Source organism: Dasypus novemcinctus, chromosome 17 (genome assembly GCF_030445035.2).
Source record: "Dasypus novemcinctus isolate mDasNov1 chromosome 17, mDasNov1.1.hap2, whole genome shotgun sequence".
NCBI lineage: Eukaryota > Metazoa > Chordata > Mammalia > Cingulata > Dasypodidae > Dasypus > Dasypus novemcinctus.
The window spans coordinates 62,241,768-62,384,778 of record NC_080689.1 but is presented as its reverse complement, the minus strand read 5'-3'; the positions used below and the strand labels follow the sequence as shown (position 1 = coordinate 62,384,778).

At 46.7% G+C, this 143,011-nt stretch overlaps 1 protein-coding gene, 1 long non-coding RNA gene and 2 pseudogenes across 6 annotated transcripts; all 4 read left to right on the top strand.

Moving 5' to 3' along the window:
* The first annotated feature begins 29,206 nt into the window (after positions 1-29,206).
* On the top strand, positions 29,207-69,022 carry LOC131273999 (C-type lectin domain family 4 member F-like). Of its 5 annotated transcripts, XM_071208896.1 has the most exons (6): positions 29,247-29,608; positions 54,549-54,675; positions 55,816-56,227; positions 56,679-56,847; positions 61,302-61,453; positions 63,634-69,022. In XM_071208896.1, exons 3-6 carry the CDS (start codon positions 55,898-55,900, stop codon positions 63,718-63,720), a joined length of 738 nt encoding a protein of 245 aa, XP_071064997.1. In that variant the 5' UTR covers positions 29,247-29,608; positions 54,549-54,675; positions 55,816-55,897; the 3' UTR covers positions 63,721-69,022. The 5 variants fall into 5 exon arrangements, with proteins under 5 accessions (XP_058134815.1, XP_058134813.1, XP_071064997.1 ...); XM_058278830.1 differs by lacking the exon at positions 54,549-54,675 and having other exon boundaries at positions 29,219-29,608; XM_058278832.2 differs by lacking the exons at positions 54,549-54,675; positions 56,679-56,847 and having other exon boundaries at positions 29,207-29,608.
* A 1,182-nt stretch (positions 69,023-70,204) lies between these two features.
* On the top strand, positions 70,205-90,859 carry LOC101417479 (factor in the germline alpha-like; annotated as a pseudogene).
* Positions 90,860-99,832: 8,973 nt separating this feature from the next.
* On the top strand, positions 99,833-116,066 carry LOC131274002 (uncharacterized). Its single transcript, XR_009181199.1, has 2 exons — positions 99,833-100,133; positions 115,177-116,066. It is a non-coding gene; the product is annotated as an uncharacterized lncRNA (long non-coding RNA).
* Positions 116,067-126,190: 10,124 nt separating this feature from the next.
* On the top strand, positions 126,191-140,067 carry LOC131273757 (C-type lectin domain family 4 member F-like; annotated as a pseudogene).
* The last annotated feature ends 2,944 nt before the right edge of the window (positions 140,068-143,011 follow it).

Genomic DNA, 143,011 nt, shown 5'->3' with positions numbered 1-143,011 from the left:
GGAGGGAAGTCATCTGTTTGTTCTGTGGAATGCCTGCTCTGCCCTGCCTCCTCTGTGGGAAGCCTGCACAGCTGTCACCGTTCATGACTCTAGATTGCTGGATGGACAATGGCCACCACCCTCGTGTCCACAGCCTCTTCTCCCAGACCTATGTTTTTCAGTCTTTCTGGGAGTGATGACCCAGCCTGCAGGTTGGGGTCCCACATATTGCGATTTAGGGGAGAGCCCGACACTCACGTGGGGGAAGGAAGGCATAGACTTTATAGCTGGCAAGAAATGGCCTCTTGGGCCTGGTTTTCTAGGCCTGGGAAACACTTTGTAAGGAAAGAAAGTAAACACACTCTAGAGAAATATATAACAGCATTTTGAGGATGAGGAAAATCATTATCTTAGAGGAAAATCTGCACATGCTTATATTCAGCCACTTTGAGTATCTTCTACCAACTAATGCCCCAGCTCTCCAGTGCTCTAAAATTCTTACAACACTTATACCCACCCCTGGACCTGAGTGAATTCCAGGCAGCCAAGGAAAAGTGGCACACCTATCCTTTTTGTAGGTCTTCGTATTGCTCTCACTTACAACAGCCAAGTGGCTCTGTCTCTACTGCCAGCAATTCTTGCTGCAGTTCAAAGCCAAGCAACCCCAGAGAACCTACTCCATGGCAAGTCCCAGGCCCCAGCGAGAATCACAGAAGCCTGAGGAGGCCTGGGATACTCTTGAGGCATGAGGGCCCATGTGATTTAGGACAGAGGAGGGTCCTGCCAGCTGGGTCTCACATAAGGCCATGCCAGCCTCCTTCTGCAGGACAAGGCCCCAAGCAGCAGCGTGTCACAGCAAGGCTCTGTCTCTCAGTCCCCCCGTCTTCCCCAAAGCAACCTGTATCCCACTAACTCGAATCTGCCCCGATAGCCCTGTTTTTGTTGCAATCTTGCCCTTTGTAGATCTGACAAGCATTTCCCAGTCCCAAGAGTGTAGGTTCCGGGGCTGGGATGCCAGGCCCTTTTCAAGGTGGCTCTATTTCTTCTATGGGGGCTATTGGAACTGAGCCCTGCACCTCAGTGTCCCCTTAACCAGCTCTGATGTCCTCTAGGATTTCTCAGTACAGTAGATGAGTTTCTGGGCTTTCTGTGTGGCTGATTAGCCATCATTACCATTGTGCCGTCACTTACAATATGGCGGGAGTTCTGTGAGGCAGGGGAGGTGGATGGTCGTGGACCCAGGCTCCATGGTTGGTCTGTTTGTGCCCAGTCCCAGCTTTGTCTCTTACTGGCTGGGAAAGCCAGCTATTCGATCTGCTTACCTCAATTTTCTCTTCTGGGAAATGGGGATAATCATAGTTCCTCCCTCATGGGGCTGTTGCAAAGATTAAGAAAGTTAATTTATATGATGTCTTTGTAACAGAGCCTGGCACATGCATCTCCTTATTAAGTGTTAGCTGTTTTCATTCCAAGGCTTAATTGACTCTGCTACGGCTCTCTGAGGAAAGTTCTATTAGAACCCCATTTTACAGATGGGAAGCTGAGGCCAAGATTTTGGATGACTTGCTCAAAGGGCATATGAACCCCTGTGCTGCAAACACTCTTTCCCCTCTGACCTCAAAGGGGTCTGACCTCTGCCTGTAGCCCCCAGACTCTCCTCAAGCATCTGCTCTTCTGCTAGGCCATGCAGGCACCAGGCTGTAAGCGGCCCCTGCCCCTCCCCGGGGTAACCAGGTAGCTTTCTGCATCCTGGCAGGGCTGGAGGCCTACTGGCTGCTGCGGCAACAGGAAGGTCTTGACCTGAGGGTCTCTGTGGGGACTGAGCTTTTCTCGGTTTCCTGGGACGATTGCCTATGGGAGCGCCTGCAAGTCTGCTGTTCTTCTTTGGTCTTTGCCGAGTGGCACATTTGACCTCAGGTTGACTCTGCTGGTGCCACCAAGATAATAACCCTGGCTCATCCCATGGGGGCAGGGTGGGAGGGTCCCAGAGGGAAGTGAAATATGGAGCCTGGCAAGCAGGACGGCCTGCAGGGCTGGGTGGACCAGGAATGTGGGGCTGGGGGAAGTGGTCTTGGGGGCAGGCCCCTTACACCTCCTGGGAAAAGAACCACAGGGAGGCACAGACCTGAGTTCTAGACCTAGATCGGTATTCTGGACAATGTGGTGTTTTTTTTACTTTATAAAAATATTGTTGCCCCATCATTTTTTGGTGTGTCACTTTGCTGTACAGGGGCCTGTACCTCTCTGCAGAGGTCTGGGAAGACTTTACATGTTTTAACCGGGAAGTCCTGGGATCGAAGCCCAGTCCTCCATATGGTAAATGGGAGCTCTACTGCTTGAGCCACAGCTGCTCCCCTTGATCCTTTCTTTACATCACTCTTTGCCTTCTCTTACTAGGTCTGCTTTGTGGAAACTCTTTCAAGCCTTCCCTGATAAGAGGAGAGAAACAGACCTGTGTCTGAGCCAAACCTGATCAGTGGGAGGGGGTGGCAGAACCCTGAGGGGATTGGTCCTCTCAGCTGGGCCGCAGGGCAACGGGTGGAGGAAAGACACAGGAGGTGGATGCGCAGGAGAGAGGCAATTCTGCTGAGTCTCCAAGAGGAGGAGGATGTGGCTCGGGCTCTTTCCCCCCGCCCCTCCAGGGTGTCTTTCTCCACTGCAGAGGCAGGAAGGCCCAGCTTCATTTCCCAGAATCCTTTGGATTCTCGACACCAGTCAAGATGATTTAAGTAGAAGCAGTTGTGTGAGACTGAGGAGGTGGTGGAATCCAGGCAGGACTCATCTTCCTGCCTTTTTGTCTATTTTCTGTGGAACAGCAAGGCGGTGGAGATGTGAAGTTTCCTGTATCCACTCACTAGCTTTGTGGGTGTGAGGTGGCAGCTGCAGTGGCAGAAGCTTCCTGAACCCGGAGCCCAGCATTGATGGTATGTCCTTGAGCTCAGAGCTCCAGTGACAGCCTCACAGACAGGTGCTCCAGGGCAGGTCAGTTGGCTGGTGTTGTGGGGCTGATCAGAGAGCCGGGTCTTGCAGGAGCCAGCACCTCCACCCTCCCCATGAGTGAGCACCAAAAGCCCTTGGAAAGCTCTTGGAATCTGCTTGGAATTGCCAGACTAGGTTCTGATCCTGCATCGACCCTCAGCTGGGATGAGTGCCTGAAGCCTTTGCTGTTGCATGGCAGGAGACCCTCTAGGGGGACAGCTCCAAGTTTAGAAATGGCCCCCAATCACCTCATGGTCATCTCAACCCCTTCTCCAAGTGCTGGGGAGGTGGGGACACCTGGGATAGGGGCTCCAGGTAGGAAGAAGGTGGGACCTGTTAAGGAGGCTCTGCCTGAAAGAAAACAAAACCCTGGGATAATCTCCCTCTGCTCGACATGGCCACCCCCTTCCTGGGCTTCGGGATAGAGTCCATTGTCCCTTATGTACAAATAAAATAGTCTATAATTTTCTAAAAATTTATTTTTATGTAACTGTGACAAATTACTCAGTTTACACACGATAGCTGCAATAACAGTACATCTGGTTTAATCAACATTTCCCCCTTTACCCCTTTTTCTTCATTACTCAGTCATTTTTTTAATTGATTTTTTGAAAAAGATTAATTTTTATTTCTCCCCTCAGCCCCCACCTGTCCCCCCCCCCCAGTTGTCTACTCTGTGTGTCCATTTGCTGTGTGTTTTCTGTGTCTGCTTGTATTCCCATTAGGTGGCCTTGGGACCTTCCAGAGTGGGAGAGAGGCGATTACTCTCTTGTGCCACCTCATCTCAGTATTCCGCTTCATGTCATTTTCTCTCCTCTCTGTCTCTTGTTGCATCATCTTGCTGCATCAGCTCTCCATGTTAGCTGGCACTCCTGCGTGGGGCCACAATCCCTCATGGGGTCACATTCCCGTGTGGGCAGGCACTCCACAGGGCCAGTTTTCCTTCACCAGGGGGCCCTGGGCATTGAACCCAGGATCTCCTATATGGTAGATGGGAGCCCAATTGGTTGAGCATTACTCAGTCTTGACGGATTTGGCATGATGTCCACTCTGACTGATTATAGGCCACAGTTATTGGAAGCTGAAGAGAAACAGAAATACAAAACCAAATCACCAAAATCCAATTTCTCCAAATCCAGGTGTCCAGTTCCCCAATTGTTCAAATCTTCTGCTTCTCTCACCTGATGGAAACCTCTACCCAGAGCACGAGTCCTCCTTCCAGGGTAGAGCCTGGGGAGGCATGGGGAGCGCTGGTTATTTGTTCCTGAGTAAGGAGAGCAGCCCTGACCTTCCTTTAGATGTCCTCAGGCCCATCTGGGATGAGAAACATTGGGGATGACGACATTTTTTAGTGCTTACCATGTGCCGAGTCCCAGCGCATCTCACCCCTGGAGAGGCCGGGTGTTACTTCTTGCTGCCTGCCTAACTCTCCCTTTCTTAGCTTTAAATGGAAAAAAAAATGTCTCATGGAAAGTGCCTACTAGGGGCACTCTGTTTAAAATGGCACCTGTTTCGAGGTCTTCTCATTTCCCTGTCAAGTAGCTAGGGAGACAGAGGAAAAGACCAAGCTGGCAGCAGCAGTGGAAACTCACACAGGAGTGACTCCATTGCTGGAGAAGTTGTACCCCTACCTACCATACCCCAGGAGCAGGCCTGAGAAGCATGATATGGAAAAAGTGGACAGCCTGCTTTTTAAAACTGAGCAACTCTGTCCGATCAGAAACAGGCAAAATTTTGGCCTCAGCTTCCTACCCCTCTCCCCTTTGCTCAGAGACCCGGCACCTGCACCATCAGGCAACTAGGCAGCCCTTCCTTCTCTGCAGTGGCTGTACACTGTGTGCTCCCATCCTTATCCCAAGGACTGACTCCAGCAAGCTGGCATTTAAAAGACAGCAAGGAATTTAGGACTCAGGGACCAAAATGGCAGTACTTGAGGATGGTATTAGTTTGGACCCAAAAGAAAGGGCAGGAGGCAGGAGGAAACCCAGTGAAAGCAATGTATTCTGAGGTGCAGAGGTGCTCAGATACGTCAGGCAGTCTGGAAAGAAGAAAATCCTTGCTAGGCCATTAGATCAGTGCGAGATGAGTGCAACTGGCGTAGGAGCTGTGTACCTCAACCAATGATATCATCAGCCTGGAAGATGATACTTATCCCCCAGTATTCCATAGGTATGTCTAATTCACTCATCTACCTAGTCATTCATTCATTCATTCAACAAATACATATTATGCGGGCAGGGTAGTTGTGGCAAAAAAGTGAAAGACTTTGCCTGAACAAGCAGGTTCTTGTTTCCACATGTTTCACTGCAAGCATCATATGTGCGTTTGCTTTCTCATTCATTGTCCCACAAATGCCTGTGGAGTAGGATTTATTTTTCAGAAGAGGAAGTTGAGGCTCAGCAAGAGTATGTGACTTGCCCAAGGTCACATTGCTAGTGTCAGACTCCTGTGTCTGAGTTCTTACCCACCACAGATTTTGAATGATACCTTTTTTTATTCAGAAAGGATATCAGTCCCTTCTTTCCTTGTTCATGTCACTAGAACCTTGCATCATATCAGAGGGTTATTATCGGTTAGAGAGTGGGCTCTCTCAGATGTCAAACTCTTCACGCGTAAGTTAATAGTCCTTTCTGTCCCAGGTGCTAACACAATGTCTGTCATATGAGTCATCAAGGAATATATTTGAGTGAATGAATATATTAGGAATAACTATACTTCTTCTGCCTTTAACACAGGGTTATGAGGAACCAATGAGATTGACACAGATGAAAATTTGTGTCAGCTAAATGCTATGTGGTGTCAGGGTATCAACACCAAATCACTCTCAGGTTTAACATGTTAGCTCACATGAGTTTATGATTGCTTTCCTTCAGAACAGATGGCTAACACACAAGAGGCCAGAAAGTTAGAGCTGAGGTTGCTTCAGGAGGAAGAAGGAATAAAGGGAAGGATGTGGCTCACGCAATTGGGCTCCCGTCTACCATATAGGAGGTCCAGGGATCCATTCCTGGGGTCTCTTGCTGAAGGCAAGCTGGTTTGTGAGGTGAGCTGGCATGAGCGGAGTGCCGGCCCATGTAGGAGAGCAGGCCCACATGGAGAACTGATGCAAGAAAAAGAGACACAGAGGAGAGACAGTAAAAGATGCAGCAGAACAGGGAGCTGAGGTGGTACAAGAGACTGAGCAACCCTCTCCCATTCTGGACGGTCCCAGGATTGGTTCCCAGTGCCGCCTAAAGAGAAGACAAGCAGACACAGAAGAACACACACCCAATGGACACAAAAGCAGACAGGGAATGCAAAAACAATGGGGGAGGGGAGAAATAAATACATAAATCTTAAAAAAGAAAAGAAGAAGGAGTAAAGTCTTGGGTTCTCAAACTGGACTCCTGATATACACCAGCTTGCCCACTCAAGGGTTTAGCAAAAAAAAATAGAATAATGATATTTTTGCTGTTCTCAAGGAAAACTAAGTGGATAGGTGAACTATCTCCATTCTAAGCTTCATTCCTACACAAATGGTTCTGGCTGCCTTCTATCTGCATACCAGAAGATAATATCAAATGTACCTAGGCCAAACAAACTTGTTTTTCTTAAAAAAAAAATCCTTTGTTTTTTTACAAAAGTGGCCGATGTTCACTGTGAAAAATGCAAGCAATGTGAAAGAGGTGACGCACAGATCATATCTCAGTCCCAGACTCACTGCTCGGGAACCACGGTTTACAATTTGGTGTGTCCTCTTCTTTTTCCTTTGCCCTTCCCTTAGAGAGTGGCATGGCTGGGAGCTGGGGAGGAGGAGGGAGCCAAGGGAGTGGCTGGTGTGCTTAGGAAATTGGCTCTGCACAGCAACTGGGCAAATAAATCAATATATTGAGGATAATGGGGGTCAGGATTCGCACTCTTGGAGAAGGAAATTAAAAATAAGGAAAGGGGGAAGACTAGAGAGAAATCTGAAGTGTTGGGTTGGAACTGAAATTATTAATGTGCTCATGGCTTTAAAAATAAACACATGCATAAGATGTGCACACACATAGATGTAGATATAAGTGTATATGTGTAAGCACACAAGCATTCCGTAGGCTGAATCTGCCCAGTGTTTCCTCATGTTGAGACTTAGGTCAGGCCTTCTTGGCAGGGATCCCATAGAAACGGTGCTGGGCTTTTCTCCGCGCATCTCATCAGGAGTTGCATGATGTTACCTGTGCCCCCACTGCTGATGCTAACCTTGATCACCTGGTCAAAGGGGTGCCTGCCAGGTGGTTTCACCCTAAACTGACTAGTTTTCCTTTTGTAATTGAGAACTATTTCGTGAGGAGCAACTCCTTGGTGTCCATGGTTGACTCCCTGATGGTGGCCAAATTGGTGGCATCTATTGTGAGAGAGCACTTTCCCTTCTCCAATTCGTATCAGCATGGGCCCATGAATTTCTGGAATCAGCATAGGCCAGACACAATGAGGATTTCTTCTTCCTCTTCCTTCCTCCCTCCCTGTTGGAACATCATTTCTGCCACTTAAATAGTACAGAAAAAGAATGAAAATGGGACAATTCATAGAAAAGGGTGATGGAGCAAACGTGATTAAATAGTAGAGAGAAGTGGAGGCAGGAGCTCTTTGTTATTATTCTTTCACCTTTTTCTACAACATTTATGTGAAAATGGATTTCTAAAAACTTGCATTGCAGTCAATTTGTGTCTATGCATACGTGTACGTGCATGTGAATTTATGCATATGTACAGGTGTCTTTTTGAATGCACATGTAGAAATAGGGCTGGAATCGTCTATTATGCACTTGCTTCACTCCCGCCCCCGCCCCCGCCCCCGCCCCCCGCCGGGGGATGGCAGGTGCAGTCAAGTTCGGGAACCAGTGCTGTTAGTCAAGGCTCCTGGTAATCACCGCTGGAGCTAGTTGAAAACCGATCCCTGCCTTTAACCCTGCCGGCCCAATTCTCCCTGAGCGCGGCCTCTCCTCTGCCCAGCAGGGCAGGGGCTGTGGGGGGCGGGCCCGGCCTCGCGCTCAGCCATGGACGCTGCGCCTGAGCCATCAGGGCCCAGCCCGGCGCCGCCGCCTTCCTGGACGCCCCGGAGGCCGAGGTGCTGCAGGACGTGCTGCGGGAGCAGTTCGGGCCGCTGCCCAGCTGGCTGCCACCTGCCGGCTCAGGCGTCTGCCCTCGGCGACTACTCGGCCACCCAGGACGTGCAGTTGGCGCTGGAGCAGCGGCGCGGGGCCAAGGCCAAGGAGCGCGGGCGTCCAGGGCCGTCGCTGCTTGGCCGCCTCCGACCCCTTCCCGCGGGCGGGCGGGCCCTGCCCTCTCAGCCTACCCGGGCGGCCTCGCTCGCTGCGGCTTTGGACCTCCTGAGGTCCGCCTGGTGCACCTGGTTGACTGGGGAGTGACAGTGGCTTTGGTGCCCCTACGATAGCCGGCTGCTTTTTGCCCGCCCCGCGTGTGGCCTCCTCACCGCCTGGGCTTTGGCGGGAACCGGGTCCTGGAGGGGGACAGCGGAGGCTCCCGACAGCTGCAAAAATGTCTCCACCGCCAGGTGCTTTTAAAGAGCTCATTAGTGCACGTGCGTTGAACCTCAGTTTCCCGACTGTGTGCTGGTCCAGCGCTCAGTTTCCAAAGGACGCCCCCTTCCACCTTTTCCTCCACATTTCGGTCTCAAAGCAAATCCCTGGTGGTGTCCAGGGGGAGCCAGTTCTTCTAGGGCCCGCATCCTCCAGGGGTAAGGTCATCAGAGTTCCAGGACTTTAGAGCTGGGAAAGAGGGTGGTGAGGTGTCAAACTCCAGAGAAATGAGGTGCTGGTAGCCCTGGGCCTCTGGCCTGTCTGACAAAAAAATGAGGCACCTCACACTACATTTCAAGAGTCATCAACCACAGATTCTTTGGCCTCTATAACATTAGCTGAGCTAGAAAATTTGAAGGGTTGGTGGCACAGTGCTTGAGTAGACAAGTGTGTGTCCATTTTAGTCATCAGTACCATTTACTGATTACTTTCTAAGTGTGCGATGCTTGGTGAGGTGTTTTTACGTGTCCATTACATTATTCACCACAAAAAGCTGCAAGGTTGGTGTTCTCCACTTTGCAGATAAACAGTCTGAGGCTTAGTGATTTCAGTACCCTACAGGGTTTATAAGGTAGTGAATGGGGGAGGGAGTTTTCTGTCTGGGTGTAGCTGACTTGGAGTTTTTAACAAAGACTTCCTAGTGCTTCTCTGCTACAGTGCAGTGGGTGCCCTCTCCAGTGGGTGGGGAACGGTCAAGGGACAATGTAGACGTACCCCCGGGTTCACCCACAGTGCTGAGTTTTGCTGCTCCTTTTGCCCTGAAAGTTTCTGCCAGGGGAACTACTGCTTTTCAGAATATGCCTGCTTAGATTCGCCAGCCAGATAAAAGGGCTGTAGACATGAGCTTCACAGCCCCTTTCCATGGGTTGGGGAGGTATATGTACAAATTACCTTCTCTGGTCACTGTACCTTTTGTTTTCCAGATAAAAAAATCTCATCGTGGTTTTGCCAAACTGAAGGCACTTGTGCGATTCCTTCCACAAAGCAGGAAGCCTAGCAAAGTTGATGTCCTTAAAGGGGCAACTGAATATACACAAATTCTCAGTGATGTGTTGGAGGCAGCCAAAAATGCTGAGGTAAAGGCTTAAGAATTCAGAATGTCACCAGCTATCATCAAATGAGCCTTTTCTGTGTGCCTGGTACTTGATGTATACTTCCAGTTCGTGTCTGACAATTCTGTCGGCTAGTTTCAATCCCTGTTTTACAGAAGGAGCAACTAAAAATAAGACCACAGAGCTAAGAAATGTCAAGGCTGGGATTTGAATCCAGGTTTACATGAGCTTTGGTCACATTCCTAACCATCTATATACTTAGCTCTTGTCACTGTCCAGGGCACCTGGATCCTAACTGCTAAATATTTAACTGAACCTTGGCATGTAGAGAGCCTGCTTTGCAAAATGAAACCCCGGGTATCACCGCCGTTATCAGGGTGGCATAGCTCAGAAGTGTCCAATAGGCATTGGAAGGCTGGGCTGGTTTTATGGGCTTGTTCCACAGAAGGTGTGAAAATGAATCAATAAAGGGAAGAAGAGACCTTAGAAGTGAGCCCCAGGGAACACCTGTTGGCTAGAGGAAGGAGGAGCCATGAGAAAGAAGGTAGAGGAGCCAAGGTGGGGTAAAAGATCAAGGGGAAGAGAGTTTTGGACACCATGGGAAGCTGTGAGAAGCTACAGGGGTGCTGAGGAAGCAACCAGATTCAGCATTTGTTAGTAGAGGGGTGGGCTGGAAGTCAACATGTAGGGAGAGGGTTGAGGGAATATTATTGGTAAGGATTTGGAGTCCAAACAGAGAGAAGTGCCAAAGTTAAATTTCCAGTCAACCTGCAAGTCTGTTAGAAGAGGGATCAAAAGAATGGAAGCAAGAGAAAAGCCCTTAGATCAAGTGAAGGTCATAGGTTTGTATTTAAAGACAGATGAGGAGAGAGAGAAAAGAGAAGAGAAATATTATGTCAAGTTAGGGCAGAAACAGCCAGGTGTACAATGTATTGCTGAATTGGTTCTTTCCTTCTGCTTGTCCCCCAGTACTGGTCAGGTGGTGCTGGGAGGACACGTCCTGTGATGGGGATGGATTGTCTATTGGCCAAAGTGAATGGTTGGGTTGTGGTGTGGTCACAGTGTTTAGACTTGCCTTAGGTTTTCCTTGTGTTTTGTGCAACAGAAATGATTTTTTTTTTTTCTGCTAAAGGGCAGAGCAGTTAACATTTTCCTATGCCGTAATATTTAGTTGCCCAGTACAGATCTTAAGGTTATAGAATAACAAAATTAGTCGACTGGGTAATACTTTTTTCTCCATACCTTCAACATTGCCCTTACTGCTGAAATGAAACTTGGTCAGTTAAACCTCTGGAATATATTGATTTAAATAGCCAAACTCTGCCATATTATACTGTTTGATACCAAATATGGTTTCTAGAAACAAGACCCAGATGATCTGAACTATAGCAAAAATACTTCTGCACCCCATATATCCATGGTTAGAGAATCATCCAGAAGCATCACCCTGCCTGCCAGCTGTACAGTTGGCTTGAAAAATGAGGACAGGCTCTGGGGAGAGGGTGGCAGTGGTGACTCAGCATACACTTGTCACCAGAGCATGCTATCTACAACTGGAGTTATCTCCCCCATCAGGAGACTGGTAAAGTCTTCCTTAAAGTTATCTAGGTGTCAACGTCTATAACTTGAAGTGTGGCTATTTCCATGCTAAAACATTACAACAATTTTGTGAAAATTTACCATGCTGTTCACACCTTGCATTGGTGTGATCCATTTAAAATAGATGAAAGCACACCTATGTATTGTTCTACTTGCTGTAGTTCATGATTTAACTTGGGGTTCACTGTGTTCCTTGGATTTTAAAAAATTCTTATTCTAGTAACATGCATACAACCTAAAATGTCTCCTTTTAAAAATTTTTATTCTTTAATTTTTAAATTTCCTTTTAATTACATTCAAGTATGTAGTTATGTCCACAATGTTGTGCTCTAATCACTACAATCACCACCATCCATTACCAAAACTTCTCATGATCCCAAAGAGAAAATGAGTACATCTTGAGCATTAACTCCTAGTATTACCTACCCCCACCCCATCCCCTGGTGAACGATATTCTAGATTGACTGAGTTTCATTCTAATTATTTCATGTCCATGAGATCATACAATATTCATTCGTGTCTGGCTTATTCACTCAAAAGATCTTCAGGGGCCATCCGTGTGTGACATGTATCAGAAATTCCTTTTTATGGCTGAATAATCCATTGTTTATATACCACTCTTTTCTTCATCTGTGGATGGATACTTGGGGTGCTATCATCTCTGGGCAAGTGTAAATAATGCCACTATGAACACGGGTATGAAAATATCTGAGTCCCTGCTTTCATTTCTTTTGGTTATGTAACTAGAAGTGAGATTGCTGGGTCACTGGTAGCTCTGTAATTTGAGGAACTGCCAGTTGCCTTCCACAGCGGCTGTACCATTTTACATTCCCACCAGCAATGAATTAATTTGTTTCTATTTCCACTCAATAAATATCTTTTAGATTTCCTTTTTTCTAATAGTAGCTATTCTAATGGGTATGAAATGGTATGGTATTATGCTTTTGATTTGCATTTTCCTAATGGCTGATGTTAAATATCATGTGGTTTTTTTTTTAAGTTTTTTTTTAAGATTTATTTATTTCTCTTCCCTTCCCTCCTCCCCCCCCACCCCGGTTGTCTGTTCTCTGTGTTTGTTCTCTGTGTCTGTTTGCTGTGTCTTCATTGTCTGCTTCTGTTGTTGTCAGCAGCACGGGAATCTGTGTTTCTTTGTGTTGTGTCATCTTGTTGTGTCAGCTCTCCGTGTGTGCAGCACCGTTCCTGGGCAGGCTGTACTTTCTTTCATGCTGGGAGGCTCTCCTTACAGGGTGCACTCCTTGTGCGCGTCAGCACTGTGCATGGGTCAGCTGCACACGGGTCAAGGAGGCCTGGGGTTTGAACCGCGGACCTCCCATGTGGTAGGTGGATGTCCTAACCACTGGGCTAATTCCACCGCCCCTCATGTGCTTTTTGATCACTTGTATATTTTCTTGGAGAAATGTCTATTCAAGTATTTTGCCAATTTTTAAAACTGTCTTTTTTGAGTTGTAGGATTTCTTTATATATTCTAGATATTAAATACTTGTTGAATATGTGGATTCTAAATATTTTATTCCCTTGATTAGTTTATATTTTTACTTTTTATGATAAAATCCTTTGTACAAAAACTAATTTTGAAGTCCCATCCATTTGTCTTTTATTACTTGTACTTTGGGTGTAAAGTCTAAGAAACCTTCATCTGACACAAAGTCCTGCAGATGCTTCCTTATGTTTCCTTCTAGGGGTTCTATAGTTCTGGCTCTTATATTAGGTCTATGGTCCATTTTGAGTTTTTTTTTTGTATATGGTATGAGGTATAGGGGTGAACTTTCATTCTCTTACACATGGACATCCTGGTTTCCCAGAATCATTTGTTGAAGAGGCTCTTCTTTCCCCATTGACAGGACTTGGCATCCTTGTCAAATTAGTTGATCATAGATGTGAGGGTTAATTTCTGAACTGGGTTAGATTCCATAGTCTTTGTTCTTGTAAGTACCATGCTGCTTTGGTGACTGTAGCTTTGTAATAAGTTTTAAAATTGGGAACTGAGAATCCTCCAATTTGGTGGTTCTTCAAGATGGTTTTGTCTATTCAGGGGCCTTTACTCTTGTATATAAATTTGGTGATTGGCCTTTCCATGTCTACAAAGAAGTCTGTTGAAATTGACCGGGGTTGCCTTGAATCTGTAAATTTCTTTGTGTAAAATTGACATATTAATGACATCTAGTCTTCGAATGCATGAACACAGAATGCCCTTCCATTGACCATCTTGGATTTTTTAGCAATGTCTTATAGTTTTCTGTGTAAGTCCTTTACATCCTTGGTTAGATGTTTTTTTCCCTTTCCCATAGATATTTGATTCTTGTGGCTGCCGTTGAATGATTGTTCATTACTAGTGTATATAATCACTACTGCCTTTTGCATATTGATCTTGCACCCTACTACTTTGCTGAATTCATTTATTAGTTCCAGTAGCTCTATGGTTCTTCCCTCCCCTGCTCCCTCCATTTTTTTTTTATTTTTATATAGGATAATGCAATCTACAAATCAGGAAAGTTAATTTTTCCTTCTCAACTTAGATGGCTTTTCTTTCTAAGGCCTAATTGCACTAGCTAAAATTTCCAGTACAATGTTGAATTAACAGGGGGGAAAGTGGACATCCTTGTCAGGTTCCTGATCTTAGAGGGGAAAAAGCTTTCAGTCTTCCACCATTAATTATATTAGCTGTGAGTTTCTCATAGATGCCTCCTTTTGTGTCGCAGTTTCCTTCTGTTCCTAATTTTGAGTGTGCTTATGAAGTAGGAGTACTGGATTTTACCAAATGCCTTTTCTGCATCAATTAAGATGATCACTTAGCTTTTCCCCCTTCATTCTGTTAATGTGGTATATTCAATTAATTTTCTTACGTTGACCCACCTTTCATACCTGGTAGGAATCCCACTTGGTCGTGGTGTATAATTGTTTTAATATGCTGTTGGATTCATCTTGGTAGTATTTTGAGGATTTCTGCATGAGTATTAATAAGGGATATTGGTCTATAGTTTTCTCTTGCAGTGTCTTTATCTGGTTTTGGTATGAGGATGATACTGGCTTCCTATGCGTTAGGGAGTGTTCCTTCCTCTTCAGTTTTTTTTGGGGGGTGGGGAAGTGTTTGAGCAGGTTTGGTGTTCATTGTTCTGGAACACTGGTAAAATTCCCCTGAAGCCACCTGCTCTTAGGCTCTTTGGGAGACACTTACTGATCTGATTTCTTTACTAGTTATTGGTTCACTGCTATCTATTTCTTCTTGAGTCAGTGTAGGTAGTTTGTGTTTCTAGGACTTTGTTCATTTCATCTAGGTTTTCCTATTCATTTCCGTGGGCTAGTGGTATTCTTTTTTCATTTCAGATTTTCTTCCTCTCTTTCCCTCTTTCTACCACTTTCTGCCCCCTTACCATCCCCCTTCTAGATAAATGTTTTTTTTGGTTTTTGTTTTTTTTTTTTCAGAGAACCAACTTCTGGATGATTTGTATTTAATTCTCATTTACTCCACTCTCATGTCTATTTCCTTCCTTCTGCTTGTTTTGAGATTAGTTGTTTTTCTAGATCTCGAGTTTTGAGTTAAGGTCCCTGATTTAAGACCTTTCTTCATATTTAAACATTTAGAGCTAAACATTTCCCTCAGCCCTGACTTTGCATCCCTTAAGTTTTTTTCTTTTTAAGATTTATTTTTTATTTATTTCTCTCCCCTTGCCCCCTCCCCCCCGTTGTCTGTTCTCTGTGTCTATCGCCTGTGTGTTCTTCTTTGTCCACTTCTGTTGTTGTCAGCGGCACGGGAATCTGTGTTTCTTTTTGTGTGTCATCTTGTTGTGTTAGCTCTCCATGTGTGTGGCACCGTTCCTGGGCAGGCTCTACTTTCTTCCGCGCTGGGCGGCTCTCCTTTCAGGGCGCACTCCTTGCGCATGGGGCTCCCCTACGTGGGGGACACTCCTGGTGGAATGGCACTCCTTGAGCACGTCAGCACTGTGCATGGGCCAGTTGTACACGGGTCAAGGAGGCCTGGGGTTTGAACTGCAGACCTCCCATGTGGTAGACGAACGCCCTAACCACTGGGCCAAGTTCGCTTCCCTTAAGTTTTTGTATGTTGTGTGTTTTATTTCAGTCACATCAAAATACTTCCTAACTTTCCTTGTGACTTCTTTAACCCATTGGTTGCTTAATTTCCACATTCATGAATTTTCCATTTCTCCCTTGGTATTTTTAGTTTCATTCCATTAGGTTCGGAGAAGATACCTTGTGTGACTTGAATATTTTTGAATGAGACTTCTTTTATGACCTAAGATATGGCATGCCCTGGAGAATAATCCATTTGTATTTGAGAAGAATGTATATTCTGATGTTGGATGAAGTGTTCTGTTTATGTGTGTTAGGTCTAGTTGGTGGAGAGTATAGTTCAATTCTTCTCTTTCCTTATTGGTCTTCCATCTAGATGTTCTAGACATTATTGAAAGTGGTATATTGAAATTTCCTAATGTAGAAATATTTATTTTGTTTATTTCTCCCTTCAAATCTGTCAATATTTGCTGAATATATTGTAGGAGTCTGCTAAGTGCACGTATGTATTTATAACTGTCTAGTTGCGTTGACCCCTTTACCAGTTTCTAATGACCATCTTTGTCCCTCATAACTGCTTTTGACTTAAGGTCTATTTTATGTTATTAGTATAGCTATACCAGCTCTGTTGTTTGTTTTGTTTTGTTTTGTTTTGTTTTAGGTATCAGAGTTTGAACCCAGGACCTAGTATGTGGGAAGCTGGTGTTCAACCACTGAGCTTCATAGGCTGTCCTGAGTTGACTTTTAGTTTTGATTGTGTTTTTGTTTGTTTTAAGAGGTACTGGGTACTGAACCTGGGGCCTCCCATGAGAGAAGCAGGTGGTCAACCACTTGAACCACGTACATTTCCCTCCCTCCCCCTTTTTTATATTACTACTTGCATGGCATATTTTTTTCCTCTGTCATTTTACTTTCAACCTACTTATGCCTTTTGAATTTAAGGTGAGTCTTTTGTAGACAGCATATAATTAGGTGATACTTTATCCACTTTTGCCAATCTCTGCCTTTTGACTGGGGAGTTGAATCTATTACATTTAAAGTAACTGCTGATAATGCAGTACTTTCTTTTGCCATTTTCCTATTTTGAATTTGCAAGTTATATATATATATGTATATATATATATATATATATATTTGACCCTCAATTGTTTTAATTCCTACTCTCATATTTGGCTTTTGGTACTATGCCATTTTGAAAAACATTTCTTTGAAGTTATTTTTCATGTGTTTACTTGGTGATTACCCATGGAGCTGAAATTTAACATCTTAACCCTAACAGTCATTTAATTTGGTACCTGCTTCAATAGCATCCACGTATACAATTCCTATGTCTATCTTCTAGATCTCTGTCCTTTTTTTTTTAAAGATGTATTTATTTATTTATTTCTGTCCCCTTCCCCCCCACCCCACCCCCACCCTGGCTGTCTGTTCTCTGTGTCTATTTGCTGTGTCATCTTCTTTGTCCGCTTCTGTTGTCAGTGGCACGGGAATCTGTGTTTTTGTTAACTCATCTTGTTGTATCAGCTCTCTGTGTGGGTTTTGCCATTCTGAGGCAGGCTGCATTTTCTGTCCTAATGGGCATCTCTTCTTATGGGGCGAACGCCTTGCGCGTCGGGCTCCCCTATGCGGGGGACACCCCTGCATGGCACAGCACTCCCTGCGCGCATTAGCACTGCTCATGGGCTAGCTCCACATGGGTCAAGTAGGCCCGGGGTTTGAACCGTGGTCCTCGCATGTGGTAGGCAGACGCCCTAACTACTGGGCCAAATCTGATTCCCACTCTGTCCTTATTAATTTGCATTTTAGCTGCTGCGGTAAGAATTAGAATTGCGTACCATAAAATACGACAGTACTGGAGTAACTTCCCCTATGGTTACCTCTACCAGGAGTCTCTGTTTCTCGTTGTGTGTGAACCACTGTCTACTGTCCTTCCCTTTTACTCTAAATAGCTCCCTTTAGCATTGCCTGTAGGACAGGTCTAGTGGGGGTGAATTCCCTCAGCCTTTGTTTATCTGGAAATGTCTTATTTTCTCCCTCATTGTTAAAAGGAAGTCTCACTGGATTTAAAATTCTTGGTTGGCATTTGTCGTTTTGCAGCAAGCAAAGTATTTCAACATACTGCCTCCTGGCCTCCACCATTTCTGGTGAGCTGTGCACTTAATCTAATTGGGACTCCATTGCACATAACATTGCTTTCCTCAGGCAGCTTCAGAACATTCTCCTTGTCCTTTGCTTTCCCCAGTTTGATCAGGATGTGACAGGGTGTATTTCTTCAACTTTATCCTGTTTGGTGTTCTCTGGGCTTCTTGGATGTTCATATTAACATCTCTTGCTGAGTTTAGGAAGTTGTTGTTGCTTTGAACATTCCTTGTCCCCTCTTCTTCTGGGAGCCCCAGAATGCAAATATTGGTATGTCTGGTGGTATCCCAGAGGTCTCTTGGACTATTTTTGCTTTCTTGAATTCTTCTCCACCTGGCTCACTTGTCTTGTGTTTAGGTTCATTGATTCATTCTTCAACCAGCTCTGATCTGCTGTTGAAAGCCTCCTGGGAATTTTTCATATGCATTATTGTGGTCTTCAGCAGTTCTGTTTGGTTCCTTTTTAAAACTTCTAGCTCTTTGAGACTCCCATGTTCATTTTATTATTATTTTTTTTTAATCCCCGAAAGCGTTTCATTCCTCCCCCTCCCCCCACCTTCATCTCCTTGAGCAAATTGAAGATCACTTTAAGTCTGTCTAGTACAGCCACAGTCAGGTCATCTTCATTGTCCTCTGGATTTGTATCTCTTTTCTTTGAATGCACCATTGTTTCCAGTTTCTTTGATTTCTCATAGCATACTATACATACTCATATATCAATGGTAGCTCAGACTTATTCCTTGACCTGTTTCTTGAGTTTGTACCCAGCTCATGATAGGACAGGTTCTCTTGTGTGTCAGGAGCTAAGAAAACCAAATAAACCTTAGCAGAAACCCTTTCAGCAGTTTGCAGATTGGATATGCATTGGCTGGACTTTCTGCAGGGGTGAGCCTTCTTATCAGGGAGGTTAGCCTGTGGTGAATGCAAAGTGCAGGGGCCTCCCTGTCTCTTCTGGCCTGTGTCTTGTGCTGGGCTTGTGGTGTTAGGAGTTCCCTGTTTATGGAGTTTGAAAGCGCCCCGTCCTCTACTTCTCAGGCCACAGACAACCTCCCTCTCCCTGGTGTACCCCTGCAGGGGGTAAAGCAGGCCAGCCTTGGCAGCCTTTGACCCAGGGCACTGGCCTCCATGGTTTCTCTCACTGCCTTTGTAGTCTCCAGTTGCTTTTCCCTCGGGGGCACATTCTGGGAAGAGGTAGGAGGTACACTAGAGAGGAATTTCCTAAGTTGATCTTTCCCAGCTGGAGCAAGGCATGGGCCCCACAAAGGGAGCACTGGCTGCCTCCAAACTGCCCTGAGGGGGCTGCCAGGCTGGGTGCTTAGAGTTGCTTCTATGGCTCCCCAAAGCTGTGCTTTCTTGATTTGGCATTTGCCTACCAAATGCGTCCCGTCCACTGTCCTCCAGCAGCTCTGAAGAGGAATGTCATCTTTTAAGTCTCTTCTACTGCTTCTGTCCAGCGTGGGCTAGAACACTGGCAACTCTCAGCACTGGGTGCCTAGCTGTTTGAAGTAGCTAATCCAAAGGAGCATTTGGACCATTCTCTTCCTCCCACCCCCTGGATCTTGGAACTAGCTTTTGTCCCCTTCTGGCATCAGCAAATTATGCCAAGGGCTGGACCCCAGTGCTGCCTGGCACGAGATTCGGGGTAGGGTGGTTATAACAGCTGTGCGGCAAGTGTGATTCACTGGCATTTATTTCCATGTACCAGAATTTTCTCCCCATTGTTCCCTGAATGCTGTACGGTATTCTACTGGACTCCAGAGTTGTGAAATAGTTGATTCAGATAGTTACTGTCTAATAGTTCCTGGAGCTTCCTGCTTTGCCATCTTCCCACAAATTTTGGCTGCCCTTTATTTGACTAAAGGTTCCTGGCTCTGGTTAGAGTTCTGTCCAGCTTATCCAAAGAGGGTGGCTATGTAAGGTTTTCAGAATCCTGGTCAGTTACCCTAACTGGAGACCCGGTGCCAGCTGATATGACACATTGGACTGAATGCTGGTGTGCAGAAGGGCCTAAGGTTTGGGAGGCAGTTTGCAGAGTAGATTATCTGGGAAGTAGAATCCTGGTGCTGGCAAGGATGGGCATTTATTGTGGGAGGCTGGGGGTAAAAACAGGTAGTACAAAATCAACGTCCCTGGAAGGCAAAGTCCTTAAAGTATATAAGAATTTGCTGATCATGGGGATGGAGATTGACTTGTGTGGCCAGAGCAGGTTCACTTGGGGACTGAATTGGCAAGGATGTGTGCTGATAGAGGGACTAGAGCTGTGTGTAGCCACAGCATGTGGTTTTGCTAGAGATGGGGATTAAAAAAGTCCAGGAGAGGCTCATGTAGAACTGGTGGAGTTTCAGGATGGAGGATTTTGCCATGTAGGGGTTGGGTATTGCTGGGTGGTAAAGGTGTTTGCTGCCTCACTTTGTTTATTCTTTGTCACTCATGGCTATGACATGGGTATTTCTTGTCATTCAAGAGTGTGAATTTTGTTCAGAATTATCTGTGATATTGTTGAGGCTGTGTTTCTGGAAAAGGGCCACTTGGGAAGCGGATGTGGCCCAAGCGACTGAGCTCCCGCCTACCACATGGGAGGTCTGTAGTTCACCATAGAAGACAACGAAATGGTGTGATGGATAGGCGGGGCAAGCTGACACAACAAGATGATGCAACAAGAGATACAAGAAGAAAAAATCATAATAAGAGACAAAACAATATCTCAGACCAGAGGTTCCCAGTGCCTCCTAAAGAAAATGAGCAAGATAACAAGATGACCTGACTGGCAGGCACAGCAAGCTGATGCAATGAGATGATGCAACAAGATACACAAGAAGAAAAAACATTAAGAGAGACAAAGCAGGGAACGGAGGTGGCTCAAGCGAGTAGGCACCGCCTTCCCATACCGGAGGTCCAGGGTCCAGTTCCTGTGTGCCTCCTAAAGACACAGCACACAGCATGTGCAAACAGTGTGGGGGTGGGGAGAAAAAGATCTTAAAAAAATAAATAATGCCATTCAGTTCTGGATGAGATGCCATGAGAGCTGGGGGGCACATATGGATGAAGTGGAACTGTCACAGGGACCTGGGTATGGCATAGTCAAACATTCAAGTGTTGGCATGTCACAGGAGCTTCCTTGGAAAGCTGCTGAGAGAAGGCTGCTCTGTGGGTGCTGGAGTCCCACTAACCCCCTCCTCAGGTTGTGATCATCGGTGCATAAAACTGATCACTAGGGAAACTTCCTTTAATATTAAAGCTCTGAAATGAGATGGCCTAGATAGTTGGGATAAACTTATTAGCACCCTGGAAACACCCTGAAACCTCCTTGTCTCTCCTATTCCCCAGGTAGGAGCTACTTGTGACAGGAAAATTTCCCCCACTGAAGCTGCCCTAGGCTTCTGCTTGGGGAGCATCTCATCTGCTCCAGCGTTCCCTCAGGGCAGGGCTTCTTAACAAGGGGCCCGAGAACTTGAAACTCAAATGTTCCTGTGGGGATATGTCAGTGTGGGTGTGATGTATTTATTAAATAATACATAGTATAGTGTGGATTCTCCAGGCTGGGGCCACTGAGCAAGCAATGAAACCAGACACCCAAGGGAGACTCTTAAGGCTGAATCTGACTGAGATAAGGAAATGTCAGAGGCTTCTATCTCTTGAACATAAGAGGGAGATTCGCTTTGTTGGAACTCATTTTTCTATGGGGAAAAATTGAAATCATTGTGGAATCTGTTTATGGTATGAAGTTTAGCATGTTGGACAAGAACTCTCACTGGTGTGTGCTGCCCAAGCTTGTCAGTGAGCTGAGCATAATTCAAAAAAGCCAAAAATTCTCTTTCTGATGTCCTGGGCCTGGTGGTTAAGTTGACTCTAGTTAGTCCTCATCCATCCTAGTGGACTTCTAGAGGAAATGTTTCTAGGAGACACTAGGAGAGGCTTTATAAAAGGCATGTCTCATTTGGTATAGCTGTGGTGTCCAGAACAGATCAGGGACAAAAGGGCTCCAAGGGCCATGTTAATGGCAGATCTTTTAATGGGAGGAAAAGGGGGTTATAAAAAGTAGATTATTTTAGGGGCTCTTTTGGTCCTCTTTGTATCACTTCCTTTCTCTTTGGAAAGATTTTTCCCTTTTTTTATTTAATAAAAGTTTTATTTATTTTATTTTATTTCTCTCCCCCTACCCTGTTGTCTGCTCTCTGTATCCATTCACTATGTGTTCTTCTTTGTCCACGTGTGTTCTTGTCAGTGGCACCGGGAACCTCTGTCTCTCTTTGTTGTGTCATCTTGCTGTGTCAGCTCTCCAGGTGTGCAGGGCCACACCTGGGTAGGCTGTGCTTTCTTTGCACAGGGCAACTCTCTTTATGGGTTGCACTCCTTGTGGGCATCAGCACTGCACATGGGGCAGCTCACCACAAGGTCAGGAGGCCCTGGGTTTGAACCTTGGACCACCTATGTGGTAGGTGGACACTCTATCCTTTGAGCCAAATATTCTTCCCACTTTTCCCTTTTGGAATGTGTCCTTCAGGCAAATCAGGTGTGGAAGACAGGCCTGGGGCACCTGCTTTGTTGGGGAGACTTGGGGGGAGAGGAACAAAGTGGCAGAGTCCCCCAGCATTGTGAGATCTGGACCGGGACCTCAGGAAGAGACTAAGGCTCTATCAGGCTTGGTGGCCAAACCTCTACTTGTTATGAGGGGTTTGGGGAAGTATCATTTGCGTGAATTTCCCCCTGGATGTGTGAAGGCCTGGCTGTGGCCACAATGCCTGGTTCTGGTCTCTGGTTCCTGCTGGACTTTCATGCACCCAAAGCAGGATTGTCAGTTATGAACATGACTTAGATGGGAAGAAAAGTAACTTTACTTTCTGTACCATCCTCAGCTTGTCAATGAGTTCCCTGATAAACCCTCATAATTCAGATGATAGGAACCTCTATCATCTTTAAGGCCCATCATCTTTGAGTAAATAAAGTCAATTAGCATTTGACTGTAATCAGTGAGTTTCTTCATGGTTTCAATATCTGAACTGCCTGATTATGATTTGAGTGACTATCTTTTTAATTGTGGATTCACCTTTCAAGTTGAAATTTCAGAAAATTGAGAAGACTCAGTGATCTTACCACCCTGGTAGAACCAATGACAGAAATACTCTAAATGTTGGTTTTTCCCCTATAGAACAGATTTAAATTTTCTTAGGGTATGTAACATTGTGTCCTGTTTTCTTTTATCTTTGGCATGTCCAGAGGCTACTTATGTAATCTTGCTAACAAATTTTAGTAGTCCACCAAATAGACAGTTCTCTGCTATTTAAATTGTCTTGTTTTCTTCTCAAACATGGCAAATAACTTGTTTTTCAGGATAGATCCTGAGAAGTGGAACTCCTGAGTCGTGGGGTGTAGGTCCGTCCTATGACTTGATGTACGGTACCAACTTCTAATACCAAAAGGCTCCTGACCTCCTCACATCCTAGGCAGCAGCGGAATATATTAAAGTGATGGGACTTTAATGGGTACGAAATGGTAACTTTAAAGTGAAGGATCTATTAGTGAAGCTAAATGTTCTACATTTGTTTAGTTACATTTCTTCTGTCTGCTTTTATCCTTTAGCTGTTTACAATAGCTTTTCTTCTGTTTCACCTTCCCCAAGTATGAAAGTAAAAAGGTCCACACCTACTGTCTAGAGAAAAATAAGTGCAGTCTTGAAAGTTTTGGAGACTCTGAAATTTTTCGTGATAACTCATTTAATAATTACCCTTTAAATCACCTTGCCTGTGACAAACTTACTGAACTCTATTTTCATCTTAACTTTATAACTTGAAGAAATAAGCTTCAGGGCCTTTAGCCCTTGCAGTGTCCCCCAGCTCCCCTCCCACTCTTTGGGGTTCTCTATCTTCTCTAGGACTTACATCTAATATCTTATTCTATTTTCATCATTTAGGAATAAGGGACTGTTACCTGTCTGGGGAAACTAGCCTTTAACAAGAATAAAAACATAAGCTATAGTGTGTGGAGTGGTACACTTTGACCAATGGGAGTGAGAATTTAGGGCTCTCTAAATAAATACGCAGCCAGGGCTATATGGCACAATTGTGCAAGTTAGACACCCAAGGGCCTTGACCATGAAGACAGTCTTCACTTTTCACAATAACTAACAACGATGCAGGACTTAATGTCCGCTGGGTTTTGTTCACCATGCTTTGTACATGCTAATTTGTTCTCACAACAATCCTATGAAGGAGGTACCACTATCCCTGTCTTACACATGAACAAACTGGAACAGAAATGCTGAAAGACTTGCACAAGGTCACATAGAAAGTGGCAATTCCGGGAAACGGACTTTTGCCCAGTGGTTAGGGCGTCCATCTACCACATGGGAGGCCCGCGGTTCAAGCCCCGGGCCTCCTTGACCCGTGTGTAGCTGGCCCATGCGCAGTGCTGATGCGCACAAGGAGTGCCGCGCCACGCAGGGTGTCCCCCGCATAGGGGAGCCCCACGCACAAAGAGTGCACCCATAAGGAGAGCCGCCCAGCGCGAAGGAGGGAGCAGCCTGCCGAGGAATGGCGCCACCCACACTTCCCGTGCTGCTGACGACAACAGAAGCGGACAAAGAAACAAGAAACAAGACATGGCAGAAAGACACAGAAAGCAGACAGCCGGGGGAGGGGAGGGGAATTGGATGAATAAAAATAAATCTTTAAAAAAAAAAAAAAGAAAGAAAGTGGCAATTCCTTTGATAATAGCTACCCCCTGTTTAAAATTCCAAATGCATCATCTGTGGTAATACCTACAGTTGCCTTAAATTTTACATTCCCTCCAGCTTTACTTGTAATGCGGGATTTTTGGTTTTCTATCTATTGGATTTGGGCCTTTGTCTTCACTGTGGTCAGTGAATAGAAACAGAAAAGAATGGCAGAAAGATTGGGGAGAGCCAGCTTTCTTCATTAGAGAAGAAATGGTGCTGCCCATGGAAGAAAGGAAGGCAGGAGGAAGGCTAGGGTTTCCTGATGGTATAAGACTAAGTTGGTTAAAGATTTGGAAACTTTCTCAAGGTGTTGGAAGTGGGAGTTCTTTTGATCATGGGACTGTGTGTCACTGGGTCTCAGGGCAAGGACAAGGAGGCCCCTACTGATGTCATACGCCCTAAGTGGGATCTGTGAAATGAGACCAGTCTGCTGGTTCTAGGCTACTGAGGGGCACTGGGGAACTAAGAGAACCAGAGTCCTGGGAACAAAATGCTCTGGTCTTTTGTTCGGAGGCATTAGCCCTAAGGCTCAACACTGACTCCAAGAGTAACAACTCCGGAATATAGTTAAGTCCTGCTGGGCAAGTCATCACTGGAAAAGGTTCTGAAACCTTTCTGTACCTTCCATGGGACTGGGAGGGAGGAACTAATAATGACTTAGCCTGGATCCCACTCCCAATGCCATGAGAGACTTTTGTATCATCAAGCCTGAATACAGTTCTAGCTGTAGCCCTTAACATTTAGAGCTTCCATGAGGGTGACAATTGGAATCTGTGGGTCCTTACTCCCGCTCCCCTGTCCCTGAGCCTCTTGGTTTTTCTCCGATATGGCTGGAGTTATAGTTGCTCATTGCCTCACTTTAATCAGTAATTGGACCATAAGAACTTGGTGTACCACTTTATTTGCATGACAGTGCTGGGGAGTAGGATAGGAGGAGGACAGGCACTGTTACCCCTTTCTCCTTATGCCATAAAGTCACTGGGACTGAGTCTGGAGCTTCAGGCTCTGGACTTGCTATTCTTTCCACAGGCCTCACCACAGAGATGGTTGAATGTTCATTTACCTGGAGGGTGGCGTCTCTAGGACATCTAGACTTAGAATTAGCCCCTGACTGGTTTGAAAGCACTGTCTTGCCTCTTATTAGAGAAGTTGTAGGCTTACATCCTGCTGAAGAGTTCCCATATACTACCCCCCATTAACACTTCTAGCCTTCTTAACCTTAAATTGAGTTCCCTCAAATGCAGACTCTGAGACAGAGCTTTAAGTAGTAGTTATTACGTGAAGCACCAACAGGGCAGAGGGAGGAAAAGCCCGTCAAGGATGTATACCTGAGCAGGCTACTGCTGTGGGCAACTCTGGGAGGCACTGTGGAACGTGCCCCAGCATTGGCCCCTCAGCAATCAGGGATGAGGAAGCCAGGTGTATACTAAGCCTGACCATCATTGAAGTTGGCCAGATCCCAGGGCATGTGGCTTCCTCCAGCACTTCTGGCCTGCCCTGGGGGAAGGCCAGCCAGAGTAGTGCCTTGTCACCCTCAGATCTAGGCAAGATTAGCTACTACTGTGAAACCAATCACAATCTTAGTAACTTAAAACAATGTGTTTTATCTCAGTTTCTGTAGGTTAGGAGTCCATTTGAGCAGTCTAGCTACATCCTCTGTTCTGAGGTCTGTCACAAGGCAAAATTCAAGGTGTCAGTCATAGCTGGGGTCTCATCTAAAGGCTTGACTGGAGTTGTTACTGGGAAAACTCACTTCCTCTAGGACCCTTTGGCTGAGGGCCTCTGTTTCCAGCTGTCTGTTGGCTGGAAATCACCCTCTGCTCCTTGCCACATCGGCCTTTCCAATATGACCACTGGCCTAACCAAAGCATGCAAACCAACGAGGCTCTAGAGTGTGACAGGATGATGAATTTTATGTAACCTACACAGAATTGACATTCCATTCCCTCTGCTATGTTCTATGGGTTAGCAGCAAATCACAGGTCCTGCTGGCATCTCGGGAGGGATTCTGTAAGGATGTGAAGACCAGGAGGTGGGGGCCACTAAGCCACCTTAGAAAGCACCTAGCATTTGTGCTGCTGGAGTTTCCCATACTTCCACCTACTCTCCACAAGTGACTGATGGCTAGAAGCACTTGTCACAAAGACTTGGTGGTTTAAAATCTTGCAAATCAGTCTACTGTAACACTAAAATCCTGACCTGGCCTTGGTGGCTAGCCAAATGTGAGTTTTGGGGTCTGACATTGAGTCTCCTGTGCCTGCTGTCCCTCGTTGAAGGCCAGGCATCTCACGCTTTCTGCTGTAGGAGCTGTGAATCTTCATGGTCTCACAGGGATAGACTGTGGGGCCAAATAGTTAATGGTTCTCATTGAATTTCAAGGTGAGTTTGGATTTGGGTGGGTGGGTGGAAGGGTATGAGATCTTCAGGAAGAATTTCTGACAGGTTATTCATGCGGAAACTAACATAAAGAAGAAAGAAGTCTCGTTTCTTGTCAGACACTTGAAAAATTCCTAAGGACATGGACTTGTGCCACTTTCTCAGCACCTCTAATCAGGTGGTGCCTGGGAGGAGCTGGACACTTTAAAACTTTGTGCCATTTCATATAACACTTCCCATCTGAAACACTTCTGTGTATATAACTTGCAGGTAGTAACTACACAGTGTGCTGCTGCCACCACCATCCATTGCCAAAACTTCCCTCCCCCTAACCAGCAGCTGTGTGCTAGGGATTAGCAACCCATTCCCCACTCCCGCCTCTGGTAGCCTGTCATTGTTCCATGTGAATGTGTAGTCTAGTTATTTTGGGAGCTACTGTACGGTATGTCCTCTTGTGTCTGGCTTGTTTTACTCAACATGTCTTTGGTGTTCACACATTTTATGTATGTATTAGAGCTTCATTTGGATGCACATTTTTTTTTTAAGATTTTTCCATTTCCATTTTTCCATCTGTTTCCATTTGCTGTGTGATTCTCTGTCTCTATTTCTCTTTGTTCTCTTCTCATCTTTCTCTAGGATTCAGAAAGATTCGATCCTGGGGACCTGTGCTGTGGAGAGAGGTTCCCTGTCAATTGTGCCACCTCAGTACCTGGTCTCTGCTGCAATTTACTTTGACACTCCCTTTGATCTTTCTCTTATTGCATCATCTTGCTGCGAGACCCAGTGGCGTGTGCACTTGGCTGACAGCAGGCACGCTTTCTCTTTTCACCAGGAGGTCCCAGGGGGTGAACCTGGGTCCTCCCGTGTGGTAGGCAGGGGTCTTATCACTTGAGCCACATTGGCCTCACTGGATGCACCTTTTTTTAGACTTGGTTCTGTTAGAGGACAGTCACTCCCACCCCCATCCATCCCCCCTTTTTTTTTTTCTTATTTTCCTTTTCAGAAGAGTACAGTGTGGCCAGTGTGTTATATTAGTTGCTTTTTTTAAAAAAATCACATTTAATAAAATCTTAGGGTAGCAACCTTAAATCTGAAACACAGCAGCATGTGGGAATGGGATAACCTAGAGCAGCTTTGCTCTTGTCTCTGGGAGGTCATGCCATGGAATGCTCTGGAACCAGGGCCCCTGAGTGGAATCCTGGCTGGGCCACCCTATAGTGTGACCTTGGGTGAGTTACCAAACCTCTGTCCACAGATTCTTCACCTGAAAAATGGGAATAATAGTACCACCCTCAGAGCTCTTGTGTGGGTTAAATGAGTAGAAATGCAGGGAAATCCTCAGAATAATGCCAGGAGCCACCAGCGGCTTGTGACTTGAGACCTGCATGCACCAGGGAGGGCATCTGAAGGTGTGTGGCCATGCAGTCTCAGACCTGGTATTTCTAGACTAAATGAAAACTCCTCATTTAGGGGCTCATTTTTTTTTTTGGTCTTCACTTACCTGTGATGCCAGGGCCCTGCCTTCCCCCTGTTGTTGCTCGCTGGCACTAACAGTACCACAGCCCCCCAAAGGGTCTCAGACACGTGACCTCGTAGCTTGCACAGACGGGCTCCTCAGGGGAGCTGTGTTTGCCCTGACTCTTCTAGCAGGTTTTGACAGGAGAATGGACAAGGGCTTGTGGACTCGGTGCTTCTGGAGAAGGAATGGGAATGAGTGGGAAGCCCTGGGTGGGGGGAGAAGGTGCAGGAGTGGACGTGAGGACGCTAGAGCAGGAAGGAGCTTTCCCTGGCACTGGCCAGGGACCACCTGCTGTTGGTTCTAGGGCCCTTGTGGTGGGTTCTCTTGGTCAGTGTGCAAAGGGGTCACGTGGGCTGCTTGTTTCCAAACTTCAGTTCCTGGGCTCACTCCAGAGACTGAGCTCGGGCAGGCCCCATGGTGGGGTCTGAGGGCTGTGATGGTTCTGATCCTTGGGGGGCAACGATCTGGGGGCCGTGATGGGGATTTGCCTTGCAGACACAGCCTTCCAGCCACTTAGAGGGAATGCTGACTGAGGGGAATATGAGGAGCTGGTAGAGAGCCTGGGGGTCTAACCCCCAAGGTACCCACTGATGTCCTGCTCCTCGAGGGCACTCTTGAGAAACACTGCCAGCAAGTATTAGACACCGAAGCTGCCTTTTTAGGTACACTGTCATTTTCCGGTTGAAGATGAGACCCAGAGAGGTCCTGGCTTTATCAAGGGCACACAGCGAATTAATGGCAGGACTCAGACTGCAACCAGGTGTCCTGGCTCCGCATCCAGTTTCCTCCTCACTACACACCTTTTCCTGAGGAGTGGGAGGTCACCGAGGATGAAGGGGTGAGGCGAGTTAGTAACTAGAATTTAGGGAGCTGGACAACACCCATAACCCCAGAGGTCTCAGCAAGACAAAGATTATTGTCCTAGTTGAAAATGGAATCGGAATTAGTATAGGGGTAATCTTGGCTTTGAACTTAAATGGTCCAACAGTTTCTATTAAAATCACTAACAGCGTTACTTCTAAGCCCAGGATGTACCTACTTCCTGGACAAAAACATTCTAAGTGAGGCTTCATTTTTCACCCCAGGGAGGATTCAGATTTCCCGCTGGTAAGTTACTGCTATTCGCTCTCGGCTGCTGTGAGGGGCTCCCTAGTGGGTGAAGGTGGGCGTGAGAGCAGGGGAGCTGCCCGCGGGGGCACGGGACTTCGGCAGCGCGGGGCGGGCACTGCAGCCCCCGCCCTCCCGGCGCCCGCCCCGCGGCCGCTAGAGGGGGCTGTGCGGGCGCCGGGGCGCGGGCTGCTGTCAGCGCGCACGGGGAGGAGCGCGTTTCCTCGCAGCCCGGGGTGGGAGATGGATTTAGTTCTGATGGCAGCGCTGGAAGGGAGGCGCTGGAAGGAAAACTTTGTCAAGGAGCAGCAGCCTCTGTTGTCTGTGATCCCCACTGACCCGAAGAAGCAGCGAATGGCTGGGGGATTTCAGGCAGATGTGGGTAGAGAAACCCTTTCGGCCGCTCTGACCAGCGCGGGACTGCAGGAGGGGTAGGAAATATCGTCCTGCAGGTTAGCTGGGTGGATTTATTCAGCTGACTTAGAGGAGAATCCTACAGGGAAGACCAGAGATGGATGCGATGCCGCGCAGGAGGTAAGAACCTTAGGCTTGCCTTGGTTTCGCTAATTTTCATGGAATTTTCGAGCTTCCCAGCATCCCTCCCCTTCCCAGAGCTGCTGGGTCCAGATAGAGGAGTGCCCTGTCTGTTTTTGTAGGCATCTGTGCTGCAGCCCTTCCTAGTGGCTGGGTATGTATTTCACACCTACCGATTTCTGTTGGTGTAACATTGGAGGCCTTTTCGGAAATCGGGGCTGCCAGGCGCTGGTCTCCGCATGGGGGGCTGTGGGCCGGTTTGTCAGGAGAAGGATGTCTGCCAGGCGGGGCTTTCCTCTGGGTTCCCTGCCTTCCCTCTTGGCCGTCGCCCTGGACGCGCTCCCTTGGGGCCGGGTGGGCATCCGCAGCGTGGTTGTAGCTGCAGATGAGCAGGTGTGAGGTCTGCAGCCGCCAGCATTTTGTTAAAGGGAGCTGGCAGGTGACCTGGCCTGGGTGGGTTTGAATTTTTGTGCAACTCAACCACTTTGGAGGGAAACAAAAAACCCCACGGTCCCTGAGGAGACCTTGACAGTCTGTTGATCTCAGCTTCCATCTCCTTTCCTCACTTTCCCTGCCTGCCTCCCCTCCTCCATCCAGGGAGGCAGCGGGGAGTCCGGGTCCACGTCTACTGGTTTTGATAACCAGACTGCAGAGTACCTGGTGTTGGGGGTGGGGGCAGGAGGGGGATGGGAAGGGCAGGCAGCTTTAGGGTGCTGAGCAGGTGCTCTGGTCTGGCCTACTGTCTTGCCTTTTTTCTTCTTGCTCCTAATCTCTATCCCCTAAAAATGAAAAAAGCTCCAGCCCACATCCTATCCAATTCTTCCAAAAACTCTCGTTTATCTACAACATGACTATTACCCATCTGTTTCTTTACACCCACTCCTCCCTCTTGTTGCAGTTTGTCGTCTAAGATTTAACTGACTCAAATGAGTCTAATAAATAAGAGAAACCAAATTTCAGTTTTATAAATGGACGTTCTGTGTCTTCTGACTACCCCTAAGGAGCGCTCGTCTGGCCTCCCGACAGAAGCAAATGCACTGTGGGTGGACTCAGCTCTTCTCAGGTTGGAGGATATGAAATGTTTAACTTGTGCAGCGTGAGGTGTTCTCATTATGGGATTTTGAAATTGTTTTAAGGGAAAGTATTTGGTCGACATTTGAAGTGATATAAAGAAACTAATTGTGGAATTTCAGACTTGCAAGTATCTCTTCCCACTAGCATATAAATAATGAATAGTAGAGATTTTTTAAAGGGGTGTAAGTTATTCATTAATAGTTTTACTTTATGATGCCTTGCCTTCATTTTTGTAATGTGAGCAGACTCTTCTCAATGCTTGACCAGGATCTTGCCCAGCCCTCCTCACTGCCCCCAGTCTCCATTCCCCCTCCAAATAGGGCACAAGTAAAAGCAAAGTGTCTATTAGGATGTCTACATATTTGGAAAACCTCTGAAGAGAGACCATCTGTGGTCCAAAACCCATAAATCTACATTGGTTCTTAGGTACTAGGTTGCCTAGCTCTCTCAGAAAGGGCTTGTCACATACACAATACACACAAATGACTGAAATGACACACCACATGTAGTTTCTAGGCTTGGAGCAAATTTGCTGTAAGAGGGTGGAGGACTTGGCCCAGTGGTTAGGGCGTCCGTCTACCACATGGGAGGTCCGCTGTTCAAACCCCAGGGCCTCCTTGACCCGTGTGGAGCTGGCCCATGCACAGTGCTGAAGCGGGCAAAGAGTGCCCTGCCACGCAGGGGTGTCCCCCACATAGGGGAGCCCGACGCGCAAGGAGTGCACCCCGGAAGGAGAGCCGCCCAGCGCGAAAGAAAGTACAGCCTGCCCAGGAATGGTGCCCCACAGATGGAGAGCTGACACAACAAAAAGAAACACAGAAGCGAACAAAGAAGACGCAGAAAATAGACACAGAGAACACACAACGGGGGGGGGGAGGGGGAAATAAATAAATAAATATATCTTTAAAAAAAAATTTGTTGTAAGAATTACCATAGTACTGGAACTAGCAAACCTCAACTATTTTTTTTGTAAAGATTTTGTTTATTTCTTTTTCTCCCCTTCTCCCCCCCTCCCCCCAGTTGTCTGCTCTCTGTGTCCATTCCCTGTGTGTTCTTCTGTGACCACTTCTATCGTTACCATCGCCACCGCGAGTCTGTGTTCCTTTTGGTTATGTCATCTTGCTGTGTCAGCTCTCCATGTGTGCAGCACTATTCTTGGGCAGGCTGTGCTTTGTTTTGCACTGGGCGGCTCTCCTTACGGGGTGCACTCCTTGCATGTGGGGCTCCCCTACACGAAGGCCACCCTTGTGTGGCACGGCACTCCTTGTGGGCATCAGCACTGCGTGTGCGCCAGCTCACCACATGGGTCAGGAGTCCTGGGTTTGAACCTTGGATCTCCTGTGTGGTGGTTGGACACCCTATCCGTTGGGCCAAATCCACTTCCCCTTCTCGACTCCTAGACCCAGGTTTTTTGTTTTTGTTTTTTTTTAAGCAGTATATGCTTTTGCTTTCCAGAATTATTTTTGACATATTTATGTTTCATAACCGTATTATCAGCTGCTATTTAGACTGAGTTTTATATGGGCTACAGCACTCAATCCATATCCGATGCTTAATCTTTTTTTTTTTTTTTTTTACTAATTCCTTGATTAATTGCATTTTTTTTTTCAGGAAAAGCAGGACATTTTCTTAGTTCTTGCATGTGTATAAACTTTATATTATTCTCACACAGTAATACCATTATCTTGAGACATATAATTCTTCATCTAAACCTTTGCATCTTCAATTTTTTTTTCCTCTTCTGGCATTTTGTATTACAGAAAAGAAGTTTGTTGGCAATAGCTGTAAAATCAGTATACAAAAGTCCACAAAAGATTTTTCCCTTCTAATGCCTATTTTCTTTTAAAAATTTAAAAATATATAGCAATATACATAGAAAAATGCACAAAACATGTATAGCTCAGAGTATTACAAGGTGAAACACTAGACTACCTTTTTGTCTTTTTTTGTGGTAACTTGTAATATAAATTTTGCCATTTTAAGGCCATTTTTACTGCATTAAGTACATCATACATTTTTAGGTGTATAATTCAGTGGCATTAATTATATTTACAGTATCATACCCCCATATCTACCAACATTTCCAAAACCTTTTCATCAGCCCAAACAAATTCTTTACCCATTAGTAGTAATTCCCATTGCCCCTTCCCCTTAGCTCCTGGTAACCTTTAATTAACTTTGTCTCTATGCATTCGCTTATTCCAGATATTTCATTTAAATGGAATCATGCAATATCTGTCCTTTTGTGCCTGGCCTATTTCAGTGAGCGTAATGATTTCAAGGTTCATTCACGTTGTGGCATGTGGCAGCTCCACTACTTCTTATGGTTGAATAATAGTTTGTAGGGCTGGAGCTCGGGTCTCTGTTCATCTTTGGACACTGGCTCCCCCTGTTGGCTGTGGTGAATAATGCCGCTGTGAACATGGGCGTGCATGTATCTCAGTTCCTGTTTTCAAGTCTCCACCTGCCTGCCTTTTATGGTCATCATTTCCTTGCATTTGTAGTTTTGTACTCTGTAGATCAGACTTGTTTCTTTGAAACTTCATGAAACCGGAATTGTAGTTTGTCTTGCTCAGGGTTATGACTTTAACTGCTCCATGATGACTACTTTTATCAAATTCATCATAAGCATTCGGAGCCCTTTGCTGGTTCCCTAAGCTCAGCTGGTCTGACTGTGGCTGATGCAGCAGCACAGCTGAGGGAAAGAGGTTGTGCAGGACAGTGGCCAGTTTTAGACAAGCTTGAGGCGGGGATGGCTGGTAGAGAGCAGCTCCAGAGCAGACCAGTTCTCCTGCCTGCTTCTAGCCTGACCTCCCTCCCTCCAGAGTGGTCTTCCTGAAACAAAAATCTAATCTGTCCCTCCCCTCCTCTACGGATAAAACTCCAGCTCCTCACCCACCTCTCCTGCGTTACCTCTTCCTTCACGCTCTGTCCTGGGCACAGACTGAGGCTCATTGTCCTTCCTGACCGTGTGCAGCCAGCCTCCAGCCTACCTCAAGTACCTTCTGCTGTCTCATGTGCTTTCTCCCCACTTTTTGTCCTCCAAGTTGCTTCTTTTGGAAAACCAATAAAATAGAGAAACTTCTGGCAAACGTGTTTAAGACAAAAAAGAAAAAATCAATATTGGAAATGGCATGCAGAGTGAAGGGGAGCAGAGACCTGAAACTGTAACACCATGCATTATCATATCCTAGCATGTGTGAAAAGCTTGAAAAATGGCCAGTGTTCACTGAAAATATAAAGTGCCAGTATTTACTCAAGAAATAGAATACGTTCCTGGGTGGGAAAATCCGATGTTGCAATTGTCGATTCTCACAGTTTCTCTCACGTGGATGCTGCCCTCCTGATAACAAGAAGTGAGGCAAGTTTATTCCTACCTCTATATTCCTTTGGCAATTTTCTGTGGAATTTTGGAAGGGGTAGTTAAATGCTTGTGCTCAAATGCGAATCATCTTAAGGAAAAGTCAATAGAATTACATTTGTCACTGAAGTATTTTCCTTGAACAAGTGAGCTTATTAAACATTTTAAAAAACATTAATTTATTTAATGGGTATTTTTTGTCTTTATTTATTTTTTTAATACTACATTAAAAAAATATGAGGTCCCCATATACCCCCACTGCCCTCACCCCACTCCTTCCCCCATAACAACAACCTCCTCCATCATCATGAGACATTCATTGCACTTGGTGATTACATCTCTGAGCACCGCTGCACCTCGTGGTCAATGGTCCACACCATAGCCCATTAAACTTTGAAATGCATGGCGACTTTATGGAGATAGAACTTCATTGAACAGCAGGCATGATTTTCTGTCCATGTTACTTTATCGAGTATGAGTTCTGTCATGTTTGCTTTCTCTACACGGCAAGGAGCTCACATAAGAATCTCTTGACTTTTACTCTTCAAAATCCATGGTGAAAAGACACAGGAAAAGTGATGGTGGGTTCAGTTCTTTCTTCCTTTTCTTGTGTTAGATGGCAGAGCATCTGTACCAATTGTCTCAGTATTCCTTTATTTAGAATTTATTTTCCTTCCCACTTACCACCACCTTTCTCTTAGATCCTTCCAACACCCTCATTTGTGTCCTAAATTATCTCCATCTGTTACCATAGTTATGCAGTGTCCAGCTTAACCTGTTTCATGCTGTCCCTACCGTACTGTGAGATTTCCTTTCTTTTATTGCTTAAAAGATGGCATTTTCTTCTCCTGTCCCCCAATTTTTATTTTTAGGTTAATGCATGTGCACAGTTCATCAATAGGACTGAACAATTCTAATGACAACAACCCCTGCCCCACCTCAATCCCTTATTTTTTTTTCTTACAGATTTATTTTTATTTATTTAATTCCCCTCCCCTCCCCCGGTTGTCTGTTTTCTGTGTCTTTTTGCTGCATCTTGTTTCTTTGTCTGCTTCTGTTGTCATCAGCTGCACGGGAAGTGTGGGCAGCGCCATTCCTGGGCAGGCTGCACTTTCTTTCACGCTGGGCGGCTCTCCTTACAGGGCACACTCCTTGCGCGTGGGGCTCCCCTACAAGGGTGACACCCCTGCGTGGCGCGGCACTCCTTGTGCACATCAGCACTGCACATGGGCCAGCTCCACACGGGTCAAGGAGGCCCGGGGTTTGAACCGCGGACCTCCCATGTGGTAGACGGATGCCCTAACCACTGGGCCAAGTCCGCTTCCCCCAATCCCTTATTTACAGGCATCCTATTTTAGCTATGTTTTTCATTCTGCTATAGTTACCTCCATATCTCAAAATAATATGCAAATACTGCAGTTTCTGAGTTTAACTTTGATCCATTTCCTTGCCTGCTTGTTCCTTCCTGCTAGCTGTACATTTATTTCTTTTCCATCATCAGAGTTGTGGTGTTCACTCTGTTTCATAAGCACGGCTGTGTTTCTGTGTTTTGTCTGTGGGTGATTCTAAAAGCTGAAAACAGTTCATTATCTGACTGGGTTGAAACTGTTCACTGCCTGATAAATAACGTGCTTGCTAGGATTTCATATCCTTCTCCGGGGCTCCAGTCTCTCAGTCCTTCAGTCACTAAGTGGAAAGCTTTACGGGGTCAAGTTCAAATGGGTTTTAGACTCGGGTGCCCTGAGTGACTGACTGAGAAGGGCTGTAGGCTGGGGCACCATCGCCAGCCAAGCTGCTCTGGTTCTCCCCCTGCAGTGTGTGCTGCTTCTCTAGAGAAGATCACTCAGCCAGTGCCTAACTGTAGGCCCCTGGAGTGGGAGGGGGTGTGACAGGGGGCTGGTCTGTTTCCTAGGACACCTGAAGTTCCAGATATCTTCAGGGCTCTGCCAGACAGATCAACTGCCTCCTTGGCTCAGTATCCTTTGTCTGAAATCTAGACTGAGGTTGCTCAAACATTGGTCACCAGCCTACCATCTGCTTTTCACCCTCCAGAAACATCTCCTTTAGTGATGATCCAATTCTTCATTGTTATCGCAGGATTATATATTTCTATATCCTTATGACCAGTTTTGTGGGGTCTAGGGTCAGAAGACGTAAGGGATTGGTGGAATAGGCCTGCCATCTTGAATTGGAAGCCAGGGGCATTAATTTATAATCGAGCCATGCAGAGCGATAAAGCAGACCTTTGGCATGGCCATGATTTAAATTCAAGGCCTAGCAGAAGTTAACTTTTCTCTGTTATGAATGTCTTCTAATCGCAGCAGTACCTGTCAAGTCAGCTCCAGCACGTTCTCTGATCTGGAATAGTCTAGACACTTTGACCCACCTTCTTCAACCTTCCACTCAAAGGTTAATGATATTTGGTTTACATAAAACTCTTAACAAGTTCAATTATTTCTCTTCAGAGACTCCAGCAAAGTAGAAGGGGGCAAAGTAAAAATAAGTTTGGCTAGTCCTCTAACAGGGAATAGGGTAAAAATGAGCAATGAGAAACTAAAAACTTCTCCTGGGAGCCTAGATGGTAGCTGTTGCCCGAGTGCTATGGAAGATATTGGTCAGGGTTTCCAACACTTGATTTAGACCAGGAGACTAAGGAATTGTCTCAGTGAACTCACATATGATGGGGAGCGGCAGCTGCCTGTTTTCACCTGGACTAGAAGGGATGTGTGTTCAGAAAGTAAGTCTGGAGTTTCTATGCATGAGGAACTATGGTTGTCTCTGTTTCCAGCTAAGTTGCCAAATTTTTCAACTTTAGCAATGATCACTAAGACCAAAGATGGACTTTGGGATCCTGATATATATATATATATATATATTTAAAATTGTTTAAGTTATAGACTGTCAAACTCTTGTTTTGAAGCTTGAATTTATATTTGGTTCTGAATTGAAGACATCAAGATTAAGGATGTCAAAGAATTAAAATCCTTTTAAAAAGTATTTATAGATGAAAATGAAATGTCTAGGATTTGTTTCAAAAAAATACTTTTTGGGGGAGTGATGAATTAGAGATGAATTATCATCTAAACTGGCACACTCCAACCAGTCTGAAACTGGATGATTGGTACTTGGGGATTCATTATAGTATTCTCTCTAATTTTTCATAGGTTCAAAAGTTTCCATAATTAAAAATTTTCCATAATGAAAGAAAATCCATGGAGCTGCAAAAAAGTCTGTTTTGCATTGTCTGTGTCTTATTGAAATGGGAGACTTTCATCCTGAACCATGATGTTAAAAATTAACTTAAAGCACAAAATGAAAATACCTAGAGAATATTGCTAAAGGACAAATCTATTTAGTCAATTTATAATGGGACAAAAATCTATGGGCCCTGCAAGTGGGACATGCAGGAAGTAGTAATTAACTTGACAATGTTATGAAACAGATCTTTAGCTCCAGTTTATGCAAAAGAGCTTTTTCTTTAGTGTTGCAAATTGGGTTCATAGTTTATTTGAAAGATTTATTTCTTTCTCCCCGCTCCCTCCATTGTCTGCTCTCCCGGTCCATTCGCTGTGGTTCTTCTGTGTCTGTTTGTATTCTCATTAGGCGGCTCCAGGAACCAATCGTGGAGCCTTCTGGAGTGGGAGAGAGGCGATTATTCTCTTGCACCACCTCAGCTCCCTGGTCTACTAAGTCTCTTAGTGTCTCTCCTCTGTGTCTCTTTTTGTTGCGTCATGTTGCTGCATCAGCTTTCCACATTGGCTGGCACTCCTGCACAGGCCAGCTCTCTGTATGGGCCAACTCAGCACAAGGGCCAGCTTGCCTTCACTAGGAGGCCCTGGGTATCGAACCCTGGACCTCCTATTATGGTAGATGGGAGCCCAATTGCATGAGCCACTTCCGCTTACCACAGAGATTTTATGCACAGGTGGATGTAAGCCCAGAAAAAGCATGTTATCATTTGTTTGTTCCTGGGGCAAAAAAATCCAGACTGCTTTTCTATTTGCTTACTTATGTAAGGCAAGCTTATTGAGATATATATACAGTACAATCCACTTTTTTTAAGATGTATAGTCTTATTGATTTTGACAAACACAGTCATATGACCTCCACCAATGTTAAGACATAGAACAGTTCCCCTGTGCCCCTTTGTTGTGGATCCTCTCGCTCCACCCACAGCCCCGGGCAGCCACCGGTCCCTATAGTTTCCTCTATAGTTTCCAGAAAGGCATATAATGGAATCATACAGTGTTTGCTTTTGTGTCTGTCTGCTTTCACTGAGGACAATGCTTGAGATTCATCCAGATTACTATGGATGTTCTAAAATAACTATTGGATATACTACATATATACAATGGATCCATATGTATGGATTACGGATGGATACACTACAGTTTATTTAACCACTCATCACTGAAGGACATTTGGACTTGTTTCCAGTGGTTGACAATTATCAATAGAGCCACAGTGTAAATTGGCATAAAGACTTGTGTGTGAGATTCCAGTTCCCTTGGATAAATACCTAGGAATGGGATTGCAGCGTGGTGTCTTTTGTGTATGTGTAACTTCACAAGGCACTGCCAAACTCTTTCCAAAATGTACCATTTTGTGTCACCGTCAGCAATGTATGAGAATTCTAGTTGTTTTTGTCTTTTAAAAATTAAATCACATTGGTGTGGAGCAGTATGTCATTTTTAATTTGCATTTCCCTATGCCAAATGATGCTGAGCATCTTTTCATGGGCTTCATTCCACAATCTCTCTTCTTTATTGTCTGTTGGTGTTTTAAGTGGCAGCAGACAGGGGAAGGGTATTTGTTTCCTTAGTCTGAGAATAGGAGCAGGTGCAGCCCTGTAGGCCATCATGGGGGAGTGGAGGAGAGAGGCCAAAGGAAAGGCAATGTTCAGGGGATGAAGGCGGGATCTGGGGGATCTGAGTCCTGCTCAGGCTGCTTCTGGAGTTCTTCTCTGGAGGATTCTGTGGTTTGAATAATGAGGGGGCTATTTCCTAGGGAGAGAGGGAAGAGGGAGAGAGGGAGGGAGGAAGGGAAATGAGCTATAATATTGATTCCTTTTTTTTTTTTTGCTTATTCTGATTTGTGAACTTTATACCTTTAGTAAATTTTGTGTTGTTGTTGTTGTTTTTTTTTTCTGTAAATTTTGGGCCAGGGATTGGACCTCAGACCTCACATGTGGAAAGCTCTTGGTCATCCACTGAGCCACATTGTCTCCCCTGAGTTGTTTTTTTTTTCCATTTGTTATGCTTGTTGTTTATTTTTGTATCTTACAGGAGGCACTGGGAGCCCCAGGACCTCCCATGTGAGAGGCAGGGGCTCAAGTGCCTGAGCCACATCTGCTCCCACTGTAAATTTTTTTTTCTTTTGAGGGATGGTTTTATTTATATATTTTTTAAAAATATTTTTATTGTCTTTTTTTAAATGGAGAAATAGATCACACAAAATGTTACATTAAAAAGCATGAGGTTCCCATATATCCCACTCCCCACCCCCCACTCCTGCTCCCCCCACATCAACATCCCTTTTCATCAGTAAGGCACATTCGTTGCATTTGGTGAATACACCCTGGAGTGCTGCCACAGCTCATGGACCATAGTTTGCATTGTAGTTCACACTCTCCCCCAGTTCATCCAGTGGGTCATGGCAGGATAAACAGTGTCCTGCATCTTTCCCTGCAATATCATTCAGAACAACTTCAAGTCCCAAAAATGCCCCATATCACACCTCTTCCTGCCTCTCCCTGCCCTTAGCAACTCCCGTGGCCACCATCTCCACATCAATGATACAATTTCTTCCATTGCTAGTGTCACAACAGTTCTATAGTAGAATACCTGCAAGTCCACTCTAATCCATTTCTTCCATCTTGTGGACCCTGGGATGGTGATGTCCATTCCACCTCCAAATCGAGAGGAGACTTAGATCCCACATGGCTGATGGATGTGATTCTCCTCCTTGCAGTTGTAGACACTCTCAGTTTCCTGATGTTGTGGTTGACCATTCTCACCTCCCCATCAGCTGACCTAGGTGCATCCAATGAACTGGAGAGTAGCTATTGCAACTCTGCTGAGGCTCAGGGCCCAGTTGGCACATGGACAGTTCAGAGATTCAAGTCTCCTGCATATACATAAACCCCAGCACCAGTCACAGGTTCAGTAAAAGTGACAAATGAGGCATGTGTAGAGAGGACACATCTGAGTCCAACTCCATCACAATCAGGAGCACAAATTGCAGAGTAGGACCCACTGGCAAGGCAGTGAACTCTATAGAGTCATTTGTTATGACATAGAACCTGTGTGTTTCATAGTTCTCAGGAGCACCACTACCTGGGGTTGTATCTTCATTGACTGTCTCTGGGATCCTGCTCAGATGTGCATAAGTGTGACCCCTCTGATGACCTCCTGACTAATTTTGAAGTCTCTTAGCCATATAAACTCATTTCTCTTTACAATTTCCCCCTTTTAGTCAAGGTCTTTCTCTAGTTGGATCACCAGCTGGTGATGGTAGTAATCCCTTGGTGCCAGGGAGGCTCATCCCCAGGAGTCCTGTCCCACACTTGGGGGAAGGTCATGCCTTTACATACTGAGTTTGGCTTAGAGAGTGGACACATTTGAGCAACATGGAAGCTCTCAGGAGGTAACTCTTAGGTACCCTGCAGCTCTAGGCCTAGTTGAAATTTCAAGCACACAGGCTCATAAGCATAGTCATCAGTATCAAGGGCCCATCACTGGACCATTCTTCTTCATTGTCTTTGTCCTTGCACTTGGGGGATTGTTGCTCTTCCACAGGGGAATGTGACCTAGCTCCCCAGGATGGAAACTCAGCAGTCCCTTGTTGTCATGTGTAATTCTATCCACTATGACAAGACCCAGTGAACATCTGAACATATCTAAACCCTATATACATGCCCTGAAGAACTCCCTCCCACCCATGCATCCCCCATCAATGACAACCCACTTCAGTGCTCCTCCTGTGCCACAGTTGAACCCCTCTGTAATCAAAAACTTCCTAAAAATGAAGCCTAATATTGCCAAATTCAATTACCAGGATAATTAAATAGTATTGACAGGTTTAATTTAGAAATAGAATACATAATAATTTAGAAAAACTGAAAGTAAAAAATAAGTTGGGGTATTTAAAAATGAAGAGTATCATGAAATCATTGCTGAGAAAGTAGGTAAAAGGTTTGATGTGTGGTGTTTGGGTGTTCCCTATATTGTATATGTGACTTTACTGTGATCTAAAACTTTTTAGAAGTCAAATTAAAAAAAAAAGGATGTAGACACTGAGGAAGGAATGGATGAGATTGCCTTGCCACTGTACATGCAGGGCAACACCTATTACTGTGCTGAAAGGCAAAATGTCAAAAACAAAGTTTATGTAAATATTTCTTTAACAAAGATAAAGTTGGCCCAGATAGAAACCCTACAGTTAATTCTCCTGGGAAGGGTAAAGAAAGATCCCATAAAATATATCCATAATAAAAATTGAGATATACTAGCAACAATGAGTAAAGTATCACGTATAGCGGGCACTTCTGTATGGTTTAACCAGACATCTTCCTAAACATCCCCTATGTGCAGTTACTGTTCCCAGTGGTGGTGGCAGGGGCAGTGTTGGATGCCAGGAGCAGGCAGGCAGATGCTACTTGTGCAAACACAGCAACATGCTAATCACTGACCCCTGTTAAAAAGAAATATTCAGGTAACATGAAGGAGTGATTACAGGAGGGTGCTTTAGCAGGGTGGGCAGGGAAGGCCTCTCTGGGGAGGTAGCATTGAGTTGACTCAGGTGGGTTGGTGGGATTGGGTCAGAGGATTAGGTAGTGTGGCCAACTGCAGCCATTTTCATGATGTGATTTGAGATGATATCATGGGCTGAGTGGGGATAAGGAGGGTGATGAGATTTGGGGAGGAGGTGAGAAGGTGGAAAATGGTCCTCCTGAAGCGTCTATACCAGGGAAGGGCAGATTGTCTGGCAATGAGAAATCCTCTGAAGTGGATAGAGGTAATTTTGAAGTGAGTCAGGCAGCCCAGTTGTATGCAAGTGCCAACTGCTCAGATGCAGACAGGGAGCAAGGTGATGTTGGGTTAACCAAGCTGAGGACTCTGTGGGGTGGGAAGAGTGGAGGGAGAGAGGAGAGAGGAATTAGAGGTGTTTTACAAGGACTGCTTGATTTAAGTTAGATGAGGAGGGATGCAAAGTGTGGAGATTATGGGGAGAGAAGGGAAAGAGTAGGAAGTTTCTCAGACATCGGAGAATTGCTGCAGTGGAGCAGCCAGAGTACATGGGCTGGAAGGGGTTGGTCAGGGAAAGTAGGATGTCAAAATCCAGACTTTGAAAGTGGTGATCTTGGTGATGCGAGATCTGGGTAATATGACCAGTAATATGCGAGATCTGGGTAATATGAGATCTGGGGAGGCGTGGCTGAGGCTGCTGTCAAAGGAGGGGTGATGGGAGATCAAGTTTGAGGATAGATACTTCCAAGGTGATGAGGGTTTTTGAAGGAGAAGAGGATGGAGGTGGCTGTAAGGCCCAAGGAGGTTATGTACCCTTGTCCAGGACCTGGGGCATGTGGGATGTGGGAGGTGAGCCAGCTGCCACAGGACAGTGCTTGTAGGGGACAGTGTGCCAGGGTGAGCCTGGCCAGAGAGGCTTGAATTTTGGATCATGTAAATGGGCTTTACATAGCCAGATTAGGGGGTGCTGCACAACATTATATGATTGTTCAATGAGATTGGTTTCCAAGCAGAAATGAAGGTAACCAAGGAGGCATTATTGAGTTTGGGGTCATTCAAAACTCTATTAAAAGCAATTAACAGTTTCTGGTATTGTTTCCGAAGTTTCAGTCTCATGAAGAACCTCCTAGCAGTTCTTGTGAACTGTAAGAAGAGGAGAAAAACTCCCTCTCTTGAGGCATCTGTTCTCATGTCACTAATTCCTGTATCCTTCCAGCCCCAGCCATAAATCTCATGGCGATGACAGAAGGTATCTATCCTTTCTCATCATCATCTTGCTGTGGCTCCAAGATGACTCCCTTGTCCAGCTGTGTTCTCATGGTGACCTTGAATGTAATAAAATACTGATAAGAATAATGAGGATAGATGGGGAGATGCTGTATTTTCTAGTGATTGTGGATGTATGCCTTGGAACAGAACACTTCTTGAGGAATGAAACATGATAGAGGATAACATGGATTGAAAAATAATATCCATGGCTCAGAATCTGAATACCCCACACTACCTGGCTTTTTGAGGTTCACTTTCACACTCTCCAAAAGGACTAATCCCTCTTTTCCAAATCTCTTTCCCTCCCCATTTCCTCTCTCCCTGCTGATGTCATTGCCTTTGACATGATTAAGAAATATTAAAGCAATGAGCCAGGTGCTCCCTTATCTTCTTACTGCTAAATCTACCAGCCTCCCTGCATCTGTACCTACTTTCCCACCTCTTGCTTTGTGTCAGATGACCTTCCTTCTATCAGAGGCCATCCTTCCCCCTAGGCTCTGGGCTCCTTCTTTGTCACCTTCTCAAATACTACTCCACAAATTGGTCCTGCTCCTTCCTGCATCAGTTCCATTCTTTCTCTTGTCCTCCCTCTTCCCATCCCCCTCTCTCTCTCACAATTTTCTCATTGGCATTCAGCCATATTCTAATATTGCTTACCTAAATAATTCCAGCTACGGTCCCACTTCTCTATCTTCCCAACACAAGTCCTTGAAAGAGTTGCCCTTGTTCACTGTCTGATTTGCTCTTCCTGCTATCTGCTCTTGGGCTTCTATCCCCTGCTCTTGCTAAGGTCATTGATGACCCCTACATTGTCATGTCTAATGATGACTTCTCTGTTCTTACCTTACTCAAGCCATCAGCAGCATTTGACATAATTGACCACTTCTTGAAACATTTATTTCTCTTACCTTCTGGGGTACCTCATTCTCCTGGTTTTCCCTGGCCTCACTGGCTGTTGACCATCTTTGTGGTTCCCTTCTCTTTCTCTAGACCTGTAAGGTGTGGGAAGCCCAATGGCTCTGCCTAGGGTCACTTACTTTTACTACATGTTTTGTCTGGGAGAGCTCATTTAAGCTCTGGCATTAGACTCCCTTTGTATGCTAGTAGCCCACGATCTATCTCCCCAGAACTCTAGTCCATGGGTTCTCAAGTTTTAATAGGGAAGTTTTAATGTGGGAGGAATAAAGATTTTGCTGGTTTGGGACAGGGCTTGAAATTCTGCATTTCTAAGAAGCTCCCAGTTGCTGCTGCTGATCCTTAGCTCCTACTTTGAGTTTGTGAGGCTGCAGACTTTTATATCCAACTGCCTCCTTTACATATTCGCATGGATGTCTTGTCAGCATCTCAGAACCAGATGAACAAGGCCCAGTTAGAGCTCCTGGCTTCTTTCTTCATAGCTCCTTCTCTCTGCATTTTCCTTACCTCAGCATCCCAGTCACTCAAGCCAAAAATCTTGGTGTTGTCCTTGGTTTCTCTCTTTCCTTCACTCTACCATCCAATCCATCAGTAAGTTTTGTTGTCTCAGTGACCCAAACATACCCCTGGTGTTTCCACTTGCTCCATAATCACAGCAGTGGCAGATGTTGATTACTTCCTGTACGTTCAGCTGTTTGCTAATGATAGATTTTTAAAATTTATATACATTTAAAGTCTAATAATAAAAACCCCATGAACTAGATGCTATTATTAATCCCACTCTTTTGTGTGAGAAACATGGACACATAGCCAATAAATATTTGTGGGTTGTATAAAGAATAAACTTATAACTAGATAACACCTACCTATGGTGTATGACTTAACCCCCATTCATTTTTTGGTTTGTTTTTCGCTTTTGTTAAAAATAAAATAGTCACTAGTGTTATTGATATACTTCGAGATTAGGGAGACAGTATCAAATTTTAAGTTGTCTGTGTCCTTGCTAAATGCAAATTACATTGAAAATGCCCACAGGCAAATATCCAAATGGTGTGCCTGTTAGAATTTATACTCACTGTGGCTTCCTCAAACCTTTTTTTGACAAAATCTGTATGCATTTAAGACATCAAAAGTATTTATGTCTAATTATAGTATTGTAATGCACCCTACTAAGACTCTGTCTACTTGCAAAAAAGCAGTGATTCTTTTACTTCTCATTACATCACTGCATATTCTGTAACTTGTGGGATCTACTGAGAAATGACATTCAAGCTCCAATATTGTTTTCCTCTTCTATCATAATTTTCTTTTGTGTTCAGCCATTCTGAAACTATTGTGCTCTTTGTAAGTCATCATACTTGTAAAGGTGATGAGAAATGCCAGGGGCTCAGGAATAAGCATCCTAAATGGTCAAGCAGGTAGAAACTAGTTCATATGAAGAAAGTTTAAAGAAACTTGGATTTAAGTTGGAGAAGGGCAAGTTAAGGAAATACTTGATGCTGTTTACTTCAAAGGAAATCTTTAGTAAATTTGTTCTTAAAGACATCTTTTATAATGTGAATAATTTACCTAATTCTATATGTAAGTTTCTCTTAAGGGTAAGAGAGAGTTACATTCATTTTTGTCTTAGTAATTTCTATTACAGCCCTATCTAAACAAACAGTCCTCTCATTTAGAACTCTCAGTGCACCAAGGCACAGGGCTCTGACCCTAGGCCAGGCAGGTAACTAATGCCAAATGCAGGGTTTCTGAAAAGTGCCTCTTCACGGCTTTTTTTTAATGTCAACTTCTTGCTTGTTTAATGTCAGAATTCAAGATGTTATTTGCTTTCAAGGTAAAGAGAAGGAAATAATAAGATATGGCAGAGAAGATAGGTAGGGAAGAGACAGGCTCTCTGGGTAACCAGACCTTGGTGCTGACCCTAAGTTCTCATCCCTGGAGCTGGAAAAAGTTAAAATGATTTTAATAGTCTGCGATCAGTTTTACATTAAAACTTTTACTAAGAACTTATGCTTATGTCCTACAAAGGCATGTTGTTTCACTGGGCCCAGGAGAGAGAGCTGGGGAAAGCACCTGAAACACTGTTCCCTAAAGTATATTTGGTAGGACACTGGTCACAAGAAAGGTAATGTGAAATAAAAGCTTCCATAGTCAGAAATCAGGCGACACTGTACCTTCCTCTTGGACTGTCATTGAGCATCTCAGATAAAAAGGCTTGCAGAGGTCCTCTAATGAAGATTTGTGTTTACTCCATTATAATTGCCAAACATATTGAACAGGGTAATTTTTGTCTAACATTCTATGTTGGTTAAAGATTGCATCCAGCTACCTGAAGCAGAAACCCAACCACAGTGACTTAGCCAAATGTGGGTTTATTTCCCTCACCTAGGAAGGCCAGAGGGCAGCAGCCTGGGGCCTGGGCAGCGGCTCGTGATGGAAGCAACCTTCCAAGCTCCTTCTGTCTCCACTCTGCCACACTTAGCAGGTGGTGTCCTTTCTCATGGAAGTTTGCAAACCAGATACTCCTTTTCCAGCCTCTCATCCACCTTGTAGACAGGGAGCAGAAGGAAGAAGTGGTGAAGGAGAAGGGGCAGAATTGTTATCAGGAAAATGGCCTTTCTTAGACATTCCCAGCAGATATCTGCTTACACTTTATTTACCAAGACTGTGTCAAATGTCTGTAACTTCAGGGAAGGCTGGGAAATGTAGTTTTTCAATGGGCACCTTGTACTTCTAATGAACCTGGGGTTCTATTAGGAAAGAAGGGTAGAAAACTATTGTCTGGGCAGCTAGCGGGTGACTGGGAATTCACCCTTGTTAAACATTTGTCTTGTCCTTCACAAGGGTGCTTCCTATAGATTTCCAGGTTTTTAGCATCAGCCTCCAAATTTAATCTCACCAAACATTTTAGCTGAGTACAGCTCAAGCCATTCATTCAAGTGCCTTTACTTGTATGGCTACGCCAAGTGTCTTTTAAATTATTTAATGGCTTGATGTGTGTTTACACTCCTAAGTTCATTTTCTTTAATGTGCTCCACTGGAATTTGAAACTGTCCTTTCTACACCCCTCAAGCCCCCTAAAGACATAACTACCATGTTTAAAGTACTATTCTTGGAATGCTCTTTCTTCTGGTCAACATTTAGAACATTCAAAAGACAGAGGCTTCCACCTTCTCAGAGGTTTCCTGACAATGCTACTCGATCATATTTGTGCTCACACTGGTGCTGGACAGAGCCCCAAATATGATCAATCTGAATTCTTCCTGACAGTTGAAATAGCTTCTTTTTTTTTTTTTTTTTTAAATAAACATTGAGAGCCTGCAGTATGTCAGATGTGGTGTTAGGTCTGGGAATAGATAGAAATAGATAGATGAACAGGACAGATGTGGTCCCTGCCTGCATGGAATGTAGTCGGGAGACACATTGAGCAGACAACTAACAATGTGATGGATGATGCAAGGAGGATGAAGGCCAAACACGCTAGTGTAGAAGTGGGTGAGGAATAGGCAAGTCACAGGCGAGTAAATCCCGTGGTCAACAAACACGTGAAAAGATGTTCGACCTCACTAGTGGTGAGGGATTTGTAAAGAAAATGAACAATCAGACACCATTTCTTACTCAGCAGATTGTCCAAAATGAAAGAGTAACAATACCCTGTGCTGGATGTGGAAAGAGGGCCAGTGACAACGGGAATGTTGTTGCCTTTTTGGAAAGTAATTAAGCAATTGCTCCTAATTAAAAAACACACATGCTTGTTGATCCAGCAGCCTCATTGCTGGGAATAATTCAAGTTTGTTTTGTGTTATTGTTTATGGTAGTCAGTAGTGCTTCTTTAACAGACTTTTCTGAACAGGAGGAAAGAGTAGTCTAAAAGCAAAGAAGACATTCTCACCTCCATGTGGAAAATGAGAATAATTTTGGCAAAAATGGTACCAAATGTATGTTTGTCCTGATGTGGATAGCACATGATGCTGATCTTCCTAAGAAAACAGCTGCATCCATGGAGCACTTCTGATGTTATGAAGGGAACACTTTGGTGGGAAGCTTACAGAGCTCTAGAACGTTGACCTAATTGAATTTTATTTTATTTTTTAAAGATTTATTTTATTTCTTCCTCTCCCCTTCCCCCCACCCCCTTGTTGTCTGCTGTCTTTGTCCATTCACTGTGTGTTCTTCTGCATCTGCTTGAATTATCCTCTGGCACTTGGAAACTGTGTCTCTTTTTGTTGCATCATCTTGTTGCATCAGCTCTCTGTGTGTATGGTGCCACTCCTGGGTAGGCTGCACTTTTTTTGCGTGGGTCAGCTCTCCTTGAGAGGCGCATTCCCTTGCGTGGGGCTCCCCTACGAGGGGACATCCTGTGTGGCACGGCACTCCTTGCACACATCAGCACTTTGTGTGGGCCAGCTAACCACATGGGTCAGGAGGCCCTGGGTTTGAACCTTGGACCTCCCATATGGTAGGCAGATGCTCTATCAGTTGAATCAAATCTGCTTCACAGGGTGTTAGTTCTTGCTACCTGCTTAATGCTCCCTTTCTTAGCTTTAAATGAAAAAAAAAAAGTATCATTTAAAGTCCCTACTAGGGGAACTCTTTTTTAAAATGGCACCTGCTTCGAGGTCTTCTCATTTCCCTCTCAACCAGCTAGGAAGAAATAGAAAAAGGCAAAGCTGGGAAGTGGATATGGCTCAACTAGTTGGGCTCTCGCCTACCATATGGGAGGCCTTGGGTTCATGTCCGTCAGGGCCTCCGTGTGAGGGCGAGCTGGCCTGTGCAACGGAGAGCTGCCTGCCTGGGGCCTGCAGAGAGCTGGGGCAGCAAGAGGAGCAGCAGAGGGAGACAAGCAGATACAGAAAAAACAAAAGACGCGCAGGGAATGGCCACAGAGAGGAGACAGCAAAAGAATGGAAAAAACCGCAAGGGAGGGGGTAATAAATAAATAAAAATCTTAAAAAAAAAAAACAAAACCAAAAACACGGTTTCTTGCACTTAACGTAAGCTGCCCAATTTTCCCTGAGGCCGGCCTCTCTTCTGCCCCAGCAGGGCAGGGGCTGTGGGGGGCGGGCCCGGCCTCGCGCTCAGCCATGGATGCTGCGCCTGAGCCGTCAGGGCCCAGCCCGGCGCCGCCGCCTTCCTGGACGCCCCGGAGGCCGAGGTGCTGCAGGACGTGCTGCGGGAGCAGTTCGGGCCGCTCCCAGGCTGGTTGCCATCTGCCGGCTCAGGCGTCTGCCCTCGGGCGACTACTCGGCGACCCAGGACATGCAGTTGGTGCTGGAGCGGCGGCGCGGGGCCAAGGCCAAGGAGCGCGGGCGTCCAGGGCCGTCGCTGCTCCGCCGCCTCCGACCCCTTCCCGCGGGCGGGCGGGCCCTGCCCTCTCAGCCTACCCGGGGCGGCCTCCCTCGCTGCGGCTTTGGACCTCCTGAAGTCCCCCTCATGCGCCTGGTTGGCGGGGCAGTGATGGTGGCTTTGGTGCCCCTACCATCGCCTGGCTGCTTTTTGCGCGCCGCGCGGGTGGCCTCCTCACCACCTGGGCTTGCGCGGGAATCAGTTCCGGGATGGGGACAGCTGAGGCTCGCGACGGCTGCAAAAATGTCTCCTGCGGACAGGTGCTTTTAAAGAGCTCATTAGTGCAAGTACGCGAAGCCTCAGTTTCCCGGCCGTGTGTGCTGGTCCAGTGCTCAGGTCCCAAAGGACGCCCCCTTCCACCTTTTCTCCGCATCTCAGTCTCAAAGCAAATCCCAGTGGGAGGAGAGCCGCGGGCGGTTCTTTTGAGTAAGGAGCGCAGGCGCCTGCGTGCACCAGGCTCCCCTCCACCACCTGTGGGTGCTCGCGGTCTTGACTGAACGCAGTGCTCCATGGGCTGCTGTTGAGCGGCATCTACTGGTAGCTTTTATTGTCGCGTCTTTCTCCTCGAGTGCCAACTGGGTCTGGTTTACCCTCGCTGGCAGGTCAAATCTGGTCTCATTCCCACCTCTGCAGTCTTTGGGTTTGGTGCTGCAGGGGCGCATCCCGGTGGCGCAGGGAGGGGTGCGTGCCTTTGGGGCCGGGCTTGGAGAAGTTCTGCTGGGAGCTGTTCCTGAAGACCCCAGGCCCTTTAGAAACGTGGCCTGGGAGGAAGCAGGAGCTTGCCTTTGGGAAAAGGTGTGAGGAGAAAGGCTTGTGAAAGAGGAGCAGACTTGAGGGGAAGTGGAGAAAATTGCAGGGCTGGGGCCGCCTGCTTTGACCACACACTAGCCCTTGATGAAAAGAATCCTGTTATCTGATCTGGTACCTCTAAAACGAGATTCAGATCTAATATTTTGTTTTAAGTGGGCCTTATCACTCTGAAGAAATTTTCTTCAGAAACCCAGCCCTGGTTTTAGCCATGGCTTTTAAATTAGTGACATTTATTCTTTATAACAAAATTAAATCACCTGGAAAGTATGGACATGGCTAAAGAGGGACCTGAGACACATAACCCAGATGGAACTACCCAAACATTTCTGTGTATCCTTCTAGTCTTTTTCCCTCTAGTTGTGTGTAAAAGTGTAATACCCCATACCTCTTTCACTTTTTTGCACATAAGATTATCGAGAGCATTTCTTCATTCTTAAGGTTTTCCTTCAAAGAACAGCTTTTGATTGCATAGTCTGTCGTATAGATGGACTGTAACTTATCCAGTACCTTGCTGGGCATATGTGTCACCTGCAGCTCTTTACTGAACATCCACCTGTGCATGTTAGATTGCTGCCTTAGAATAAAATGCTAGAAGTGAAAAATTACTGAGACATGGAACATGTACGCTCATCTGATTTTTTTTTTTTTTTGATACAAGTTTCCCAATTGCTTTCTAGAAAGACATAACAATTGATATTCCCTCTTATAGGAAGAAGACTGTTCCCTTTTCGTTCTCTCCCCAATGTTGGGTATGATTTAAAAAATGTTGCTAGCTTTTTTTAGTTTGTAGTTCTTTCATTTAACTTAAATATTTTCATATATCCATGAACATGCGGTCCTTGTGTTCTGTTAGTTGACTATACCCACTGCCCACTTTACCACTCTGGAATGGAAGGGGGCTCAATATAAATACGGATCTTGGCTGCATGGTTCCCAGGGGGAGCCAGTTCTTCTAGGGCCTGTGTCCTCCAGGGGCAAGGTCATCAGAGTTCCAGGACTTTAGAGCTGGGAAACAGGGGCGCAAGGTGTCACACTCCAGAGAAATGAGGTGCTGGTAGCCCAGGGCCTCTGGCCTGTCTGACAAAAAAATGAGGCACCTCACTCTATGTTTCAAGTGTCATCAACTAGAGATTCTTTGGCCACTGTAACATTAGCTCATCTAGAAAAGTTTGAAGGGTTGGTGGCACAGTGCTTGAGTAGACAAGTGTGTGTCCATTTTAGTCATCAGTACCATTTACTGATGACTTTCTAAGTGTGCCACGCTTGGTGAGGTATTTTTACCTGTCAATACATTATTCACTAGAAAAAGCTACAAGGTTGGTATTCTCTTTGCAGATAAACCTGAGGCTGGGTGATTTAAACACCCTAGAGGCTTTATAAAGTTAGTGAATGGGGGAGGGGGTTTTCCATCTGGGTGTAGTTGACTTGGAGTTTTTAACAAAGACTTCCTAGTACTTCTCTGCTACAGTGCAGTGGGTGCCGTCTCCAGTGGGTGGGGGACGGTCAAGGGACAATGTAGACGTACCCCCTGGTTCACCCACAGTGCTGAGTTTTGCTGCTCCTTTTGCCCTGAAAGTCTCTGCCAGTGGAACTACTGCTCTTCAGAATATGCCTGCTTAGATTCGCCAGCCAGATAAAAGGGCTGTAGACATGAGCTTCACAGCCCCGTTCCATGATTTGGTGTGTCCCCAGCCGCTGCCATTTCTCTGAGGCCCTCCCTGGCAGGCCAGAGGTCGACTTGTTGCTCTTCTGGCCTGAAGAATAAACAGGGTCAGGCCGAGAAACCTGGAACACACACCCAATCTCCAGAGCGTTTCCCTTGGGGATGACACCCTGGTAAGAGGAAGGGTGTGAACTGTAAACTTGATGGACCTGGTTTTAAATCGCAGCTGCCCACCTCAGGGTCCTGGGACTCGCTCACTCTCCACCCTTAGCAGGTTTCCCTGAACACACTTTATTCTGAAGCTAGAGCTGCAGGCCCGGCCCATCTCACAACCCAGGGGGCATTGTGACCTCCAGCAGGGAGGCTCTAGGACTGACACTCTGAGGCAGAGGCTCTTTCTCAGGATCCAGGGACCCCGTGCCGGGGTGTGGGGGTGGTGGCAGCCCCACAGGTGTGAGCTTGCTGTGGGCAGGACCCATGAAGCAGCTTTGCTCCTGTTTGTTTGTTTCCTCCATCCTTCCTTCCGACAGGCTTGCAGAACTCCTCTTCTGTGGGTCCCCCCGCCCCCGCCATCCTCCTCCATTTCTGGGTGCTGTGCTCCCAGCTGGACTACCTGGCTGTGTGATGCCACAATGCCCCAGGTGCCCCTCTCGTCTCAGGTGCTCCTTTTTCTTCTCCAGAATCCCTGTGTGAGAAGCACGGCCGTAGTTCTCACCCACAGGACAGACAGGGAGACTGAGGGGGCAGGAGCACGGAGCACACGCTCATCCTGGACACTGGCTTCTCCCACAGGGACGGGGCCCGCGGCAGTGGTTTCTGTGGCCCCAAGATGAGGAGGCAAGTTGAGGCCACGCTGGTGTTGACGGTGGTGGCCGTGCTCTCCCCCCTCATAGCTCTCCTTGTTGTGGGCGAGCCCCTTGCACATCTGAACCCCAATGGCTCTTCCTCCTCGTCCTGCACAAAGCCCTCTAGGGACCCCGAATGCACCCAGAGGGGCACTCCACCTCCAGCCCCAGGTCTGGGCCAGATGCTCCCTGGGAGCAGACAGAGGCCGCCATCCAAGGGGGGAGGCTCCTCTCCAGAACCAAAGCTCATGAGGGAAGACCCTGAGAGGGGCTTGGAGCCAACTCCCCCCTTCTGGAATCCAACCGCTAGGGGGTGTGTGCACCCTGTCCCCAGGCCCTGGTGAGAGGTGGTGTTGACCCAGGAGTGGGGTCTTTCAGTTCAACAACCTCGGGCAGATTCCTCATTCCAGGAGTTTCAGTCCCACCTGGGAGACACCACCTGGCCGCCACCTGTGGAACCAGACAGTGAGTAGCCACAGTGGAGGGAGGGAGGGCCGGAAGGGAGCCGGTGTTGGGAGGCCCAGAACCCAGGACAAGCCTCTCCCCTGCCATCCCCAGGCCCCTCAGTGGGTCTGACCTCTTGAGAGGAGGGCATAATCTTTTTTCTTTCAATGTAGTTATATTAAGCGTAATGTGTATCACAAAGTGCACATAAAGTGCACAACCTGTTTTGATACGTGTACACCCATGAAACCATCACCACAGTCAAGATGCTGAACATATTCACCACCTGCCCTCCCCCTGCCAAAGTTTTAACCCTTTGTAATCCCTCTACTCCATTTTCCATTTTCCCCAGGTAACTATGGCTCTACTTTCTGTCTCTGTGTATTAGTTTGCATTTTCTCCTTATAGACATATAAGGGATTGACAGAACATACTGTTTATTTCTCCTCTGGCTTCTTCCACTCAGCATAACTATCCTGAGTTTCACCCATGCCGTGGCGTGCACAGAACTTCATTCCTTCTCATTGCTGAGCAGTGTTCCATTTTATGGCTATGCCACGACTTACCCACTTAGCTGTTGATGGAATTTGGATTGTTTCCAGTTTTTGATTTCAAAGAAAGCTGCTGTGGACATTCATCTATAAGTCCTTTCATAGAATAAGCTTTATTTTATCATGGGTAAACATCTAGGAGTAGAATGGCTGGGTCATAGGGTATGTGCACATTTAACTTTTTAAGGAACTGCCAAGTTGCAAAGTGGTTGTAGGATTTATAGTCCCAACCACGGAGATGAGAGTCCCTTCTCCTTCACATCCTTTTCAACACCTGGGATGATGAGTCTTTTTCATTTCAGCCAGGCTAATAAGTGGGTATGTAGTGATATCTCATAGTAGTTTTAGTTTGCATTTCTCTAATTAGTAATGATTTTGAGCATTTTATTTCATGTAGTTAAATACTTCATCGAAAAAAGATTTATCTGTTCAAACTCTTGTCTAATTAAAAAATGGGTGTCTTCTTGTTGAATATTGAGAGTTCTTTATGTATTCTAGACACCAGTCCTTCATCAAATGTGTGATTTGCAAATTTCTTCTCTCAGTCTGCTTGCCTTACCCAAGGTCATGAAGATATTCTCCCATTTTATTCCAGAAATTTTAAAGTTTAGGTCAGTGTTTCATTTTGAGTTAATGTTTGTGTAAAGGTGTGAGGTTTGGAGTGAAGTTAATTTTTTTTTAAAGATCTATTTATTTACTTCCCCTTCCCCCCACCCCCCCTCACCTCCCCAGTTCTCTGTCTCTGTGTCCATTCACTGCGTGTTCTTCTCTGACCGGTTCTGTCCTTATCAGCGGCACTGGGAATCTGTGTTTCTTTTTGTTGCATCATCTTGTTGTGTCAGCTCTCTGTGTGTGGGTGGCACCACTCCAGGATAGGCTGCACTTTCTTTCATACTGCGTGGCTCTCTTTACAGGGTGCACCCCTTATGCCTGGGGCTCCCCTACGGGGCACGGCACTCGTTGAGGGCATCAGCACTGCGCATGGGCCAGCTCCACATGGGTCAAGGAGGCCCAGGGTTTGAACCGCAAACCTCCTGTGTGGTAGGTGGACACCCTATCTGTTGGGCCAAGACCATTTCCCTGAAGTTCATTTTTATTGTTTGGATATTACTATTCAATTGTTCCAGGGCCATCTGCTGAAAGGATTATGCTTTCTCCACTGAATTGCCTTTGCTTTTTTGTTGAAGATCAACCTGAACTTCCTTTCTGTTCTTCTCACACCGCCAAAGGCCAGGTGGTCTCCCACTTCCCCTAGCCAGGGCTTGAGGAATAGGGCAGGGGTCCTGAGGGTGGATGGAACCAGGCGGTGACCATGGATGTGTGAAATTGAGTCCTTGCTCATGAGGAGAGCCAAGGGTGATGGCAAGACCAGGGGCAGGGGCAGGTGGGCTTGCTGGGAAAGACCCTGCAGAGGAAAGGGCTGCAGTTTCCTTGAACGGTCCTGATGGCCAAGATCTCTCACTCAGGGCTCTCATATCTCCAAATTGCTCTGAAGGGACTCTTGTCCTCTGTTTTCTGTAGGGGTGCCCAGCCCTTTCAGAGGCGATTTCAGCTCAGAGGCCCCAGGTGACCTGAAGGTGTGGCATACCTCCATCATAGCACTGTGGATTGAACAGGGGCCTTCTGCCAGGAGCACCTCTTTTGTTCCTATATTTTCCCCCCCTGGAATTCGTAATCAGAAAATTTATGTTTGTGGTCTCCATGGTTTTATGGAATAACAATGATGCATAAAGAGGCTCAATGATTGGTGTACAAATATAGCTCAGGACAAAACATGGGCATTATTCATATCTTCTTTTCTTCAGTGACTCTTTTAATGGTGAAATTTCTGTGGGATTAAACTTCCACAGCTCTAAATTGTATAATGAGTTATTTTCAAGTTCAATTACAATGGCAAAAGAATCCAAGTCTCACCAGCATGACTTTGGGGTATGTGTGGGGTAGCTAGTTTATAGTAAGCAAGAATTTCAATTCTTTGGATCTGTTAGTTCATGTGTGATGGCTAATTAGGTCTTTGGCTATTGTTTGGTCCAAGGTCAGATGGCCACAGGCCATTAAGGGTGCCCTCAGGGCTATGGTGTGGCATCTCCCCACAGAAATCTTCAGAACACGCTGGTAGATCTTTATGCTTCCCCATGAAATGGGCCTCTTTGGCCAACCTCTCCATTTCTTCCCCTGCAGATTCCGACCGTTTTGGCATAGTGGCCAAGATAAGGAAGCTCTCCAGCTGTTTAAAGAACATTCTAGCACCTGGGCTGTGGAGATGCAGATGCTGAAGTACAAGGTGGACAATGTCTGTTCTCAGATCCAGATGCTCAGCGGCCACCTGGAAAACACCAGTGCTGACATCCGGATGGTCAAAGGAGTTCTAGAGGATGCTGGCACCTGCCATATCCAGACCCAGATGTTAAGAAATTCCTTGGAGGGGGCTGTTGCTGAGATCCAGGGCCTAAGGAGAGCTCTGGAAAAGGCAAACACATTGAATTCCCAGACCCAAGATTTCTTACAAAGCAGTTCAGAAAACACCAGCTTTGCACTCCACATGTTAAGCCAAGACCTAGAAGATGCCAACGCTGAAATTCAGCTGTTAAAGGTAGGTTTACACTTGGCAAATATGAGCTTGCAGAATGCCAGTGTTCAGACCCAACTTTTGAAAGGCAGTCTGGGGAGTGTCAAAGTTTTAAGGACCCAGCACCAGGTGTTAAGCAGCAGTTTGGAAGGAACCAATACTGAGACCCAGAGGCTCTGGGGAGCTCTGGGAAATGCAAGTGCTTTCAATTCGCAGACGCAGCCCTGTATAAAAGGCAGTGTAGACAACAGCACTTTTGAGATCCAGTTATTAAGAGGTCAGTTGGACAGGGCTGATGAAGTGATTCCGTTGTTAAAAAGAGATTTGCAAACTGCCATTGCCCAGACCAAATGAGAAAGGGCAGTATGGAGCAGACAAAAGCTGAGCTCCCAGGAGTAAGAACAGAGTTGGAAAATGCTAGGAGAGTTTTAGAGACCCTAAAACAATGAATGAAGGGTGCTGCCTTTAATCCCAGACCCAGATGTTAGAAAAGAGACTGAAGGACGCAGAGGATGAGATCCAGAGGCTAAAAGTTAATGTGAGTAATACCAACTCACTAAGCATGAAAATCCAGGAGCAGGAGAGCAGCCTGGAGACCCTCCGCGCAGCCTGTGCTTCACAGGAGCAGCTACAAAGGACCCAAAGTAAGTGGTAGGGAGGGTCCACCTTGGGGAGGTCAGAGTTGTTGGGATGTTTCTGCCCCTTTAGCCTCAAGCATGTGTCCCTTCTGGGAAATAGCAAGGGTGGTGGAGAGAGGACAAATCCAATAAACGCGGCTCCTCTGTGCCCAGGCAGTAGCACAGAAGATGTGAGAATCTATGTCCTTGCTCTCAGGTGGCTTATAATCTCTCCACCAAATTTCTCCTTTGGCAAAGCAGATCTTTTTGATGAAGGTGTATGGTAATGGCAGAGTATGCTTGTGGGGCCAGACAACTTGTTTGTGACTTCCAGCTATCACAAACAGTGTGAACCTGAACAAGTTGCTTACCTTCTCTGAGCTTCACCTGCACAATGGGGGCAATAGGATTTGCCTCACAGGGAGGATCAAATGAATCAACATAGGTAACACACTTAACCTTGTAGCCAGCATTCGAGCATGTGTCTGGCAAAACTTTCATGAACATCTCCCATGTGTCATGGGGTTAAAGATGAATAAGACATGACGCCTGCTCTTGAGAAGGTTACAAGATGCAAGATGGAGACAAACCTGTAAGCAAAGTCATAATAATTGGTGAAAGAGGTGTTAAGTTAGAAGCAAGTACTGGGAACTGAGGGGGGGGTGACTAAAAGAAAGGTGAGAAGGGACCTTTTGTGGAAGGGGGGGAAGGAAATCTACTTATCTGTCATCTATCTAATCATCTATGTAATCTATCTGTGCAAGTTTCAAAAACCTTTACTGCATGAACTCACTCTGACATTTTATATTCTATTCTTTAAAAAAAAAAGAGCAAAGCTTGTCAAAACTGATAAACCAAATTTATGACCCACTAATGGGTCAGTGATTGCAGTTTGAAAAACATTGGGCTAGAGGGATGGGCAGGGCTGGAGAGACACACGCTAGATGGGAAGGCTTCTGAGTGAGCTTGGCCTTTATCCTCCAGAAAATGAGGAGCCACTGAAGGGTTTTAGGGAGAACCCCGAGGTTCTGACTTGGGTTGACAAATGAAGGGGTCCCCAAATGAGGAATAAAGGAGGAAGAGGAGCGGCAAGATTTGGGCATGCTGGCTGTGGTGCTCTGGGGGACAGCCAAGTGGACGTCACCTGCAGGCTGTCTGGAGTTGAGGAGAGAGGTCAGGGCTGCAGACATAGGCTTGGGTGCCCCAGGCATGTGGATTCTGGTTGCAGCAGTGGGTGTGAGGGTTTGCATGAGACAAAATGCAGAAGAGGGCTGAGGGTGGGGCCAAGAATCAACCTTCAGGAGGCAAGAAGTGAAAGATGTGTGATTGAACCAACTGAGGACAGGGGAATTTGGAATTGTGCATGTGGGAAAGCCAAAAGAGGAGAGAAATTCCAAACGGGAGCGGTCAGTTCTGGCACATGCTAGAGAGGCCATGTAAAAGATTCCAAAAGCGTCCACTGAGGCTGAGCAATTAATAAGTCATAGAATGAAGTTTCATGGAAGCCAGATCACTGTTGGGCGTGAATCAATCAGGTATATGAGTCTGTCAAGGAACGTAGCTGAGAGGGAAGGAGAGACAAGGGAAAGAGTGAAAAACAATGCACATCATCTATTTCTCCATTACAACATGTTTCTATTAATTGTAAAGTGTGGCAAATATTGAAAAATTGCAAGATGAGAAAACAAACACCTGTATTGCCGTGAAAATTTGCGAGACTTCCACGTGTACCCCTGCTAATATTTTGGTGAACTTGAGAGAGTGTTTCTAGAATCGCATAGGCTTCAGCTGAGGTTTACAGAAAGGAAACAGCAAAGAGGTGGAGGTTGAAGATAGGGGAGGATAGGGAGGGGAGAGTCAAATGCAGGATGAATGACTTGCCTTGAAGGAGTTTGGGATGGTACTTGAATCTCTGAGGCTGGGAGGGGAGCAGGTATGGAAGTCGGTGTCTACCCTACTGTGCAGATGTGGGAACATGAGACTGCGAGAGCTAGTGTTAACCACATCTGTTTCTGGGTTGCAAAGGAGGTCACTTACTAAGGAGGAGGATGCCTGTAGGGAGCTGGGGGAGAGAAGGGATGGTTGGGAGAAGCTGCTGGAGAGATGGGGGCTGACAAATGAGGACTTGGCAGGCAGTGCCGAGCCCCTGCTCTTTCCCCTGTTTCCAGTCGAGTCTAAGGAATCACTGGCCATGCGGACCAGTGCCTGGAAGTCTTTCCTCCTTCCTGCCTCTCCACGAGCCCCACTGCTGCCCTCCTGCTTTAGTATGGACTGAGAGGTGCTCCATCCTGGCTGTGCACTGGAGTCACCCAAGCACATGCGTGGGGCTCGTGTACAAAATCTTATGGATTTTGGTCTGGAATGCAGCATCAGCACCACAAAGTTTTAAAACATGGGCAGTCAGGGTGCAGTATCATTATTTTAACTTACTTAAAGGGCCAAATAGTAAAATTGAGACATGTGGGCCACAGTCTCTGTCAGGGCTCCTCAGTGCTGTCATCTTGCTCTGCTGAATCAGCCAAAGAGAACGTGTAAATGAATCCTGGCTGCTCCAATGACACTATTTATAAAAAGAGGCAGCTGTTGGGCCATAATTGAGCCTCCCTGGACTTAGACGACTGGTTCTGAGGCTTCAGAGAGCATAAGAATCACACGCGGCCTTGTTAAAACACAGACTGTTCAGATACAATTTCTGGAAAAGCAGGGCTGCACTGGGCCTGAGAAGGGGCATTTCTGCCAAGTTCCCAGGAGGCGCGATGCTGCTCATTCAGGGAACACACTTTAGGAACGCCTGGTCCATGCTGCCTGTCTCTTCCTGAGATCTTTGCAGTTGGGTTCTGATGGATGTTTCTGGTCCAAGCAGGGTGGTCTTTTTTCCCTGTTGTATCTTCACATTGCACCACATTGAAATATTTACAGTGCAAATCTGCACCATCCATAAAACCCTTCAGAGCCTCCCATTGCTCACAGGGAAAAAACCAAATTCCTTGTCATGGGCATAAGATCTAGTGCTAGAAGCCTCTCCAGGCTCTTCCCCCACCCCTTGCATGCCAGCCACACCCGAGGTTTTGCACAGATCAGCTTGTGCCATGCCATTTCATGCCTGCCTGCCTTTGCACCTGCCATTCCCTGTCTGGAAGGCTTTTCTTGGACCTGATCCCCTGGCAAATGCTTCCTCAGTATTTTTGTGTTTTTTTTTTTTAGTGTTTTTCTGATTAAAAATTTTAAAAAATGTTAGAGCTGTTATAGGTTTACAGAAAAATCCTGCAGAAGGTAGAGAGCTTTGCCCATGATTAATTTTTTTCCCTTAGTGGATACATTTGTTACAATTGATGAACCAATATTATTATAATCATATGATTAACTATAGTCCATAGTTTAGAGTAGGCTTCACTCTTTGTATTGTACAGTTCTATGTTTCCTTAAAAAATTTTTTATTGTGGTAACATATATATAACATAAAAGCTCCCATTTTAACTGTTTCAGTATATACATTCACAACATTATGCTACCATCATCATCTTTTCTGGCTGGAAGCTTTCCTTGCCCCAAACTGAGACTTTACCAAATAAGTATTAATTCCCCATTCCTCACCCCTCAGTTTTTTTTATGACTCATCTCAAGGAATATCTCATCCAGATTCCCTTGCTAAGCACCCCCTCCCAGCCCAGGTGACATAGACAACACCCTCTTTCATGCCTCTATTCTAACCTGCATGTGGCATTTAATTAGTGCATCTTCCATCCTCTTCTTACATCTGTCTCATTTCACAAGACTGTAAATTCCTTGAGGGCATGAATCGTGTCTTATTGGTCTTTTTATAACAGTCCCTGGCTCACAGAAGCTGAGGAATGTCGAACAATGAATGTATGAATGTTGAAGATATGAATGAAGAAATGAGTGTTGTGGCTTCATTTCAATAGCTGCGGTAGAGATGATACTAAAGAGTAGGATGTGTTGACAAGGAGGGAGGAAAGAGCTGAGACTTGGGGCTCCTGGTGACAGGATGAGCTCTTAGTGTGTGACACCTGTGAGGGCAGGTAGAGCAGGTGATGAGGAAGTCCTGGGATAGTCCTGGGTGTGGGCAGCCAGAGTGGATGGAGATCAAGTCAAGGAAGTAAGGGAGACTCTGGATGGATGGACAACTTCCTCTAGAGATGGCGGGAATTGAGATGGTAGGACTGTACAGTGGCAGCACTGAGATGGGAAATAAAGTGACAGAAAGCACATGTCTCAGCAGAGAGTTTTTCTGGGTAGCAGAGCCGAGTTTGCCAGGAGTATTGAGCCAGGCATCTTGAGCTGCTGCTCCCTGGGGAATTGGGTAGTAGGATGGGGGGCGTGGTCTCAGCAGCACTTGCCCTTGGGGAACCAAGCCTCAAGGACGTGGGCCTCAGTGGCCAGCTGCTGGCGGGTTCAGGAAGGCCAGCTCTGGGACATCCACCATCAGCCCCTGGTTCCCTCTCTTCCCACCTCTGCTGCAGCTCAGTATGTCCAGTTTCTCCAGGATTGCTGTAAGTTCTACTGTCGGTGCTTGCATTACTTTTCTGATGTCAAGAAGTGTTCGGAGGGGGCTGAGCAGTTCTGTGCATCCCAAGGAGCTCACCTGGCATTGGTGTCCTCTGAGGAAGAGCAGGTCAGAGCTGGGGGCTTGGGGTGGTTCTGGCAGGGTTGGTGTGTGACAAGGGCCTTTGGTGCTTTGACCTTCCTCCTCTAGGGGAGGGCACAGCCCATAACCTTCATGTCTCCTGTCAGGCAGGGAACAATATTGAATTCCTCTGAGCACCTTGCACTGGAGGTGGAAACCTGGACAACAAACCCCACTGTCCTCAATGAGTGGGGAGATTCCCGGAGGTGGACAGATGCCAGCAGCAGGGCAGGGCAGAGGCGGGTGGTGGGGCGGGCACCCTGAGAGGGTGAGGGAGCATGCTTTTCCCTCAGCTCCTCAGGTCCCTTTGGGCTTCCTCTCCAGTCATCAGGCTTGATTTTTTTTAATCCCCCCTCCCCCTTGAGGCTTGCTTGCCGTCTGCTCTCTGTCCATTTGCTGTGCATTCTTCTGTGTCTCTGTAATCATTCATTTTAAAATTTATCCCACTCCCCCCTTGAGGCTTCTTTGCCGTCTGCTCTCTGTGTCCATTTGCTGTGTGTACTTCTGGGTCTCTGTATTCATTTATTTTAAAGTTTGTCCCCCCCCTCCTTGAGGCTTGCTTGTGGTCTGCTCTCTGTGTCCATTTGCTGCATGCTTTTCTGTGTTTCTACTTGCCTCCCTTTTTGCTGTGTCACCTTGCTGAGTCGGCTCTCCTTAGTGCTTGCAGGCCAGCAGCTCTCTGTGAGGTGTGGGCAAGCCTGCCTTCACAAAGAGGCCCCGGGACACGAACCCAGGGCCTCCCATATGGTAGATGGAAGCTCAACTGATTGAGCCACAGCCACTTCCACAATCTTTGTAGCCTAAGTCACAGGGTGCTGTGAAAAAAGTAACCAGTATTATGTTTATCTGCAATTATTTCAAAGTTTATTTCAGTAGTATAGCTGCAACATGTAGCTTTTCCATTGATATTACTACAAGGTGACATTTTTAAACCTCTATCCACCATAATTTAAAATAACTATTCTGGATTAAGTTGATTCAGATTAGATTATTTTCATTCCTAAATACATTTTACGTATTTCTCAAATGCTGATTCACTCCTTCATTGGACGATTTCTGAAGGTTTACTCAGTGTCTTCTTGATTAGCCAACCACCTGGGTAACAAGATTTGTTGACAAGTCCTGGATTTTCTGCAACAACTTCATAAATTTCTGTTGCTTCTCCTGATAGAGGAGAATAGAGTTCACTATTAGCTTTTGTACTTTATGAAGCACCCTGCTCATCTCATTTGTTCAGTTTTGTCCCAACTTTGAGAAGACTAGAGCAAACAACATATCCCAAAGCTTCCTGTGCAAAATTGCCGAGTCCCGCATTCCAGCACTGTTTTCTGCTCTTATCTGTTCATTCTTGCCTGGGAATTTCTGCACTGAGAGCAGAGCAGGCCGGTATGCAACGTCTGGGTGACACCGGCACCCCCCCACAGACCCTAGTCCACAGGTGCAGATTAAATCTCGATTTTATTGTCAGTCAATCCCATGGCCATGGAGGGTGCATGAGCAGGAGACCCAGGCTTCCTGGGAAGGCCAAGCACTCACATTCGATTTGAGGAGCACCAAGGCCATCGAGGCCCAGGGTGGCCATCTGGTGGGGGTCGGCCTCAGGACATGTCAAAGTTATTAACAAAAGACCTCACTAGCTCTGGTCACTTCAGTTGATATGACCGCCCAGCCCACAGCGCGCTCCTGAGAATGTTCTGTGGGTGTGAAAAAGGCCGTGCTGCTTTGTGAAGCGTCCTGAGAAGCTCTGGCCACATGTTGTCCCAGGACAGCACACCTCGTATCCAGGGCTGCTTCTAGGTAGGGACAGTCACGTGACAGGAAGCTGGGCCTCCCCAAGGGGCTCTGGCAGCTGCTTAGACCCTGGACACACCAGGGAAGGTGCAGGGAGGGGTCCAACTCTGCAGGGAAGTGCGAATTCTGGGGTGGAAGTTGAAAGGCCCTTCCCTCTCCTGTCCCCAACTTGCCGCTTCACAGACACCCTCCCCATCCTTGGATCATCAGTGACTCAGGATGTCCTCAATGGACCCAGGCCTGCAGGGCATCGCAGCTCTGTCCCTGTTCTGGGGCTGTAAGGGGACTGGGGAGCTGTGTCACTTTAGCTCCATGTGCCCCAGCAGAGACAAGGACCAATGCCTGTGTCTAGCTGAATAACGTCCCTCTATTTCCAGGTTTTTGAGCAAGGAGCAGCTGGACAACTGGCAGCACAGGAACGGGCCCACGGAGGACTGTGTCCATACTCAGCAGATGTGCAGTGACATATACTGTGATGCCACCTACCAGTGGGTCTGCAAGAAATCCGTGGGCCACAACGTGGCCTGAGTGTTGAGCAGAGCTGAGGGGTCCCTCCCGGCGGCCAGCTCTAGTCCTCCTCCATGCTGCCTGTGAGCCTCTGGCCTCTGCTTGCTCTCTGGGGCTTCCACTTGGCCTCTTGGGTGTCCTGCCTTGAACTGTTGTTTAACCCTTTGGAGGCGGGATAGAATAGGGACCTAAGGAGGAAGGGGCAGAAAAACCTAATAAGCCTGGCAAGAGAAACTGAGGCATTGGCCTGCTGGCTAGCATGAATGTGCTGAGCACAGGGGCAAATTAGGAAGGGGCAGCTAACAAGCACACACCCAGCGGCTCTGTGATCAGGAGGCAACCTCATTACATGGCGGAAAAGAGGGACAGGGCGAGGGGGGCAGCACCCCCACCCCCACCCACTTTAAGGTTACCTCTTGCCTTGTGGACAGTGACCAGAGGCCGATCACCAGTGATCAGCACACCATGCAGAGCTCATGGACAGCAGCCAGAAGCCAATCACCACCCACCAGCATCCCCTAACCCGCTAAGGGAATCAGATCACCCAGTAGAGTTCCCCTGCTGTGTCTCAAGTATGCCAATCAGGGCACACCTGGAGTCCTGTACCCCCATATATCAGGGGGCCCCAGGGCAGAACTTTGCATTTTCCCCCTTGCCTGCATCCCTGTAGGTGCACTTTCCTTCTCTTGCTTCACCCCAAAAAATTCTTTGTTTGCCTGATTAATTTGTGGCTCATCCTTGAATTCTTTCTCGAGAAGAAGCTGAGAACCTAGATAATGGCTCTGATCATACTTCAAGACGTTGACCCCACGTAAGCAGGGGGACCAATGGTGTGCCCTGGTGTGCTCCTCAGTGTCCACCTCCACAACCAGCACAGGCTGTCACACAGCAGGTCCTCAGTAAACACTTGATGAATGACTGAAGGCCCTTTGCGTGTTTCTCTCTTATAACCACCCCCCACACACACACTCTCCTGCCCTCAGGGTGCATCTGTCCTGCTATAAGCACACTTTCATTTTTTATTTCAAGGCTTTGCAGCTAGTTAGTGCATTGAAAAACAGCAGAGGTTTTTCAGTAGGGACTTTGTAGGGTTTCCAAATCCCCAGGAAGTCCTAGCCATCCCTCTGGTTCCCTGGATTTCCTTTGTGTGCATATGGGGCTGGGGCTGGATTTTACTAGCTCTTTTGCCAACTCCAAAGACCTTTTTTTGTATTCTTTGGACTTGCCTCATCTGTATCAGAGATTTATATTTGGCTTCAGCCTCTTCCGGAGATCCCCATTCCCCCTTCTAGGGACTCTGCTGTGTGCCAGCTGGGCAAGACATACTACATAGTCTGTGCATAAATTCAAACTTATTTTATACCCAAATGTGTCTAGAAAGCCAGTTGAGAAGTATAAACTCCGTAGGCTTTGGATACTCAGGGAGGATGCCAGCCAAATGTGTCAAGCCCAAATGGAATGTGGGGGATATTAGTTAACTCAAGCTGACCTGGAGGAAATAATCTAATACTCAGATAAGACACTTAAAGAAACTATGAAAGAGTCCTGTTGCGTACAAGTACTGTTTGACTCCCCACTCATAGCCTCTGAATAAAAGGGACCCAAAAATTCTATTCAGGGCTCCGTATTTATCAGGACAAGAGTCCACCGAGTCTGGCCAGTCGAAACAAATCATCTTCCTTCTCAGAATTCTCACGTCCTGGCCATGGATACCACCTACACCTGACTTCTCTCTGCTACCACAATACAATGAGGATTTCTAGAACATTCTTTGCTGGGTCTGAGGTCTACCATTCTGTGCATGCACAGGGAACCCTATGCAGATTTCTGGTGCTCTGCCTCTGCAAAGTTCCTCCTCTGTATCCTCTGGCCCCAACTTCCACTGCTCTCAGTCTCCTGAAGCTCCCATCCCACTTGGCCCTTGCCTCAGCTCAGCGAGACTGTCATGCCCCATTTGGAAACCCCCTTCTCACAGGACCTCATCTGGAAAGAAAGTCCAGGAAGAAACCCAGGGCACTGTAGGGCTTCCTGGTCACAGTTTTGCTTTCCCTGCTTGATGTGGGCTATGGGTGGGAGGCTGTTCATCTCTTCCTGGATAACCTAAGCTGTGTGTCCTGACTTGTGGGTGTGCGACAGTGAGAAGCTGCAGCCTTGACCTTGGTAACCGTGGCAACAACTCCAGTCCTGGGAGGTAATTTACCATTGCAAACTCTATACATACCAGTTAGTCCAGGGAGATTCTGATGGTGGTAATGCCGAAGCTTAAGGAGACTTGGAATTGCCCTTGAATGGGAAACATAATATAGCCTCTGCATAAATTCAAAATTATCTAATTCTGTATCCAAGTATGCCTAGCCTCTAGAAATCCAGTTAAGAGATATACACCGTATAGGCTGTGAATGTTGAGAAAGGACGTAAGACTAAATGTGTTTTCAAAGTTGCATCCAGAGGGAATGTAGGAGAGATGCTAATTCAAGCTCACCTGAAATGTGGGAGATATGATAATTCAAAACCTATCTGGTACTCAGGCAAACACTTAACTAACAAGTTCATTTTCTTTCATAAAAGCACCATTTGACTCCCACCCTGTATAAAAGGAACTTGAAAATCTTGTTCAGGGCTTGGGTTTGAAACAGAAATTTCCCCAATCAGGCAGGCCTTCAATAAATCAGTTTTCCTTCTCAAAATCATTCCTGAGTCCTGGCCTTTTTATACCCAAATAATTGAACCTCTCTTGACTTCTACAACAGGGGAAGAAGGGAAGTCAGAGAATGAGGAGGGTGGGGGTGGGGGTGATGTCCCAGGAATACATGGAGGCAGTGCAGGGGGAGTCTGATCAGCTGGATCAAAGTCAAGGTTTTGGGGGGATTTGGGAGGCAGAAAGGAGGAAGAAGAAAGCTTTTGAAGAGTTTTTTGATGTAAAAGAAGAACAGGATATAAGATGAGAGAAGGCCTGAGCGTAAGGAATCTTGCATGTCTGCCACTGGTCTGGATAAAGTTCTTTAAGTGTGGGAGAACTTGGGAATTAAAATGCATTGATTTTTATTGTCCAATTGGTAGTGTTGTAGAAGTTGAGAGGGTCAAGTATTTGCATATAGAAAGACCAGGACTCAGGAATAATTTTTGGGAAGGAAAAATTATTATTTACAACCACCCAGGCTCGGAGTTTCTCATTCCAAAATCCGAGCCAGAACAAGATTTTTGAGTTCCTTTCATACAGGGGAAGGGCCAATGATTCTTTGTTTCAGTGCTCAGTAGGCTTGAATTAGCATATATCTTTCACATCCTAGGTAAGCTTTTAGCATGGACTTTATACATTCCAGATAATCTTAGCATATTTGGTTTACATTTCCCCTGAATATTTAAAGTTTATAGAGTTAGCATTGCTAAACTGTTTCTCTGGGACTGGAGTTGTTGTCATAGTTACCAAGGGCAGGGCTGCAGTTCTTACTGTTCCAAAGGCACCGCTCACAAAACATACCGCTCAGGTGATCTATGAAAATATGAACAGCCTCCGCCCAGAGCCTACATCAGTATTGCGGCCACACAGAGGTCGAGTAGAAAATGAGTTTTTTAGGTCTGATGTCTTCTTTCGGGTACAGAGTTTTACGTTTATGAAGGAGACAGCCCAGAGGTGTGGTTTTGGTGGGAGGTGAACTTGAATTCCCCATTTTAGGTGGCCTGGGTGAGACTAGGGATCTCTAGAATGGGGGAGATTCTGAGAGAGACAGGTGTCCCCAAGAATCAGTCAGATATCTACAAGGAAATGGGAAAATGCTCTTGCAGCCAGACATCCCTGGCGCCAAGGGGTTTCTTCCCACAAGGACGCAGGCATACCACCTGGCGTGGCCCTTGGGGAATGGTGAGGATCCTGACCTCACGCTAGGTTTTCCCAGTGGGTTGTCCTGGACAATGAGAAAGGAGAGAGAGACAGCAGGATCCTCCAGTGGAGAAATCCCTAACTCACCCAGCTGAGATTCAATGTCCGGTGTTGGATGGGCATTCAGCCATGGAGGAGGGGAGACCCCTCACCAGTCAATCAGTTTCAACAGGACCCCAGTCCCGGGCTTTTGGCACCATATGCTGGAGAAAAATGGTGTTCACTGGGACACGTAGACTGACTGAGCATAAACAAAGAATTTATTGAGACGCTCTCACAACAGAGGGGGTCTGAAGAGAGACCTCAGCCCCCTCGTGGAAGGCGCAGATGTGAATTTATACAGCACATCAGTAGGTGGGGAAATGTTGGTTCAGGGGGAGGGGGTTAGGGTCCGAGTACAGCCTTGGGTCAATAAAGGGCTGTAAGAGTGAGTTCTTATGTATGGCTTGGGGTGGTGGGCTAGGAAGTAGGGTTTTCTTGGAGTGCAGGAGAGTTTGATGGCCTGGAAGGGAGGAAGGTCCTGTCTGCTCCATTCTTAGAGTGATATGGCTCATTCTTCGGGGGAGAGACACTGTCTTCCACATGTAGGCAGCTTGCTCAGTCAATTGGAATGGAGCCACAGCCTTATGACCTGGTAATCATTGCAAATGTCTAACACCATGATTGTTCTTTTCTGGAATTTACTCCTCTTACTTTTTTGTTGCTATTGTATTGGTAAAGCTTCCAGAACAATGTTGCCTGGAAGCAGTGATAGCAGACATCCTTGTCTTGTTCCTTACATTAATGTGACTATTTCTAGTTTTGCAGTATTGCTTATTGATTTTGGATAATTACCCTTTATAAAGTAAAGGAAATTCCCTTCAGTTCCAAATCAACAAGAGGTATTTTTAAAATTACGATTGAATGTTGAATTTCACCAAATGGTTTTTCAATGTCTATCAAAATAATAATATTTATCCTTTATTCTGTTAACATAGTGCATCACATTAAAAATCTCATGATGAATTATCTTTGCATTTCTTGAATAGCAACCTATTTGGTTAGGGTATACTATTTTCTTACTATGTTGCTGGATTTGACTTCCTGATAGTTTATTCATTGTTTTCTTATTTTTTTTTTCATTTATTCCTGTGAGATGAACTTATTGATTTCTTGGCCTGTATTTCTTTCCTTTGTTTTAGGGTTTTCTTGTTTTGCATCATTAGAAGCCAGTATTCAATAACATGTCCTACGTTTTTGGAATTTACTGAGATTTTGTTTGTGGTTAGTGCATGTTCATTTTCTAAAATTGCTCCTTAGCCTAAATATTTATTAGATTAGGATTGTAATTTTTTATTATTCAAATAGTCTACAATAAAACTTATGTTTTGTCTACTCAACCTGTGGATTTCTCTGATGTTATTTTTGACTCTCCTAGTATGATGATCATTTTGCCACTTTTTCCTTATATTTTTAATACCTTTTGCTGTATATATTTCAGTGTTACTATTTAATATGTAAAGATTGATAACCACTAAATCTAAAGACTTCTTTATTTTTGTTAGGAGGTACCAGGGATTGAACCCAGGACATCGTATCTGAGAACCACGAGTTCAACCACTAAGCTAAATCTGCACTCAGGAATTTTACTTTTTAAGCAATATTCACTCATCCAAGGAATATTTATTGTACCCCTACTATGTAGCAAACACTCTTCTAGGTTTTAGGGATTCATCAGTGAACCAAACAGATAAAAAGCCCCACCCCAATGAAGCCCGTGTTTCATAAGGAGGCGAGGTAGTGAGCAGCTCAAGTCCCTCCTCAGAGCTGCAGGAAGGAGTCCTGTGGAGCTGGAAATCTGGGGGTGTGACAGTCTGGAGGAGCAGACAGCTGTTCATCATTAATCCAGCCCCCCTTAGACTGGGGCTCTCCAAAGATACCAGGAGAGGTGGTGGACAGAGGCAGGCCGCCCTGAGGGGATGCCCACCCCACCCCCAACCTGCTAACACTCATGGCCACTTTTCAGGCCTGGACTGGCCCCTTTCCTCCTTCTGAAGAATGCTGAAAATTCCCCAAGAGGATGTCAGAAAGGCAGAATTAAGTTCTCTGTAGCCTGGCTGGAGCCTTCTGAGGAGACAATGACTACTCAGTTGACCTGGAGGGAAGTCGTCAGTTTGTCGCTGTGGAATGCCTACTCCGCCTGCCTCCTCTGTGGGAAGCCTGCACAGATGTCACCCTCCATGACTCTGTATTCCTGGATGGACAATGGCCACCACTGTGGTGTACACAGCCCTTTTTCCCAGACCTATGTTTTCCAGTCTTTCTGGGAGTGATGACCCAGCCTGCAGGTTGGGGTCCCACACATTGTGATTTAGGGGAGAGCCCAACCCTCATGTGGGGGAAGGAAGGCATAGACTTATGGTTGCCAAGAAATGGCCTCTCGGGCCTGGCTTTCTAGGGCTGGGAAGTACTTTACAAGGAAAGAAAGTAAACACACTCTAGAGAAAGATATAACAGCATTTTAGGGATGAGGAAAATTACTTGCTTAGAGGAAAATCTGCACATGCTTATATTCAGCCACTATGAGTATCTTCTGTAATGCCCCAGCTCTCCAGTGCTCTAAAATTCTTACAGCACCCTTGGACCTGAGCAAATTCCAGGCAGCCAAGGTAAGTGGCACACCTATCCTTTTTGTAGGTCTTGCACTCACTTAAAACAGTCAAGTCACTCTATCTCTACTGCTAGCAATTCTTGCTGTAGTTCAAAGCCAAGAAACCCCAGAGAACCTACTCCATGGCAAGTCCCAGGCCCTGGTGAGAATCACAGAAGCCTGAGGAGGCCTGGGATACTCTTGAGGTATGAGGGCCCATGTGATTTAGGACAGAGGAGGGTCCTGCCAGCTGGCCTCACATGAGGCCATGGCAGCCTCCTTCTGCAGGACAAGGCCCCAAGCAGCAGCGTGTCCACAGCAAGGCTCTGTCTCTTAACTCCCCCCTGTCCTCCCCAAAGCAACCTGTAACCCACTAACTCAAATCTGCCCCCAAAGCCCTGTTTTTGTTGCAATCCTTCCCTTTTTAGATTTGACAAGCCTTTACCAATCCCAGTTGTGTAGGTTCCGGGGCTGGGAGGCAAGGCCCTTTTCAAGGTGGCTCTGTTTCTTCTATGGGGGCTATTGGAACTGAACCCTGCACCTCAGTGTCCCCTTAACCAGCTCTGATGTCCTCTAGGATTTCTCAGTACAATAGATGAGTTTCTGGGCTTTCTATGTGGCTGATTAACCCTCATTACCATTGTGCCGTCACTTACAATATGGCGGGAGTTCTGTGAGCAGGGGAGGTGGACGGTCGTGGACCCAGGCTCCGTGGTTGGTCTGTTTGTGTCCAGTCCCAGCTTTGTCTCTTACTGGCTGGGAAAGTCAGTCATTTGACCTGCCTACCTCAGTTTTCTCTTCTTCAAAGTGAGGATAATCATAGTTCCTCCCTCATGGGGGCTGTTGCAAAGTTAAGAAAGGTAATTTATATGATGAGTCTGTCACAGAGCCTGGCACATGCATCCCCTGAATAAGCATTAGCTGTTTTCATTCCATGGCTTAATTGACTCTGCTACAACTCTCTGAGGAAAGTTCTATTAGAACCCCATTTTACAGATGGGAAGCTGAGGCCAAAAATCTGAATGTCTTGCTCAAAGTGCATATGAACCCCTGTGCTGCAAACGCTCTTTCCCCTCTGACTGCGAAGGGGTCTGCCCTCTGCCTGTAGCCCCCAGACCCTGCTTAAGTGTCTGCTCTTCTGCTAGGCCATGCAGGCACCAGGCTGTAAGCAGCCCCTGCCCCTCCCCGGGGTAACCAGGTAGCTTTCTGCACCCTGGCAGGGCTGGAGGCCTACTGGCTGCTGCGGCAACAGGAATGTCTTGACCTGAGGGTCTCTGTGGGGACTGAGCTTTTCTTGGTTTCCTGGGACAATGGCCTATGGGAGCGCCTGCAAGTCTGCTGTTCTTCTCTGGTCTTTGGCGAGAGGCACGTTTGACCTCTGGTTGACTCTGCTGGTGCCACCAAGACAATAACCCTGGCTCATCCCATGGGGGTGGGGTGGGAGGGGAAGTGAAATATGGAGCCTGGCAAGCAGGACCACCTGCAGGGCTGGTGGGACCAGGAATGTGTGGCTGGGGGAGCCGTCTTCGGGGGAGGCCCCTCACACCCCCTGGGCAAAGAATTGCAGTGGAGGCACAGACCTGAGTTCTAGACCTAGATGGGTAGTCTGGACAGTGTGTTTTTTTTTTAATTTATAAAAATATTGTTGCATCGTCTTTTGCTGTGTCACTTTGCTGCACAGGGGCCTGTGCCTCTCTGCAGAGGTCTGGGAAGCCTTTATTTTTTTCAATTGGGAGGTCCTGGGATAAAAGCCCAGTCCTCCCCATGGTAAACGGGAGCTCTACTGCTTGAGCCACAGCTGCTCCCCTCGATCCTTTCTTTACATCACTCTTTGCCTTCTCTTACTAAGTCTGCTTTGTGGAAACTCTTTCAAGCCTTCCCTGATACGAGGAGAGAACCAGACCTGTGTCTGAGCCAAACCTGATCAATGGGAGGGGGTGGTCCCCTGAGGGGATTGGTCCTCTCAGCGGGGCCGCAGGACAACGGATGGAGGAAAGATACAGGAGGCAGATCCACTGAGGCATGAGCAGGAGAGAGAGCAATTCCGCTGAGTCTCCAAGAGGAGGAGGATGTGGCTCAGGCCCATTAGCCCCCTCCAGGGTGTTTTTCTCCACTGCAGAGGCAGGAAGACCCAGCTTCATTTCCCAGAATCCTTTGGATTCTGGACACCAGTCAACATGATTTAAGTAGAAGCAGTTGTGTGAGACTGAGGAGGTGGTGGAAGCCAGGCAGAACTCATCTTCCTGCCTTTTTGTCTATTTTCTGTGGACCAGCAAGGTGGTGGAGATGGGAAGTTCCCCGTATCTGCTCATCAGCTTTGTGGGTGTCAGGTGGCAGCTGCAGTGGCAGAATCTTCCTGAACCCGGAGCCGAGCGTTGGTGGTATGTCCTTGAGCTCAGAGCTCCAGTAACTGCCTCACAGACAGGTGCTCCAGGGCAGGTCAGTTGGCTGGTGTTGTGGGGCTGATCAGAGAGCCGGGTCTTGCAGGAGCCGGCGCCTCCACCCTCCCCATAAGTGAGCACCGAAAGCCCTTGGAAAGCTCTTGGAATCTGCTTAGAATAGTTTCTGATCCTGCATCAACTCTCAGCTGGGATGAGTGGCTTAAGGCTTTGCTGTTGCGTGGCAGGAGACCCTCTAGGGGGACAGCTCCAGGTTTAGAAATGGCCCCCAATCACCTCATGGTCATCTCAACTCCTTCTCCAAGTGCTGGGGAGGTGGGGACACCTGGGATAGGGGCTCCAGGTGGGAAATAGGTGAGGCCTGTTAAGGAGGCTCTGCCTGAAAGAAAACAAAACCCTGGGATAATCTCCCTCAGCTCGACATGGCCACCCCCTTCTGGCCTTCGGGATAGAGTCCATTGTCCCTTATGTACAAATAAAATAGCCTATAATTTCTAAAAAATTATTCTTATGTAACTGTGAAAAATTACTCAGTTACCACAAGATAGCTGCAATAACAATACATCTGGTTTAGTCAGTAGTTCCCCAATCACCCCTTTTTGTTCATTACTTAGCCATTTGTTTCACTGATTTTTTTAGAAAGAAATATTTTTATTTCTCTCCTCAGCCCCTCACCTGTCCCCACCATTGTCTGCTCTGTGTATCCATTTGCTGTGTGTTTTCTGTGTCTGCTTATATTCTCATTAGGTGGCTCTGGGACCTTCTGGAGTGGGAGAGAGGCTATTACTCTCTTGTGCCACCTCATGTCACTATTCTGCTTCATCTTATTTTCTCTCCTCTGTGTCTTGTTGCATCATCTTGCTGCATCAGCTCTCCACGATAGCTGGCACCCCTGCATGGGGCTGCATTCCGTGTGGGCCGGCACTCCACAGGGCCAGTTTTCCTTCACCAGGAGGCCCTGGGCATTGAACCCAAGAACTCCTCCTATATGGTAGATGGGAGCCCAATTGGTTGAGGCACATCTGTTTCTCCATTACTCAGTCAAGAGGGATTTGGGATGATGTCCACTGTGACTGATTATAGGCCACAGTTTTTGAAAGTCTAATGGAAACAGACATACAAAACCAAATTACCAAAATGCAATTTCTCCAAATCCAGGTTTTCAGTTCCCCAATTTTTCAAAGCTTCTGCTTCTCTCACGTGATGGAAACCTCTACCTAGAGCATGAGTCCTCCTTCCAGGGCAGAGACTGGGGAGGCAGGAGGAGTGCTGGTTATTTTTTCCTGAGTAAGGAGAGCAGCTCTGACCTTCCTTTAGATGTCCACAGGTCTGCCTGGGAAGAGAAATAATGGCGATGACCACAACATTTTTTAGTGCTTACCATGTGCCAAGTCCCAGCACATCACACCCCCAGAGATCCAGGACCTTACTTCTTGCTACCTGCATAACTCTCCCTTTCTTAGGTTTAAATGGAAAAAAAAATGTATCATGGAAAGTGCCTACCAGGGGCACTCTGTTTAAAATGGCACCTGCTTTGAGGTCTTCTCATTTCCCTCTCAAGTAGCTAGGAAGACAGAGGAAAAGACAAAGCTGGCAGCAGCAGTGGAAACTCACACAGGAGTGACTCCATTGCTGGAGAAGTTATACCCCTACCTACCATACCCCAGGAGCCAGTGCGAGAAGCATGATTAGGAACAAGTGGACACCCTGCTTTTTGAAACAGAGCAACTCTGCCCAATCAGAAATAGGTAAAATTTTGGTCTCAGCTTCCCACCCCTCTTCCCTTTGCTCAGAGACACAGCACCTGCACCATCAGCCAAGTAGGCAGCCCTTCCTCTTCTGTAGTGGCACTGTACTCTGAGATAGCTGTGTTGCCCCTTCCTTATCTCAAGGACTGACTCTAGCAAGCTGGCATTTAACCGGATAGCAAGGAATTTAGGACTCAGGGAACAAAATGTCAATACTTGAGGATGGCATTAGTCTGGACCCAACAGGAAGGGCTGGATGCAGGAGCAAACCCAGTGAAAGCAATGTATTCTGAGGTGCAGAGGTGCTCAGTCACTTCAAGCAGTCTGGAAAGGAGAAAATCCTTGGTAGGCCATTAGATCAGTGCGAGATGAGTGCAACTGGGGTAGGAGCTGTGCACCTCAACCAATGATATCATCAGCCTGGAAGAGGATACTTATCCCCCAGTATTCCATAGCTATGCCTAATTCACTCATCTACCTAATCATTCATTCATTCATTCATTCATTCACTCAACAAATACCTATGATGGGGGCAGGGTAGTTGTGGCAAAAAAGTGAAAGATTTTGCCTGAATAAGCAGGTTCTTGTTTCCACACATTTCATTGCAAGCATCATACATGCATTTGCTTTCTCATTCATTGTCCCACAAATTTCTGTGGAGTAGGTTTTATTTTTCAGAAGAGGAAGCTGAGGCTCAGTGAGAGAATGTGACTTGCCCAAGGTCACATGGCTAGTGAGAGACTCCTGTGTCTGATTTCTTATCCACCACAGATTTTGAATGATGCCTTTTTTTATTCACAAATGATATCAGGCCCTTCTTTCCTTGTTCATATCACTAGAAGCTTGCATCATATCAGAGGGTTATTATCAGTGAGAGAGTGGGGTCTCTCAGATCTCAAACTCTTCAAGAGTAAGTTAGTAGTCCTCTGTGTCCCAGGTGCTAACACAATGTCTGTCATATGAGTCATCAAGGAATATATTTCAGTGAATGAATATATCAGTAGTAAATATACTTCTTATCCCTTTAACACAGGCTTATGAGGATCCAATGAGATTTACACAGATGAAAATTTCTGTCAACTAAATGCTATGTGGTGTCAAATCACTATCAGATTGAACATGTTAGCTCAAATGAGTTTATGATTGCGTTCCTTCAGAACAGATGGCTAACACACAAGAGACCAGAAAGTTAGAGCTGAGGTTGGTGCAGGAGGAAGAAGGAATAAAGGGAATTGATGTGGCTCAAACGATTGGGCTCCCATCTACCATATAGGAGGCCTATGGTTACATTCCTGGGGTCTCTTGCTGAAGGCAAGCTGGTTCGTGTGGTGAGCTGGCACGAGCAGAATGCTGGCCCATGTAGGAGAGCAGGCCCACAAGGAGAGCTAATGCAAGCAAGATGATGCAAGAAAAAGAGACACAGAGGAGAGACAATAAAAGATGCAGCAGAACAGTGAGCTGAGGTGGTACAAGAGATTGAGCAACCCTCTCCCATTCTGGATGGTCCCAGGATTGGTTCCCGGTGCCGCCTAAAGAGAAGACAAGCAGACACAGAAGAACACACACCCAATGCACACAGAAGGCAGACAGTGAATGCAAATACAATGGGGGAGGGGAGAAATAAATACATCTTAAAAAAAGAAAAGAAGAAAGAGTAAAGTCTGGGGTTCTCACACTGGAATCCTGATGTACACCAGCTTGCCCACTCAAGGGTTTGGCAATAAAATAGAATAATGATATTTTTGCTGTGCTCAAGAAAACTGAGTGAATAGGTGAACTATCTCCATTTTAAGCTTCATTCCTACACAAATGGCTCTTCCTGCCTTCTATCTGCCTACCAGAAGATAACATCAAATGTACCTAGGCCAAACAAACTTGTTTTTCTTAAAAAAATCTTTTTTTTTTAAACAAAAGTGGCTGATGTTTACTGTGAAAAATGCAAACAATGGAAAAGATGTGAAGCACAGATCCTACCTCACTCCCAGAGTCACTGCGCAGGAACCATGGTTTACAATTTGGTGTGTCCTCTTATTTTTCCTTTGCCCTTCCCTTAGAGAGTGGCATGGCTGGGAGCTGGGGAGGAGGTGGGGCCAAGCAGATGGCAGGGAGCCAAGGGAGGGGCTGGTGTGCTTAGGAAATTGGCTATGCACAGCGAGTGGGCAAATAAATCAATAGATTGAGGATAATGGGAGTCAGGATTCTCACTGTTGGAGAAGGGAATTAAAAATAAGGAAAGGGGAAAGACTAGAGAGAATTCTGAGGTGTTGGGTTGGAACTGGAAATAATAATGTGCATTCATGGCTTTCAAAATAAACACATGCATAAGATATGCACACACATAGATGTAGATATATGTGTATACGTGTAAGCACACGAGCCTTCTGTAGGCTGAATCTGCCGAATGTTTCCTCATGTTGAGACTTAGTCAGGCCTTCTTGGCAGGGATCCCATAGAAACGGTGCTGGGCTTTTCTCCGTGCATCTCATCAGGAGTTTCAGGATGTTACCTGTGCCCCCACTGCTGATGCTAACCTTGATCACCTGGTCAAAGGGGTGCCTGCCAGGTGGTTTCACCCTAAACTGACTAGTTTTTCTTTTGTCATTGAGAACTATTTCGTGAGGAGCAACTCCTTGGTGTCCAGTGTTGACTCCCTGATGGTGGCCAAATTGGTGGCATCTATTGTGAGAGAGCACTTTCCCTTCTCCAATTCGTATCAGCATGGGCCCATGAATTTCTGGAATCAGCATAGCCCAGACACAATGAGGATTTCTTCTTCCTCTTCCTTCCTCCCTCCCTGTTGGAACATCATTTCTGCCACTTAAATAGTACAGAAAAAGAATGAAAATGGGACAATTCATAGAAAAGGGTGATGGAGCAAATGTGATTAAATAGTAGAGAGAAGTGGAGGCAGGAGCTCTTTGTTATTATTCTTTCACCTTTTTCTACAACATTTATATGAAAATGGATTTTTTAAAAAGTTGCATGTGCAGTCAATTTGTGTCTATGCATATGTGTACATGTATGTGAATTTATGCTTATGTACAGGGGTCTTTTTGAATACACATGTAGAAACAGGACAGGAATCGTCTATTATTGACTTACTTCCCTCCCGCCCTCGCCCCCTGCTGGGGCATGGCAGGTGCAGTCAATTTCGGGAACCAGGGCTGTTAGTCAAGGCTCATTGTAATCACCGGTGGAGCTAGTTAAAAACCGATCCCTGCCTTTAACCCTGGCGGCCCAATTTTCCCCGAGCCCGGCCTCTCCTCTGCCCAGCAGGGCAGGGGCTGCGGGGGTCGGGCCCGGCCTCGCGCTCAGCCATGGACGCTGCGCCTGAGCCGTCAGGGCCCAGCCCGGCGCCGCCGCCTTCCTGGACGCCCCGGAGGCCGAGGTGCTGGAGGACGTGCTGCGGGAGCAGTTCGGGCCGCTGCCCAGCTGGCTGCCATCTGCCGGCTCAGGCGTCTGACCTCGGGCGACTACTCGGCGACCCACGACGTGCAGTTGGTGCTGGAGCGGCGGCGCGTGGCCAACGCAAAGGAGCGTGAGCGGGTGAGCACGCTGCGCGGGCGTCCAGGGCGGTCACTGCTCCGCCGCCTCCGACCCCTTCCCGCGGGCGGGCTGGCCCTGCCCTCTCAGCCTACCCGGGCGGCCTCGCCTGCTGTTGCTTCGGACCTCCCGAGGTCCCCCTCGTGCGCCTGGTTGGGGGGGCGGGGGGGGGGGCGTGACGGTGGCTTTGGTGCCCTACCGTGGACCGGCTGCCTTTTGCCCGCCGCGCGGGTGACCTCCTCACCGCCTGGGCTTGTGTGGAAACCGGGTCCCGGAGGGGGACAGAGTAGGCTCGACCAACAGCTGCAAAAATGTCTCCCCGGACAGGTGCTTTTAAGAGCTCATTAGTACACGTACGTTGAGCCTCAGTTTCTCAACCGTGTGTGCTGGTCCTGTGCTCGGGTCGCAAAGGACGCCGCATTCCACCTTTTCCTCCACATTTCTGTCTCAAAGCAAATCCTGGGTGGTGTCCACGGGGAGCCAGTTCCTCTAGGGCCTGTGTCCTCCAGGGGCAAGGTCATCAGGACTTTAGAGCTGGACAAGAGGGTGGTGAGGTGTCACACTCCAGAGAAATGAGGTGCTGGTAGCCCAGGGCCTCTGGCCTGTCTGACAAAAAAAAATGAGGCACCTCATTCTATGTTTCAAGTGTCATCAACTACAGATTCTTTGACCACTATAACATTAGCTCAGCTAGAAAAGCTTGAAGAGTTGGTGGCACAGTGCCTGAGTAGACAAGAGTGTGTATCCATTTTAGTCATCAGTACCATTTACCAATGACTTTCTAAGTCTGCATGCCTGGTGAGGTATTTTTACGTGTCCATTACATTATTCACCACAAAAAGCTACAAGGTTGGTGTTCTCCACTTTGCAGGTAAACAACCTGAGGCTGAGTGATTTAAATACCCTACAGGCTTTATAAAGGTAGTGTGCGGTCACCCCTCGGGCTGAAGTGTGGTTTGCTGGCCTGGCAGGGGAGCAGCTGCGGCAGGCCTAATTCCGCTGCCCCCATAATAGGGTGGCTGGTCGGACTCACCGCCACCCCTGAAGGGAGCTTGGCATGGGCGCAGAGTGCCCTCGGGTCTCCCCTTCTCGGCAGCCATGCTTCCGTGGCCGCCCCTCCTCCCGGATGGTGCCACACGATGCCTGTGGGACGGCACCCTTCTTCTTCTTTCTCCCTGCGCAGGCGCAGGGCTGAATTTTCCAGTCTGCCCTTTTCCCCTCCCCCGACAGCAGCAACAGCCAGGCGTGGGCGGGAAACTCAAGTCTGCCCTCTACCCCAGCAACAGCAGCCACCAATCACTAAGCCCTGCCACTTCCCCCAGCAACAGCAACAGCCAATCCCTAATCACCACCCCTCCCCCGTCCAGTACCTCCCACTGACCTTTCGCCGGCAACCAATCAGAACAGGGCGTGGCTTCGGCCAATCAGCCTTCCCCAGCCCCTATAAAACTGTTGCCTCTCCCTCAATAAAGGGGACTTGCGTGTTTACCTTGTCTCCGCGGTAGTTCTTCTGCTGTGCGCCCTCCAGTCCTGAGAGCCCCCAACAAGGGCCTGGCCTCCCTTGTCCCCAGTTCGTCGCCGGCTTCGCCGGGCGACCCCTTCGTCGCCGGCTTCGCCGGGCGACCCCTTCGTCGCCGGCTTCGCCGGGCGACCCCTTCGTCGCCGGCTTCGCCGGGCGACCCCTTCGTCGCCGGCTTCGCCGGGCGACCCCTTCGTCGCCGGCTTCGCCGGGCGACCCCTTCGTCGCCGGCTTCGCCGGGCGACCCCTTCGTCGCCGGCTTCGCCGGGCGACCCCTTCGTCGCCGGCTTCGCCGGGCGACCCCTTCGTCGCCGGCTTCGCCGGGCGACCCCTTCGTCGCCGGCTTCGCCGGGCGACCCCGTCAGCCAAACCACGCAACCCCTGTGAGACCGACCCCTCGTCTGCTGCCGGACCGACCCCTCGTCCCAAGTGGGACCGACCCCTCGTCCCAAGTGGGACCGACCCCTCGTCCCAAGTGGGACCGACCCCTCGTCCCAAGTGGGACCGACCCCTCGTCCCAAGTGGGACCGACCCCTCGTCCCAAGTGGGACCGACCCCTCGTCCCAAGTGGGACCGACCCCTCGTCTGCAGCCAGACCCCACCTCTACTGACCAAACAAGCCACCGCAGTAGTGAATGGGGGAGGGGGTTTTCTATCTGGGTGTAGTTGACTTGGAGTTTTTAACAAAGACTTCCTAGTGCTTCTCTACTACAGTGCAGTGGGTGCCCTCCCCAGTGGGTGGGGGACGGTCAAGGGACGATGTAGGCGTACCCCCTGTTCGCCCACAGTGCTGAGTTTTGCTGCTCCTTTTGCCCTGAAATTCTCTGCCAGTGGAACTACTGCTCTTCAGAATATGCCTGCTTAGATTCACCAGCCAGATAAAAGAGCTGTAGACATGAGCTGCACAGCCCTTTCCATGGGTTGGGGAGGTATATGTACAAATTACCTTCTCTGTGTCACTGTACCTTTTTGTTTTCCAGATAAAATTCTCAATCGTGGTTTTGCCAAACTGAAGGCACTTGTGCCATTCCTTCCGCAAAGCAGGAAGCCTAGCAAAGTTGATATCCTTACAGGGGCAACTGAATACATACAAATTCTCAGTGATGTGTTGGAAGGAGCCAAAGATGCTGAGGTAAAGCCTTAAGAATTCAGAATGTTACTAGCTATCTAATAGCCTTTTCTGTGTGCCTGGTACTTGATGTATACTTCCAGTTCGTGTCTGACAATCCTGTCAGCTAGTTCCAATCCCTGTTTTATAGAAGGAGCAACTAAAATTAAGACCACAGAGCTAAGAAATGTCAAGGCTGGGATTTGGATCCAGGTTTACATGAGCTTTGGTCACATTCCGAACCATCTATATACTTAGTTCTTGTCACTGTCCAGGGCACCTGGATCCTAACTGCTAAATATTTAACTGAACCTTGGCATAACTGAACCTGCTTTGAAAAATGAAATCCCGGGTATCACCGCCGTTATCAGGGTGGCATAGCTCAGAAGTGTCCAATAGGCATTGGAAGGCTGAGCTGGTTTTATGGACTTGTTCCAAAGAAGGTGTGAAAATGAATCAATGAAGGGAAGAAGAGAGACCTTAGAAGTGAGCCCCAGGGAACACCTGTTGGCTAGAGGAAGGAGGACCTATGAGAAAGAAGGTAGAGGAGCCAAGGTGGGGTCAAAAGATCAAGGAGGAGAGAGTTTTGGCCACCATGGGAAGCTATGAGAAGCTACAGGGGTACTGAGGAAGCAACCAGATTCAGCATTTGTTAGTAGAGGAGTGGGCTGGGAGTCAACTTGTAGCGAGAGGGGTGAGGGAATATTATTGGTAAAGCTTTGGATTCAGAAGTGGCAAAGTTCAAGTTCCAGTCAACCTGCAAGTCTGATAGAAGAGGGATCAAAAGAATGGAAACAAGAGAAAAGCCGTTAGATCAAGTGAAGTTCATATGTTTGTATTTAAAGACAGATGAGAGAGAAGAGAAAAGAAAAGAGAAATATTATGTCAAGTTAGGGCAGAAATAGCCAGGTGTACAATGTATTGCTGAATTGGTTCTTTCCTTCTGCTTGTCCCCCAGTACTTGTCAGTGGTGCTGGGAGGACATATCCTGCGATGGGGATGAATTGTCCTATTGGCCAAAGCGAATGGTTGGGTTGTGGTGTGGTCATAGTGTTTAGACTTGTGCGGGTGGCTGCCTTAGTTTTTCCTTGTGTTTTGTGCAATAGAAATGATTTTTTTTCCTGCTAAAGGCAGAGCAGGTAAGATTTTCCTATGCTGTAATATTTAGTTGCCCAGTACAGAAGATCTTAAGGTTATAGAATAGCAAAATTAGTCAACTGGGTAACACTTTTTTCTCCATACCCTTATTGCTTAAAAAAAACTTGGTCATTTAAACCTCTGATATATATTGATTTAAATCACCAAAGTCTGTCATATTATACTGTTTTGTACCAAATATGGTTTCTAGAAACAAGACCCAGATGATCTGAACTATAGCAACAATACTTCTGCACCACATATATCCGTGGTTAGAGAATCATCCAGAAGCATCACCCTGCCTGCCAGCTGTATAGTGGGCTTGAAAAACGAGGACAGGCTCTGGGCATAGGGTGGCAGTGGCAACTCGGCATACACTTGTCACCAGAGCATGCTGTCTACAACTGGAGTTATCTCCCCCATCAGGAGACTGGTAAAGTATTCCTTCTTAAAGTCATCTAGGTGTCAACATTTATAACTTGAAGTGTGGCTATTTCCACGCTAAAACATTACAACAATGTTGTGAAAATTTACCCTGCTGTTCACATCATACATTGGTGTAATCCATTTAAAATGGAGGAAAGCACACTTTGTAATTGTTCTATTCGCTGTAGTCCATGATTTCACTTGGGGTTCACTGTGTTCCTTGGATTATAAAAAATTCTTATTCTAGTAACATGCATACAACCTAAAATGTCTCCTTTCAAAAATTTGTTATTCTTTAATTTTTGTCTCCTTTAAACTACATTCAAGTATTTATTTATGTCCACAATGTTGTGCTCTAATCACTACAATCACCACAGTCCATTACCAAAACTTTTCATCATCCCAAAGAGAAAATGAGTACATCTTGAGCATTAACTCCTAGTATTACCTACCCATACCCCATTCCCTGGTAAATGATATTCTAGATTGATTGAGTTTTATTCTAATTATTTCATATCCATGAGATCATACAATATTCTTCTGTGTCTCACTTTTTCACTCAACATGATGCCTTCAGGGGCCATCCGTGTTGTGGCATGTATCAGAATTTCCTTTTTATGGCTGAATAATATTCCATTGTTTATATACCACACTTTTTTTCATCTGTGGATGGATACTTGGGCTGCTTCCATCTTTGGGCAAGTGTAAATAAGGCCACTATGAACACTGGTATGAAAATATGTGAGTATCTGCTTCCATTTCTTTTGGGTATATACCTAGAAGTGAGATTGCTGGATCACATGCTAGCGCTATACTTGAGGAACTGCCATTGTCTTACTCAGTGGCTGCACCGTTTTACATTCCCACCAGCAATGAATGAATTTGTTCATATTTCCACTTATCAATACTTTTAATTTTCCTTTTTTCTAATAGCGATTCTAATAGGTAAGAAGTGGTATACCATTATGATTTTTATTTGCATTTTCCTAATTGCTGATGTTGAATATATCATGTGCTTTTTGATCACTTGTATATTTTCTTGGAGAAATGTCTATTCAAGTATTTTGCCCATTTTAAAAATGGTTGTCTTTTGAGTTGTAGGATTTCTTTATATATTCTAGATATGTCTTTTGAGTTGTAGGATTTCTTTATATATTCTAGATATTAAACACTTATTGGATATGAGGCTTCCAAATATTTTATCCTTTGGTTAGTTTATATTTTTACGTTCATGATAAAGTCCTTTGTACAAAAAGTAATTTTGATGAAGTCCCATTTATCTTTTAGTACTTGTGCTTTGGGTGTAAAGTGTAAGAAACTTTCGTCTAACACAAAGTCCTGAAGATGCTTCCTTATGTTTCCTTCTAGGGGTTCTATAGTTCTGGCTCTTATATAAGGTCTATGGTCCATTTTGAGTGTTTTTGGTATATGGTATGAGGTATAGGGGTGAACTTTCATTCTCTTGCACATGGACATCCTGTTTTCTCAGAATCATTTGTTGAAGAGGCTCTTCTTTCCCCATTGACAGGACTTGGCAACCTTGTCAAATTAGTTGATCAAGGATGTGAGGGTTAATTTCTGAACTGGATTAGATTCTACAGTATTTGTTCTTGTAAGTACCATGCTGCTTTGATGACTGTAGCTTTGTAATAAGTTTTAAAATTGGGAACTGTGAGTCCTCCAACTTGTTGGTGCTTTTCAAGATGGTTTTATCTATTCAGGGGACTTTACCCTTGTCTATAAATTTGGCAATTGGCTTTTTCATGTCTACAAAGAAGTCTGTTGAAAGTGACTGGGGTAGCCTTGAATCTGTAAATTTCTTTGTGTAAAACTGACATATTAATGACATTTAGTCTTTAAATGCATGAACACAGAATGCGCTTCCATTGGCCATCTTGGATTTTTTAGCAATGTCTTATAGTTTTCTGTAGAAGTCCTTTACATCCTTTGTTAGACTTTTTTTTTTCCTTTTCCATAGATATTTGATTCTTGTGGCTGCTATTGAATGATTGTTCATTACTAGTGTATATAATCACTACTGCCTTTTGCATATTGATCTTGCACCCTACTAGTTTGCTGAATTCATTTATTAGTTCCAGTAGCTCTATGGTTCTTTCCTCCTCTGCCCCTGCTCAATATTTTTTATATAGGATAATGCAATCTACAAATCAGGAAAGTTAATTTTCCTTCTCAAGTTAGATGGCTTTTCTTTTTAAGGCCTAATTGCTCTAGCTAAAATTTCCAGTCCAACGGTGAAATAACAGGGGGGAAAGTGGACATCCTTGTCTTTTTCCTGAACTTAGAGGGGGGAAAAACTTTCAGTCTTTCACCATTAATTATATTAGCTCTGAGTTTTTCATAGATGCTTCCTTTCATGTTGAAGTTTCCTTCTGTTCCTAATTTTGAGTGTTCTTATGAAGTAGAAGTGCTAGATTTACCAAATGCCTTTTCTGCATCAATTAAGATGATCATTTAGCTTTTCCACCTATATTCTGTTAATGTGGTATATTACTTTAATTTTCTTATGTTGACCCACCCTTGCATACCTGGTAGGAATCCCACTTGGTCATGGTGTATAATTACTTTAATATGCTGTTGGATTCAGCTTGCTAGTATTTTGAGGATTTCTGCATCAATATTAATAAGGGATATTGGTCTATAGTTTTCTCTTGCAATATCTTTATCTGGCTTTGGTATGAGAATGATACTGGCTTCATATGTGTTAGGGAGTGTTCCTTCCTCTTCAGTTTTTTTTGGGAGGGTGGGTAAGAATTTGAGCAGGTTTGGTGTTCATTGTTCTGGAACACTGGTAAAATTCCCCTGAAGCCACCTGCTCCTAAGCTCTCCTTTGGGAGACTCTTACTGATCTGATTTCTTTAGTAGTTATTGGTTCACTGATACCTATTTCTTCTTGAGTCATTTTAGGTAGTTTGTGTTTCTAGGACTTTGTTCATTTCATCTAGGTTTTCCTATTTATTTCCGTGGGCTAGTGGTATTCTTTTTTCATTTCAGATTTTCTTCTCCTCTTTCCCTCTTTCTACCCCTTTCTGCCTCCTTACCCTTCCCCCCTTCTAGATAAATGTTTTTTGTTTTTTTTTTCAGAGAACCAACTTCTGGTTAATTTCTATTTAATTCTCATTTACTCCTTTCTAATGTCTATTTCCTTCCTTCTGCTTGTTTTGAGATTAGTTGTTTTACTAGATCCTGCAGTTTTAAGGTAAGGTCTCTGATTTAAGACCTTTCTTCATATTTAAGCATTTAGAGCTAAACATTTCCCTCAGCCCTGCCTTTGCTTCCCTTAAGTTTTTTTATGTTGTGTGTTCTCTTTCATTCACATCAAATTACTTCCGAACTTTCCTTGTGACTTCTTCTTTAACCCATTGGTGTTTTAATTTCCACACTTGTGAATTTTGTTTCTCCCAGATATTTCTAGTTTCATTCCATTATGTTCAGAGCAGATACCTTGTATGACTTCAATATTTTTGAATGAGACTTCTTTTATGACCTAAGACATAGCCTTCCCTGGAGAATAATCCATTTGTGTCTGAGAAGAATGTATATTCTGATGTTGGACGAAGTGTTCTGTATATGTGTGTTACGTCTAGTTGGTTTAGAATATTGTTCTTCTATTTCCTCATTGGTCTTCTGTCTAGATGTTCTAGACATTATTGAAAGTGGTATATTGAAATTTCCTAAGGTAGAACTGTTTATTTTGTTTATTTCTCCCTTCAAATCTGTCAATATTTGCTGAATATATTTTAGGAGTCTGCTGCTAAGTGCATGTATGTATTTATAACCGTCTAGTTGCATTGACCCCTTTACCAGTATATAATGACCATGTTTGTCCCCCATAGCTGCTTTGACTTAAGGTCTATTTTATGTTATTAGTACAGCTATCCCAGCTCTGTTTTTTGTTTGTTTGTTTGTTTGTTTGTTTTTAAGTATCAGAAATTAACCCAGGACCTTGTATGTGGGAAACCGGTGTTCAACCGCTGAGCTTCATAGGCTGTCCTGAGTTGACTTTTTGTTTTGCTTGTGTTTTTGTTTGTTTTAAGAGGTACTGAGTACTGAACCTGGGGCCTCCCATGTGGGAAGCAGGTGGTCAATCCCTTGAACCACGTACTTTTCCCTCCCTTTCCCTTTTTTTATATTACTACTTGCATGGCATTTTTTTTTCCTCTGTCACTTTACTTTCAACCTACTTATGCCTTTTGAATTTACGATGATTCTCTTGTAGACAGCATATAGTTAGGTAATACTTTATCCACTTTTACCCATCTCTGCCTTTTGACTGGGGAGTTGAAACTACTTACATTTAAAGTAACTGCTGCGGGAAACGGACTTTGGCCCAGTGGTTAGGGCGTCCATCTACCACATGGTAGGTCCGTGGTTCAAGCCCCGGGCCTCCTTGACCCTTGTGGAGCTGGCCCATGCGCAGTGCTGATGCACGCAAGGAGTGCCGTGCCACGCAGGGGTGTCCCCCACGTAGGGGAGCCCCATGCGCAAGGAGTGCGCCCATAAGGAGAGCCGCCCAGCACGAAGGAGGGAGCAGCCTGCCCAGGAATGGCGCCGCCCACACTTCCCGTGCCGCTGATGACAACAGAAGCGGACAAAGAAACAAGACGCAGCAAAAAGACACAGAAAACAGACAACGGGGGAGAGGAGGGGAATTAAATAAATAAAAATCTTTATTTATTTATTTATTTTTAAGTAACTGCTGCTAATGCAGAACTTTCTTTTGCCATTTTCCTATTTTAATTTTGCAAGTTCTATATATTTTTTTGACCCTCAATTCTTTTAATGCCTATTCTCATATTTGGCTTTTGGTACTACGCCATTTTGAAAAACATTCCTTCGATGATATTTTTCATGTGTTTACTTGGTGATTACCCTGTGGAGCTGAAATTTAACATCTTAACTCTAACAATCACTTAATTTGGTACCTACTTCAATAGCATCCACATATACCATTCCTGTATCTGTTCTCTATCTCTCTGTCCTTATTAATTTGCATTTTAGCTGCTGCGGTAAGAGTTAGGGTTGCCTACCATAAAACACGACAGCACTGGAGTAACTGCCCCTATGGTTACCTCTACCAGGAGTCTCTGTTTCTCTGTGTGTTTGAACCACTGTCTACTGTCCTTCCCTTTTACTCTAAATAGCTCCCTTTAGCATCGCCTGTAGGGCAGGTCTAGTGGGGGTGAATTCCCTCAGCTTTTGTTTATCTGGAAATGTCTTATTTTCTCCCTCATTGTTTAAAGGAAGTCTCACTGGATATAAAATTCTTGGTTCGCATTTGTCGTTTTGCAGCATGCAAAGTATTTCAACATAGTGCCTCCTTGCCTCCACCGTTTCTAGTGAGCTGCGCACTTAATCTAATTGGGACTCCACTGCACATAACATTGCTTTCCTCAGGCAGCTTCAGAACATTCTCCTTGTCCTTTGCTTTCCCCAGTTTGATCAGGATGTGACAGGGTGTATTTCTTCCACTTTATCCTGTTTGTTGTTCTCTGAGCTTGTTGGATGTTCATATTAACATCTCTTGCTAAGTTTAGGAAGTTGTTGTTTCTTTGAACTTTCCTTCTACCCTCTTCTGCTGGGACCCCCAGAATGCAAATATTGGTATGCCTGATGGTATCCCAGAGGTCTCTTGGACTATTTTTGCTTTTTTGAATTCTTCTCCACCTGACTCACTTGTCCTGTGTTTAGGTAGAGTGATTCATTCTTTAGCCAGCTCTGATCTGCTGTTGAAAGCCTCCTGGGAATTTTTCATATTCATTATTGTGGTCTTCAGCAGTTCTGTTTGGTTCCTTTTGAAAACTTTTGGCTCTTTGTGATTCCCAGGTTCATTTTTTTTTTTTTTAATCCCCGAAAGCCTTTCATTCCTTCCACCCCTCCCCTGCCCCAACAAACTTTATCTCCTTGAGGAAACTGAAGATCACTTTAAGTCTGTCTAGTATATCCACAGTCAGGTCACCTTCATTGTCTTCTGGATTTGTATCTCTTTTCTTTGAATGCACCATTGTTTCCAGTTTCTTTGATTTCTCATAGCATACTATACATACTCATATATTAATGTTAGCTCAGACTTATTCCTTGACCTGTTTCTTGACTTTGTATCCAGCTCATGATATGACAGGTTTTCTTGTGTGTCAGGAGATAAGAAAACCAAATAAACCTTAGCAGAAACCCTTTCAGCCGTTTGCAGATTGGATATGCATTGGCTGGACTCTCTGCAGGGGTGAGCCTTCTTATCAGGGAGGTCAGCCCGTGGTGAGTGCAAAGTGCAGGGGCCTCCCTGTCTCTTCTGACCTGTGTCTTATCCTGGGCCTGTGCTTGCTAGTGGTGTTAGGGGTTCCCTGTTTATGGAGTTTGAAAGCCCCCTGTCCTCTACTTCTCAGGCCACAGACATTCTCCCTCTCCCTGGTGATCCGCTGCAGGGGGTAAAGCAGGCCAGCCTTGGCAGCCTTTGCCCCAGCCACTGGCCTCCATGGTTTCTCTCACTGCCTTTGTAGTCTCCAGTTGCTTTTCCCTGGGGGACACATTCTGGGAAGAGGCAATACACCAGAAAGGAATGTCCTAAGTTGGTCTTTCCCAGCTGGAGCAAGGCCAGGACCCCACAAAGGGAGCACTGGCTGCCTCCAAACTGCCCTGAGGGGGCGGCCAGGGTGGGTGCCTAGAGCTGCTTCTATGGCTCCCCAAAGCTGTGCTTTCTTGACTTGGCATTTGCCTACCAAATGCATCCCCTCCACTGTCCTCTGGCAGCTCTGAAGAAGTATGTCATCTTTTAAGTCTCTTCTACTGCTGCTGTCCAGCTTGGGCTAGAACACTGGCAGCTCTCAGAGCTGGGTGCCTAGCGGTTTGAAGTAGCTAATCCAAAGGAGCATTTGGACCATTCTCTTCCTCCCACCCCCTGGATCTTGGAACTAGCTATTTTCCCCTTCTGGCATCAGCAAATTATGCCAAGGGCTGGACCCCTCTGCTGCCTGCCACAAGAATGGGGCTTGGATGGTTGTAATAGCTGTGCAGAAAGTGTGATTCTCTGGCATTTATTTCCATGTATGAGCATTTTCTCCCCATTGTTCCCTGGATGCTGTATGGTATTCTACTGGACTCCAATTTTGAAATAGTTGATTCAGACAGTTACTGTCTAATAGTTCCTGGAGCTTCCTGCTTTGCCATCTTCCCTCATTCTCTGGTGGCCTGTATTTGACTAAAGGTTCCTGGCTCTGGTTAGAGTTCTGTCCAGCTTATCCAAAGGGAGTAGCTATGTAAGGTTTTCAGGATCCTGGTCAGATACCCTAACTGGAAACCCGCTGCCAGCTGATAATACACATTGGACTGAATGCTGGTGTGCAGAAGGGCCTAAGATTTGGGAGGCAGTTTGCAGAGTAGTTTCCTCTTCCTGCCCTTGGAGAGGACCTGGGAAGTAGAATCCTGGTGCTGGCAAAGATGGGCATTTATTTTGGGAGGCTGGGGGTAAAAACAGGTAGTATAAAATCAACATCCCTGGAACGCAAAGTCCTTAAAGTATATAAGAATTTACTGATGGCAGGGATGGAGATTGACTTGTGTGGTCAGAGTAGGTTCACTTGGGGACTGAATTGGCAAGGATGTGTGCTGATAGAGGGAATAGAGCTGTGTGTAGCCACAGCATGTGCTTTTGGTAGAGATGGGGATTAAAAAAGTCCAGGAGAGGCTCATGTAGAACTGGTGGAGTTTCAGGATGGAGGCTTTTGCCATGTAGGGGTTGGGTATTGCTGGGTGGTAAAGGTGTTTGTTGTCTCACTTTGTTTCTTCTTTGTCACACATGGCTATGACATGGGTTTTCTCATCATTCAAGAGTGTGAATTTTCTTCAGGATTATCTGTGATGCTGTGCCGAGGCTGTGTCTCTGGAAAAGGGCCACTCAGGAAGTGGATGTGGGCCAGGTGACTGAGCTCCCACCCACCACATGGGAGGTCTGTAGTTCACTTTAGAAGACCATGAGCTGGTGTGGTGGATAGGCAGGGCATGCTGACACAAGAAGATGATACAACAAGAGATACAAGAAGGAAAAAACATAAGAGACACAACAAAATCTTGGAGCAGAGGTTCCCAGTGCCTCCCAAAGAAAATGAGTGAGACAGAAAAATGATGTTACTGGCGGTGCAACAAGCTGATGGAAAGAGATGATGCAAGAAGAGACACAAGAAGAAGAAACATTGAGACACACAAAGCAGGGAATCGAGGTGGCTTAAGCGATTAGGCACCGCCTACCCATACCGGAGGTCCCGGGTTCAGTTCCTGTGTGCCTCCTAAAGACACAGGACACAGCAAGTGCAAACAATGTGGGGGTGGGGAGAAATAAATCTTAAAAAAATAAATAAGCCATTCAGTTCTGGATGAGATGCCATGAGAGCTGGGGGCACATATGGATGAAGTGGAACTGTCACAGGGACCTGGATAAGGCATAGTCAAACACTCAGGTGTTGGCATGTCACAGGAGCTTCCTTGGAAAGCTGCTGAGAGAAGGCTGCTCTGTGGGTGCTGGAGTCCCACTAACCCCCTCCTCAGGTTGTGATCATCGGTGCATAAAACTGATCACTGGGGAAACTTCCTTTAACATTTTAAGCTCTGAAATGAGATGGTGTAGACAGTTGGGATAAACTTATTAGCACCCTGGAAACACCCTGAAGCCTTCTTGTCTCTCCTATTCCCCAGGTAGGAGCTACTTGTGACAGGAAAATTTCCCCACTGAAGCTGCCCTAGGCTTCTGCTTGGGGAGCCGCTCATCTGCTCCAGCGTTCCCTCAGGGCAGGGCTTCTTAACAAGGGGCCTGAGAACTTGAAACTCAGACATTCCTGTGGGGATATGTCAGTGTGGGTGTGATATATTTATTAAATAGTACACAGTATAGTGTGGACTTCGTAAGGGGTCTGTGGTTTTCACCTGACTAGCAAAGGGGTCCATGGAACAGGAAAAGTTAAGAATCTCTGACCATGGGAGGCTCACAGGGCATATTCTGAGGAGTTTGGCTAGAAGAGTATTCCAAACTGAATTTTGTTTTGATGGAGATGTTCTCTGGCTTGTCAGAGTCCCCACCCACCCCTTATTGTATCTCACTAGCCCATTCTGCTTGTTCAGATGTCTGACTTTGTAGCCCTGGACTAAGGATGTTAGGGCTCACAGGGAAGGCTGTTCCAGTGGTTCACTGGGCTCTGAGACTTGACTGTTTCTCAATCCTTGGGGGTGGTTTAAGGGCTGGTGCTGGGGTGGTATGTGCTCTGGAACTTTTCTGGCAGTTTGAAAAGGTGGGGGATCCAGAGCATGTAGATGGGATGGAAGTAACCTTGGAGTGATGGCCCTTCCAGTGGTGGATTCTCCAGACTGGGACCACTGAGCAAGCGATGAAACCAGACACCAAAGGAAGACTCTTAAGGCTGAATCTGACTGAGATAAGAAAATGTCAGAGGGAACACAGGCTTCTATCTCTTGAACATGAGAGTGAGATTCCCTTTGTTGGAACTCATTTCTCTATGGGGTAGAATTGAATTAATCGTGGAAGTAGGTTTATGGTATGAAGTCTGGCATGTTGGACAAGAACTCTCACTGGTATGTGCTGTCCAAGCTTGTCAGTGAGCTGAGCATAATTCGAGAGAGCTAAAAATTCTATTTCTGACGTCCTGGGCCTGGTGGTTAAGTTGACTGAAGTTAGTCCTCATCCATCCTAGTGGACTTCTAGAGGAAATGTTTCTAGGAGACGCTAGGAGAGGCTTTATAAAAGGCATGTCTCGTTTGGTATAGCTGTGGTGTCCAGAACAGATCAGGGACAAAATGGCTCTAAGGACCATGTTAATGGCAGATCTTTTAATGGGAGGAGAAAAGGGTTATAAATACTAGATTGTTTTAGGAACTCTTCTGGTCTGCTTTGTATCACTTCCTTTCTCTTGGGAAAGATTTATCCTTTTTTTTTTTTTTAAAGATTTGTTTTAAATTTCTCTCCCCCCACCCTGTTGTCTACTCTGTGTTGAGGGGGTTTGGGGGGAGAGGAACCAAGTGGCAGAGTCCCCCAGCATTGTGTGATCTGCACCGGGACCCCAGGAAGAGACTAAGGCTCTATCAGGCTTGGTGGCCAAACCCCTACTTGTTATGAGGGGTTTGGGGAAGGATCGTTTGTGTAGCTTTCCCTCTGGATGTGGGAAGACCTGGCTGTGGCCACAATGCCAGGTTCTGGTCTCTGGTTCCTTCTGGACTTTCATGCACCCAAAGCAGGATTGCCAGTTTGAACATGATTAGATGGGAAGAAATGTAACTTTACTTTCTGTACCATCCTCAGCTTGTCAATGAGTTCCCTAATAAACCCTTGTAATTTAGATGATAGGAACCTCCATCTTGCCCCTTTAAGGCCCATCATCTTTGAGTAAATAAAGAACCATGTTCAGGACTTAAACTCAATGTCTGAATCCTTCTGGGGGTTCTTTGCATCTTAATCATCCTCTGTCTTTCCTCAGTCCAGTTATGAGTATATGTACACAGAGGCTGGAATGAGAGTCAGTGTTATGTTGGGCAGAGGACATGGTGATAATGTTACGTTGTTGATCCACTTAAATATGACAAGCTACACTCAATGTGAACTAGCGGACTAGAAAATTTGAGTTAAAGCATTTGATTGTCATCAGTGAGTTTCTTTTATGGTTTCCAATATCTGAACTGCCTGATTATGATTTGAGTGACTATCTTTTTAATCGTGGATTCACTTTTGAAGTTGAAATTTCAGGAAATTTAGAAGACTCAGTGATCTTACCACCCTGGTGGAACCACTGATGGAAAAACTCTAAATGTTGCTTTTTTCCCTATACAACCGAGTTAAGTTTTCTGAGGGTACATAACACTGTGTCCTGTTTTCTTTTATCATTGGCATGTTCAGAGACTACTTATATAATCTCTCTAACAAATTTTAGTAGTCCACCAAATAGACAGTTCTCTGCCATTTAAATTGGCTTGTTTTCTTCTCAAACATGGCAAATAACTTGACATGGTTAGCCCTTTCTCTGTTTGTACTTTTGTTTTTCAGGATAGATCCTGAGAAGTGGAACTCCTGAGTCACAGGGTGTAGGTCCGTCCTATGACTTGATGTACGATACCACCTTCTAATACCAAAAGGCTCCTGACCTCCTCACATCCTAGCCAGCAGCGGGATATATTAAAGTGATGGGACTTTAATGGGTACAGAATGGTAACTTTAAATTGAAGCATCTATCAGTGAAGCTAAATGTTCTATGTTTTGTTTAGTTACATTTCTTCTGTCTGCTTTTATCCTTTAGCCATTTACAATTGGTTTTCTTCTGTTTCAGTCTTTCCCAAGTATGAAAAGTGAAAAGGCCCAGAGCTGCCTTCTAGAGAAAAATAAGTGCCGTCCTGAGAGTTTTGGAGTCTCTGAAATTTTTTTGTGATAACTCAATTTAACAATTACCCTTTAAATGACCTTGCCTGTCACAAACTCACTCAACTCTATTTTTATCTTAACTTTCTAACTTGAAGAAATAAGCTTCAGGGCCTATAGCCCTTGCAGTGTCCCCCAGCTCCCCTCCCACTCTTTAGGGTTCGATATCTTCTCTAGGACTTACACCTAATATCTTATTCTATTTTCATCACTTAGGAATAAGTGACTGTTACCCTTCTGGGGAAACTAGCCTTTAACAAGAATAAAAATGTAAGCTAGAGTGTGTGGAGTTGTACACTTTGACCAATGGGAGTGAGAATTTCGGGCTCTCTAAATATGCAGCCAGGGCTATATGGCACAATTGTGCAAGTTAGACACCCAAGGGCATTGACCATGAAGACAGTCTTCACTTTTTACAATAACTAACAACAATGCAGGACTTAATGTATGCTGGGTCTTGTTCACCATGCTTTGTACATGCTAATTTGTTCTCACAACAATCCTATGAAGGAGGTACCATTACCCCTGTCTTACACATGAAGAAACTGGAACAGAAATGCTGAAAGACTTGTACAAGGTCACATATAAAGTGGCAATTCCTTTGATAACAGCTACCTGATGGTGAAAATTCCAAATGCATTGTCTGTGGCAATAGCTACCGTTGCCTTAAATTTAACATTCACTCCAGCCTTACCACAAAAGAGGGGGTTTTTTGTTTTCTATCTATTGGATTTGAGACCTTTGTCTTCATTAGGCGCAGTGAATAGAAACAGAAAAGAATGGAAGAAGGATTGGGGAGAGGCCAACTTTCTTCATTAGAGAAGAAATGATGCTGCCCACGGAAGAAAGGAAGGGAGGAGGAAGGCTAGGGGTTCCTGATGGTATAAGACTAAGTTGGATAAACACTTGCAAAACTTCTCAAGGTGTTGGAAGTGGAAGTTCTTTTGAACATGGGGCTGTGTGTCACTGGGTCTCAGGGCAAGGACAAGGAGGCCCCTACTGACATCATACGCCCTAAGTGGGATCTGTGGAATGAGACCAGTCTGCTGGTTCTAGGCGACTGAGGGACACTGGGGTAGCCAAGGGAACCAGAGTCTGGGAACAAAATACTCTGGTCTTTTGTTCGGAGGCATTAGCCCTAAGGCTCAACACTGACTCCAAGAGTAACAACTCTGGAATATAGTAAGTCCTGCTGGGCAAGTCATCACTGGAAAAGTCTCCTTTCTGAAACCTTTCTGTATCTTCCAAGGGACTGGGAAGGAGGAACTAGTAATGACTTAAGAGCCTGGGTCCCACTCCCAATGCCATGAGAGCCTTTTGTATCATCGAGGCTGAACACAGTTCTAGCTATAGCCCTTGACATTTAGAGCTTCCATGAAGGTGGGAATTGGAATCTGGGGGTCCTCACTCCCGCTCCCCTGTCCCTGAGCCTGTTGGTTATTCTCTGGTATGGCTGGAGTTATAGTTGCTCATTGTCTCACTTTAACCAGTAATTAGACCATAAGAACTTGGGGTACCACTTTATTTGCATGACAACCCCGGGGAGTAGGATAGGAGGAGAGCATGCACTGCTGCCCCTTTCTCCTTATGCCATAAAGTCACTGGGACTGAGTCTGGAGCTCCAGGCTCTGGACTTTCTGTTCTTTCCACAGGCCTCACCACAGAGTTGGTTGAATGTTCATTTATCTGGAGGGTGGTGTCTCTAGGACATCTAGACTTAGAATTAGCCCCTGACTGGTTTGAAAGCACTGTCTTGCCTCTTATTAGAGAAGTTGTAGGCTTACATTCTGCTGAAGAGTTCCCATATACTACCCTCCATTAACACTTCTAGCCTTCTTAACCTTAAATTGGCTTCCCTCAAATGCAGACTCTGAGACTCTGAGTTTTAAGTAGTTGTTATTACGTGAAGCGCCAACAGGTCAGAGGGAGGAAAAGCCCGTCAAAGATGTATACCTGAGCAGGCTACTGCTGTGGGCACCTCTGGGAGGCACTGTGGAACGTGCCCCAGGGTTGTCCCCTCAGCACTCAGGGATGAGGAAGCCAGGTTTGTACTAAGCCTGACCGTCATTGAACTTGGCCAGATCCCAGGGGATGTGGCTTCCTCCAGCACTTCCGGCCTGCCTTGGGGGAAGGCCAGCCAGAGTAGTGCCTTGTCACCCTCAGAATCTAGGTAAGATTGTCTACTACTCTGAAACCAATCACAGTCTTAGCAACTTAAAACACTGTGTTTTATCTCAGTTTCTATGAGTTAGGAGTCTGAGCAGTCTAGCTGCATCCTCTGTTTCGAGGTCTCTCACAAGGCAAAATTCAAGGTGTCAATCATAGCTGGGGTCTCACCTAAAGGGGTGACTGGAGTTGTAACTGGGAAAACTCACTTTCTCTGGGACTCTTTGAGGGCCTCTGTTTGCAGCTGGCTGATGGCTGGAAATTGCCCTCTGTTCCTTGCCACATTGGCCTTTCCAATATAACCACTGGCCTAACCGAAGCATGCAAGTCAAGGAGGCCCTGGAGTCTGATAGGATGATGAATACTATGTAACCTACACAGAAGTGACATCCCATCCCCTGTGCTCTGTTCTATGGGTTAGAAGCAAGTCACAGGAGAAGCTGACTTGGCCCAGTGGATAGGGCATCTGCCTACCACACGGGAGGTCTGCAATTCAAACCCCGGGCCTCCTTGACCTGTGTAGAGCTGGCCCATGCACATTTCTGATGCGTGCAAGGAGTGACGTCCATGCAGGGGTGTCCCTCATGTAGGGGAGCCCCACATGTGAGAAGTGAGCCCCATAAGGAGAGCTGCCCAGCGTGAAAAAAGTTTAGCCTGCCCAAGAATGGCACCACACACATGGAGAGTTGACTCAGCAAGATGACGCAACAAAAAAAACAGATTCCCATGCCACTGACAACAACAGAAGTGGACAAGAACACACAGCAAATGGACACAGAGAACAGGCAACTGGGAGGGGGAGAGAAATAACATAAATCTCTCTCTAAAAAAAAGCAAGTCATGGGTCCTGCTGGCATCTCGGGAGGGACTCTGTAAGGATGTGAAGACCAGGAGGTGGGGACCACTGAGCCACATTAGAAACCACCTAGCATGGGTGCTGCTGGGGTTTCCCATACTTCCAGCTACTCTCTACAAGTGACTGCTAGCTAGAAACACTTGTCAAAAAGACTTGGAGGTTTAAAAACTTGCAAATCAGTCAAATCTAACACTAAAATCCTGACCTGGCTCCTGGTAGCTGGCCAAGTGTGACTTTTGGGGGTCTGATACTACTTTCCTGTGCTTTTCTGTGCCTAGATGAAGGTCAGGCATCTCACACTTTCTGCTGTAGGAGCTGTGAATCTTCATGGTCTTACAGGGATAGACTGTGGAGCCAAACAGTGATGGTTCTCGTTGAATTTCAAGGTGAGTTTAGAATTGGCTGGGGGAGGGTATGAGACCTTCAGGAGGAATTTCTGATAGACTATTGAAATGAAAACTAACATAAAGCAGAAGTCTTGTTTCTTGTCTCACAGATGAAAAATTCCTAAGGACATGGAGTTGTATCACTTTCTCAGTACCTGTAATCAGGTGGTGTCTGGGAGGAGCTGGACACTTTAAAACTTGGTGCCATTTCGTATAACACTTCTCCTCTTAACCACTTCTATGTGTATAACTCGCAGGTAGTAACTACACAATGTGCTGCTGCCACCACCATCCATTGCCAAAACTTCCCTCCCCCTAACCAGCAGCTGTGTGCTAGGGATTAGCCACCCACTCCCCACTCCCGCCTCTGGTAGCCTGTCATTGTTCCATGTGAATGTGTAGTCTAGTTATTTTGGGAGTGACTGTACAGTATGTCCTCTAGTGTCTGGCTTGTTTTACTCAACATGTCTTTGGTGTTCACACATTTTATGGTAGGTATCAGAGCTTCATTTGGATGCACTTTTTAAGACTTTTCCCCACCCCTCCCTGGTGTTCCTGCTGTCTGTTTCCACTTGCTGTGTGATTTTCTGTATCTATTTCTCTTTGTTCTCTTCTCATCTTTCTCTAGGATTCAGAAGGATTCAATCCTGGGGACCTGTGCTGTGGAGAGAGGTTCCCTGTCAATTGTGCCACCTCAGTACCTGGTCTCTGCTGTACTTTACTTTGAGTCTCCCCTTCGCCCCTCTCTTGTTGGGTCACCTTGTTGTGAGACCCAGTGGCGCGGGCACTCGCTGCACCTCAGGCACGCTTTCTCTCTTCACCGGGAGGTCCCGGGGACTGAACCTGGGTCCTCCCGTAGGTAGGCAAGTGGAGTGTTATCACTTGAGCCACATCGGCTTCCCTGGATGCACTTTTTTTAGACCCAGTTCTGTTAGAGGACAGTCACTCCCTCCTCCTCACACTTTTTTTACCTTATTTTCCTTTTCAGAAAAGTATGGTGTGTTCAGTGTGTTATACTACTTGCTTTTTTAAAAAAAAAACTCATTTAATAAAATTTTAGGGTAGCAGCCTTAAATCTGAAACACAACTGCATGTAGAAATGGGATAACCTAGAGCAGCGGTGCTCTAGTCTCTGAGAGGCCATGCCATGGAATGCTCTGGAACCAGGGCCCCTGAGTGGAATCCTGGCTGGGCCACCCACTAGTGTGACCTTGGGTGAGTTACCAAACCTCTGTCCACAGATTCTTCACCTGAAAAATGGGAATAACAGTAGCCCCTCAGAGCTCTTGTGTGGGTTAAATGAGTAGAAATGCAGGGAAAGCCTCAGAATAACACCAGGAGCCACCAGCGGCTTGTGACTTGAGACCTGCATGCAGCAGGGAGGGCATCTGAAGGCGTGTGGCCATCCAGTCTCAGACCTGGTATTTCTGGACTAAATGAAAACTACTCATTTTAGGGTGGCATTTTGCTATTAGGCTTCACTTACCTGTGATGCCAGGGCCCTGCCTTCCCCCTGCTGTTGCTCGCTGGCACTAACAGTGCCACAGCCCCCTGAAGGTTCTCAGACATGTCACCTCCTAGCTTTGCACAGACAGGCTCCTCCAGGGGGGTCTGAGTTTGTCCTGACTCTTCTAGCAGGATTTGACAGCAGAATGGGCAAGGGCTAGTGGACTCGGTGCTTCTGGAGAAGGAATGGGAATGAGTGGGAAGCCCTGGGTGGGGGAAAAAGGTGCAGGAGTGGAAGTGAGGACGCTAGAGCAGGAAGGAGCTTTCCCTGGCACTGGCCAGGGACCACCTGCTGGTGGTTCTAGGGCCCTTGTGGTGGGTTCTCTTGGTCAGTGTGCAAAGGGGTCACATGGGCTGCTTGTTTCCAAACTTCAGTTCCTGGGTTCACTCCAGAGACTGAGCTCGGGCAGGCCCCATGGTGGGGTCTGAGGGCTGTGGTGGTTCAGATCCTTGGGGGATCGACGATCTGGAGGCCGTGACAGGGGCTTGCCCTGCAGACACAGCCTTCCAGCCTCTTAGAGGGAATGTTGACTGAGGGGAATTTTGGGAGCTGGTAGAGAGCCTGGGGGTCTAACATCCAAGGCACCCAATGATGTCCTGCTCCTCGAGGGCACTCTTGAGAAATGCTGCCAGCAAGTATTAGACCCCGAAGCTGCCTTTTTAGGTACACTATCATTTTCCGGTTGAAGATGAGACCCAGAGAGGTCCTGGCTTTACCAAGGTCACACAGCGAATTAATGGCAGGACTCAGACTGCAACCAGGTGTCCTGGCTCCGCATCCAGTTTCCTCCTCACTACACACCTTTTCCTGAGGAGTGGGAGGTTGCCAAGGATGAAGCGGTGAGGCGAGTTAGTAACTAGAATTTAGGGAGCTGGACAAGTCCCATACCCCAGAGGGCGCAGCAAGACAAAGAGTTTTGTCCTAGTTGAAAATGGAATCAGAATTAGTATAGGGGTAATCTTGGCTTTGAACTTAAATTGTCCAATAGTTCCTATAAAAATCAATAACAGCGTTACTTCTAAGCCCAGGATGTACCTACTTCCTGGACAAAAACCTTCTAAGTGAGGCTTCATTTCTCACCCCAGGGAGGATTCAGATTTCCCGCTGGTAAGTTACTGCTATTAGCTCTGGGCTGCTGTGAGGGGCTCCCTAGTGGGTGAAGGTGGGCGTGAGAGCAGGGGAGCTGCCCGCGGGGGCCCGGGACTGCGGCAGCGCGGGGCGGGCACTGCAGCCCCCGCCCTCCCGGCGCCCGCCCCGCGGCCGCTAGAGGGGGCTGTGCGGGCGCCGGGGCGCGGGCTGTCGTCAGCGCGCACGGGGAGGAGCGCGTTTCCTCGCAGCCCGGGGTGGGAGGTGGATTTAGTTCTGATGGCAGCGCTGTAAGGGAGGCGCGGGAAGGAAAACTTTGTCAAGGAGCAGCAGCCTCTGTTGTCTGTGATCCCCACTGACCCGAAGAATCAGCGAATGGCTGGGGGATTTCAGGCAGATGTGGGTAGAGAAACCCTTTCGGCCGCTCTGACCAGCGCGGGACTGCAGGAGGGGTAGGAAATATTGTCCTGCAGGTTAGCTGGGTGCATTTATTCAGCTGACTTAGAGGAGAATCCTACAGGGAAGACCAGAGATGGATGCGATGCCGCGCAGGAGGTAAGACACTTAGGCTTCCCTTGGTTTTGTTACTTTTCATGGAATTCCCGAGCCTTCAGGCATTCCTCCCCTTCCCAGAGCTGCTGGGTCTAGACAGAGGAGTGCCCTGTCTGATTTTGTTCGCATCCGCCCTGCATTTCTTCCCAGCGAAAGGGTATGTGTTTCACACCTACTGATTTCTGCTCATGTAACATTGGAGGTTTTCAGAAATCGGGGCAGCCAGGCGCTGGTCTGCGCATGGGGGGCTGTGGGCCGGTTTGTCTGGAGAACGACATCTGCCTGGTGGGGCTTTCCTCTGGGTTCCCTGCCTTCCTGCTTGGCCTCCGCCCTGGGCGCGCTCCCTTGGGGCCCAGGGGGCACCGCCAGAGCAGTTGCAGCTGCAGGTGAGCAGGTGCGAGGTCTGCAGCCACCAGCATTTTGATAAAGGGAGCTGGCAGGTGACCAATCCCGGGTGGATTTGGATTTTTGTGCAACTCAACCGCTTTGGAGGGAAACAAAAAACCCCAAGGTACCTGAGGAGGTCTTGACAGTCTGTTGATCTTACCTTCCGTCTCCTTTCCTCGCTTTCCCTGCCTCCCTCCCCTCCTCCATCCAGGGAGGCAGCGGGGAGTCCGGGTCCAGGTCTGCTGGTTTTCATATCCAGACCTCAGTACCTGGTGTTGGGGGTGGGGCAGGAGGGGGATGGGAAGGGCAGGCAGCTTTAGGGTGCTGAGCAGGCGCTCTGCTCTGGCCTACTGTCTTGCCTTATTTCTTCTCGATCCTAATCTCCATCCCCTAAAAAAGAAAAAACTCCAGCCCTCATCCTATCCAATTCTTCCCAAAACTCTCAATTATCTACAACATATGACTATTGGTCATGTGTTTCTTTACACCCACTCCTCCCTCCTCTTCCAGTTTGTCGTCTAAGATTTAAATGACTCAAATGAGCCTAATAAATAATAGAAACCAAATTTCAGTTTCATAAATGCACGTTCTGTGTCTCCTGATTAACCCCTAAGGAGCACTGGTCTGGCCTCCGAACAGAAGCAAATGCACTGGGGGTGGACTCAGCTCTTCTCAGGTTGGAGGATATGAAATGTTTAACTTGTGCAGCGTGAGGTGTTCTCATTATGGGATTTTGAAATTGTTTTAAGGGAAAGTACTTGGTCAAGATTTGAAGTGATATGGCTAAAGAAAGTAATTGTAGAATTTCAGACTTGAAAGTATCTCCTCCCACTACCACGTAAATAATGTATAGTAGAGATTTTAAAAAGGGGTTTAAGTTATTTGTTAATAGTTTTACTTCATGATGCCCTGCATTCCTTTTTGTAATGTGAGCAGACTCTTCTCAATGCCAGACCAGGATCTTGCCCAGCCCGCCTCACTGCCCCCAGTCTCCATTCCCCCTCCAAATAGGGCACAAGTGAAAGCAAACTGTCTATTAGTATGTCCATATATTTGGGAATCCTCTAAAGCGAGATCCTTTTTGGCCCAAAATCCATAACTCTATGTTGGTTCTTAGATACTAGGTTGCCTAGATCTCCTAGAAAAGGGCTTATCACATACACAGTACACATAAGTGACTGAAATGACACACCACATGTAGTTTCTATGCTTGGAGGAAATTTGCTCTAAGAATTAGCATAGTGCTGGACCTACCAAACCTCAACTATTCCTTTTTTTTTTTTAAGATTTTATTTTTCATTTTTTTTCCCCCTTCTCCCCTCCCCTGCCCCCAGTTTTCTGCTCTTTCTGTCCATTCCCTGTGTGTTCTTCTGTGACTGCTTTTATCCTTAGCAGTAGCACTGGGAATCTGTGTTTCTTTTTCTTGCATCATCTTGTTGTGTCAGCTCTCCTTGTGTGTGGCACCATTCTTGCGCAGGCTGCACTTTCTTTTGCACTGGGAGGCTCTCCTTACAAGGCCCACTCCTTGCACGTGGGGCTCCCTTACATGGAGGACACCCCTGCGTGGCAGGGCACTCCTTGCACGCATCAGCACTGCACATGGCCAGCTCCACACAGGTCAAGGAGGCCCAGGGTTTCAACCGTGACCTCCCATGTGGTAGGCGGATGCCCTAATGCCTGGACCAAGTCCACTTACCCTCAACTGTTCCTAAGAGCTCACAGATGATCAAATGTTTGGCAGAGGGTTTAGTGTGAAGAATTTAAATATATATGTAAGACCTTGGCAAACATCTATTTATCACTTTGTTCTAAAGGGCTTTAAGGCAGTCTATAGGGATTCATAAAATATAACAAGGCAGACTATGAAGATGCGAAAGAAAGAAGGAAATTAAGTGTAGAGACACAAAATAGTATTAAGAAGGAGGCTAATACAAAAACACAAGGATAAGATCCTCTTCACTTGTTATGTTATACAGGAATCATTCAACTGTAAATTTTCTAGCAGCCCACACAAAAAAGGAAATTGACCAGTCCATTGTTCATGTTTTATTTATTCATTGACTCATGCACTCACTTATTCAACAGACATTTGGTGAGGGCCTACTGTGCCAAGTTCTGTGAGAGGTAGAGTGAAGCAGACAGACATCTTAATGGCACTTAATAGGGCAGAAAACAGACTGCCTCTTCGGATAGCACTTCAGACATTCATCAGGAAATCTCTCTAATGATCCTCTAATTACACACTGTGATAATAGCTATGAAGGGAGACACAAAATGTACCATGTCCAGAAGATGAAAACCCAAAAGACACACTTCCTAAGGGAAGCACAACCATCCCTGATTCCAAGACCATGCTTTTTCCAAGCATGGTACATGTCATTTCCTTGTCAGATGTAAGGATTAGTTTCACAGGATCGTTTTTTAATAGTGTCCCTCTCCATGAGCTCATACTACCCTCCTGCAGCACCATCAGATTGGGTAGCAGGTCTCAGCCCCTTTCTGGTTCTTAGAATATGTCTACCGAGGGGTCTGTGAATTCTCTCAAATTAGTGGCTTCATTTCAATCATCCTGATGGCAAGCCTAAAACAGACACTGGGGCCTCTATTTGCTGCTTATTTTCCCGGTTGAGCCAGGGGCAGACCTGGTGACCTTGGCTCACTGGCAAGGGTGAAGGGGAGAGGAGTATGAATAGAGGCGTGTGGGGGAGAGGAGGTGCCTAGGCTTGCACAGGCTGCACCTGGTGACCTCTGCCCTATCAGCAAAGAAAGGAGCTGTCTTATGCCAATTCTATCTTCATGCGGATGAAAGTTGCAGTAATTTCCTAGCAGCAGGTTTTATAGTAAAAGCATAATGAAAAAGTTTCTGTTGCTATTTCCATAGTAATGGGTTAGATCTCCATGTAATGCAGATCTAGTAATGCTGCAAAACTGACCTTGCTTCCAGTAGCTTGAGGCAGATGGTTTGGTGTAATGGTTTAGGGGAGCCAGACTGCCTGGCTTCAGATCCTGCTTTCTCCTCCCTAGCTGTGAGACTTTGGGCAAGTGATTCAACTTTTCTGTTCTTCAGTCTCTCTTCTAATGTGGAGATTAGTTTCTGGTAAATCAGTATTTCATGATTAATGAGCAGATTAATAAGTTATGTGTGAGAAGTGTAGAACATATGTAAGGCTCACTATATCTTAGCTATCACTATTTTCATTAATATGTACTGATATAATTTGTGTGGTCATTCCAGGATGGTTTCATAGAGGTTTTCATTATGGCATGAGATTACCTTCATGGAGTAAATACATATTTGAAGTTAATATTTTCCTGTACAACATATTTTGTGTGGTGTGTGTATTACTGAAGTCAAAACTTAGAAAAGGGAAGTGGCCTTGACCCACTGGATAGGGCATCTGTCTACCACATGGGAGGTCCGTAGTTCAAACCTTGGGCCTCCTTGACCCGTGTGGAGCTGGCCCACGTGCAGTCCAGATGCACGCAAGGAGTGCCCTGCCATTCAGGGTGTCCCTGCAAAGGGGAGCCCCATGAGGAAGGAGTGCCACCCATAAGGAGAGCCAAAGCGCATGAGGGAAGACCTTGAGAGGGGCTTGGAGCCAACTCCCTCCTTCTGGAATCCAACCGCTAGGGGGTGTGTGCACCTTATGCCCCAAGCCCCAGGCTGAGAGGTGGTGTTGACCCAGGAGTGGGGTCTTTCAGTTCTACAGACACAGGCAGATCCCTCATTCCAGAAGTTTCAGTCCCACCTGGGAGACACCACCTGGCCACCACCTGTGGAACCAGACAGTGAGTAGCCACGGTGGAAGGGAGGGAGGGCGGGAAGGGAGCCGGTGTCGGGAGGCCCAGAACCCAGGACAAGCCTCTCCCCTGCCATCCCCAGGCTCTTCAGTGGGTCTGACCTCTTTAGAGGAGGGCATAATCTTTTTCTTTTTAATGTAGCTATATTAAGTATAATGTGTATCTCAAAGTGCACATAAAGTGCACAGTCTAATATGTTTTGATATGTGTACACCCACAAAACCATCACCACAATCAAGATGCTGAACACATTCACCACCTGCCCTACCTGCACCATACTTTGTAACCCTTTGTAATCCCTCTGCTCAGTTTTCCCTCCTCCCCAGGCAACTACGGCTCTACTTTCTGTCTCTGTGGATTAGTTTGCATTTTCTCCTTATAGACATATAAGGGATTGACCGGACATACTCTTTTTTTTCTTCTCTGGCTTCTTCCACTCAGCATAACTATCCTGAGTTTCACCCATGCCGTGGCGTGCACAGTAGCTCATTCCTTTTTGTTACTGAGCAGTGTTCCATTTAATGGCTACGCCACGACTTACCCACTTAGCTGGTGACGGAATTTGGGTTGTTTCCAATTTTTAATTTCAAATAAAGGTGCTGTGAACATTCATCTATATGTCCTTTTATTGAATTATCTTTATTTTATCATGGGTAAACGCCTAGGAGTAGAATGGCTGTGTCATAGGGTATGTGCATATTTAACTTTTTAAGAAACTGCCAAGTTGCAAAATGTTTGTAGGATTTGTAGTCCCACCCACGGAGATGAGAGTTCCTTCTCCTTCACATCCTTTTCAACACTTGGGATGATGGGTCTTTTTCATTTCAGCCTGGCTAATAAGTAGGTAGGAGTGATATCTCATAGTGGTTTTAGTTTGCATTTCTCTAATTACTAATGATTTTGAGCATTTTACTTTGTGTATTTAAATATGTCACTGAAAAGAGATTTATCCATTCAAACTCTTGTCTAAATAAAAAATTAGTGTGTCATCTTGTTGAATATTGAGTGTTCTTTATGTATTCTAGACACAAGTCCGTCATCAAAGGTGTGATTTGCAAATATCTTCTCTCAGTCTGCTTGCCTTGCCTGAGGTCATGAAGATATTCTCCCATTTTCTTCCAGAAATTTCAAAGTTTAGGTCAATGTTTCATTTTGAATTAGTGTTTGTGTAAAGGCGTGAGGTGTGGATTGAAGTTAATTTTTTAAAAGATTAATTTAATTTTTTTATTTATTCCACCCCCACCCCCCCCGCCACAGTTTTCTTATCTCTGTGTCCAGTTGCTGCGTGTTCTTCTGTGACCGATTCCATCCCTATCAGCTGCACCGGGAATCTGAGTTTCTTTTTCTTGTGTCATCTTCTTGTGTCAGCTCTCCTTGTTGCAGTGCCAGTCCAGGGCAGGCTACACTTTCTTTCATGCTGGGTGACTCTCCTTACGGTGCACACTCCTTGAGCTTGGTGCTCCTCTTCATGGCACGGCACTCCTTGTGCCCATGAGCACTGCGCATGTGCCAGCTCAACACAGGTCAAGGAGGCCCGGGGTTTGACGAGGACCTCCCATGTGGTACGTGATCACCCTATCTGTTGGGCAAAGTCTGCTTCCCTAAAGTGCATTTTTATTTGTTTGGATATTACTATTCAATTGTTCCAGGGCCAGCTCTTGAAAGGATTATGGCTTCTCCACTGAATTGCGTTTGCTTCTTTGTTGAAGATCAACCTGGACTTCCTTTCTGTTCTCACACCTCCAAAGACCATGTGGTCTCACACCTCCCCTAGCCAGGGCTTGAGGAATAGGGCAGGAGTCCTGAGGGTGGATGGAACCAGGCGGTGACCATAGACGTGTGAAATTGAGTCCTTGCTCATGAGGAGAGCCACAGGTGATGGCAAGACCAGGGGCAGTGGCAGGTGGGCTTGCTGGGAAAGACCCTGCAGAGGAAAGGGCTGCAGTTTCCTTGAACGGCCCTGGTGGCCAAGATCTCTCACTCAGGGCTCTCATATCCCCAAATTGCTCTGAAGGGACTCTTGTCCTCTGTTTTCTGTAGGGGTGCCCACCCCTGTCAGAGGCAATTTCAGCTCAGAGGCCCCGGGTGACCTGAAGGTGGGGCACACCTCCATCATAGCACTGTGGATTGAACAGGGGCCTTCTGCCAGGAGCACATCTTTTGTTCCTATTTTTTTTTTTCCCCTGGAATTTGTAATCAGAAAATTTATGTTCGCATCAAGAGGCTCAATGGTTGGTGTACAAATATAACTCAGGACTAAACATGGGCTTTATTCATATCTTCTTTTTCTCAATGACTCTTCTAATGGTGAAATTTGTGTGGAATTAAACTTCAACAGCTCTAAATTATATAATGAGTTATTTTTAAGTTCAGTTACAATGGCAGAAGAATCCAATCTCACCTGCATGACTCCTAGTGCGTGGGGGTGTAGCTAGTTTACAGTAAACAAGAATTTCTAACCTTTGGGCCCGTTAGTTCATGTGTGATGGCTAATTAGGTCTTTGGCTATTGTTTGGTCCAGGGTCAAGAAGGCCACAGGCCGTGGTGTAGGCATCTCCCCACGGAAATCTTTAGAACATGCTGGTAGATCTATATGCTTCCCTATGAAATGGGCCTCTTTGGCCGACCTCTGCATTTCCTCCTCTGAAGATTTTCCTACCATTTTGCCAGGGTGGCTGATGTACAGGAAGCTCTCCAGCTGTGTAAAGAACATTCTAGCACCTGGGCTGTTGAGATGCAGATGCTGAAGTACAAGGTGGACAATGTCTGTTCTCAGATCCAGATGCTCAGCGGCCACCTTGAAAAAACCAGTGCTGACATCCGGATGGTCAAAGGAGTTCTAGAGGAAGCTGTCACCTTATATGGAGACCCAGGTGTTAAGAAATTACTTGGAGTGGGCTGATGCTGAGATCCAGGGACTACAGAAATCTCTGGAAGAGGCAAACCCATTGAATTCCCAGACCCAAGATTTCTTACAAAGCAGTTCAGAAAACACCAGCTTTGCACTCCACATGTTAAGCCAAGGCCTAGAAAATGCCAACACTGAAATTCAGGTGTTAAAGGCAGGTTTACACTACACAAATATGAGTTTACAAAATGCCAGTGTTCAGACATACCTTTAGAAAGGCAGTCTGGGGAGTGGCAGTGTTTTAAGGACCCAGCACCAGGTGTTAAGCAGCAGTTTGGAAGGGTCCTATGCCGAGATCCAGAGGCTCTGGGGAGGTCTGGGAAATGCAAGTGCTTTCAATTCCCAGACCCAGCCCTTTAAAAAGGCAGTGTACACAACAGCATTTTTGAGATCCAGTTATTAAGAGGTCAGTTGGACAGGGCTGATGAAGTGATTGAGTTGTTAAAAAGAGATTTGGAACTGCCATTGCCCAGACCCAAATGGCAAAGGGCGGTATGGAGCAGACAAAAGCTGAGCTCCCAGGAGTAAGAGCAGAGTTGGAAAATGCCAGGGGAGAGTTAGAGACCCTAAAAGAAGGAATGAAGGGTGCTGCCTTAAATTCCCAGACCCACATGTGAGAGAACAGCCTGCAGGAGGCACAGGCTGAGATCCAGAGGCTCCAAGTTAATGTGAGTAATATCAACTGGCTACATGTGAAAATCCAGAAGCAGCAGAACAGCCCGGAGACCCTCTGTGCAGCCTGTGCTTCACAGGATCACCTACAAAGGAACCAACGTAATTGGTAGGGAGGGTCCACCCTGGAGAGGGCAGAGTTGCTGGGACGTTAGCCTCTTTAGCCTCAAGCATGAGTCCCATCTGGGAAAGGGCAAGGGTGGTGGAGAGAGAACAAATCCAATAAACACACCTCCTCTGTGCCCCGGCAGTAGCACAGAAGACCTGAGAAGCTATGTCCTTGCTCTCAGGTGGCTTATAATCTCTCCACAAAATTTCTCCTTTGGCAAACCGGATCTTTGTGATGAGGTGTGTGGTAATGGCAGAGTGTGCTTGTGGGAGTAGACAACCTGTTTGTGACTTCCAGCTATTACAAATGGTGTGAACCAGAACAAGTTGCTTACCTTTCCTGAGTATCACTTGCAAAATGGGGCAACAGGATTTGCTTCACAGGGAGGATCAAATGAATCAACACAGGTAACGCACTTAAGCTAGTAGGCAGCATTCGAGCATGTATCTGACAAAACTTTCATGAACATCTCCCATGTGTCAGGGGTTAAAGATGAATAAGACATGATGCCTACTCTTGAGAAGTTTACAAGATGCAAGATGGAGACAGACCTGTAAGCAAAGTCATATAGATTGGTGAAAGAGGTGTTAAGTTAGAAGCAAGTACTGGGAACTGAGAGGGCAGATGCAACAGGAAAGGTGAAAGGGACCTTTTGTGGAAGGGGGGAAGGAAATCTACTTATCTGTCATCTATCTATCTAATCATCTATGTAATCTATCTATGCAAGTTTCAAAAAGCAAAACCTTTACTGCATGAACTCACTCTGACATTTTATATTCTATTCTTTAAAAAAAAAGAGCAAATCTTGTCGAAACTGATAAACCAATTTTATGACCCACTAATGGGACAGTGATTACAATTTGAAAAACACTGGGCTAGAGAGGTGGGAATAACTGGAGAGACACATGCTAGATTGGAAGGCCCGTGAGTGAGCTTGGCCTTTATCCTCCACAAAATGTGGAGGTCCTGAAGGGTTTTAAGGAGAACCTTGAGATTCTGAGTTGGGTGGCCATGGAGGGTCCCCAACTGAGGAATTAAGGAGGAAGAGGAGTAGCAAGATTTGGACAGGCTGGCTGTGGTGCTTTGGGGGACATCCAAGTGGACATCGCCTGCAGGCTGTCTGGAGTTGAGGAGAGAGGCCAGGGCTGCAGACACAGGCTTGGGTGCCCCAGGTATGTTGGTTCTCATTGCAGCAGGGGGAGTGGTGGGGTTTGCATGAGACAAAATGCAGAAGAGGGCTGAGAATGGGGCCAGGAATCAACCTTCAGAAGGCAAGAAGGGAAAGATGTGTGTGAACCAACTGAGGACGGGAATTGGGAGATGTGCATGTGGGAAAGCCAAAAGAGGAGAGAATTTCAAGACAGGAGTGGTCAGTTCTGGCACATGCCAGAGAGGCCATGTGAAATAAGAAATGAAAAGCATCCACTGAAGCTGGGCAATTCAAAAGTCATAAATGAAGTTTCCGTGGAAGCTGATCATGGTTATTGGGCATGAATTGATCAGGTACATGATTCTGTCAAGGAACGTAGCTGAGAGGGAAGGAGAGATGAGGGGAAGAGTAAAAAACAATGCACATCATCTATTTCTCCATTACAACTTGTTTCTATTAGTTATAAACAGTGTGGCAAATATGGAAAAATTTCAAGATGAGAAAACAAGCATCTGCATTGCCATGAAAATTTGCATGACTTCCAAGTGAACCCTCCCCCAAACCCCCACTAATATTTTGGTGAACTTGAGAGAGTGTCTCCAGATTCAGACAGGCTTCACCTGGGGTTTACAGAAAGGAAACAACAAAGAGGTGGATGTTGAAGATAGGGGTGGAGAGAGGGAGGAGAGTGAAATGCACGATGAGTGACTGGCCTTGAAGAGGGTTGGGATGGTACTTGAATCTCTGAGGCTGGGAGGGGAGCAGGTGTGGAAGTTGGTGTCCATGTGCAGATGTGGGAACATGAGACTGCGAGAGCTGCTGTTAACCACATCTGTTTCTGGGTGGCATAGGAGGTCACTTGCTAAGGAGGAGGATGCCTGTAGGGAGCTGGGGGAGAGAAGGGATGGTTGGGAGAAGCTGCTGGAGAGATGGGGGCTGACAAATGAGGACTTGGCAGGCAGTGCCGAGCCCCTGCTCTTTGCCTCTGTTTCCAGTCGAGTCTGAGGAATCACTGGCCATGCAGACCAGTGCCTGGAAGTCTTTCCTCCTTCCTGCCTCTCCTCGAGCCCCACTGCTGCCCTCCTGCTTTAGTATGGACTGAGAGGTGCTCCATCCTGGCTGCACATTGGAATCACCCAAGTACATGCCTGGGACTCATGTACAGAAATCTGATTTCTTTTGGTTGGGATGCAGCCTGAGCACCAGGAAGTCTTAAAACATGGGCAGTCAGGGTAGAGTATCATTATTTTAACTATTCCTTAAGGGCCCAAATAGTAAAATTGAGACCTGTGGACCACAGTCTCTCTCATAGCTCCTCAGCCCTGTCATCTTGCTCTGCTGAAGCAGCCGAAGAGAACGTGTAAATGAATCAGCGTGGCTGCTCCAGTGACACTATTTATAAAAAGAGGCTGCTGATGGGCTATAATTTAGCCACCCCTGGTTTGGACGACTGGTTCTGAGGCATCAGAGAGCATAAGAATCACACGTGGCCTTGTTAAAACTCAGACTGCTCAGATACAATTTTTGAAAAATCAGGTCTGCGCTGGGCCTGAGAAGGGGCATTTCTACCAAGTTCTCAGGAGGCGCGATGCTGCTCATCCAGGGAACACACTTTGAGAACGCGTGGTCCCCATGGCCTGTCTCTCCCTGAGATTTTTGCAGTTGGGTTCTGATGGATGTTTCTGGCCCAAGCAGGATGGTCTTTTTTTCTTGTTGAACCTGCACATTGCAGCATGCTGAAATATTTACAGTGCAAATCTGCACCATCCATAAAACCCTTTAGGGCCTCCCATTGCTCACAGGGAAAAATCCAAATTCCTTCTTACGGGCATAAGATGTAGTGCTGGAAGCCAACCACGCTCCTCTCCCACCCCTTGCATGCCGGCCACACCCCAGGTTTTGCACAGATCAGCTCATGCCATGCCTTTTTGTACCTGCCTGCCTTTGCACCTGCCATTGCCCCTGTCTGGAAGGCTTTTCTTGGAAATGATCCCCTGGCAAACTTTTCTTCAGTTTTTTTTTAAAGTGTTTTTCTGATTAAAAATTTTTTAAAGATGTTACAGTAGTTGTAGGCTTAGAGGAAAATCCTGCAGAAGGTAGAGAGCTTTGCCCATGATTAATGTTTTCCCTTAGTGGGTACATTTGTTACAATCGATGAACCAACATTATTATAATCATATGATTAATTATAGTCCATAGTTTAGAGTAGGCTTCACACTTTGTATTGTACAGTTCTGTTTCCTTAAAAATTTTTTACTGTGGTAACATATACATAACATAAAAGCTCCCATTTTAACTCTTTCAGTATATACATTCACAATATTGTGCTACCATCATCATCTTTTCTGGCTAGAAGTTTTCCTTGGCCCCAAATGGGAACTCTCTACCAACTGAGTATTAATTTCCCATTCCCCACCCCCTCAATTTTTTTTTAAAGACTCAAGGAACATCTCATCCCAGATTCCCTTCCTAAGCCAACCCCCCCCGGCCCAGGTGACAGAGACGACACCCTCTTTCATGCCTCTATTCTAACCTTGACGTGGCATTTAATTAGTGCATCTTCCGTCCTCTTCTTACATCTGTCTCATTTCACAAGACTGTAAATTCCTCGAGGGCATGAATCATGTCTTATTGGTCTTTTTGTAACATTCCCCAGCTTATAGAAGCTAAGGCATGTCGAACAATGAATGTATGAATGTTGAAGATATGAATGAAGAAATGAGTGTTGTGGCTCCATTTCAATAGCTGAGGTAGAGATGATACTAAAGAGCAGGATGTGGTGACAAGGAGGGAGGAAAGAGCTGAGACTTGGGGCTCATGGTGACAGGATGAGCTCTTAGTGTGTGACACCTGTGAGGGCAGGTAGAGCAGGTGATGAGGAAGTCCTGGGATAGTCATGAGTGTGGCAGGCAAAGTGGATGGAGATCAAGTCAAGGAAGTAAGGGAGACTCTGGATGGATGGACAACTTCCTCGAGAGATGGAGGGAATTGAGATGGAGACTGCATGGTGGCAGTAATGAGATAGGAAATAAAGTGACATGATCAGAAAGCACATGTCTCAGCAGAGAGTTTTTCTGGGTAGCAGAGCCGAGAGTCCCAGGAGTACTGAGCCAGGAGTCTTGAGCTGCAGCTCCCTGGGGAATTGGGTAGTGGGATGGGGGCGTGGTCTCAGCAACACTTGCCCTTGGGGAACTGAGCCCCAAGGATGTGGGCCTCAGTGGCCAGCCGCTGGCGGGTTCAGGAAGGCCAGCTCTGGGACATCCACCATCAGCCCCCGGTTCCCTCTCCTCCCACCTCTGCTGCAGCTCAGCTTCTCTGGCTGCTCCTGCAAGGCTGGAAGTTCTTCAGGGGGAGCTTGTATTATTTTTCTGATGTCAAGAAGTCTTAGAGGAGGCTGAGCAGTTCTGTGTGTCCCAAGGAGCTCACCTGGCATCAGTGACATCTGAGGAAGAGCAGGTCAGAGCTGGGGGCTTGGGGTGGTTCTGACAGGGTGGGAACAAATATTGAATTCCTCTGAGCATCTTGCACTGGGGGCAGCAACCTGGACAACAAACCCCACTGTCCTCAGTGACTTAGGGAGATTCCCGGAGGTCGACAGATGTCAGCAGCAGGGCAGGGCAGAGGTGGGTGGTGGGGCGGCACTCTGAGAGTGTGAGGGAGCATGCTTTTCCCTCAGCCCCTCAGGTCCCTTTTGGCTTCCTCTCCTGTCATCAATCTTGATTTTTTTTATCCCCCCCCTTGAGGCTTGCTTGCCGTCTGTTCTCTGTGTCTTATTGCTGTGCATTCTTCTGTGTCTCTCTACTCATTTTTGAATTTAGCCCACCCCATCCTTGAGGCTTGCTTGTTGTCTGCTCTCTGTGTCCATTTGCTACGTGCTTTTCTGTGTTTCTACTTGCCTCCCTTTTTGCTGTGTCACCTTGCTGGGTCGGCTCTACATAGCACTTGCAGGCCAGTGGCTCTCGGTGATGTGTGAGTGAGGCTGCCTTCACAAGGAGGCCCCGGGACACGAACCCAGGGCCTCCCATATGGTAGATGGAAGCTCAACTGATTGAGCCACAGCCACTTCCAGAATCTTGACTTTTTAAAATGCAGTTGAATGTTTCATTAGTAGGATAATAAGCAATACTTACACTATTATAGAAGGCTTATGATAACAATGTTACCCTTGAATTACATAATTTTTAGAAGTAGTTTTTATTTTCAGGTCATTTTGTGAATTCTGAATATAATAACTAGACTGTAGCCTATGTCGCAGAGTGCTGTGAAAAAAAAAGAAATACTCTGTATTATGTTTATCTACAATCATTTGAAAGTTTATTTCAGTAGTATAGCTGCAATATGTAGCTTTTCCATTGATATTACTACAAGTTGCCATTTTAAACCTCTATCCACCACAATTTAAAATAAGTATTCTGGATTAAGTTGCTTCAGATTAGTTTATTTTCATTCCTAAATAGATGTTACATATTTCTGAAATGCTGCTCCATTCCTTCATTGAACAGTTTATGAAGGTTTACTCAGTATCTTCTTTTTTTTTTTAAAGATTTATTTTTTATTTTATTTATTTCTCTCTCCCCCGCCCCAGTTTTCTGTTCTCTGTGTCCATTTGCTGTGAGTTCTTGTTGTTGTTTTTGTTTTTTTGTTTCTTTTTGTTGTGTCATCTTGCTGCATCAACTTTCTGTGTGTGCCGTGCCATTCCTGGTCAGGCTGCACTTTCCTGCTGGGCAGCTCTCCTTATAGGGCACACTCCTTGCGCATGGGGCTCCCCTCATGGGGGCACCCCTGCGAGCCACGGCACTCCTTGCGCACATCAGCACTGTGCGTGGACCAGCTCCACACGGGTCAAGGAGGCCTAGTTTTTGAACCATGGACCTCCCATGGGGTAGGCAGATGCGCTATCCACTGGGCCAAGTCCACTTCCCCAGTGTCTTCTTGTTAACACCTGGGTAACAAGATTTGTTGACAAGTCCTGGATTTTCTGCAGCAACTTCATAAATTTCTATTGTTTCTCCTGATAGAGGAGAATAGGGTTCACTAGTAGCTTTTGCACTTTCCGAAGCACCCAGCTCATCTCGTTTGTTCAGTTTTGTCCCAACTTTGAGAAGACTAAAGGAAACAACATGTCCCAAAGCTTCCTGGGCAAAACTGCCGAGTCCCGCATTCCAGCACTGTTTTCTGCTGTTATTTGTTCAGCTTGCCTGGGAATTTCTGCACTGAGAGCAGACTGGGCCAGTGTGCAGCATCCGGGTGGCACCAGCACCCCCCCCATACTTCCTGGTCCACAGGTGCAGATCAATCTTGATTTTAATGTCAGTCAATCCCATGGCTGTGGAGGGTGTGTGAGCAGGAGACCCAGGCTTTCTGGGAAGGCCAGGCACTCACATTCGATTTGAGGAGCACCAAGGCCATCGAGGCCCAGGGTGGCCAACTGAACATCTGGGGTCGGCCTAAGGATGCGTCTAGGTTATAAAAGACCTCACTAGCTCTGGTCATTTCAGTTGACATGACCGCCCAGGCCACAGGGTGCTCCTGAGACTGTTGTGTGGGTGTGAAAAAGGTCATGCTGCTTTGTGAAGCATCCTGAGAAGCTCTGGCCAGATGTTGTCCCAGGACAGCACACCTCGTATCCAGGGCTGGGACTAGGTAGGGACAGTCACGTGACGGGAAGCTGGGACTCCCTGAGGGGCCCTGGCTGCTGCTTTGACCCTGGACACACCAGGGAAGGTACAGGGAGGGGTCCAGCTTTGCAGGGAAGTGCGAGTTCTGGGGTGGAATTTGAAAGGAAAGACCCCTCCCCTCTCTTCTCCCCAACTTGCTGCCTCACAGACACCCTCCCCATCCTTGGGTCATCAGTGACTCAGGATGTCCTCAGCAGACCCAGGCCCACAGGCATTGCAGCTCTGTCCCTTTTCTGGGGCTGCAAGGTGACTGGGGAGCCGCGTCAGTTTAGCTCCATGTGCCACAGCATGGACAAGGGCCCCTGCCTGTGTCTAGCTGAATAACGTTCCTCTATTTCCAGGTTTTTGAGCAAGAAGCAGCTGAACAACTGGCAGCACAGGAACAGGCCCCCGGAGGACTGTGTCCATACTCAGCAGATGTGGAATGACATATACTGTGATGCCACCTACCAGTGGGTCTGCAAGAAATCTGTGGGTCTCAACATGGCCTGAGAGCAGAGCAGAGCCGAGGGGTCCCTTCCGGTGGCCAGCTCTGGGCCTCCTCCATGCTGCCTGCGAGCCTCTGGCCTCCGCTTGCTCTCTGGGGCTTCCACTTGGCCTCCTGGGTGTCCTGCCTTGAACTGTTGTTTAACACTTTGGAGGCAGAATAGATAGGGACCTAAGGAGGAAGGGTAGAAAAACCTAATAAGCCTGGCAAGAGAAACTGAGGCACTGGCCTGCTGGCTAGCATGAATGTGCTGAGAACAGGGGCAAATTAGGAAGGGGCAACTAACAAGCACACACCCTGAAGCTTACAGCACACAGCACACACCCAGCGGCTCTGTGATCAGGAGGCAACTTCATTACATGTCGGAAAGAGGGACAGGGCAAGGGGGGCACCACCCCCACTCCACCCACTTTCAGGCTACCTCTTGCTTCATTGACAGTGACCAGAGTCCGATCACCGGCGGTCACCACAGCCTGCAGAGCTTGTGGACAGCAGCCAGAAGCCAATCACCACCCACCAGCATCCCCTAACCCAGCCCCTAACCCATTAAGGGAATCGGATCACCCAGTAGAGTTTCCCTGCTGTGTCTCAAGTATGCCAATCAGGGCACACCTGGAGTCCTGTACCCCCATAAATCACATACCCCATGGTAGAACTTTGCATTTCCCCCCTTGCCTGCATCCCTGCAGGTATACTTTCCTTCTCTTTCCTCAACCCCATTAAATTCTTTGCTTGCCTGATTAATCTGTGGCTTGTCCTTGAATTCTTTCTTGAGAAGAAGCTGAGAACCTAGATACTGGTTCTGATCACACTTCAAGACATTGACCCACATAAGCAGGGGGACCAATGGTGTGCCCTGGTGCGCTCCTCAGTGTCCACCTCCACAACCAGCACAGGCTGTCACACAGCAGGTCCTCAATAAACACTTGAATGAATGAAAGCCCTTGGCTTGTTAATTTTTTTGGTTCCATTTTTCTTTATTAAAAAGACATGGAAAAACATTTGGGTCCTTACTGAAAATGGAATTTTTCTTGTTTCCATTTCATTATTGTTGATGCAGACATTGCACATCTCTGTTAGGACATGATACTTTATTCTGATTAAAGAAGGATCATTCTTTGTTCCAAACACAACAGTCTTGGATACACTCTCAGGAAAATTGGCTATGCTCTCCCTAAATCAGTTCCTTGTTTCCATTGCTCAAGGCAGATTTCTGAGTAGGATAAAACCTGGGGTTGAACTAAGGTGACATTCTCACCTTGTCTAGGTAAAAGGCTCGTGAGGAAGCAGATGCATCAGCATTTTGAACTTCTAACTAGTTCTAGTAAAAGAGGTTAGAAGACTTGCTTCCTCCCGGCGTCAGCAGCACTCTGGCTGGCTGACAATTCTCAGGTTGCTGGACTTCCTTATCTTTTGGAGATGCCCTCTCCTTTGTCTTGCAGCTTCCATAGACTTCCAGATTCTAGCTCCTCCCCTTGGCTTTTGCTTGTTTCTCTCTTATAGCCATTGTGTGCATGCACAGGGAACACTATGCAGAATTCTGGAGACAAGCCTCTGCAGCATTCCTCCTCCGTAAACTTCCACTGCTCTCAGTCTCCTGAAGCTCCCATCCCACTTGGCCCTTGCCTCAGCTCAGCGAGACTGTCATGCCCCATTTGAAAACCCCCTTCTTGCACGACCTCATCCAGAAAGAGCCTCCAGAAAGAAACACAGGGGGTTGGAATGCTTCCTTGTCTCAGTTTTGCTCTGCCTGTTCAATATCTAAAAACAATTATTTCATGTATTTTGTCCAGTTCCCTCATTGTTCACAGCAAAAGGGCTAGTTGAATTATTCCACCATAACCAGAAGTGGTAATTTTGTCTTTGATGATACCTTTTCTTGAACAGAATCTTAATTCTATGGTATTCATGTTAATCAATCTTTTACTTTATGGCTTCTTTGATTTTTTTTTTTAATCAATCTTAGAAACTCCTCTTCTGTGCCAGGATTGAAATAACACTTTGCTATATTCTAGTACCTATATTTGTTTATTTTTACCTTTATATTGTTAATCACCTGGAATTTGTTTTTGAGACTATTGTGAGATAGTCATCTACTTTTGCTCAAATATTAAATCATAACCTGTTCTTCACTCAATTGGTAAGCCAAGTGTTAGAGGTTTGCAGTAATTAACAAGCTGTAGCTCAGTTACCATCATATGCACTGGGAAAAGGCTACCCCTCCCTCATAAGCCTATATGTCTAAGGATATTGCACTTCCCTGCAGTTTAAACAAAGAAACCAGGTAGAGGCAGGAGTAAGGGAGACAGAGATCTTGGGTATGTGCATATCAGAGGGAGATGAAAACCTCCAGTGTCTGCATGTCAAAGGGAGATAAAGAACCCTTTACTCCCTACAGATCTAAGAAACAGCCAGTCCTCCAGCTTTCCAAGAAAGCCTAACTCCCTATCCCACTACCCTCTAGCCATACAAGGGAAATTTTTCACCTCTAGGGCTCCCCATTGGCCCCTGCACCTCACTGGGTCCCTCAACCCTCTCCCACTGACCATCATTTCCCCACCTAGGAAAGTTGTGTATCAATTCAAAAATTCAATTCTCCCCCTTCCAGGAGTGTGCTGAAGTCTCTCTTCAGACCCCTCCATGATGGTTTTGGGGCTGAAGTCTGTTCTTCAGACCCCCTCCAATGGGAGAGCTCCTCAATAAATTCTCTGCCTGTGGTCATATCAGACTCCGTGTCCCAGTGAGCACTGTTTTTCTCCAACACCAACTCTATCTATCATGAAATGTACGAGCTTGTTTCTGGATTCTTGACTGCATTTCACTGAGCTCACTTTTCCTTTATTGGAACCACATTGTTTTCATTGTTATATCTTTATGCTTTGTTATCACCTTGGGCAAGCCCCTTTGGCTTTTTCAAAAATTTCTAGCTCTGTTTTTGGCCAGGTCTTAGTGATCGCTGAATTTCACTGAAGGGCCACAGGTGGCTGGCTGGAACCTTCCTACATGTCATCCTTTCTCGTTCCTCTCAAGCCTGTCAGTTTCATCACAAAGGAGTCCTCCAGTCTTTTGCTAGAAAGATAGAAGCTCAGCTGCCAGTCTTCTACTGGCCTAGTGGGGTAAGGAGACGTGGCATTTTACCATTTGTTATAGAGATGTCTCCTGAATCCCTCTGCTTTCAGCCTGGCTGTGCAAACCTCTCCTGGTATAAACCTCCTTTCTCTTCTGTAAGGGGCTAAAGCCTGGTTACGGGAGGTAGAGGAGTGAATGGGTATGTCTCAATGCTCTCCATAAAACTCTTATAAACAGTTTTCCTGTTTTCAGCCTACCCTGCCTTTAGAGGTAATGGATACTTGTGAGTTGTGAGCTTGCCAGTGTTCTATAGCATGGATTGTCCCACTTTCTACTCACTCCCCCCATTACTGCTAAATCACTTACCATTCATTTACCCATTGCTAGCCTCCAAACTTTTGTTGCCATTTCTTGTCTTCTGTTAATTCCTCTTCCATTGTCTTCATCATTATGGGGTATTCTCTTCTTTATTCCTTTACTGCCATTATCATTTTTTCTGGGAGGAAGCGGCTATGAATGTATATATTTAATCTAGCCCTTTTAACTGGAAGTTCATGATATTTTCTAATAAGATATTAGGATACTAGGGAATGGCATTGAATTTTGTCTATCTCATATGTAGCCTCTTTAACCAATATAGACATCATAATTCTTATTCATTCTCATATTTGTTTCTAGTTAATTGCATTGAGTTTTCTGTGTAAATGAAATTCTATGCCAATAATGATAACCATGATTGTTCTTTTCCAGAATTTAGACCTTTTCCTTTTCCTTTTGTTGTTGCACTGGTAAAGCTTCCAGAACAGGTTTGCCTGGAAGGAGTGATAGCAGACCTTCCTGTCTCCTTCCTTCCACTAATGTGACTGTTTCTAGTTTTGCACTATTGTTTATTGCTTGTTGTTGATTTTGGATAATTACCCCTTATAAAGTAAAGAAAATTCCCTTCAGTTCCAAATCAACAAGGGTGTATTTTTAAAATTAGGATTGAATGTTGAATTTGTTTTTATGTAACTGTGAAAAATTACTCAGTTTACACAAGATAGCTGCAATAACAGTACATCTGGTTTAGTCAGTGGTTCCCCCATCACCCCTTTTTGTTCATTACTCAGTATTTTTTTTAATTGATTTTTTTAAAATATTTATTTTTATTTCTCTCCTCAGCCCCCATCTGTCCCCCTCCCCCCCATTGTCTACGCTGTGTGTCCATTTGCTATGAGTTTTCTGCATCTGCTTGGGTTCTCGTTTTGTGGCTCTGTGACCTTCTGGAGTGGGAGAGAGCTGTTTACTCTCTTGTGCCACCTCATGTCACTATTCTGCTTCATCTTCTTATTTTCTGTCCTCTCTGTCTCTTCTTGCATCATCTTGCTGCATCAGCTCTGCATGTCAGCTGGCACTCCTGCGTGGGGCCACAATCCCACATGGGCCGGCACTCCACAGGGCCAGCTTTCCTTCACCAGGAGGCCCTGGGCATTGAACCCAGGACCTCCTATATGGTAGATGGGAGCCCAATTGGTTGAGGCACATCTGTTTCTCCATTTCTCAGTCTTGAGGGATTTGAGATGATGTTCACTCTGACTGATTAGAGGCCACAGTTATTGAAGGCCTAAGGGAAACAGAAATACAAAACTAAATCACCAAAATCCAATTTCTCCAAATCCAGGTGTTCAGTTCCCCAATTGTTCAAAGCTTCTGCTACTCTGACCTGAGGGAAACCTCTACCCAGAGCACGAGTCCTCCTTCTGGGTAGAGAGTTGGGAGGTGTGAGGAGTGCCAGTTATTTGTTCCTGAGTAAGGGGAGCAGGCCTGACCTTCCTTTAGCTGTCCACAGGCCCATCTGGCAGGAGAAATAATGGCAATGACAACATTTTTTAGTGCCTACCATGTGCCAAATCCCAGTGCATCTCACCCCCGGAGAGGCCGGGTGTTACTTCTTGCTGCCTGCATAACTCTCCCTTTTTTAGCTTTAAGAGGAAAAAAAATGTCTCATGGAAAGTGCCTACCAGGGGCACTCTGTTTAAAATGGCACCTGCTTCGAGGTCTTCTCATTTCCCTCTCAAGTAGCTAGGAAGAGAGAGGAAAAGACACAGCTGGCAGCCGCAGTGGAAACTCACACAGGAGTGACTCCATTGCTGGAGAAGGTGTACCCCTACCTACCATACCCCAGGAGCAGGCCTGAGAAGCATGATGTGGAACAAGTGGACACCCTGCTTTTTGAAACAGAGCAACTCTGTCCAATAAGAAATAGGTAAAAGTTTAGGCCACAGCTTCCCACCCTTGTCCCCTTTGCTCAGACACCCGGCACCTGTACCATCAGCCAACTAGGCAGCCCTTCCTTCTCTGCAACAGCACCATACACTGACATAGCTGTGCGGTCCCATCCTTATCCCAAGGACTGACTCTAGCAAGCTGGCATTTAACTCGACAGCAAGGAAGTTAGGACTCAGAGAATAAAATGGCAGTAGTTGAGGATGGCATAAATGTGGATCCAAAAGGGAGGGCTGGAGGCAGGAGCAAACCTAGTGAAAGCAATGTATTCTGAGGTGCAGAGGTGCTCAGGTACATCAGGCAGTCTAGAGAGGAGAAAAGCCTTGGTAGGCCATTAGATCAGTGCGAGGTGAGTGCAACTGGAATAGGAGCTGTGTACCTCAACCAAGTGATATCGTCAGTCTCGAAGAGGATACTTATCCACCAGTATTCTATAGGTATGTCTAATTCACTCATCTACCTAATCACTCTTTCATTCATTTACTCAACAAATACATATTATGGGGGCAGGTATTTATGGCAAAAAAAGTGAAAGATTTTGCCTGAATAAGCAGGTTCTTGATTCCACATGTTTCACTGCAAGCATGAGATATTCATTCTTTCTCGTTCATTGTCCCACAAATTTCTGTGGAGTAGGTTATATTTTTCAGAAGAGGAAGTTGAGGCTCAGTGAGAGTATGTGACTTGCCCAAGGTCACATGGCTAGTGTCAGACTCCTGTGTCTGAGTTCTTACCCACCGTCGATTTTGAATGATACCTCTTTTTAATCACAAAGCATATCAGTCCCTTCTTTCCTTGTTCACGTCACTAGAAGCTTGCATCATATCAGAGGGTTATTATCAGTTAGAGAGTGGGCTCTCTCAGATGTCAAATCTTCAGGAGTAAGTTAATAGTCCTTTTTGTCCCAGGTGCTAACACAATGTCATATGAGTCATCAAGGAATATATTTGAGTGAATGAATATATTTGGAGTAACTATACTTCTTCTGCCTTTAACACAGGGTTATGAGGAACCAATGAGATTGACACAGATGAAAATTTGTGTCAGCTAAATGCTATGTGGTGTCAAGGTATCAACACCAAATCACTCTCAGGTTTAACATGTTAGCTCACATGGGTTTATGATAGCTTTCCTTCAGAACAGATGGCTAACACATGAGAGGCCAGACAGTTAGAGCTGAGGTTGCTTCAGGAGGAAGAAGGAATAAAGGGAAGGATGTGGCTCACGCAATTGGGTGCCCGTCTATCATATAGGAGGTCCAGGGATCCATTCCTCGGGTCTCGTGCTGATGGCAAGCTGATTCATGTGGTGAGCTGGCACGACCAGAGTGCTGGCCCATGTAGGAAAGCAGGCCCACCAGGAGAGCTGATGCAAGCAAGATGATGCAAGAAAAAGAGACACAGAAGAGAGATAATAAAAGATGCAGCAGAACAGGGAGCTGAGGTGGTACAAGAGATTTAGCAACCCTCTCCCATTCTGGACTGTCCCAGGATTGGTTCCCAGTGCCGCCTAAAGAGAAGACAAGCAGACACAGAAGAACACACACCCAATGCACACAGAAAGCAGATAGTGACTGCAAAAACAATGGGGGACGGGAGAAATAAATACATAAATCTTAAAAACAGAAAAGAAGAAGGAGTAAAGTCTGGGGCTCTCACACTGGACTCCTGATGTACACTTCTTGCCCACTCAAGAATTTGGCAATAAAATAGAAAAATGATATTTTTGCTGTTCTTAAGGAAAACTAAGTGAATAGGTGAACTATCTCCATTTTAAGCTTCATTCCTACACAAATGGTTCTTCCTGCCTTCTATCTGCCTACCAGAAGATAACATCAAATTACCAAGGTCTAAAAACTAGTTTTTCTTAAAAAAATCCTTTTTTTAATAAAAGTGACTGATGTTTACTGTGAAAAATGCAAACAATCTAAAAGATGTGATGCACAGATCATATGTCACTCCCAGACTCACTGCTCGGGAACCATGGTTTACAATTTGGTGTGTCCTCTTCTTTTTCCTTTGCCCTTCCCTTAGAGAGTGGTATGGCTGGGAGCTGGGGAGGAGGTGGGGCCAAGCAGATGGCAGGGAGCCAAGGGAGTGGCTGGTGTGCTTAGGAAATTGGCTATGCACAGCGAGTGGGCAAATAAATCAATATATTGAGGATAATGTGGGTCAGGATTCTCACTGTTGGAGAAGGGAATTAACATTGAGGAAAGGGGAAAGACTAGAGAGAAATCTGAGGTGTTGGGTTGGAACTGGAAATATTAATGTGCACTCATGGCTTTAAAAATAAACACATGCATGAGATACGCACACACATCGATGTAGATATAAGTGTATACGTGTAAGCACACAAGCATTCTGTAGGCTGAATCTGCCCAGTGTTTCCTCATGTTGAGACTTAGGTCAGGCATACTTGGCACGGATCCCATAGAAACGGAGCTCAGCTTTTCTCCGTGCATCTCATCAGGAGGTGCATGATGTTACCTGTGCCCCCACTGCTGATGCTAACCTTGATCACCTGGTCAAAGGGGTGCCTGCCAGGTGGTTTCACCCTAAACTGACTAGTTTTCCTTTTGTCATTGAGAACTATTTCGTGAGGAGTAACTCCTTGGTGTCCATTGTTGACTCCCTGATGGTGGCCAAATTGGTGGCATCTATTGTGAGAGAGCACTTTCCCTTCTCCAATTTGTATCATATCAGAATGGGCCCAGGAATTTCTGGAATCAGCATAGTTTCACAAAATGGGAATTTCTTCTTCTTCTTCCTTCCTCCCTCTCTGTTGGAACATCATTTCTGCAACTTAAATAGTCCAAAAAATAATAATGAAAATGGGACTATTCATAGAAAAGGGTGATGGAGCAAATGTGATTAAATAGTAGAGAGAAGTGGAGGCAGGAGCTCTTTGTTATTATTCTTTCACCTTTTCTACAACATTTATTTGAAAATGGATTTTGTAAAAGTTGCATGTGCAGTCAATTTGTGTCTATGCATACGTGTATGTGCATGTGAATTTATGGATATGTACAGGTGTCTTTTTGAATACACATGTAGAAATAGGGCTGGAATCGTCTATTACCGACTTGCCTCCCTCCGCCCCCCCCCCCCCAGGCCAGGGGATGGCAGGTGCAGTCAAGTTCGGGAACCAGTGCTGTTAGTCAAGGCTCCTGGTAATCACCGCTGGAGCTAGTTAAAAGCCGATTCCTGCCTTTAACCCTGGCGGCCCAATTTTCCCCGAGCCCGGCCTCTCCTCTGCCCAGCAGGGCAGGGGCTGTGGGGGGCGGGCCCGGCCTCGCGCTCAGCCATGGACGCTGCGCCTGAGCCGTCAGGGCCCAGCCCGGCGCCGCCGCCTTCCTGGACGCCCCGGAGGCCGAGGTGCTGCAGGACGTGCTGCGGGAGCAGTTCGGGCCGCTGCCCAGCTGGCTGCCATCTGCCGGCTCAGGCGTCTGCCCTCGGCGACTACTCGGCGACCCAGAACGTGCAGTTGGCGCTGGAGCGGGGCGCGGGGCCAAGGCCAAGGAGCGCGGGAGTCCAGGGCCGTCGCTGCTCCGCCGCCTCCGACCCCTTCCCGCGGGCGGGCGGGCCCTGCCCTCTCAGCCTCCCTGGGCGGCCTCGCTCGCTGCGGCTTTGGACCTCCTGAGGTCCCCCTCGTGCGCCTGGTCGGCGGGGGAGTGACGGTGGCTTTGGTGCCCTTACCATAGCCGGCTGCTTTTTCTGCGCCCCGCGAGTGGGCTCCTCATCGCCTGGGCTTTGGCGGGAACCGGGTCCCCTCCGGGGAAGGCTGAGGCTCCCGACAGCTGCAAAAATGTCTCCCACCCCCAGATGCTTTTAAAGAGCTCATTAGTGCACTGTAAATTGAGCCTCAGTTTCCCGGCCTTGTGTGCTGTCCAGTGCTCAGGTCGCAAAGGACGCCCCCTTCCACCTTTTCCTCCACAATTCGGTGTCAAAGCAAATCCTAGGTGGTGTCCACAGGTAGCCAGTTCCTCTAGGGCCTGTGTCCTCCAGGGACAAGGTCATCAGAGTTCCAGGACTTTAAAGCTGGGAAAGAGGGTGGTGAGGTGTCACACTCCAGAGAAATGAGGTGCTGGTAGCCCAGGGCCTCCGGCCTGTCTGACAAAAAAAATGAGGCACCTCATGCTACATTTCAAGTGTCATCAACTACAGATTCTTTGGCCAGTAAAACATTAGCTCAGCTAGAAAAGCTTGAAGGGTTGTTGGCACAGTGCCTGAGCAGACAAGGGTGTCTCAGTTTTAGTCATCGGTACCATTTACTGATGACTTTTAAGTGTTGGATGCTTGGTGAGGTATTTTTACCTGTCGGTTACATTGTTCACCAGAAAAAGCTACAAGGTTGGTGTCCTCCACTTTGCAGATAAACAACCTGAGGCTGAGTGATTAAATACCCTACAGGCTTTATAAAGCTAGTGAATGGGGGAGGGGGTTTTCCATCCTGGTGTAGTTGACTTGGAGTTTTTAACAAAGACTTCCTAGTGCTTCCCTGCTACAGTGCAGTGGGTGCCCTCCCCAGTGGGTGGGGGATGGTCAAGGGACGATGTAGGCGTACCCCCTGGTTCACCCACAGTGCTGAGTTTTGCTGCTCCTTTTGCCCTGAAAGTCTCTGCCAGTGGAAGGAACTATTGCTCTTTAGAATATGCCTGCTTAGATTCGCCAGCCAGATAAAAGGGCTGTAGACATGAGCTTCACAAGCCTGTCCATTGGTTTGGGGTGTCCCCAGCCTGCTGCCATTTCTCTGAGCCCCTCCCTGGCAGGCCAGAGCTTGGCTTGTTGCTCTTCTGGCCTGAAGAATAAACAGGGTCAGGCCGAGGAACCTGGAGCACACACCCAATCCCCAGACCCATTCCCTTGGGGATGACAGCCTGGTTAGAGGAAGGGGGTGAACCTTAAACTTGATGGACCTGGTTTTAAATCGCAGCTGCACACCTCAGGGTCCTGGGACTCGCTCACTCTCCACCCTTAGCGGGTTTCCCTGAACACGCTTTATTCTGAAGCTGGAGCTGCAGGCCCGGCCCATCTCACAGCCCAGGGGACATTGTGACCTCCAACAGGTAGGCCCTAGGACTGACACTCTGAGGCAGAAGCCCTTTCTCAGGATGCAGGGACCCCGTGCCCGGTGTGGGGGTGGTGGGAGCCCCACAGGGTGTGAGCTTGCTGTGGGCAGGACCCATGAAGCAGCTTTGTCCTGTTTGTTTGTTTGCTCCATCCTTCCTTCCGACAGGCTTGCAGAACTCCTCTTCTGTGGGTCCCCCCACCCCCGCCAGCCTCCTCCATTTCTGGGTGATGTGGTCCCAGCTGGACTACCTGGCTGTGTGATGCCACAATGCCCCAGGTGACACTCTCATCTCAGGTGCTCCTTTTTCTTCTCCAGAATCCCTGTGTGATAAGCACGGCCGTAGTTCTCACCCACAGGACAGACAGGGAGACTGAGGGGGCAGGAGCACGGAGCACACGCTCGTCCTGGACACTGGCTTCTCCCACAGGGATGGCCCCCGTGGCAGTGGTTTCTGTGGCCCCAAGATGAGGAGGCAAGTTATGGCCACGCTGGTGTTGGCGGTGGTGGCCGTGCTCTCCCCTCTCGTGGCTCTCCTTGTTGTGGGCGAGCCCCTCGCGCATCTGAACCCCAATGGCTCTTCCTCCTCGTCCTGCACAAAGCCCTCTAGGGACCCCGAATGCACCCGGAGGGTCACTCCACCTCCAGGCCCAGGTCTGGGCCAGATGCTTCCTGGGAGCAGACAGAGGCCACCATCCAAGGGGGGAGGCTCCTCTCCAGAACCAAAGCTCATGAGGGAAGACCCTGAGAGGGGCTTGGAGCCAACTCCCTCCTTCTGGAATCCAACCGCTAGGGGGTGTGTGCACCTGTCCCCAGGCCTCAGGTGAGAGGTGGTGTTGACCCAGGAGTGGGGTCTTTCAGTTCAACAACCTCGGGCAGATTCCTCATTCCAGGAGTTTCAGTTCCACCTGGGAGACACCACCTGGCCGCCACCTGTGGAACCAGATAGTGAGTAGCCACAGTGGAGGGAGGGAGGGCGGGAAGGGAGCCGGTGTCGGGAGGCCCAGGACCCAGGACAAGCCTCTCCCCTGCCATCCCCAGGCCCTCAATGGGTCTGAACTCTTTAGAGGAGGGCATAATCCTTTTTTTTTCAGTGTAGGTATATTGAGTGTAATGAGCATCACAAAGTGCACATAAAGTGCACAACCTGTTTTGATACGTGTACACCCATGAAACCATCACCACAGTCAAGATGCTGAACACATTCACCACCTGCCCTACCTGAACCCAAGTTTTTAACCCTTTGTAATCCCTCTACTCCATTTTTCATCCTCCCCAGGCAACTGCGGCTCTACTTTCTGTCTCTGTGGATTAGTTTGCATTTTCTCCTTATAGACATATAAGGGATTGACTGGACATACTCTTCTTTTCTCCTCTGGCTTCTTCCACTCAGCATAATTATCCTGAGTTTCACCCTTGCCGTGGCGTGCACAGTAGTACATTCCTTTTTATTGCTGAGCTGTGTTCCATTTTATGGCTACGCCACGACTTACCCACTTAGCTGTTGATGGGATTTGGGTTGTTTCCAGATTTTTATTTCAAATCTGCTCTGTCTAGTTAAAAAATGAGTTTGTCTTCTTGCTGAATATTGAGAATTCTTTATGTATTCTAGATACAAGTCCTTTATCAAATGTGTGATTTGCAAATACCTTCTCTCTGTCTGCTTGCCTTACTCAAGGTCATTAAGATATTCTCCCATTTTCTTCCAGAAATTTTAAAGTTTAGGTCAATCATTCATTTTGAGTTATTGTTTGTGTAAAGGTGTGAGGTGTGAAGTTCACGTTTTTTAAAAAAGATTTATTTATTTTATTTATTTATTCCTCTCCCCCCAGTTGTCTGTTCTCTGTGTCCATTCACTGCATGTTCTTCTGAGACTACTTCTATCCTTATCAGTGGTACCGAGAATCTGTGTTTCTTTTTCTTGTGTCATCTTCTTGTGTCAGGTCTCCTTGTTGCAGTGCCACTCCAGGGCAGGCTGCACTTTCTTTCATGCTGGGTGGCTCTCCTTACAGGGCACACTCCTTGAGCTTGGAGCTCCTCTGCATGGCACGGCACTCCTTGTGCGCATGAGCACTGTGCATGTGCCAGCTCCACACGGGTCAAGGGGGCCCAGGGTTTGAACCACAGACCTCCTGTGTGGTAGTTGGTCACCCTATCTGTTGGGCCAAGGCTGCTTCACTGAAGTTCATTTTTATTTGTTGCATATTACTATTCAATTGTTCCAGGGCCATCTGTTGAAAGGATTATGCTTTCTCCACTGAATTGCCTTTGCTTCTTTGTTGAAGATCAACCTGGACTTCCTTTCTGTTCTTCTCACACCTGCAAAGGCCAGGTGGTCTCCCACTTCCCCTAGCCAGGTCTTGAGGAATAGGGCAAGGGTCCTGAGGGTGGATGGAACCAGGAGGTGACCATGGATGTGTGAAATTGAGTCCTTGCTCATGAGGAGAGCCACGGGTGATGGCAAGACCAGGGGCAGTGGCAGGTGGCCTTGCTGGGAAAGACCCTGCAGAGGAAAGGGCTGCAGTTTCCTTGAATGGCCCTGGTGGCCAAGATCTCTCACTCAGGGCTCTCATATCCCCAAATTGCTCTGACGGGACTCTTGTCCTCCATTTTCTGTAGGGGTGTCCAGCCCTTTCAGAGGCGATTTCAGCTCAGAGGCCCCGGGTGACCTGAAGGTGTGGCACACCTCCATCATAGCACTGTGGATTGAACAGGGGCCTTCTGCCAGGAGCACCCATTTTGTTCCTGTTGTTTTTCACCCCTGAATTTGTAATCAGAAAATTTGTTTGTTGTTTACATGGTTTTCAGGAGTAACAATGATAGGTCAAGAGGCTCAATGGTTGTTGTACAAATATAGCTCAGGACTAAAAATGGGCCTTATTCACATCTTCTTTTTCTCTATGACTCTTCTAATGGTGAAATTTCTGTGCAATTAAACTTCAACAGCTCTAAGTTACATAATGAGTTATTTTCAAGTTCAGTTACCACAGCAAAAGAATCCAAGTCTCACCAGCATGACTTTCGGTGTGTGTGGGTAGCTAGTTTACAGTAAGCAAGAATTTCAATTCTTTGGTTCCATTAGTTCAGGTGTGATGGCTAATTAGGTCTTTGGCTATTGCTTGGTCCAGGGTCAGGGAGGCGGCAGGCCACTGGGGGTGCTCTCAGGGCCATGGTGTAGGCATCTCCCCATGGAAATCTTTAGAACACGCTTGTTGATCTCTATGCTTCCCCATGAAATGGGCCTCTTTGCCCGACCTCTGCATTTCCTCCCCTGAAGATTCCCAACATTTTGGCCCAGTGGCCAAGATAAAGAAGCTCTCCAGCTGTTTAAAGAGCATTCTAGCACCTGGGCTGTGGAGATGCAGATGCCGAAGTACAAGGTGAACAATGTCTGTTCTCAGATCCAGACGCTCAGCAGCCTCATGGAAAACACCAGTGCTGACATCCGGATAGTCAAAGGAGTTCTAGAAGATGCTGGCACCTGCCATATCCAGACCCAGATGTTAAGGAATTCCTTGGAGGGGTCTGATGCTGAGATACAGTGCCTAAAGAGAGCGCTGGAGAATGCAAACCCATTGAATTCCCAGACCCAAGATTTCTTACAAAGCAGTTCAGAAAACACCAGGGTTGTACCCCACATGTGAAGCCGAGGCCTAGAAAATGCCAATGCTGAAATTCAGGTGTTAAAGGCAGGTTTACACTTTGCAAATATGAGTTTGCAGAATGCCAGTGTTCAGACCTACCTTTCGAAAGGCAACCTGGAGAAGGTCAGTGTTTTAAGGACCCAGCACCAGGTTTTAAGCAGCAGTTTGGAAGGGCCCAATGCTGAGATCCAGAGGCTCTGGGGAGGCCTGGGAAATGGAAGTGCTTTCAATTCCCAGACCCAGCACTTTATAAAAGGCAGTGTAGACAACAGCACTTTTGAGATCCAGTTATTAAGAGGTCGGTTAGACAGGGCTGGTGAAGTGATTCAGTTGTTAAAAAAGATTTGGAAACTGCCATTTCCCAGACCCAAATGACAAAGGGCGGGATGGAGCAGACAAAAGTTGAGCTCCCAGGAATAAGAGCAGTATTGGAAAATGCCAGGGGAGGTAGAGACCCTAACACAAGGAATGAAGGGTGCTGCCTTAAATTCCCAGACCCACATGTGAGAAAACAGACTGCAGGAGGCACAGGCTGAGATCCAGAGGCTAAAAGTTAATGTGAGCAATACCAACTCACTAAGCATGAAAATCCAGGAGCAGCGGAGCAGCCTGGAGACCCTCCACGCAGCCTTTGCTTCACAGGAGCAGCTACAAAGGACCCAAAGTAAGTGGTAGGGAGGGTCCACCCTGGGGAGGGTAGAGTTGCTGGGATGTTTCTGCCCATTTAGCCTCAAGCATGTGTCCCCTCTGGGAAAGAGCAAGGGTGGTGGAGAGAGGACAAATCCAATAAACGCTGTTCCTCTGTGCGCAGGCGGTAGCACAGAAGATGTGAGAAACTTTGTCCCTGCTCTCAGGTGGCTTATAATCTCTCCACAAAATATCTCCTTTTGCAAACCAGATCTTTGTGATGAAGGCATGTGGTAATGGCAGAGTGTACTTGTAGGGCCAGACATCCTGTTTGTGACTTCCAGCTATCACAAACAGTGTGAACCTGAACAAGTTGCTTACCTTCTCTGAACTTCACCTTCAAAATGGGGGCAATAGGATTGGCTTCACAGGGAGGATCAAATGAATCAACATGGGTAACACACTTAACCTTGTAGCCAGCATTCGAGCATGTGTCTGACAAACTTTCATGAACATCTACCATGTGTCAGAGGGTTAAAGATGAATAAGACATGATGCCTGCTCTTGAGAAGGTTACAAGATGCAAGATGGAGACAGACCTGTAAGCAAAGTCATATAGATTGGTGGAAGAGATGTTAAGTTAGAAGCAAGTACTGGGAACCAAGAGGGGGGAGGCAAAAAGAAGGGGGAGAAGGGATCTTTTGTGGAAGGGGGGAAGGAAATCTATTATCTTTCTATCTAATCATCTATGTAATCTATCTATGCAAGTTCAAAAAGCAAAACCTTTCCTGCATGAACTCACTCTGACATTTTATATTCTATTCTTTAAAAAAAAGAGCAGAGCTTGTCAAAACTGATAAACCAAATTTATGACCCACTAATGGGTCAGTTATTACAATTTGAAAAACCCTGGGCTAGAGGAGTGGCCAGGGCTGGAGAGACACAGGCTAGATTGGAAGGCCTCTGATGGGCTTGGCTTTCATCCTCCAGAAAATGAGGAGCTGTCGAGGGTGCATGGTAATGTTTGGATATACTCATAGTGGCAACAATTAAAAACTACAGCTGGAGGGGTACTGACTTCCTGGCCGGAGGTGCTCTGTCATGGTCCCTAGGGGAGCAGCGGCAATCCCCCAGGTGCAACGGTAAGGACCAGGAAGGAATGAGGGTCCAACAGGGAGAGCATGATACTAATGACTATGCTTGTGAGCCTATATGCCTGAAATAAGAACAAGGCCTAGAGCAGCACTGTGCCTGGGAATTTCCTCCTGACAGCCTTCATGTTACTCAAATGTGGCCAGTCTCAAAGCCAAACTCAGCATGTAGATACAGTGCATTTCCCCCAGCGTGGGACATGACACCTGGGCATGAGCCTCCCTGGCACCGAGGGATCACTACCAAATACCAGCTGAAGATGGAACTAGAAAATGACCTTGAATTAAAGGTTCAATGTGGATCAGCAGAATATCCCTGTCTACATATAATAATATGACTTTAAAATGCTGTTTGACCTAATGTAAGGGGGAAATGGAAAGCAGAAATGAGTTTATATGGCTATGAGTCTCTAAAAAAGAATCTGGAGGCTGTCAGAAGGATTGCCCTTGTGCACAGCTGAGCAGAGTCTGGGAGACAGATGGAGTGGATGCAATCCCAGGTGTTGGTTCCTTTGAGGGCTAAAGAGACCCACGGGTTCTATGGTCTTGGCAGACAGGGTTCACTGCCATGTCAGATGGCCCTTCTTTGGAACTGGTGTTTCTGCGTGATGGAACTGGACTCAGATGGGATCTCTTTTCATAAGACTTTCATCCTACTTTACTGGAATTGTTGTTGGTGTTGGGGTTTAAGATATATTTAGGGGATTTGAATCTCTGGACTGACAATAGGATAGCCAGGCCCTGAGTGTCAACAGACTCCAGCTCCTACAATCTGATTTATTGGACTCACCTCACTCAGCTAAGATGGAGTTGAACAAGGACAACCACCACACCATGGAGCCTAGAGTGCCTACAACTGAAAGCAGGAGGATTGCATCCAGTATCCATGTGGAATCTGAGCCTCCACCTGACTTAGAGGTGCAACAGATACAACCAATCCAAGGCCCAAGAGAAAAGGTGGCATTGGAATGGGAAAAGTGGACATGGTGCCTGATGGATATGGGGAATGGCAAGAAGAGATGAGATGTTGAGGCGCCTTTGGAACTTGGAGTTGCCCTGGATGGTGCTTCAGGGGCAATCACCAGACATTGTAAATCCTCCCAGGGCCCACTGAATGGAATGTGGGAGAGTATGGGCCATGATGTGGACCATTGACATGAGGTGCAGAGATGCCCAGAGATGTACTTACCAAATGCAATGGATGTGTCATGATGAAGCGAGTGAGTGTTGCTGGTGGGGGGGGGGGAGTGGTGGGGTGGGGGTAGTGGGGTTGAATGGGACCTCATATAATTTTTTTTAATGTAATATTTTTACAAAATCAATAAAAGAAAAAAAGAAAATGAGGAGCCCCTGAAGGGTTTTAAGGAGAACCCTGAGGTTCTGACTTGGGTGACTGAACGGAGGGGTCCCCAACTGAGGAATAAAGGAGGAAGAGGAGCAGCAATATTTGGACATGCTGGCTGTGGTGCTTTGGGGGACATACAAGTGGACGTCACCTGCAGGCTGTCTGGAGTTGAGGAGAGAGTCCAGGGCTGCAGGCATAGGCTTGTGTGCCCCGGGTATGTGGGTTCTGGTTGCAGCGGTCGGAGTGGAGGGTTTGCATGAGACAAAACACAGAAGAGGGCTGAGGGTGGGGACAGGAATCAAGCTTCAGGGGTCAAGAAGGGAAAGACATGTGTGTGAACCAACGGAGGACAGGGGAATTGGGAGATGTGCATGTGGGAAAGCCAAAAGAGGAGAGAATTTCAAGATGGGAGTGGTCAGTTCTGGCACATACCAGAGAGGCCATGTAAAATAAGAACCGAAAAGCATCCACCGAGGCTAGGCAATTAATAAGTCATTGGAATGAAATTTCAGTGGAAGCAGATCATGGTTCTTGGGCATGAATCGATCAGGTGTATGAGTCTATCAAGGAACATAGCTGAGAGGGAAGGTGAGAAGGGGGGAGGAGTAAAAATCAAATCATCTATTCCTCCATTACAACATCTATCTGTTAATTATAGACAGTGTGGCAAATACTAAAAAATTGCAAGATGAGAAAACAAGCATCAGTATTGCCATGAAAATTTGCCTGCTTTCCATCAGAACCACTTGCTAATATTTTGGTGAACTTGAGAGTGAGTTTCCAGATTCAGACAGGCTTCACCTGAGGTTCAAGGAAGGGGAACAGCAAAGAGGTGGAGGCTGAAGATAGGGAGGAGAGTCAAATGCACGTTGCATGACTGGCCTTGAAGGAGGCTGGGATGGTACTTGAATCTCTGAGGCTGGGAGGGGAGCAGGTGTGGAAGTTGGTGTCCATGTGCAGATGTGGAACACGAGACTGCGAGAGCTGCTGTTAACCACATCTGTTTCTGGGTGGCATAGGAGGTCACTTGCTAAGGAGGAGGATGCCTGTAGGGAGCTGGGGGAGAGAAGGGATGGTTGGGAGAAGCTGCTGGAGAGATGGGGGCTGACAAATGAGGGACTTGGCAGGCAGTGCCGAGCCCCTGCTCTTTCCCCTGTTTCCAGTCGAGTCTAAGGAATCACTGGCCATGCGGACCAATGCCTGGAAGTCTTTCCTCCTTCCTGCCTCTCCTCGAGCCCCCCTGCTGCCCTCCTGCTTTAGTATGGACTGAGAGGTGCTCCATCCTGGCTGTGCATTGGAGTCACCCAAGCACATGCCTGGGACTCATGTACAGAGATCTTATGGATTTTGGTCTGGGATTTAGCCTGAGCACCATGAAGTTTTAAAACATGGGCAGTCAGGGTGCAGTATCATTACTTTAACTTTTCCTTAAAGGGCCAAATAATAAAATTGAGACATTGGGCCACAGTCTCTGTCAGGGCTCCTCAGTGCTGTCCTCTTATGCGACGGTTTGCTCAGTCGGTAGAGGTGGGGTCTGGCTGTGGACGAGGGGTCGGTCCAGCTCTGGACGAGGGGTCGGTCCCGCTTGGGATGAAGGGTCGGTCCCACTTGGGACGAGGGGTCGGTCCGGCAGCAGACGAGGGATCGGTCTCACAAGGGGTTGCGCGGTTCGGCTGAAGGGGTCGCCCGGCGAAGCCGGCGACGAAGGGGTCGCCCGGAGAAGCAGGCGACGAAGGGGTCGCCTGGAGAAGCAGGCGACGAACTGGGGACAAGGGAGGCCAGGCCCTTGTCGGGGGCTCTCAGGACTGGAGGGCGCACGGCAGACAAACTACCGCGGAGACAAGGTAAACACGCAAGTCCACTTTACTGAGGGAGAGGCAACAGTTTTATAGGGGCTGGGGAAGGCTGATTGGTCGAAGCCACGCCCTGTTCTGATTGGTTGCCGGCGAAAGGTCAGTGGGCGGTACTGGACGGGGGAGGGGTGGTGGTTAGGGATTGGCTGTCACTGTTGCTGGGGGAAGGGGCAGGGTTTAGGGATTGGTGGCTGCTGTTGCTGGGGTGGAGGGCAGACTTGAGTTTCCCGCCCACGCCTGGCTGTTGCTGCTGTCGGGGGAGGGGAAAAGGGCGGGCTGGATTTTTCCGTCCACACCTGGCTGTTGCTGCTGTCGGGGGAGGGGAAAAGGGCAGACTGGAATTTTCTGCCCTGTGCCTGCGCAGGGAGAAGGAAGAAGAAGGGTGCCGCCCCACAAGGCATCGGGTGGCGCCATCTGGGAGGAGGGGTGGCCGCGGAAGCATGGCTGCCGAGAAGGGGAGACCCGAGGGCACCCTGCGCCCATGCCGAGCTTCCTTCAGGGGTGGCGGTGTGTCCGACCAGCCACCCTATTATGGGGGCAGCGGCTTGGCCTGCCACGGCTGCTCCCCCGCCAGGCCAGCAAACCACACTTCAGCCTGAGGGGTGACCGCACTCTTGCACTGCTGAAGCATCCAAAGACAACGTGTAAATGAATGGGTGTGGCTGCACCAGTGACACTATTTATAAAAAGAGGCTGCTGGAGGGCCCTAATTGGGTTGGGTTTGGATGACTGGTTCTGAGGCCTCAGAGAGCATAAGAATCACATGCGGCCTTGTTAAATATAGACTCTTCAGAAACAATTTCAGAAAAAGCAGTTCTGCGCTGGGCCTGAGAAGGGGCATTTCTGCCATGTTCCCAGGAGGCGCGATGCTGCTGGTCCAGGGAACACACTTTGAGAACGCCTGGTCCATGCTGTCTGTCTCTTCCTGAGATCTTTGCATTTGGGTTCTGATGGATGTTTCTGGCCCAAACGGCATGGTCTTTTTTTCCTGTTGTGCCTTCACATTACATCACTTTGAAATATTTACAGTGCAAACCTGAGCCATTGGGTAAAACCCTTCAGGGCCTCCCATTGCTCACAGGGAAAAGTCCAAATTCCTTGTTATGTGCATAAGATCTAGTGCTGGAAGCCTCTCCAGGCTCCTCTCCCACCCCTTGCATGGGGGCCATAGCCCAGGTTTTGCACACATCAGCTGCAGCCATGTGGTTTCATGCCTGCCTGCCTTTGTACCTGCCACTTCCCCTGTCTGGAAGGCTTTCCTTGGACCTGACCTGATCACCTGGAAAATCTTCCTCAGTGTTTTTTTTTTTTTGATTTTTTAAAAGTGATTTTCTGATTAAAAATTTTAAATTTTCAAGCAGTTGTAGGTTTACAGGAAAATCCTGCAGAAAGTTCAGAGCTTTGCCCATGATTAACGTTCTCCCTTAGTGGGTACATTTGTTACAATGGATGAACCAATATTATTATAATCATATGATTAACTAGAGTCCATAGTTTAGAGTAGGGTTCACTCTTTGTATTGTACAGTTCTTTGTTTTGTTAAAATTTTTTTATTGTGGTAACATGTATATAACATAAAATCTTCCATTTTATCTCTTTCTGTATATACATTCACCAATATTGTGCAACCATCATCATCTTTTCTGGCTGGAAGCTTTTTTTGGCCCCAAATGGAAACTCTCTACCAATTAAGTATTAATTCCCCATTCCCCACCCCTTCAGTTTTTTTTATGACTCATCTCAAGGAACATCTCATCCCAGATTCCCTTGCTAAGCAACACCCCCAGCCCAGGTGACATAGGCAAACCCTCTTTTGTGCCTCTATTCTAACCTGCACGTGGTGTTTAATTAGTGCATCTTCCATCCCCTTCTTACATCTTTCTCACTTCACAAGACTGTAAATTCCTTGAGGACATGAATCGTGTCTTATTGGTCTTTTTATAACAGTCCCTGGCTCATAGAAGCTGAGGAATGTCGAACAATGAATGCATGAATGTTGAAGATATGAATGAAGAAATGAGTGTTGTGGCTCCATTTTAAATAGCTGCAGTAGAGATGATGTTACAGAGCAGGATGTGGTGACAAGGAGGGAGGAAAGAGCTGAGACTTGGGGCTCCTGGTGACAGGATGAGCTCTTAGTGTGTGACACCTGTGAGGGCAGGTAGAGCAGGTGATGAGGAAGTCCTGGGATAGTCCTGGGTGTGGGCAGCCAGAGTGGATGGAGATCAAGTCAAAGAAGTAAAGGAGTCTCTGGATGGATGGACAACTTCCTAGACAGATGGTGCGAATTGAGATGGAGAGGACTGTACGGTGGCAGCAGTGAGATGGGAAATAAAGTGACATGATCACAAAACACATGTCTCAGCAGAGAGTTTTTCTGGGTAGCAGAGCCGAGTGTCCCAGGAGTACTGAGCCAGGCATCTTGAGCTGCAGCTCCCTGGGGAATTCGGTAGTGGGATGGGGGCGTGGTCTCAGCAGCACTTGCCCTTGGGGAACTGAGCCTCAAGGACGTGGGCCTCATGGCCAGCCGCTGGCAGGTTCAGGAAGGCCAGCACTGGGACATCTGCCATCAGCCCCTGGTTCCCTCTCCTCCCACCTCTGCTGCATCTCAGCTTGTCTGGCTGCTCCTTCAAGGCTGGAAGTTCTTCAGGGGGAGCTTGTATTACTTTTCTGATGTTAAGAAGTCTTGGAGGAGGCTGTGCAGTTCTGTGTTTCCCAAGGAGCTCACCTGGCATCGGTGTCCTCTGAGGAAGAGCAGGTCAGAGCTGGGGGCTTGGGGTGGTTCTGACATGGGTGGTGTGTGACAAGGGCCTTTGGTGTTTTAACCTTCCTACTCTAGGGGATGGCACAGCCCATAACCTTCATGTCTCCTGTCAGGCAGGGAACAATATTGAATTCCTCTGAGCATCTTGCACTGGAGGCGGAAACCTGGACAACAAACCCCACTGTCCTCAATGAGTGGGGAGATTCCCGGAGGTGGACAGATGCCAGCAGCAGGGCAGGGAGAGGCGGGTGGCGGGGCAGCACCCTGAGAGCGTGAGGGAGCATGCTTTTCCCTCAGCCCCTCAGGTCCCTTTGGGCTTCCTCTCCAGTCATCAGGCTTGAATTTTTTTTATCCCCGCCCCCTTGAGGCTTGCTTGCTGTCTACTCTCTGTGTCCATTTGCTGTGCATTCTTCTGTGTCTCTGTAATCATTCATTTTAAAATTTATCCCACGCCCCCTTGAGGCTTCTTTGCCGTCTGCTCTCTGTGTCCATTTGCTGTGTGTACTTCTGGGTCTCTGTATTCATTTATTTTAAAGTATATCCTGCCCCCCCCCCCTTGAGGCTTGCTTGTGGTTTGCTCTCTGTGTCTATTTGCTGCGTGCTTTTCTGTGTTTCTACTTGCCTCCCTTTTTGCTGTGTCACCTTGCTGAGTCAGCTCTCCTTAGGGCTTGCAGGCCAGCAGCTCTCTGTGAGGTACAGGCGAGCCTGCCTTCACAAGGAGGCCCCGGCACACGAACCCAGGGCCTCCCATATTGTAGATGGAAGCTCAACTGATTGAGCCACAGCCACTTCCACAATCTTGACTTTTTTAAATGAAAAAGTTGAAAGTTTTATTACTAGGATAATCAATAGTTACAATATCATATAAGGCTTATGAAAACAATGTTACCCTTGAATTACATAATTTTTAGAAGTAGTTTTTATTTTCAGGTCATTTTGTGAATTCTGAATATAATAACTAGATTGTAGCCTAAGTCACAGGGTGCTGTGAAAAAAATAACCTGTATTGTGTTTATGTGCAATTATTTCAAAGTTTATTTCAATAGTATAGCTGCAACATGTAGCTTTTCCATTGATATTGCAAAAAGTTGCCATTTTAAATCTCTATCTACCACAATTGAAAATAGCTATTCTGGATTAAGTTGCTTCAGATTAGTTTATTTTCATTCCTAAATAGATTTTACATATTTCTCAAATGCTGCTTCAGTCCATCATTGAACAAGTTCTGAAGGTTTACTCAGTGTCTTCTTGATCACCAACCACCTGGGTACCAAGATTTGTTGACATGTCCTGGATTTTCTGCAACAACTTCATAAAGTTCTGTTGATTCTCCTAATAGCGGAGAATAGAGTTTGCTAGTACCTTTTGCACTTTCCGAAGCACCCAGCTCATGTTGTTTGTACACTTTTGTCCCAACTTTGAGAAGACTAGAGAAAACAACATGTCCCAGAGCTTCCTGTGCAAAACTGCCGAGTCCCGCGTTCCAGCACTGTTTTCTGCTGTTATCTGCTCATGCTTGCCTGGGAATTTCTGCACTGACAGCAGAGCGGGCCACTGCACAGCATCCAAGTGGCACCGGTGCCCCCCCCCACATGCCCCTGGTCCACAGGGTGCAGATCAATCTCAATTTTATTGTCCATTAATCCCATGGCCGTGGAGGGCACATGAGCAGGAGACCCAGGCTTCCTGGGAAGGCCAGGCACTCACATTCAATTTGAGGAGCACCAAGGCCATCGAGACCCAGGGTGGCCATCTGGTAGGGGTTGGCCTCAGGATGTGTCAAGGTTATTAACAAAAGACCTCACTAGCTCTGGTCACTTCAGTTGACATGACCGCCCAGCCCACAGGGCTCTCCTGTGACTGTTCTGTGGGTGTGAAGAAGGCCATGATGCTTTGTGAAGCATCCTGAAGCTCTGGCCAGATGTTGTCCCAGGACAGCACACCTCGTATCCAGGGCTGGGACTAGGTAGGGACAGTCACGTGATGGGAAGCTTGGCCTCCCCGAGGGGCCCTGGCAGCTGCTTAGACCCTGGACACACCAGGGAAGGAGCAGGGAGGGGTCCAGCTCTGCAGGGACGTGGGCCTCATGGCCCTGCGACCAGTTGGGGACAGCCTGGGCTCCTCTACATACATCTTGGAGAAGCTTCTCCTCACACCTAGAGTCAGACAACCCACTACCTCCTCTCTACAGATGTTTCTGACCAAGTTCACGAGTGCCCCTCACCACGGGATTGGCCTCACTGACAGGGGCAGGAGGGCTCCTGGCGCTGGGTGGACGGGACACCTTTCAATGCTGCCTTGAGCCAAAGGTGAGTCCATCCGCTGGACACACACGTCACGCCTGGCTGAAGTTGCGTGTGTGTCCTTGCCCAGTAAGTGTTAGTGCTGTGTGTGTCACAGAGGCACGGAGCCTTGCCTGGGCCCCTCCAGAGGACGTCAGGACAGGACAGGGCCTGGGGCTGCAGAGGGTCCTCCTGTTCTCTCCTTTAACACCCCCTTCCTACACCTGCTCAGGCCTTGTTGCAAGGGGCCCTATCTGAAAGGGATCTGAGTGCGAGTTCTGGGGTTGAAGCTGAAAGGTCCCTACCCTCTCCTTTCCCCAACTTGACACTTCACAGACACCCTCCCCATCCTTGGATCATCAGTGACTCAGGATTTCCTCAGCAGACCCAGGCCCACAGGGCATCACAGTTCTGTCACTTTTCTGGGGCTGCAAGGGGACTGGGGAGCTGTGTCACTTTAGCTCCATGTGCCCCAGCAGGGACAAGGGCCACTGCCTGTGTCTAGCTGAATAACGTCCCTCTGTTTCCAGGTTTTTGAGCAGGGACCAGCTGGACAACTGGACAATGGGAAGGGGCAAACAGAGGACTGTCCAGACTCAGCAGATGTGCAATGACATATACTGTGATGCCACCTACCAGTGGGTCTGCAAGAAATCTCTGGGCCACGACATGACCTGAGTGCAGAGCAGAGCAGAGGGGTCCCTCCCGGCGGCCAGCTCTGGGCCTCCTCCTTGCTGCCTGTGAGCCTCTGGCCTTTGCTTGCTCTCTGGGGCTTCCACTTGGCCTCCTAGGTGTCCTGCCTTGAACTGTTGTTTAACCCTTTGGAGGCAGGATAGATAGGGACCTAAGGAGGAAGGGGCAGAAAAACCTAACAAGCCTGGCAAGAGAAACTGAGGCATTGGCCTGCTGGCTAGCATGAATGTGCTGAGCTCACGGGCAAATTAGGAAGGGGCAGCTAACAAGCACACACCCTGCAGCTTACAGCACACAGCACGCACCCAGCGGCTCTGTGATCTGGAGGCAACCTCATTACATGGTGGAAAGAGGGACAGGGCAAGGGGGGCAGCACCCCCACCCCCACCCACTTTCAGGTTACCTCACGCCTCATGGACAGTGACCAGAGCCTGATCACCGGTGGTCAGCACAGCCTGCAGAGCTCGGGAACAACAGCCAGAAGCCAATCACCACCCACCAGCATCCCCTAACCCTCTAAGGGAATCGGATCACCCAGTAGAGTTCCCCTGCTGTGTCTCAAGTATGCCAATCAGGGCACCCCCTATAGTCCTGAAACCCAGGGCACCCCAGGGCAGAACTTTGCATTTCCCCCCTTGCTGCATCCCTGCAGGTGCACTTTCCTTCTCTTGCTTCACCCCAATAAACTGCTTGCCTGATTACTTTGTGGCTGAATTCTTTCTCAAGAAGAAGCTGAGAACCTCGGTACTGGCTCTGATAACACTTTCAAGACGTTGACCCCACGTAAGCAGGGGGACCAATGGTGTGCCCAGGTGTACTCCGCAGTGTCCACCTCCACAACCAGCACAGACTGTCACACAGCAGGTCCTCAGTAAACACTTGATGAGTGAATGAAAGACCTTTGTGTGTTTCTCTCTTCTAGCCCACCACTCCCCCCACTCACCTGTCCTCAGGGTGCGTCTGGTCTGTAATAAGCACACCTTTATTTTTTATTTCAGGGATTTGCAGCTAGTTAGTGCATTGAAAAACAGTAGAGGTTTTTCAATAGGGACTTTGTAGGGGTTCCAAATCCCCAGGAAGTCCTAGGCATCGCTCTGGTTCCCTGGATTTCCTTTGTGTGCAAAGGGGGCTGGGGCTGGATTTAACTAGCTATTTTGCCAACTCCAAAAACCTTTTTTTTCTGTTCTTTGGACTTGCCTCATCTCTATCAGAGATTTATATTTGGCTTCAGCCTCTTCCCATGATCCCCATTCCCCCTTCTAGGGACTCTGCTGTCTGCCAGCTCAGCAAGACATACTACATAGTCTGTGCATAAATTCATACTTATTTTATACCCAAATGTGTCTAGAAAGCCAGTTGAGAGTGTAAACTCCGTAGGCTTTGGATACTCAGGGCGGATGCCAGCCTAATGTGTCAAGCCCACCTGGAAGGTGGGGAATATTTGTTAACTCAAGCTGACCTGGAGGAAATAATCTAATACTCAGGTAAAACACTTAAAGAAACTAAGAAAGAGTCCTGTTGCATACAAGCACCATTTGACTCCCCACTCTTAGAGTCTTCATAAAAGGGACCCAAAAATTCTATTCGGGGCTCCATTTTTATCAGGCCAAGAGTCCGCCGAGTCTGGCCAATCGATACAAATCATCTTCCTTCTCCGAATTATCATGTCCTGGCCTTCGATACTGCCTACACCCGACTTCTCTCTGCTACCACAATACAATGAGGATTTCTAGAACATTCTGTGCATGCACAGGGAACCCTATGCAGATCTCTGGAGGTCTGCCTCTGCAAACTTCCTCCTCTGTATTCTCTGGCCCCAACTTCCACTGCTCTCAGTATCCTGAAGCTCCCATCCCACTTGGCCCTTGCCTCAGCTCAGCGAGACTGTCATGCCCCATTTGGAAACCCCCTTCTCACAGGACCTCATCTGGAAGGAGCCTCCAGGAAGAAACCCAGGGCGTTGTAGGGCTTCCTGGTCAGTTTTGCTTTCCCTGCTTGATGTGGTCTATGGGTGGGTGACTGTTCATCTCTTCATAGATCACCTAAGCTGTGTGTGCCCTGACTTGTGGGTGTGGGACAGTGAGAAGCTGCAGCCTTGCCCTTGGTAACCATGGCAACAAATCCAATCTGGAGTTAATTTACCAATGCAAACTCTATATGCATACCAGTCAGTCCAGGGAGACTCTGATGGTGGTGATGCCGAAGCTTAAGGGGACTTGGACTTGGCCTAAAGTGGGAAATATAACATAGCCTCTGTATAAATTCAAAATTATCTAATTCTGTATCCAAGTGTGCCTAGTCTCTAGAAATCCAGTTAAGTGATATCAACCCTATAGGCTGTGAATGTTCAGAAAGGATGTAAGGCTAAATGCCTTTTCAAAGTTGCATCTAGAGAGAATGTACTCAAGATGCTAATTTAAGCTCACCTGAAATGTGGGAGATATGTTAATTCAAAACTTGCCTGGTACTCAGGCAAACACTTAACTAACAAAGAAGGTCGTTTTCTTTCATAAAAGCACCTTTTGACTCCCACCCTCTATAAATGGAACTTGAAAATCTTGTTTAGGGCTCTGGTTTGAAACAGAAATTTCCTGAGTCCGGCTGGCCATCAATAAACCATTTTTCCTTCTCAAAATCATTCCTGAGTCCTGGCCTTTCTATACCCAAATAATTGAACCTCTCTTTACTCCTACAACAGGGGAAGAAGGGAAGTCAGAGAATGAGGAGGGTGGTGGTGAGGGTGATGTCCCAGGAATACATGGAGGAAGTGCAGGGGAGTCTGATCAGCTGGATCAAAGTCAAGGTTTTTGGGGGATTTGGGGGGCAGAAAGGAGGAAGAAGAAAGCTTTTGAAGACTTTTTTGGTGTAAAAGAAGAACAGGATACAAAGATGAGATAAGGCCTGAGCGTAAGGAATCTTGCATGTCTGC

Excerpts from the sequence above, each read along its gene's own strand:
- LOC131273999 (XM_058278828.2), top strand. The coding sequence starts at position 55,760 with ATGCTTCCCCATGAAATGGGCCTCTTTGGCCAACCTCTCCATTTCTTC. Across the intron at positions 56,848-61,301 it reads GCAGCTACAAAGGACCCAAA|CTCAGTATGTCCAGTTTCTC; the intron begins GTAAGTGGTAGG and ends CCTCTGCTGCAG. Across the intron at positions 61,454-63,633 it reads TGTCCTCTGAGGAAGAGCAG|GTTTTTGAGCAAGGAGCAGC; the intron begins GTCAGAGCTGGG and ends CTCTATTTCCAG.